Source organism: Mus musculus, chromosome 9 (assembly GCF_000001635.26).
Source record: "Mus musculus strain C57BL/6J chromosome 9, GRCm38.p6 C57BL/6J".
Lineage (NCBI taxonomy): Eukaryota > Metazoa > Chordata > Mammalia > Rodentia > Muridae > Mus > Mus musculus.
In genome coordinates, this window is record NC_000075.6 from 31,028,834 (window position 1) to 31,149,174 (window position 120,341).

Here is a 120,341-nt window from a genome sequence, read left to right on the forward strand (position 1 = left end):
TGTGTGTGTGTGTGTGTGCACTCCTGAGTTCTGCCTGTCCTACGAACATTAACCGCCATTTCTGTCCCTTGAGTCACAATTAGAAATGCCCAAATGAATGCTCTCTTGGCTGTCCAATTAAATAGACTAAGACACAGGCTTTATTTGTCTACTTTATTCCCACTAGATTCTTCTCCCCTTGTTTTTCCATGACATATGTTTTCAGTACACACTCTACCAAGGGCCTTTTTAGCTCAGGCGCCTCCGTAGTTAGTAAGATTCTTCAAATCTCACTGTAAAGCCAGGCCCGATTTGTTTTCTGATGTTGCTCATCACTGAAATGGAATAATAAAAACTTGATAGAATAATATTAAGAAAGTTGTAGATTAGGTTGTCAAGGATTAAATACTTTCTAACTCTTGAAAATTTGTTGGAGCATAGACTTTGATTTTGTTGACATTATTTTGAAAAATTTCATCGCTTTGGGTGCTCTGGTAGAGGGTGGTTTAAGTCAGAGGCAGCCAAGTGTCTAATGCAGCTGGGAGATCAACCTACCTTGCACAAAGAAGTCTTTCGGTTTAAAAACTGGAGGTGTAGGTACATAGCATGCCCAGCACCCAAATTGCAGCGGTCTTGACTGGTATCCTGCCCTTCTCCTCTTCTGGGGCGCAATCCCACTTGCCTCCAGGAATACCCACTCCGCCCCCAGTGCCCCCAATCGCCAGGTCTGATTCCCTGAGGTCCGAGGTAGCCACACCTTAGGGTATTTTATCCTACAGGCAGACTTTACAGCGACCGAAACTCAGACAGTAACCCTCTAGAGAAGAACAGTCAATTTTCGGTGATCCACACATTCCCTTCCCCAAGGGCGAGACTGTGTACTAGAACGGGATTCACCGTAAGGGAAGGAATAGTTCACAGTTGCTTTAGGTTTTAGAAGCCAGTCTGTGTTGGGGAAAGAAAAAAGACATGGGAGCCAATTTTTTTTTCTGGTCTGCTCAGAACTGCACTTCCTGCCATGGTAATCAGAAAAATGCTATGGCAACCTCAAAGTACGACAAGGCTGCTAGACCTGTCAAGACGCTCGGTAGTAACCCTTGCGGGGGATCGCTGATCATCGGGGAGAAAGCAGGGGAGCTCGCCAGATTCTCAGAGGCCCTCGTGGCCACGCCCTAATAGGCCTCAGTTTCCACGTGTGAAAAATGGCCACACCACCCAGATTCCTTTCCCGACCGGGAAATGCTGGAGTGCTTTGCTGCTACAGAAACCACCCGGGGAAGAGAGTTTCTTTCGGTTTTTAGCTCCAAGAAAAGCAAATCATCCTAACGCTGGCTTCCTTCGGCGCAGGACCAGACCACAGCTACGGGACGACAACCCGACAGGCCTCATGGCGCTTATGCATACGAAGCTCACAGACAAGTGCACACAGACTGGGTCAAGGCCCGCTGTGCTTCAGCGTCTGGCTTGCACCACCGGCGAAGGACAGCTCGCACTACGCTTGCGCAATAGCCGCGCACCGCCTCCAGCGCGGCCCCGCCCCTCCCTCTCCCTAGGCCGGGCCGGCCGGCCGCGCGGAGCATTGTGGGACACAAACAAAGTGCCCCCAAACAGGCTGGAGTGAAACGAGCGGCTACGGCGGCGCCCGCCCGCCCGCACGCCCGCACGCGCGCTGCGGCGGCTCCCTCCCAGCCTCCCGTCCTCTCCCCTCAGTCCCTTTCCCCTTCCCCACCCCGCCCCGCCGCGGCCAGCGCGAGCGAGCCTTCGGCCGCCCTCGACCAACCGCCCCCAACGGCCGTCCGTGCGCAGCGGGCTGGGCCCCTCGCTCCTCCCCTCAGGCCCACGGGCGCCCGGCGCTCTCCTCGCGCCTCGCACTCTCGCACCTCGCGGCCACGCGGGTGAGTGGCGCCGCCATGCGCGCCCAGTCCCAGGCTGCACACTGGCCTAGGAGCGGCGGCCCGAGATAGGGTCCCCTGAGCCTCCCGGGGGAGGAGAGGAGCCAGTCGCGCGCTCCGCCCCCTCCCCCCGGGTTGCCGCCACCGCCGCTGCCTCCGCCACCGCCACAGCCACCGCCACCTCGCCGCCCCAGCCTGGCGGGGAAGAGGAGGAGCAGTTGCAGGCCTCCGGGCCTCGGCACCGCCGCCCGCAGGTAACGGGAGGGGAGGGCCAGTGGGGAGACGGCGGGCCGGCCTGGGGACTGACACCACTTGTCACCCACCTGGACGCGGGAGGGAGAGGAAACCTGGTTTGTCACCCTGATTCGTGCTGGGAGGCACCCACAGGGTCCCCCTCATTGGCGATTAATCCTTAGAGGGGGACTGGCCTTGGTCCCAGCGGACCTGAAGCCGTCACCCAGATCTTCCAGGGGAGCCTATCGGCCAGAAAATCCGCCCAATAACAAATGCTGTGCTGCCGGGCCATTTATTACCCGCTCACCTGGTCTACGCGCGAGCCCTAGACTTGTTTATTCCTTCCTCTCCCAGGCTGCCCTACTCGCCCGCGTCGGAACGGCACTTTTCTTAAAAAGAAATAGAGAATGCAAACACTTCTAACCCCCTCCCACCTACCTGAGGATCACTCTGTAGCTGGTCTTTTTACTGTCGGCCTAACAAAAAGCTAGGGGTTACCTGCAAGTGAAATGACAACTAAGTTACAACTGATTAAAGGAAATCGCATCAGTTTGGTTTTTGTAAACCTTAACCAGAATCTATTGAAAACCGCGATGTTTACGTACTTTCACGGAACTTACAGAAATTAAGACCAAAACTACTTTTTTAAGCATATAAGCATACTAATCTGTTGAATGTGTGTTTTCAGAAAAATTCTCAACTTCCGCTTATTAGCATTTTTTTGCAGAGATAAGTTAATACCCAAAGCGAACTATACCATATAATAGACAACAGAGGCTGGATAAAGATTTGATATTTCCTTTTGCCTTTTTGGTAATTCTTGATTTAAAAAGTACTACATAGATCTTGATTTTTTTGTTCCTATTTACTTTGATTTCCAGTTGATTTATAATATTCGTTTATGTCTTTGTAGTTCTCCCCATGGAATATAAAAAGGAGTGTTTTCTTAATCCATTTGTATTTTGTGATGATTTGTATTTATTAATTACAAAAACCAGGTTTACTTACTTTGTGCAACAATGCTTTGCTTTGTTAGAGCTATAGTCTTATTCTTAGAACCTGGTGATATAGTTACTTTTGAGTTTTATAGAATTGACAGAAACTTAGTAATATTAATTGTAACTTGCCCCAGGTTGCCCAATTGACAATTGAACCCAGAGACATTCCTGGGTAAGATGGCTTTTTCCGCTGTACTTCTCAGTAGTAATATAAATTTCTTTTATGGCCTGGAAGTTTTCAGTTTCACAGAAGTTGTCAGGGAAAATGCAGTGAACATAGATACCAGACTGGTGGTCAACCTTTTTCTCTGCATTGTTGCCAGTTTTTCTTGTGGTTGCTACTGTTGCTGTTGTTGAGACAGTCTGCCTCTTCCTCCTAAGTGCTGGTTGGGATTAGATTTTTTTTCCCCCACCATGTTTGATTTTGTTTGTTTGTTGTTTTGTTTTTTGAAACAGGATTTCTGTGTGTAGCCCTGGCTGGCCTGGAACTCACTCTGTAGACTGCCTAGCCTTAAACTCAAGTGATCACAACGCCTGCCTCTGCCTCCCAAACACTAGGCTTGCAATGTGGCCACCACCACCAGGCTCCATGTTTGATTCTTTTATTTCCTAAAAATACCAAGTCAAATTAACAATGTCCATTAAAATATGTGTATTCAGATTTACTCTGTTGTTCCTAAGTGTTTCCACAGCTGTAGTCAATCAAGGTTATAGTGTTGCATGTGGTGATTGCATATACTTAGTCATACCTTTTGTTAAAAAGGGTGGTACCCAGACCACTTTTCCATTTTCTGGGCACTTAACTGACCAATTGTTCTGTAGAATCTGGCTACATATTTGAACTTTGACCTTGTCTTTGAGTGTCAATTCACTTACTGTTCTTGTTAAGTAAAAGTTTGGTTCTAGACCTGTCCAACTGCTGGTCCATGGTTGTATCCAAAGGCAAGGATATCTGTGAATACATCCCAACACAAAGTTATAAACTGAAAATACTAGTTTGTGTGTGTGTGTGTGTGCACGCGCGCTTATAACTTCATGAATTGCACGATTTCTTTGAAAACTTTGTAGATAATGGTGATAGCATCTTGTCAAAAGATTGGGCATCCCTGGAACAAAGATTTCATTTGTTTAAGGGAAACCTTACTTGGCAAGAGTATTTAAATGGATGATACCCTGTATCTCATAATTGTATATATTAGGAGGTTTATAGTGTTGGGACACCACACAGTTGGTAATGTTAAATGTGACTGCGTGGTTAAAGTGGTAACTACAAGGTCTTTTATGAAGGTGTTGTTTGAGAGTTTGATTATATGTGGTCTTACAGTACTCTGATGAGAAGCAAGTAACTTCTGACTATACTTTGCTTAGTGATTTTTTAGCTCTTAATCAGTTACTTTATTGAAGTTCCCTGAAATATTTTTCTTTATTAGATATTATGATGATGATGTATCCTAAAGTTCTTCCTTTTCTTTTTTTCTTTTTCTTTTCTTTTTTTTTTACAGGATTTCTCTGTATAGCCCTGGCTGTCCTGGAACTCACTCTGTAGACCAGGTTGGCCTCGAACTCAGAAATCTGCCTCCCAAGTGCTGGGATTAAAGGCATGCACCACCACTGCTCGGCTCTAAAGTTCTTCCTAAAAATGCAGATTAAATGCTTGATCAGTTTAATACTGATTTTTTTTTCTTTTTTTTTTCCAAGACAGTGTTTCTCTGTATAGCCTTGGCTATCCTGGAACTCACTCTGTAGACCAGGCTGGCCTCGAACTCAGAAATCCGCCAGCCTCTGCCTCCCAAGTGCTGGGATCAAAGGTGTGTGCCACCACTGCATGGCTAATATTGATTTTTAAAGAGATGGGGAAATTGTTAAACAAGTTGATTTTTTTTTTTCATTTTAGGGGGATTGTGATAGCCATTATGAACATTAGATTTGGGGTGATAGTACTACTAGGGACTTTTAATTTATTCATTTTATAACCAAGTAGGCCCTTTTTGAGGGCCACATTGGTTCCCAGTTTGTAGATGAGAATCTTTTTTTATAGATTTTACTTATTTACTATATACATGTATATTTGAAGAGTACACTGTCGCTGTCTTCGGACACACCAGGAGAGGGCATCAAATCTCATTACAGATGATTGTGAACCACCATGTGGTTGCTGGGAACTGAGCGCAAGGCCTCTGGAAGAGCAGTCAGTGCTCTTAACCACTGAGCCATCTCTCCAGCCCAGTGGAAATCTTTTCAAACTGACTGAAATGTCTTTTGATACTTAGGCAGGTTGTCCACTATATCAGCACTTTCTGGTACAGGGTATCCTAGGATGCTTTTGCTGTGGAAAGGGCTGTTTATCTAGGGAGTCTTGGCTTATTTCCGTGAAAAATGCTTTATACAAACAAAGATCTGAAAGTTTGGCATAATCATGTCTACCCTTTTAAGTTCTATTTATTTATTTACTATATGTAAGTACTCTGTAGTTGTTTCAGACACATGAAGAGGGCGTCAGATCTTGTTATGGATGGTTGTGAGTCGCCATGTGGTTGCTGGGATTTGAATTCAAGACCTTTGGAAGAGCAGTCAATGCTCTTAACCGCTGAGCCATCTCACCAGCCCCGTATTACTGTTTCTTGAAAGGCTAGAACTAAAAATTTATTTACTTAGACAGGGTCTCACTATAGCCCTGGCTGCTCTGGAAGTCACAGAAATCCTCCTGCTGCCTCTCCAGTGCTGGAATTAAAGATGTGGGCCACCACACTTAGCCACTTTTGCATTTGTTTAATCATGAGTTCATAGTGTGATAGAGATGTCCAATTGAAATTACCTGGACAGACTTTATCATCTTTGATTCTTTTGTCAAAAAATGAAGATCTTGCTAACAAGAGTATGTTTATTTGTGTTCTACTCTAAATCATTTTTTTTTTAATTGCAGTACCAATACTACAGATTTTTATTAAAGTTGGAGACTTAAGGAATTCTTTTTAAGATTTAAGAATTTTTATGTGTATGGATGTTTTACCTGCATATGTGTCTGTGTGCCTCATGTGGACCTAGTGCCCTCAGAGACCAGAAGAGGGTATTTGAATCCCTGGAACTAAAGTTACAGTTGGTTGGTGAGCTCCCATATGGGGTACTGGGTCCTCTGCATGGATGGTAAGTACTCTTCATTGCTAAGCCGTCTCTCTATCCTAGAGTTTTAGTTTTGAATATATAAAATACATACATACTTCAAAATAATGTTACAAAAACTATGCCTTTTAAAGACTTTACTCAAAGGCTAGAGAGATGGCTCAGTGGTTAAGAGCACTATTCCCAGCAACCACATGGGAATCTAATGTCCTCTTTTGGTGTGTCTGAACACAGTTACAGTGTACTCATATACATTAAATAAATCTTAAAAAACAAACAAACAAACAAACAAACCTGTACTCAAGATATTTCACTCAAGGGCCTAAGTTGAGACCTCAGTACTATCCAATACATATATATGTACATCCATATATACATATTGGCCCAAGTGCCAGAGAGTTACAGTAGGGTAGGCTGAAGCCACATAGTAGTACTTTTAAGTATTACAGTTACATCCAGATTCCTTTGGCTAATTTTTGAAAATTTTCAGAGAAGTACTTTTGAAGCTTGCTTTTGCAGGTGTCATAATTTAAGTAACAATTTATGAAAGAAAAACTGCAACTCTTACTTAAAAAAATCCTGTTCTATGGGATGAGTATTGGCTTCATGGTAAAGTGTAGCAAGTATGCCATCCTGGGTTCAAGAGCCCTAGCACCAGTGCATGGAGAGCTGGGAGCCCTGGATTTGGTACATGGGTAAAGGTAGCAGGATTGCTGAGACTTGGTAGACAGCCAGTCTAGCCAGTAGATGGTCTCCAAGAAAGAGACGATGGTAGGCAGGAAACTTTGACCTTCCTTACACCCACACCCAATCATCTTTAAAGCTGAATGTAATTGATAGAGGTTTTATGAATATTTGCTTTTATACTACACAGTAAAACTGGCATTTATATGCTGTCTGCAGATATAAAGGACTTTTGGACATGTGATTGGTGAAGATAGCACATTTTATTTGGATTAGACAAATTTAGTAAAAATCCATAACTATATGATCTAAAATACTGTGCTCACATAGTTTTCAGAGAGCTCAGTGATTGTCTAAAGTAGGTCTATGTAGTCATGCAGCAACGACAGCCTATTGTATGTTTAAGTGGGCTAATAAGATTATAGTTGCTAGCATTTGTTGTACCCTTCCTGTATACCAGCTACATTAAACATTTTGTGAATCATCTCACTTAAAAGCTCATTTTAACACTTAGATTTTATTTTGCAAGTAAGAAAACTGATATTCTATATATTCTCTTCTAGAGAATTAAATGGTATGTCTTAGATGTCACTGCTAGTGAGTGGCATACTCGGGTTTTAAATTCAAGTGTATCTTCAAAATTCTTACCTACTTTATGTATCTCACAACTGAGTGTAGCAAGGCATGACCGTGAGAGCTTATTTTCAGTCACTATACATAAAGAACTGCATGACTAACATTATTCTATAGGAACACTGAAATTGTATTCTAGAAGTCACAAGTACTTGTCATATCTATTATAAATCCTTAGATTTTCCCCTTCTGAGGAATGTGGGAGGCCTGACCCTGTATCAGAAATCAAGATGGATTGATAAATAGAAAAAAAAGTATATTACAGAGTATAGCTAGGCCTGGATGGCTATTTAGATAATTAACTATAAGTGTTTTAAATTTTTTTCTCTATATTTGAAATTTTTCACAGTACTATGTGAGGGGGGATGATTAAATAGCTATTCTTAATTAAGAACCAGTATTACAGGGGCTGTAGCTCAGTGGAGAAGAGTACTGTCCCAGCATGTGAGGTAGTTGCACTGTGTAGTGAGGTAGTGACAGGCAGAAACCTGTAATGTCAGCACTCTAGAGTTGGAAGCAAGAGGATTAAGGCCATCCTAGACCTAAGCTAGTTTTGGCCACCCTGAGTTGTTGCATGAGGTCCTGTTGCAAAACTGCAATAAAGTTTGAGTCCTTCAGAACAACCACCTCCACTCCTCCAGTATTATGGCAGCTAACAGATATCCTCAAGCAGTCAGTGTACAGAGAGTAAGAGATATGACATACTCAACCCTAAGTGAGATGTATATATTTTTACCTCTCAAAGCTTGGGATCTTCTACGAAGAGGGTACAGAAAAATTGTAAGAGCCAACCAAAGATGGTGGCTGACTTCAAGGAAGTAGTACTTTCTGGACACAGCAGGATAGTTACTCCTGTAAACTTAAGATTAAACACAAGATTAAACCAGGCAGAATCCCACCACTACCTGAGGAGTTGTGATATTTGACAGCTGTTGAGTGGTTTTCTTTAATGTTAAGACTCTTGGTAAGTTGACCATACTACAGGGCAGGTCTCATTTCTGAGAGTAAGTTGGGCAACATAAACTGGATTCATGGAAAAAGAAGGAGAAAAAGAAAACTGAAAGTTGGGTGGTGGGTAGGGAGATGATGGTGGATATGGGAAGAGTTAGGGAGAATGTGATCAAAATACATGAAGTTCTCAAAGAATTAAAAGTACTGACAACTGATTAAACACCAATAAATTATACTGTCTTTGCGTACAATAATCCTCTGGACTTCTAGCTCATCTTTCTAAGATTTTTTTTTAAGTTTTTAAAAATTGATATTGGGGGAAGGGCATATGAGCATGTGAATATAGTTACAGGTGGTTGTGAGCCACCTGCCATTGTGGTAGGAATCAAACTCAGGTTCTCAAGCAGCAGGAGTTAAGAGGTCTCTTAACCACCGACCCTCTTCTGGCCCTCTCCTAGACTCGTAAAGGGAGTTTTCCTCATTATTTAAGAGACAATTAAGCTCCTAAAAGTAATTTTAATACCCTTACAACTATTACATGTATCAAAAATAATTTCTCCCTGTGGTTTACTGACATCTTATAGAACACAGTTCATGTAAGTTTTATGAAATGTTTTTGTTTTAAATGCCTCTAGATTCATTATGAAACCGTTATCCCACTAAATAAGGATTGACTAAAAGTTACCTAGGTTAAACTGAAAATCTTGGAGAAGTTGTTCGTTATTGTTCTTTATATTAAAAATACTTCATTTTACATCAGGAGCTGAAAATCTTTAGTCTTAGCCATGGGTGGGTTGATGGTATTACTGCTGGTTTGTTGAGATTGGGTTTCATTGTGTAGTATATATAGACTATTTTGAAACTCAGTATGTAGCCACGAACTCGGCAGTCCTACCTCAGTTTCCCCAGGGTTGAGATTGCAGGTGTTATGCCACTGTTTAGTTTAGTCATTAGTGACTGCACCTATGTTTGCCTTTAAAAATACAAAGAGGCCTCTTCTGCTGATGGAAACATTTGCAGAGTCCCACTGCTACCTGCAGAGCGGGCCACAGTGGGGGGCAGGGGTGGGGGTAGGGAGGTGTCTTGTAGAAGAGTTGGAGATAGAATTGAGCAAGCTAGAGGGGTCAAGAGCACCACAGAAGACCTACAAAGTCAACTTAACCTGAGCCCATGGGGTCTCACAGAATCAGAACCATCCACCAAAGAGTGTATAGGGGCTGGACCTAGGTCCCCTATACATTTGAAGCAGCTGTGCCCTTAGTCTTCATGTGGGTCTCCTAACAATTGGAGCAAGGGATATCTCTTACCTTGAATCCTGTCATTGATCCCTCTCACTAGCTGGACTGACAACTAGGCAGGCCTCAGTGAAGGAGGATGCACTTAGTTCTGTGAGAGGGTAGTGGCGGGAGGGAATTGTGAGGATGGAACTGGGAGGAGAGGAGGTTGGGAGTCTATGATCAGGATGTGGAGTGAATGAATAAATAAATAAATACAAATAGAAAGAAACATTAAGTTTGAATTATATTCTTGCTTGAAAGCTACATTAACTTCTTTATTTAATATTAGTGTCTTAGATGTTCTTGGCCAGAAGATTTACTTATTCTGGAGTCGATCCTGGTGCCCAAGAGGCCAGAAGTGGGTGTCGAATCCCTTAGAGCTGGAAGTATAGGCAGTGTGAGCTATGTGAATGCTAAGAACTGAACTTGGACCCTTGGAAAGAGCAACAAGTACTCCCAAGGCTCTTTTTTTTTTCTTGGTACACTTCATTTTCTTTACCAACAAAATTAAGATTCTAAATAATGTGTATCTCATGGTTATGTGAAATGAAATCCTATAATGTGAAAAAATAATTTAAACATCACTAGGCACTTGTTATTAGTGATTATTGTTACTGTTTTCAATAAAAAATCATTTCTTAAGTTTATGAAATGTATCTTAAGTGTAACTCAAAAAGCCTTAGGTCATTCTTGCTACCAGTTTTGATCTCTGATTTCAATTGAGTTGTCAGTGGCTCCTTGCCATCCTTCTGGTTTGGATTGGTCTGTTGGTTGATGGGTTGGAGACAGTTTCAGTCTAGTCCATGCTGACATATGCAGCACTCCTATTCAACCTCCCAAGTGTTGGGATTGCAGGCACCTGCATGTCTCCCTGTTTCTCTTGCAAGGATGTCTTACCATGTGTGTGCATGGTACCCCTGTAAATCAGAAATGGGTATTAGATGTCCTGGCCCATTGTGAGCTGCCGTGTGGATACCGTGAGTTGAACCTGATCTTCTGCAAGAGCAAGGGCTCTGAACTGCTGAGCTATCCCTTTGTCCTGAGTTTTGAGACAGGTTCTCTCACTGGATCTAGAGCTCACTAGTTTATCTAGACCACTTGGCCAAGGATCTTCAGGTAGTCATCTGTTTCCACCACACACATTACTGTGGGATTACAGATGCATGCCACCAACCTTGCTGTCTGCAAAAAACCCTTGCTTTATATCTTTGCCCTTTCAGCATCTGATTGTTGCACTGGCTGGTTTTGTATGTCAAGTTGACACAAGCTGGAGTTATCACAGAGAAAGGAGCTTCAGCTGAGGAACTGCCTCCATGAGATCCAGGTGTGAGGCATTTTCTCAATTAGTGATCAAGGGGAAAGGCCCCTTGTGGGTGGGACCATCTCTGGGCTGGTAGCCTTGGATTCTATAAGAGAGCAGGCTGAGCAAGGCAGAGGAAGTAAGCCAGTAAGTAACATCCCTCCTTGGCCTCTGCATCGCTCCTGCTTCCTGCCCAGCTTGAGTTCCAGTCCTGACTTCTTGTGGAAGTATAAGGTGAATAAACCCTTTCCTCCCCAATTTGCTTCTTGGTCGTGATGTTTTGTCCAGGAATAAAAACCCCGACTAAGACAATTGTATTAATCACTCTTTGAAGTATACAATCTGCTTGACCTCTGGAATGTCACAGTATCTGGTTACAACTTTTCCCAGGTTTTTCTTTTATTTCTACCCTCATTACTAAATTATCTTTGATCTGTTTACCTGAAGGTAATGAAAAGAAGGAAATGAAAAAAAGTACCAGTTTTGAACCAGACATGATGGCATGAGCCTTTATCTAAGCACTCAGGAAGCAGAAGCAGTCAGATCTCTATGCGTTTGAGGCTAGCCTGGTCTACATAGTGAGCTCCAGGGCAGCCAAGGGCTACATAGTGAGACCTTGTTCCAGAAAGTCAGAAAATAAGAAATAATTTCTTTCTTTCTTTTTTCTAAATGAAAACCTCTGCTGGTATTCTTATAGGTCCACCATACCAATCTTAAATTGTATATTTCAAGTAGGAGTACCTCATTGTCTTATCAATTATACCCAACTAAAGCACTTAGAAAATGGTTTTAAAGGAATCTATGCTGGGAACATATATATGATTGATCATAATTATCTGTGGAGAGGACAGAACTGGTAAACTACATTGATATTATGTTACACCCATAATCCAGATACAACTGTCTCAGGAGTTCTGTAGAGAGAAAGCAATAGCCTAGTAGTAAAATTAAGGTGGAATTTAATTGAAAGACAAAGTTCTCAGTTTGATTGTTTCACAGTGATGTTAAAAGGTTTTTAAGATGTGGATAATTTGAAAACACATTGTTTGGTGGTTTGAAAGAGATTGGTCCCCATGTGTTTGAATGCTTGTTCCCAGTTAGTAGGACTGTGTGAGAAGGGTTCGGGAGTGTGAGCTTGTTGAAGGAGGTATGTCACTGGAGGTATACTTTTTTTTTAAGATTTATTTATTTATTTTTGTATGTAAGTACATTGTAGTTATCTTCAGACACACCAGAAGAGGGTACCAGATCTCATTACAGATGGTTGTGAGCTACCATGTGGTTGCTGGAAATTGAACTTAGGACCTCTGAAAGAGCAGTCAGTGCTCTAACTTGCTGAACCATCTCTCCAGCCCTGGAGGTGAGGTTGCAAAAGTCCACGCCAGGCCCAGGCCCCAGTCCCTATCCCCACCCCTAACCCCCATCCCGTCCCCTGCAACTTTCAGATCAGATGCTATTACTCAGCTACTGCTCCAGCATTTTGCCTGCCTGCCTGCCAACATGCTCCCTCCATGATGAGCATGGAGTAAACCTCTGAAGCTGTAAATAAGACCCCAATTAAATATATCCTTTTATAAGTTGTCTTGGTCATGGTGTTTCTTCATAGCAGTAGAACAGTGACTAAGACACATTATAAATGGCAAATGACACAGAAATAGAAGACATTGCACTAATGTGGGGTATAGAGAGCAAAAGAATAGAATTTAACCTAGTGAGAGCATTCAAGTATAACTTCCAAAAAGGATGTCAGAAGTTGTATTTAAAGAATAAGGATCCAGAATTGGTTTTACTGAAGTAGAATTTATATTAGAGTATGAGGGAGAAGTGGAAGCCTAAAAACATCTAAAAGGAGATTGGAGCTGATAGCTTGTATATATAGTGAAAAAACCTAGCATCAATATAAATTGCTATTACTGTCCTTGTGAGGTTTCTTTTTCTTCTTCTTTTTTTTTTTTTTTTTTTTTTTTTTTTTTTTTTTTTTTTTTGCACTGTGTGTATGTGTGTTGTGTGCACATGAGTGCAGTGGGTATGCACATGGAGGTCTGAGCATCAGGAATGTGGAAGAGTTTAAAATTTGGGACTAGAAAATTGCTAGAATGCAGAAGATAATGGGTCATTCTGGTTGGAGTTTAAAAAACTAGAATGCTAAAAGAAATAAGTGTAGACATCCAGCTCAGAGTTTCAGAGAGGAACAAGGTCTCCATTGGGAAGTGAGCTAGATGCCATTCAGGTTATATTAGTGCATGATGGAGCAATCAGGCCTTCACTGTGGCCTGAAATTTTTAGGCTGAATTTTAAAGTAGTGAGTTTCAGATAGTTGTTAGAGTTAATTTCAGTGCAAAGGTAGTAAGTAGTATTCAGAGTATGTGGCATGGTTACTTGCTCACTGCTGTTACCCAGGTCTATAATTATATTTTATTGTTACTTCGGATTTCATCTAATTCACTCTCAGATGGATGCCAATACCACAGGATTAGTAACTTTGGGAGGAATTTAGTTTTCTTAGTTTTTCTTGTTTTTCGTATTATTGTGTTAGGATTATTTTATTGACCAGAATTTTTATTAACTGTATTCCTTCAGTTGAAATATTTGCAATGTTCAAGTGGGGCTAGGTTGTAGAAGAGTTGAGATAGTTAATGGTTCAGAAGTTATAATCTCAGATCAAGGGCCCAGAGTGTTTGGCATTTCCTGTATATCTTCTCCTAAGGTAGAATTTTAACTGCAGGGACAACCACAGCTCTTAACTATTCACAGTTACACAGTTATACAGTTGCCATACTAACTTGAAAACAACAGTAGTCCTTCCCACCACCACCACCCCTTTTTTAAACAGTTGGAGGCTAAAGGAACAAGGATAAGGATAGTATGATGTATAATAGGACTTCAGTTACTAAGATTCATAGAGGGAGAAAGAAGGATGAGTGAATGTGAGGATAGAGATAAGTAATATAGTAGATCAACTTTGAAAAAAAAAATCAAAGAGGGAGACAAGCTTGCAGAGGAAGCTTAAGATCCTGTTCTGATCTACAGATTTTACAGATTGTTAAAACTATGGGAGTTTTTGGTTCAAAAGTATAAAGAAAGATAGGTTAGGAATAAGAAAGAATATATGAGTTGTGCATAGGAATGGAGATGCCCAACTAGAGACTGGATAGAGCCAAGTGATTTTAAACTAAAGCAAGAGTATTGTGAGATATGCAATAGTGAAGTTTTAAATTGTCTTTTAAAAAGACAAATGTAAGAATACTAAACCAAGAGGTAAAGTGTAATAATATATTAGGTTTTTTGCATTAGTGTTCTTCGTTGGGGGATAAGTTTTGAGTCATGGAGGTGTTCAGTTTGCAATCCCAGTTCAAACTCATAAAACCAGCTTTGGGGTGTGTACTGCACCAGCGAATTTAGACCAGGTAAGCTTTCAAGTAAGTTTCTGGCACAGCTGTACTGCGTTGAGTGTGTGATTCTGTTTCCTCCTTGGTGTTCTCTAGATGACGATGTTAGGGCCAGGCATGAGCAGGAGCTCTTGATGGTGTTAAGGACCACCAGTCTTGTCAGAGTAACTCACTTCAGTCCCCGTTTCCACAACCAGGGCAGCTATGTAGAGCCTAGGGTCCCAGCCAGCTCTTGCTTCTACTGCAGTTCTACCCTTGAGTGTTCTATGAAGCTGGCCTGGGGTAGGGGTTGTTAAGTCTGGGGGCTCTCAGGGACTTTGCTTAATCTTCCACCTTGGCTCCAGCTTCTTGGGTATCCAGCTTCACATCAGTAGATGTTCAGCCTTTGCTCCTGCAGCTGACCCCCCCCCCCCCCCGGCTTGGTATGTGTGGAGGAGAAGCACTACCCCAGCAGTTTCTACCACCCTCATTGGAGCCTCTTGGGTCAGTTGATTCCCAGCCACTCCTGCCTGCATTCCATTGGAACTAACAAATTAATTTACAGGTACTAGGTACTGTCTCTTACAGGAATAAAGATTATTGTGTTTTTATTGTGACTATTTCTTTCATTGAGTCTTACTGGTGGAATTCTCAATCCACCAACTTACCCGTAAATTCTGTGCTTGAATTTATTTTAGTTCAGATTATTGGTCTGAATATTGGTAGGGATTTACCATTGAGAATTTGATCCTTTACATGAATAACAATGATGTCAATGAATGTTGTTTGAATGTGAAAGATAGTGTGAATAGTTACCCAGTCAAAAACGTTTGTTATGATGAGATGCCTTTTTTTTTTACACTTTTAAAAAAAGATGTTTATTTTATGTGCATAAGTGTTTGCTTACACGTATCTATGGGTATATACCACATGCCTGCCTGATGCCCAAGAAAACCAGAAGAAGGTATTGGATCCCTTGGAACTACAGTTACAGATGGTTGGTTGTAAGCTACAGTGTAGGTTCTGGGAACTGAACCTGGATCCTCTCTAAGAATGACAAGTGCTCTTGATTGCTGAGCCATTTCTCCAGCCCAGCATGAGTCTTGTAGACAGGGATGTGAGCACATAAATTCAACAATCTGGAACTAGAGTGATTTTGTGTAGTTCATGCTTTTATGCCTTTTTGGTTATTAGTTTTGTAGTACAGAGTAGAGTAACTTGTGGTAACAAAGGGCATGCAGTTCCTACAGTGAATAAAAGAAGTTCAGGGCAGTTGATAGAGATCACAAAGTCACAGTCTAAGTAAAAGAAATGGGGCTGGAGAGATGGCTCAGCGGTTAAGAGCACTGTTCTTCCAAAGGTTCTGAGTTCGAATCCACATGGTAGTTTACAATCATCTGTAACAAGACCTGACGCCTTCTTCTGGAGTGTCTGAAGACAGCTACAGTATACTTACATATAACACATTTTTAAAAGAAAATAAGAAAAAAGAATGACTACCACACAGCTGGAGATAAAAGCTCTGATATACTGACCCAGAAGAAAAACAAGGAAAGCAAAAGAGAAGGACTGTTTAGAATTTAAACATTATAGTCATAGTTTTTATTTTTTATTATTTTGTTCTTCATGTGTGGGCATATTACCTACTTTCTTTTTTTTCTTTTTCTTTTTTTTGTTTTGTTTTGTTTTTGTTTTTGTTTTTGTTTTTTTTTGGTTTTTTTTTTTTTTTTTTTCGAGACAGGGTTTCTCTGTGTATCCCTGGCTGTCATGGAACTCACCCTGTAGACCAGGCTGGCCTCGAACTCAGAAATCCGCCTGCCTCTGCCTCCCAAGTGCTGGGATTAAAGGCGTGCACCACCATGCCCAGCTATTACCTACTTATATGAGTGTGCGCTAAATGCATGCAGGAGGCTAGAAGAGGACATCTGGTCCTTTGGGACTGGAGTTACTGAAAGTGTGAGCTGTATGTGGGTCCTGGGGACAAAACCCAGGTTTTATGGAAGTACAGCCAGTGCTTGTAACAGCTGAGAAATCACTCCAACCCACTCAGCAGTTTTTAAATACAAGGTTAAATTTCTTGGAAGTATACTTAATCTTAGAAATGCCCCTGAAGATATTTGTTCCAGGCTAGAGTTAGGGCATTCTGAATAGTCTGATCCATGGGCAGATTATTGAAGTATTTAGAGTAATGCCCAAGTGGAAGGTCTCTTTAGACCTTCCTGCTCTTTCAGACATAGGGGCTTTTTACCTTTTTGAAGAGGAGCAGGTCATCTGTAGATTTGTTGGTATAGTGTGAAAGGTTAACTTCGGTTGAGAGGTCTGAGACAGGAATCCTGAAAGCATAGCTGCAGTGAGGCTAACCTAACCCTTCTCAGTTGGAAAGGCTGGTTGTCTTTGTAGGTCCTTTAAGAGGATACAGTCTTAAGGTTTGATTATAAGATCTTGGGTGAGATATGAGGAGGGTGCCAGAAAATGTTGACCAGCTTAGAACTCTGATCAGGCGTTCAAGAATCAAGCTACAAAGACCAGGCAGGTGGTTTGGTACAGAAACCAGTTGTGATTTATATATGTTTGGCCCAGGTAGTGACACTATAAGGAGATGTGGCCTTGTTGGAGTAGGTGTGTCACTGTGGGCAAGGGCTTAAGACCCTCATCCTGAGCTGCCTGGAAGTCAGTCTTCCACTAGCAGCCTTCAGAGGAAGATATAGAACTCTCAGCTCCTCTTGCACCATGCTTGCTTGGACTGTGCCATACTTCTGCCTTGATGATAATGGATTGAACCTCTGAACCTGTAAGCCAGCCCCAATTAAATATTGTCCTTATAAGAGTTGCCTTGGGCTGGAGAGAGGGCTCAGTGGTTAAGAGCACTGACAACTCTGAAGGTCCTGAGTTCAAATCCCAGCAACTACATGGTAGCTCACAACCATCTGTCATAAGATCTGACACCCTCTTCTGGTGTGTCTGAGGACAGCTACAGTGTACTTACATACAACAATAAATAAATCTTTTAAGAAAAGAAAAAAAAAAAGGTTGCTTTGGTCTTGGTGTCTGCTCACAGCAGTAAAACCCTAACTAAGAGTCTAGTGTTGAGAAAAAGCCTGTGGTAGAATAATTTGAAAGGACTTAAGCACAAAGGTGCTCATTATCTTTATTTTCTTTCCTGTTGCTGTGACAAATTACTATTACTATAAAAGCAACTTAAGTGACAAAGGGTTTATTCGGCTTACAGTTCAAGAGTATAGCCAGTCATAACAGGGATGGTTAGGTAACAGGAGCTTGAAGCAGCTAGTAACATACCATCTACAATCAAGAATCAGGACAAAGAATGTGTGCTGTTGCCCAGTGTCCTTTTTTCATTTATTTGTACAGTCCCAACAACTAGGGAATGCTGTCGTCCACAGTGAGCTGAACTTCACACACACACACACACACACACACACACACACACACACACACACACACAGAGGGAGAGGGAGAGAGAGAGAGGGAGGAGGAGCGTAAGGCATTGAGTTAGGGCCCCTCTTGTTGAACCTGCAGAGATGGCTTGATAAGATGTTTTAAGGTAGAGTGGAGCTTTCCAATTTTTTCTGAAGATTGAGGGTTATACACAGAATATAAAGGTGATATCCAAAGCCTTGTGAGACCTGTTGGATTATTTTGGAAACAGAGACTATAAACCATTATAACTTTGGAGAGAAGTTTTGGGTAGTGGACAGGTCTGTGGATTATCTCTTGTAGGAATTCATGGTTGATTTCTGAAGTATTTTTTGTTTCATGGGAAAAGACTTCTAGGCAGCACCAAAAGGTGTCAGTAACGCTGAAAAAACACTTGTATTGTTTGTATTGAGATGAGTGAGTCGATTTGCCAAGTCTATCCAGATAAGTATCCACTCAACTGAATGAATAAGGAAGAGGTTGACCTGTGATATTCTTGATGACTATAGGCCTTCCAATAGAGCAGTTTTTACTGAAGGTTTATAATTTAATTCATGGTTTGAGAAGTGGATAAAAGGAATATAGAGATTGTGAAGAGGCATGCACCCTACATAGAAGAATTGTGTAGTCTGATAAGATGGTTCCTTTGTTGACTGGAAGGAAGGATATTTCTTCCTTGTAAGGAAAGCCAGAATCATTCTTTATTAACTTCTTCTGCTATTTATTGGTCCCTCCTAATCTTTTTAGCCATACTCAGGAATGACTGAGGAAATGAATAGCCAGGCTCTCAGGGGCTGCTGGTAAAAGGACAGCTTTCCCTGCTTGCCTGTGTGTGTGAGTGTGTGTGTGTGTGTGTGTGTGTGTGTGTGTGTGTGTGTGTTTAGTCCATTCTGTTATTTTGCAGTGTTTCTAAAGCATGTTTCTTGGTGTTCTGTGCAGTAGATAACTGTAGCCTGGCTTGGGGTTTGGGCAGCCTCAGTTAAAAGTCCTCTTCTAGGGCTGGAGAGATGGCTCAGCAGGTAAGAGCACACTGACTGCTCTGCCAGAGGTCCTGAGTTCATTTCCCATCAACCACATGGTAGCTCACAACCATCTGAAATGTGATCTGATGCTCTCTTCTGGTGTGTCTGAAGACAGCAACAGTGTGCTCATATACATAAATGGCTAAGATAAAAACCTCAAGCTGGGCATGATGGCGAACGCCTTTAATCCCAGCACTTGGGAGGCAGAGGCAGGCGGATTTCTGAGTTCGAGGCCAGCCTGGTCTACAAAGTTCCAGGACAGCCAGGGCTACACAGAGAAACCCTGTCTCGGAAAAACAAAAACAAAAACAAAAAAAAAAAAAAACCAGGTGACAGCAGATGCTGGTGAGGATGTGGAGAAAAAGGAACACTCCTCCATTGTTGGTGGGATTGCAAGCTGGTACAGCCACTCTGGAAATCAGTCTGGCGGTTCCTCAGAAAATTGGGCATAGTACACTACCTGAGGACCTAGCTATACCACTCCTGGGCATATACCCAAAAGATGCTCCAGCAAATAATAAGAACACATGCTTCACTATGTTCACAGCAACCTTATTTATAAGCTAGAAAGAACCCAGCTGTTCTTCAACAGAGGAATGGATACAGAAAATGTGGTACATTTACACAATGGAGTACTCAGCTATTAGAAACAATGACTTCATGAAATTCACAGGCAAATGGATGGAACGAGAAAATAGCATCCTGAGTGAGGTAACCCGGTCACAAAAGAATGCACATGGTATGTACGCACTGTTAAGTGGATATTAGGCAAAAAGCTAGGAATACCTCTTATACAACTCACAGACCATATGAAGCTCAAGAAGAAGGAAGACCAAAGTGTGGATGCTTCAGTCCTTCTTAGAAGGGGGAACAAAATACTCACAGGAGGTAGAGGGTGAGAGGGATTTGGGAGGAAGAGAGAAGGGGTAGGGGGAAAAGAGAGGGAGGATCAGGTATGGGAGGAGACAGGGAAATTGAACAGAGGTGTACCAGTGGGGAATGGGGAGCTGGGGGTAGCCACCAGAAAGTCCCAGCTACCAGGAAAGCAAGAGGCTCCCAGGACCCAAAGGGGATGAGATTAGTTGAAATGCCCAACAAAAGGGAGGGAGAACCTGTAGAGACCATATCCAGATGTTAGACAAGGTCCCCAGTTGAGGGATGGAGCCACCCACTGGTCTCCAAATTTTTAATCCAGAATTGCTATCTAAAGGAAATATGGGGACAAAGAGCAGAGCAGAGACTGAAGGAAAGGCCATCCAGAGACTACCCCACCTGGGAATCTATCCCATATACAGACACCAAACCCAGACACTGTTGCATATGCCAAGAAGTACTTGCTGACAGGAGCCTGATATAGCTTGTCTGCCAGAGCCTGACAAATGCAGATGTAGATGCTCGCAGCCAACCATTGGACTGAGCATGGGGACCTCCAATGCAGGAGCTAGGGGAAGGACTGAAGGGGTTTGCAACCCCACAGGAAGAACAACAATATCAACCAACCAGAGCCCAGAGCTCCCAGGGACTAAACCACCAAACAAATAGTACCCATGGAGGGACCCATGTCTCCAGCCGCATATGTAGCAAAGGATGGCCTTGTCTGGCATCGGGAAGGAGAAGCTCTTGATCCTGTGAAGGCTTGATGGCCCATTATAGGGGAATGCCAGGGCAGTGAGGTGGGAGTGGGTGGGTGGGAGAGCACCCTCATAGAAATGGAGTAGGGGTGGGATAGGGAGTTTCCAGAAGAGAAACTGGAAAAGGGGATAACATTTGAAATGTAAATAAATATAGTATCCAATAAAAAAATAAATTTTTGAAAAAAAGTTCTCTTCTAGATTGCTGCTAGATGTGAATACAGGATGTGGAAGACATGTTAGGAGTCCGTATAGATGTTAAGTCTTCTACCTTTTTCCAGGATGTGAACTCTAGTAAAGGCATTATGTCTTATGGGGAGATGTTGTTTGAAGTTAAGTATATATACCTACAAAAACTAAAAACCTATGTCCACACACAGCATGTATGAGATTGTCTATAACACTGTATTGTAAATGAATTATACTTTCTAGCCAGGCTGTATAAAAGGTAAACGATCTGGGGACTGGAGGATGGCTCAGTGGTTAATAGCACTAACTGCTCTTCCAGAGGTCCTGATCCTGAGTTCAATTCCCAGCAACCACTCAAAACCATCCTATGTACTCTTCTGGTGTGTGTCTGAAGACAGCTGCAGTGTACTCATATAAATAAAAATAAATAAATCTTTTTTTAAAAAGACACACAATCCAAGCATTTTATTTACAAGCTGTAAGCCTAAATTGGACAGGTTTTGGAGCTATTCTAACTTACTATCTAGATACACATTGCTTGTTTCTTGCTGTGTCTCTTGGCCATTTGCTCATGGTCCATCTCCCCTCATGGAGACTCCCTTTACTCCTTGTCCTTTCTTCTTCCACTCCTCTCTGCCTAAGACCTTCAGTCAGGTAACTGAAAACCTGCCTACCTCTCTGTATTGACCAATTACCGGGTTTAGCTTTTATTGACCAATTAACTTGGAGAGCAAGGTTCACCCAACAAAAGTTGGTATACATGAGAATCCTCTTGTCTTGGAGCAACCAGACCTTGGAGTACAGAATTTAGCATTTGATTACAAACAGCATCAGACCAATCCCGTACACCGGATTCTTAATCAAGATAGAAACAGAAAAAGAGAAGTGCTTATTAAGCAAGCGTGAGCATCTGAGTTCCTTACCAACACCCACATAAAATGTCGGTCATGGTGTCATGTACCTGTGATCTCAGGGCTGAGGATCCCAAGGAGCTAGTTGTCCTTTCTGGACCTGTTAGAATTGGGAGAGACTACTACTGTTCCAACTACTGAATTTCACTGTTGCTAGTTACCATCTGAAACGTGTATTTGATTATCCTCAGTATTCTGTGATATAGGTTCTTTTTTTTTTTTTAAGATTTTTTTTTTTTTGTTTTAAAGATTTACTTATTTTATGTGAGTACACTATAGCTGTGTTCAGACACACCAGAAGAGGGCATCAGATCTCATTGCAGATGGTTGTGATCCACCACGTGGTTGCTGAGAATTGAACTCAGGACCTCTAAAAGAGCAGTCAATGCTCTTAACTACTGAGCCATCTCTCCAGCCCAATATAGGTTCTATTATTCCTGTTGTACTGCTGCAGAAATTAAAATACAAAGGTTAAAGTTCATATCACTACCAGATGCCAGTCCAGTATTGTGGTTCCATCCTATACTTTTAATCACTCCGCCCTTGCTGTTATCTTCTGTTGGAAAATAGTGGTATATCTCCTCATCTTGGCTGGCTTTCAAATCGGACTCATGTCCTTTAGAGCTCGTCCAAGTATAACAGGCCCAGGATAAAGATAAAGCAGGCCTCTGCTTTTTAGGTTGTGCCATCGAGAGTGCTTACTGTGATTGGGATCATGTGGGTGAGGGCAATCACTAGTTTTTCCTTTTAAAAAAGAAGAAAAGAGTTGAATGGAGTTGGCATGCAAAACGTACTGATTATTGGCAAAACTCCTTTTCTAATTTCTAGCTCTTTGATTCTGGAAAATGGAGGTTACACCAGGTTGGAAAAGTTTTCCACTCCCTCCTTAAGAAAATATAGCCTTGTACTTACTTGGAAGGCTGATACAGTACCAGGGCATCCACCCAAATCATGTTTGAAGTGTCTCATTTTAGCATTGTGAGACACGTTTTCAAACTATGATGTTTACTTTCCTTGTTTTTTTTGTTTTTTTTTTGTTTTTGTTTTTGTTTTTTTGTTTTTCGAGACAGGGTTTCTCTGTATAGCCCTGGCTGTCCTGGAACTCACTTTGTAGACCAGGCTGGCCTTGAACTCAGAAATCCGCCTGCCTCTGCCTCCCAAGTGCTGGGATTAAAGGCGTGCACCACCACGCCCGGCGATGTTTACTTTCCTATTGTTTTAATGCCTGTGTGTCATGCAGATTGTCCCTGGGTCATAAGTGTCATTTGCTCTGAAGTCATTCTGCTCTCAATCATGTGACTGAAATCAAAGCACTCTCTTGATGGACTAGCTTTAAAAGAAGTAGCCAGTTTACTGACATACAGCCATGGCCTGTTTGTGTGAGAGAAAAATTATCAAATCCATTAAATTATTTTGTGCCTAGATCAGTCCTAACTATATTATCTCTTTGTGATTACTTTGGGATTTTGTTTGTTTGTTTTTAAGTTTGGGTTTGGGGGTGTTGTTATTTTGGGTTTTTGAGACAGAATCTTGCTATGTACCCCTGTTTGGCTGGAACTCATCATGTATGTCAGGCTAGCCTTGAACTTGTGATTTTCCTAATGCTACTGCTCCAGAATGCTAGCTAGGATCACAGACATGCACTACTATGTATGCCTGTGATTACTTGTATTTAAGAATATGTGGAGCAGGCTTTCTTTGGTTGTTGTCTTTAACAGTCTTAATTGACAATGTTTTCTCCTTTAATCCATATAACAGAATAAGTGTTCCTAGAGCTGGTTCGAATTTGGTCAATGCCATTATTTCTATGGCATCATTTCTCTTACTTTCTTGGCATAGGATCCATCTCATGGTATCCTTTATCATGATGTCAAACAGGAGCAGTTTTGTCTCCTGCCATTAGATTAGTCAGACTGTTTGAAAATCTTGAAATCTTCTCTTTCTTTTTCTCTTCCCGTTTCCCTCTGTACATTTATCTGAGTAAAATATTTGACAGAATTATTATGTAATGCTTGCATAACAAAATTTGCTGCTTGTTCACATTTGGAAGCAGGAATAATTAAATACCTATTGACCAAGGTGTCAATGACAGTCAAAAGATTATCATGTGTTAAATATTTACAGTAGTTACTGGCACATAAAAGCACTCTATAATTGTCATTTAACTGATGTTTTAAAATGCCTCTCATTTTCTCTTTTTTTTTTATTTTTTAGATTATTTATTTATTATATGTAAGTACACTGTAGCTGTCTTCAGACACTCCAGAAGAGGGAGTCAGATCTTGTTACGGATGGTTGTGAGCCACCATGTGGTTGCTGGGATTTGAACTCAGGACCTTTGGAAGAGCAGTTGGGTGCTCTTACCTGCTGAGCCATCTCACCAGCCCCCTAAAATGCCTCTCATTAATATAGTAATTTATAGACCACTGGTTGATGGTTTAGAGAATATATTTTTATTAGTGCCTTCATTTTATTTATATGACACGGGATCTTACCCTATAGCCCAAGCCGGTCTCAGACTTACTGTATAGCATAGGAGGTCCTTGAACTTGTGGCAGCCTGCTGCCTTAACCTTCATGGTACTAGGATTGTAGGAATTTGACAACAGAGCAGAAAATGTATTTTTAATACATTCCATGCCTGAAGTTTTTCTCTCTCCATATCTTACTTTAGGCTTTTTATTTGGCACAGTGCCTACATGAAAATAGTATAAATAGTTCATTTCAACTATTACGCTGTCGTTTGATGTTTTGTTTTCTGCTTTTGTTTTTGGTTTTTTTAGGATAATTCAGATTCATTGCATCCTTGAAGAGCATCAATAGAAGAGGGAAAAAAAAGATGGGTGTGAAAACATTTACTCACAGCTCCTCTTCCCACAGCCAGGAAATGCTGGGGAAACTAAATATGCTCCGAAATGATGGACATTTTTGTGATATCACTATTCGTGTCCAGGACAAAATCTTCCGGGCTCACAAGGTAGTACTAGCAGCTTGCAGTGATTTCTTTCGAACCAAACTTGTTGGCCAAACAGAAGATGAGAACAAAAATGTGTTGGATCTGCATCATGTTACAGTGACTGGCTTTATACCTCTTTTAGAATACGCTTACACAGCCACTCTGTCAATTAACACGGAAAATATTATTGATGTTCTAGCGGCAGCCAGCTATATGCAAATGTTTAGTGTTGCTAGTACATGCTCAGAGTTCATGAAGTCAAGTATTTTGTGGAATACACCTAATAGCCAACCAGAAAAGAGTCTAGATGCTGGACAAGAAAATAGCTCCAACTGCAATTTTACTTCTCGAGATGGAAGCATTTCTCCAGTGTCTTCAGAGTGCAGTGCTGTGGAGAGGACCATTCCTGTCTGCCGAGAGTCCCGGAGGAAGCGCAAAAGCTACATTGTTATGTCTCCCGAGAGTCCCGTGAAATGTAGCACCCAAACAAGTTCCCCCCAGGTACTGAATTCTTCAGCTTCCTATGCAGAAAATAGAAGTCAGCCAGTTGACTCTTCTTTAGCTTTTCCTTGGACTTTCCCTTTTGGAATAGATCGAAGGATTCAGCCTGAGAAAGCAAAGCAGGCAGAAAATACCCGGACTTTAGAATTGCCTGGCCCATCCGAGGCAGGTAGAAGAGTGGCTGACTATGTGACTTGTGAGAGCACAAAACCCACCTTGCCTCTAGGTACAGAAGAAGATGTCCGGGTCAAAGTAGAAAGATTAAGTGATGAGGAGGTCCATGAGGAAGTGTCCCAGCCTGTTAGTGCATCTCAGAGCTCACTGAGTGATCAGCAGACAGTGCCCGGAAGTGAACCAGTTCAAGAGGACCTTCTGATCAGTCCACAGTCTTCCTCTATAGGTATAATGCTTTCTGTTTTCTTAAGCTTTTTATGGTCAATTCAAAGATTTCAGCTTTTATTTTATGTGCTCAGTCCTATAGAAATCATTTTTAAAGTGGAGTTAAAGCATAATTGAATTTGTTTGTTTGTTTGTTTGTTTGTTTGTTTGTTTTTTAGAGCCAGGTTTCAGAGAGGTCCAACCTACCTCTGCTTGCAGAGTACTGGGATTAAAGGCATGAGCCACCACACCTGGCTGATGATTTGGGGTTTTTTGGTTTTTGGTTTTTTGTTTTTAGATTTTTTTATTTTATGTATCTGAGTACACGGTTTTGACCTTCATGTGGTTGTTGGGAATTGAATTTAGGACCTCTGCCCACTCCAGTCAATCCCGCTCACTCGTGCCCAAAGATTTATTTATTATTATAAATAAGTCCACTGTAGCACTGTCTTCAGACACACCAGAAGAGGGTGTCAGATCTCATTACGAATGGTTGTGAGCCACCATGTGGTTGCTGGGATTTGAACTCAGGACCTTGGGAAGAGCAGTCAGTGCTCTTAACCACTGAGCCATCTCTCCAGCCCCTGGGTTTTTGTTTTTGTTTTTTTTTCAAAACAGTATCAGCACTGTAAGGTTTTTTTGTTTTGTTTTGTTTTGTTTTGTTTTGTTTTTTTCGAGACAGGGTTTCTCTGTATAGCTCTGGCTATCTCTGTAGACCAGGTTGGCCTCGAACTCAGAAATCCGCCTGCCTCTGCCTCCTAAGTGCTGGGATTAAAGGCGTGAGCCACCACGCCCGGCTCAGCACTGTAGCTCTGGCTGTCCTGGGACTCACTTTGTAGACCAGGCAGGCCTCGAACTCAGAAATCCGCCTGCCTCTGCCTCCCAAGTGCTGGGATTAAAGGCGTGCGCCACCACGCCCGGCTCAGCACTGTAAGTTTTATGTATGTGTATAACAAGTTACACATTGAGAAAGAACAAAGCTCAATAGGATATAAGGGACAAAAGTAGAAATAAAAATTGTGAATTACCTTTTGTTTGTTTAAAGAAACAGAGTCTTGGGCTGGAGAGATGGCTCAGTGGTAAAGAGCACTGACTGCTGTTCCAGAGGTCCTGAGTTCAAATCCCAGCCACCACATGGTGACTCACAACCTTCTGTAATGAGATCTGTTGCCCTCTTCTGGTGTGTCTGAAGACAGCTACAGTGTACTTATATATAATAAAAAATAAATCATTTAAAAAAGAGAGAGAAAGAAAGAGGGGAAGAGAGGGAAGAAAGAAAGAGAGAGAGAAAGAAAAGGAGAAAGACAGAAAGAAAGAGATAGAAAAGGTCTTGCATTGTAATCCAGGTTGGCCTTGAACTGGTGATCCTCTTACCTCAGACACCTGGGTGGTGCTGGGATAACAAGTCAGACTTTGAAAATCTACTTAAAGAAGCTAGGCACTTTTTAAACTAATGGTGTAGTCTGTAATCCTAGCACTAGCCAGGAGAATAGTAACACACACTACCATTCTCAGCTACATAGTCAAGGTCTGAGCTACGTTAGACCCTGTGTGTGGGGTGGGGGATCCACTTGTTGTTTTGTTCTTTTTTAAGTGAGTAAGGTCATTTGCTAACATCTGAGAACCTAAGTTTGAGCCCTGGAACCTCTCTGATTAAAAAAAGGCTTTTTCTTATACAAATCTTGAGGCAAATCTTGCAGGCTTTTTCTCCCTCTTTCTCAAAATTAACATATAAATGTTCATGGGCAAATTTACTCGGTCATCTTTTTCAGAGGAACAAAATAACTACTTTGAAAAAAACTACTTTGTAAAATATTTCCAAAGCTGCTTTTTCTTATTGAAAGCAGCTCCTTCCCTGTTTGTGACAGAGTTTAGGCAGCGTGCAGGTCTTTATATCAGCTTGTAAGAGCTGCTCATAAGACTCTAAGTTAAATCCCCAATTGTAACTGGCTATCTTACTTTAATAAAAGTCTTTGGAAAGACTACAGAACAGTTTTACCAAAGAACAATTTGTATCTGATTAAATAGCCAAAATACTCCTAAAAGACCTTATTTACAGGAAACAAAACCCAACAGCAAAGGGCAGTCATTGAAGTGCTTGGCTCACATTTTTTTACCTTCCAGGCAAGGGCAGGTTGTATCCCAAAAGGGATCTGCAATCTTCAGTATCTCAAAGATCCAGTGCATGGCAACTAGAGAATCTGTCAGAGTCCTGTCACACAGACCAGCTGGAGTGAGCCGTTCACTTCACTGCTCCTGTGCACCAACGGAGATCACACCACAGTGCTTTTTAGAGTTTTGGTTTTTGGTAAGATGATACTTTTAGGAGTTAGCAGAGGATTTAAGCCTGAGGTAGGTAATTTTAGGGAGTGTTCCAGGAAGCAGAGTTTGCTTAGTACCATGGATACCAGAAAACAGGCATAATTTTATGACGGAACTCAATAAATATCTTCTAAAAGTGCAGATTAAAACGAGTCTACAATGTCCATAACTTACTGGCTAAGAAAGGAGAAGGCTGTGGATATCTTTGTGACTCTAGTCATCTTGTTCTGTCTGCAAGGTAGAATTTTCCACCCTGTTCTTGCATTGTAGCTGTGATGTTGATACCTTGTGAAGGTATGTCTAACAGAATACTGTGGGCTAGCTAAGGGTTCTAGGCCTGCTCCTGAGAGGGTCTGAGCTGGTCCTGAGCTTTAAGGCTGCTTGTTTTTCTTTCCCTCCCCTTTTTCCTTTGCTCATTTTGACACTAGGCATGCAAAAGTTTTCTACCACTAGATCTTCAGCCCTCTTGGGCTTAACACACTGTACTAAAGACAGTGTCAGAATTTATCAAATAACGATAGTGTCACGAGATACAGCAGCTTCATTGGCAGCAATTTACCAAATGGCCTCACCTACACTGGTAACTGATAAGGTAAATACATGTTCTTTTATTCCAGTTTTAATCATTAATATCTCCACTCATATCACTCAGCACACAGTAAATGTATGTTTGTGTGTGTGTGATTTACAGAGTGATTATAGTAGGTTACAACAGAGTTGAAGAGATTTCAGAAGTAGACTGTTAGAGTCTGTACTAGTAAAGTAAGAACCCAAGCAGCCATGGGGAAGAACCCACTTCCACAGTCTAGAGACTTGAAGGCAGAAACACAGAGTTGAGTCCACTGCAGGGTGAAAAGGCAAAGCTACAACAGGTAGGTTTAAATGGGGCCAGGTGGATGGGCAGTCAAATGGGCTATCAACTGTGGGGAGAACCAAGCCAGGCGGAAGCCCTAGGGCAGTCAGAGGGAGGAGGTGCCTACCCTGGCCTTGATACACAGATCTGTATACACATCCAGGCCTGCCCTTATCATACCTGGTTTTGTCTTTGTTTTGCAAATTTCTGCCTATAAACACTAATACCATCTTCACTAGTGATCAGGGGCTTTTCCAGTTGTTACCAAGACAAATGGAACTGTTACTATTTAGTCCTTCCTGCCTTCCTCCCTCCCTTCTTCCCTTCCTTCGGGTTCTTATGTTTGTTTGGTTTTGGTTTGTTTTGGTTTTTCTTGTTGTTGTTGTCATTGTTGGTTTGGGGGTGAGAAAGTTTGGGTTTTGAGACAGGGTCTCTGCGTGGCCCTGGCTATCCTGGAACTCACTCTGTAGACCAGGCTGGCCTCGAACTCATTCATACAGATCTGCTGGCCATTAAGGCCATGGCTGAACCGTAAGGTTGCCAAGAGTACTACAGTTCTTAGTTCCCAACTGTCTAATGACGGCAAGGAATATAACCAGTGAGAAGTGCTGATGTCTAGAACTCAGAAGCCTTAGATTCTGCTCGGGTGCCTGCTTGAGCATCACAGTCCTGTTTCTCCCTTACTTTATGATCCCTGACCTTACCTGTCTGTGTTGTAGTATCTATACATTTTATGTATATGAGTATTCCATTGCTCTCTTGAGACACACTAGAAGAAGGCATCAGATCCCATGGTTGTGAGCCACCATGTAGTTGCTGAGAATTGAACTCAGGACCTCTGGAAGAGCCGTAGGTGCTCTGAGCCATCTCTCCAGCCCTCATTTTTAATTCTCAAAAGCAATCTTCCAAATAACCTACTGTTGATCATGAAAGAATACCTGGACATAAGAACCTGCTGTACAATAACCATGAAAGCCTGGTGTCTGCCATGACAAACCTCCCTTGCTGTGTTCATACCATACTTCCATTGTGCTTATAGAAATGGTACATTGGGCTGTGGTTATTCTGAAAAGGTTTAGAATCCTAAATGGGAAACAGGGAAAGTTGAAGCAGCTCCATTTGAAGGTTTTACCATTATTTGATTTTTGTTCCTTGTAAGAAGCACCAGGCAGACAGTGTGCCTGGTGGTTCTGTTCTGGGAGAGGTTATTTCTGAAGCTTTCTCCAGAAGCCTTTCTAGCTCTCCACAAGTTCTCCGGGCTCCTTTCTGCTCCTCCTTTTTTCCTTTCTCAGGAGAGATTAAGTGAGGTCTTCTATTGCAAATCGAAACTTGCTGTTGAGAGTTTAAAATGAGCAGATTTTCAGCTGGGCATGGCAGCAACATGCCTGTACTCCCAGCACTGAAGAGGTGGGGGCAGGAAGCTCAGATGTTAAAGGCCAGCCTTTACTACATAAGGAACTCAAGGCCAGCAGGAGCCAGATGAGATCCCTATCTCAAACAAATCCACACTGACAGGGCCTTATAATAATATAGTAAATCACAACTAGCAATAGACTCTGTAGGTGGTGTGCGAGTGTTGAGGACTTGCCAAACACAGAGAAAAGGGTATATATAGAAACCAGATTTCTGTACAAGCAAGTTTTTCAGTCTTAGATTTCTCATCTCAAGACTAGAACACTAGAACTAAACCTGCTACTTGTCCTTGAAACTCGAGGAGACTATATAACAGTCCTTTGGCAGTGGGCAGACAAAAAGCAAGGAGGGAACTGGGGAGATAGTTCAGTGAGTAAAGCATTTGCCAGAGTTTAGATCCCCCCAGCACCCACATAAAACCAGCATAGAGGCATATATGTAATTGCTTAGAAGACAGGACACTCTCCCCCACAGACCTCCAGAGCAAGCTGGCTAACTACACTAGTTGAATTGGTGAGTTTTGGTTTCAAGTGAGACCTTGCTGAGTTCATTATATAATAGAGTACATTCAAGGAGGAATGCGGTGTCTACCTTTGGTATTTACATGTATAGCCAAGAAAAAGGTGGTGGTGGGGGGGGGACACTTCCTGATTGCACATAAAATCATCTTGGTTATACAGCATGTGGACAAACCAGTCAGTTACAAGTCACATTCAAGAACCTAGCAGAAGCAAGCATAAACCTTTGGAAGAGATCATATTTACTTCAGCCCCAGTAAATTGGTTCCTTATAAATGATTTTAAAAGACAGAAAACAAGGCCACAAACAACCAGAGTAAGAAGGGAACAAGGCAACAGAGACATACTGACAAGGAAAAGATGACAGAAACCTGGAGTAGAAGGGACCAGAAAGCCATTGGACATTGTCTAGCAAATATGCTTACTCAACACAGTTAATAGGTTTAAACAATGACTGGAGAGCAGTAAATTATACACAAAGTAACAGCAGGTTTAGAAGAAAAATTCTAGCTAAAAACAAAATTAAAATCTTAGTGAATATTTGGCAGCAGATTAAATTTAGCAAAAAAAGAACTGAGAGTCTAAGAAATCATTTTAATATTTTGTTGAAGAGACAGGAAAAATAGAGACTATATTAGAAAAAGCAGGGTGTGGGAAAACATACGAATATATAAAGGAGAGAACATCTGAGCCCTGTGGGATGTTGTCCTAAGAAAAGTAAAAGCCAATCTAGATTGCTACATACAGAGAGTTCAATAGGGAAAACGAAGGATCAGAATGTAGTTCAATTGGTAGAGTGCTTGCCTACCATACGAGTTTAATCACCACTTCTGCAGAAAACCAGGCATAGTGGCCTACTCTGTAATCCCAGTACTCAGGAGGTACAGGTACGCATATAAGTTCAAGGGCAGCTCAGGATACAGAGGGTTCAAGTATCAAAAAGATAGAAAGTTGTGACACTCCTGCCTTCACCTTCTGAGGGCTTGGGTATAGGTCTGTGCCACCTCCTGCTCCATGAGACCCTGACTCAAAAAAATAAAGTGAAGATGTTTTCAGGTGGGCAGTTTGTTTTTTTTTTCAAATTAACTAAATCCTTACTAGAAAATCTCAAGGATGACCTCCATCAGGCAAAACTAATCATAAATAAGTCTCCTATTTAAGGTCAAACCGGCAAAGCCTGGAAAAATATAAATCAGCATTGTCTACACAACAGAGCAGTAATGTCTGCAGGCCTAATCAAACAAAATACCAGAAAATTTGCTATATGATCAAAGCCAGTAGGAAAGGAAGTACAGGCTGTAAGCCATCCTTGTGTTATGTGGAGAGTTGTGAAGGTTTTGGCTAGACTTTGGGAAGTTATATCCTGCCCCAGGAGCTGGGAGAAGGAATTGCTAGGGACAGAACTCAAGGCTTTCTGCATGTTAGGTTTACCACCAAGCTACATCCCAGCCCAGGGTATGTGAAATGATTAAGATAACTGGTCATTAAAAACATAGGGAAGTATATAATTTCTAATCCAATAGAGCAGAGATTTGAGTTCTACACATGTGCATTAAGTTACTTCTGTAAGAGCATTCTCAGCAGCAGAGTTCGTAGAAAATCCCATACTTCCCTCACAAGGAAATGGGTTATAAAAAATTCTATAACAGTGAAAATAAACTAATTATAACAATGCGTGCCAGTAGTATATGAAGAAGCTGCAAGAATATATAAAGAATATGAATATGTATGAATGCATAATTCAAGTTTATAACTAGATAATGCTAAACTGTAGTTTAGAGCCACCATGTTAGTATTGGGAATTGAACCCAGGACTTCTGGAAGAGCAGCTAGTGTTCTTTAACTGATGAGCCATCTCTCAGACCTGACCCTTGTTCTTTAAATTGACTGTAAAAATTGTGACAATAAAGTAACTCTTAAAGGGTACAAATTAACAATGCTTTCTTTTTTTTTTTTTTTTTTCTTCTTTTTTGGTTTTTCCAGACAGGGTTTCTCTATAGCCCTGGCTGTCCTGGAACTCACTTTGTAGACCAGGCTGGCCTTGAACTCAGAAATCCACCTGCCTCTGCCTCCCAAGTGCTGGGATTAAAGGCATGTGCCACCACACCCAGCTTAACAATGCTTTCTTAAATAAGTATCAACATCATTTAATTTTCTGTGGATTCCAGTTTGGATTTAAATTGTTCTGTTTATTTTCCCAAGGTTCCTATGAAAGAAATATACCTGAAATTTTTAAATATTGAAGTTACATTTATTAAATCATCTTGCTGGCCCTATATGATTTACTTTTAAATCACATGAACATTTAATCAAAAATAAAATATAACCAGGTGGTTTATAGCCAGGTGGTGGTGGCACACTTTTAATCCTAGTACTTGGGAGGCAGAGGCAGTCAGTTCTCTGTGAGTTCAAGACCAGCCTGGTCTACAGCATGAGTTCCAGGACATCCAGGCCTACACAGAGAAACCCTGACTCAAAAAAATGTGTGTGTGTGTGTGTGTGTGTGTGTGTAAAACATTACTACACTTTAATAAGATGTGAACACTAGATAAGTTAGAGGTTGGATATGTGACTTGCAGTTAGCATCTTGGGTTATTTGCACCAAACATTAACAACTGTCCCTTTTAACAATTCCTTTTGCAGGCTCAGTAGATGAAGGAGTCACTGAAGGATTGCCTACACTTCAGAGCACCTCTAGCACCAATGCTCATGCAGATGACGATGACAGGTTAGTGCCAGCGTGCTATGTCCTTTTCTTGTGAAGACTGCTTATAGCTCTCAATTCAAACTTGTATAAGGAATTGATTGAAACTTGAGTACAGTTTTGCACATTTCCAAAACTGCCTAATCCCCTATTCTTATAGATGGGATGATTGCTCTCATCTTTGCCAAGTGTAGTTCTTGATGCCACCCGTGATTTCCAAGGTCTTGTCTTCATTCAGCCCCTGAGAACTATACATTTTCCCTTTTCCTTCATCGCTTCTCACTTGATCGCCCCGAATCTAATCTTTAAATCCTTTCAATTCTGTGTTCAGAATCCCTAGTTCACTTTTCCTCTGTACTACTGCTACACTGGTTTAAGTCACTGCCGTCTTTCTCCTGACTACTCTAGTACTTTGGAAATTATTGGTCCCTGATTTCATTCTTCTGCTTCTTAAGTCCATTCTCTGTATACTACCAGATCGTTTTATTTTTAACTAAGATGTCATGGTTTTTACTTGAAATCTAAATTCCTGCAAGGCAGTGCTGGCACATACCTTTGATCCCAGCAGTTGAAAGGCAGAGGCAGGCGGATATCCCGATCTACAAAATGAGTTCCAGGACAGCAGGACTATACAGAGAAACCTTGTCTCAAAAAACAAACAAAATCTAAATTCCTTACTTTTTATAATGTTCTACATGATCCAAGTTTGCCAACTCTCATCAGTTCCTACAGCACTCCAGATTTGTTCCTCCCTTCGGGCCTTTCTAGTTCATAAGATTTTTTTTTTTTTAATAATTTAATGTGTACAGGTGTTTTGCCTACACGTGTTTGTGTACTGTGTACCACACCTCTGCAAGGTGCGTGCACAAGCTATTAGAGGGCATTAGATCCTCTGGGACTGGAGTTTGAAATGGTTGTGAGACATTGGGGGTGCTGGGACTCAAACCCAGGCCCTGGAAGAGAGAGCCTCCTGAAACGTTTCTCCTGCCCCTCTGCCTCTGACCTTCAGATCGTTGACTTAGTGTCAACTGTTGATGAGACCTGCCTTGACTACCAGTTTAAACCAGCACTCAGTCATTGTAGGGGTCTTCCTAATTGAATTCTCTACCCTCTCTCTGTCCCCAATTATTTATTGTTTGTCTCTCGTTACTGAATATAGATTCCACTGGAAGAATTGCTCCCCAGAGTGCAGAGTAGTCTGTACATATACCTGTACTTGCTGAAAACTTGAAGGATTCAAAGATGTATTATTCTTAAGTAGATAACCCTGGGATATTATGAACCAAAATCACTTGTATACATTAGCAAAGGCATAAATAAGCATTCGTGCCCTTATTCCTCCATTTAAATTTGTTAAATAGTCTGTTCTTTATTAAATACTTTGCTAAGTCATGGGAGTATAGAAATGAAATAAAAAGTCTTTTCTCTTGAGAGCACCATTAATTTTCAGGGAAGTAGAGAGGTTGAAGGTAGATAGGGTAATCTGCAGGGGGTTGCCTCCATTACCTACCTAAGCAGTAGGCCAGTTCAGGCTTGTAGGAAGAGGAGATCAGCTCATTTTATAAAATGAATGGATACAACTTAAGCAAAGAAGGTAGGCTCATAGAGGACATTCAGTGGGTAAAAACACAGCATAAAAGCACACTAGAGGAATTATTTAGTATAAAGTATATTTTGAGGCGTGGAGAGTATGATCAGAAATTGGACTGGGAAGAGAAAATTCCTATATGAGTAGTTTTAGACACTTTTTGTGGGAGTTGAGAATTTATTCTACAAGAAGACAGTTGTCACAGGTTTTAAAGGGTGAAATAAGGGTCTAAGTTAAAGCAGAAGAAAGGAGGGAATTAAAGAGGTGAAGGGCATCTAAAAAGCAGCCTGGGATCTGTTTTGTGTTTTATGTCCACACTAAAGATGCTGGACATTTAGACAATTACATTGCTTTATACATTTTTCTAAGTGAAAATCTGTTTTTAAAAGTCTTTGTTGCTTCCTTTGTTCATTTAAGAGTTGGACTACAGAAATGTGTATTCAACTTAAACATCAGAGCCTCGTTACCTTCTTTGGTTTATTTTTTTAGATTGGAAAATGTTCAGTATCCCTATCAACTCTACATTGCTCCTTCTACCAGCAGTACAGAGCGGCCAAGTCCAAATGGTCCAGACAGACCGTTTCAGTGTCCAACCTGTGGGGTCCGCTTCACCCGTATTCAGAATCTAAAACAGCACATGCTTATCCACTCAGGTAATGTCACCTTCAGGGTTGTTGTATGGGGGGGGGGGGCGGCACGGGGGGTTGCAGGCAGGCAGGCAAAAACGTTGTGCTTTGCAATCCTGCTTAAAATACAAAAGACTTTGTGCCAGGCCAGACATAGTGCCAAGTGCCTTTAATCCCACCACTCAAGTCTAAGGCAGGCAGATCTAGAATCTGAGGCCAGCCTGGACTGTATAATAGAAAGACTCCATTGCATCTAAGCGAGGGGAAGGGGCTTAGGGAGTGGGAAGAGGAGTGGAGGCTGGGTGGGATGAGGGAGGTACACTGCAGAACAGGAAAGGAATGTGCAGTCCTGACAAGTCAGATGAGACAAGATTGGCTAACTGTGGTCTCTTTTTGAAATGTTGGAAGACTAGAATATTTTACCACGGGTATCTAGTATTCTGATTAAAACGTAGAGGCAGATATGTATGGTAAATGTATAAGCTAGGTACTGTATATATTAGGTATATGTTTCACAAGTACAAATAGAGTTTAAAATTGTACATAGGTGATTCTTTGAACTTCTCTGTAAGTTTGAAATCTCCGTCAAATTAAAAAACCTGCTTAAAGGATTTCATATTTTGTTTTAATTCTCTCAGTATCTGCTTTTAAAAGATTAGTCAACTTTGTAGTGTTTTGGTTGTTGTTTTGGTTTGTTTTTGTTTTTTGTTTTTTTTGTTGTTGTTGTTGTTTTGATAGGAAAAAAATATGCTAGATGAACGTGTAGGAAATTTCAGTGATGTTTGTGTGTAGTGATGCTACACAGGTCAACAGTAAAACCCCAACCTGAAGGCTGAGAGTCTGTGACTGATGCTGTCAGTTGCATCTTGTCTCTGGCTCTCTGTGGTCTCGGAGTCTCTGTCCCAGTGCCACTTCCCTGTGACCTTGTTAAATCCACACGTTGTGTTGTGTTCTGCAGTTGTAGCCTCCTTCCCCACAAAGTGTGATAGTAACTATAATGAAACTTTTAATATTCTTTGTAACTCCCTTATTAATACCTAACAATATTAAATACTCAAGCCAGTTATTATTTAATGAGCCTGTCATGATTGTTACATACAGAGATGTTAGAATTTTTCTTTTTCTTTTTTAATTTCTGTCTAAAATGGTATCATAGTTTTCTGTTGCTGTAATAAACTATCCTAAGAGACGCCCCTTAAAGGAGAAGGGGTTTGTGTGCCTCACAATGCCAAGTTACAGTGAGTCCTCCATGGCAAGACTGTCACACAGCACAGGAACTTGAAAGGACCAGTCATATCAACCCAGTCAAGAGCAGAGAGCAGTGACTAATGCATGCATGGGCGTCTTCTTCTTGCCCTCTTGTTGATATCATCCAGAATTCCCTGCCCAGGGAAAGAGCCCAGTAGCAATTAATGGAATCTTCCCACATCAGCTAACGTAATAAAGATAAACCCAGAGACCCATCTTGCAGGTGATTCTACATTTTGTTGAATTGACAGCACTAACCATCACAACCAGGTGATGGTTACACTTAGGGTAAACCTCTCCAGTGAAATACATGTTGTTATTGGGGACTTGGGGTGTATAAATAAATAGTGAGGGTTAGGTGTGCTTTACAGCTAGCGATTTGGTTCAGTGGTAGGACCCTTGCGTAGTACGCATAGGCTCTAAAGTGCATCCCAGGTCCACAAACAAATGAAATAATTAATTTTCTAATTTCCTCTGCATTGCTGTGATAAAACTTAAGGGAGAGCAGGTTTATTAGTCGCACAGGTCACAATCCATTATGTAGGGAAATCTGAACATAGACTGACACAAAACCATGGAGGAATGCTGCTTGCTGGTTCGGTCACAGCTCGCACTTCCCTAGTTTTCTCATATAGCCCACAACCACCTGCCGGAGAGCAGCACTGCCCGCAGTGGGCTGGGCTCTCCTACACCGACTAGCAATCCAGACAGTCCCCAACAGATTCAGGCTAATCTGACCTCTGGCAGGTCCTCAGTTGAGACTCCATTCTGATACAACTCTAGGCTGTTGTCATGGTGACACTTAAAGCTAACTAGGATAATTAATTTTTGAAGTCTGGAAAGTACATCATTTAGAAGAACATTCAGAAAATAATTCAGTATATCTTCCCTCATTGCCTCTTCCCTGTCTTGCCCTTTTTAAAACAGTAGTGACTTCACATATCCTGAACCACCTCTGAAACAACATCGAGTCTGTTTTATTGGCATTTTTTTCTCTTAACTATCGTTATAAAATTGTTGTTCAGGAATGTGTGATTTTATGACCTGTCAGTCTATTTTATTTTTCAGATGGTATTTTGTTGTTCTGTTTTATAGGAATTAAACCATTTCAGTGTGACTGCTGTGGAAAAAAGTTTACCAGGGCTTACTCGCTAAAGATGCATCGCCTAAAGCACGAAGGTAAACGCTGTTTCCGGTGCCAGATATGTAGTGCCACTTTCACTTCCTTCGGGGAGTATAAACACCACATGAGGGTTTCCCGGCACATTATCCGCAAGCCTCGGATTTACGAGTGCAAAACATGTGGCGCCATGTTCACCAACTCTGGAAATTTAATCGTGCACCTGAGGAGTCTGAACCATGAAGCATCAGAGCTAGCAAACTACTTCCAGAGCAGGTGAGGTGCACAGCGAAAACCCCATCAGGAAAAACTGCTTTCTGAACTCTCCTGCTTTTAGGGCAGCCTGCTGTGTTATTGTCAGGTTGCCAGGTAGTTAGTTAGTCACAGTCATTTTAAATTGCCACTGCGCATACTCTGATCTCCTCATCTGATGAAAGTTTGGTAGGTCTCCTAAGTTATAAAGTCATACTATATTGTATTTAAAATATCTCCTACAAAATAAATAGGAAAAATATCCCCACAGAAGACTATTTGTCCTCTTGGGTTTTTGTTTTTATGGAGTTAAATGAATTTCTATATACTATATATCGTATATATAATATACTAGGTTTAACTAAATCTTATTACCAAATATACCACGTCACGTATATCTTAGTAGAGTATAGGTCAGACTATAAATGTTAGCAGAGTTCTCTTTAAAATTTATATATCCAGGCTTGGTGGTGCATGTTTTTAATCCCAGAGGCGGGCAGATCTCTGAGTTCCAGGCTGCTCTATAGGACAGCCAGTGCTACACAGAGAAACCAAATCTGGGAAAACAATAAATAAATAAGCCTTATGTAAAGGAGTGTCCACATATCAGAAAGCATGTTTGGCACCTGTTGACATGGAGGTGGTTAGGTCCAGCACGTCTCCTGTTTATTAGTTTAGTGCTCTGGCTTTTTAGCATCACTGGTTCACTGTAATAATAATATATTAGTGATTTATAGGTTATCCAAGTAAATACAGTTCTCTTGCTAGTCCTGCTGCTGATTGAGCATGTCAGATATCTAAGTTCTCTGTAGACATAAAACTCTATTATGTGTGCTTTTTAATACTTCATTAGAATTTCACCTCTGTAGGAATCCTTAGTTTCTCAAAACATAAAATCCTTCTAAACTCTTAGTTTTATACTAACTTTTTTTGAAAAAATAAAAATATCATTTCAGTTCTAAACTATTGATGTATAAGATTTTACTTTTCCCTCCAGACCAGGTGCTCATTCTACTTAATGAGTGCTGATTCTGAATGTATGGTTATATCATTAAAGCTAGCTAATACTTACTAGACATAGTTGTTGAGGAATTAAATAGTCCAGTTTTACCACTCCTGTGTGTCTTTCCCATATAGGACCCTGTATCTTACACTACTCTTCTCTAACCCTTGAAGACTTTTTAGGAAATATACACAAGACATTAGAAGTTACTTTGCAGACAGACAGATTTTAATTTGTCCATTACTACTGAATATTCAAATTATTAAGTGGTCACTCCAGGTGTGATAGGAGATTCTTTCCAAATTCTTAGTAAAGTGTACTACTTTTTCCATACATAGTAAGGTGAAAACTTAATTTCTACATCTCTCAACTTCCTATAGTAAATGTATGTAAGGTCATGCATGCATAAAGACTGAGCTTCTTAGCTAACCTCTACAAAGAGGTATTACAAAAGAAATACAGAGCTAGGTCTATATAAACCTCTTACTCGGCTTAGTCACATGATGCTTGCTTTAGTGAAATGCCACTCACATTATATACAGACTCCTATATGTAGATCCAGAAAGGCCTTTGAAGTGTCCAGAGAATCACTGGAAGTGATCATTAATCTTTTTTATTGCCCATAGGGAGGTGGGATGCACATTGGTTCTACTGAATGGCTTCAGTTGATATTTGGGAAAGCTTATTTATATTAACTTCATTGAATAATTAGTGAAATGAAAAGCCCCAGACTTGTATTATAGATGATATCTCTTTATTATAGTTTGAAAATTAATTTTGTATTTTATCCTTTGCCTCTCATTTAGTGATTTCTTAGTACCGGACTACTTAAACCAGGAGCAAGAAGAGACCCTTGTTCAGTATGATCTTGGAGAACATACTTTTGAAAGCAACTCTTCTGTTCAAATGCCTGTGATTTCACAGGTCTCCTCAACCCAGAATTGTGAAAGCACTTTTCCCCTGGGCTCTCTTGGTGGGCTTACAGAGAAGGAGGAGGAACTGCATGAGCAGCCAAAGACCAGTGCTCCTGCTGAGGCGCCCAGGGATGACCCCCCTAAGGCAGAGCTGCCTGCTATAACTATTGAGTAATTCTGTGATTGGCCTGGGGTTTGGTTTTTTGGAAAGTGCCTGTGCTTGGTCTCATATGTTTAAATTTAATTTAATTTTTAAAGAAGGGTTCCCTTTGTAAACCCTAAAACTGGAGGGTTCTATGTTTTGTTTTGTTTTTTCATAGCTGAGAGATTGCTTCTGTATGTATACAATAAGGTAACATTGAAACAGAACATAAACTTTGAGACTTAAGGAAAAGCAGCTGACTTAGAACATGGCAGTTCTTCCTCCCATTGTTAAAAGTGGGCAGCAGCAGATACAAAAGAACTCAGGCTGTGGTTGACCTTCCTGAGAGAAGAGGGCTAATGAGAAGTTATTAAACAGTTTGACAAGGCCTAAGTAAATGTGTACTCCTAAGTGCAGGGTGTTATAAACCCTGTAGTTTTGGAAGTATTTGTGGTGGGTTTGTTTTTGTTTTTGTTTTTTTCAGATGAAGGTAAATAACTTCTGAAATCCAGTATATTCTTTTTTAAGCCATTTTGAATTTTCATAGTGAAAAATTAGTATCAGGCAGGTATTTCCTGTACCTTTATAGCACCACTCCAGAGGCTAAGAGGTGTGGTTGAGAAGAGTCAGGCTGCATGTGGAATGGCAGGGTGCAGAACGAGGTACGTATACCCAGCTTTGCAGAAACTCTCCTGAGACTTTCTCTTCCTGGTCATTGAATGCTGACACCTGGCTAACTAGGGCATTGCTCAGAGAAGTGTCCTCGTGTCCCACCAACAGCACTTTCATTTGCATATACTATTGTGCTGCCATATAAAGGAGAAATAGTGAAGATATTCTATATTTTATATATAGGTTTATGTATTGTTGAGGATGTCGATGCTGTGCTGTTTTGGACAAAATAAAAGAATTCTGTTTTGAGGCTACATTCTTAACCCAATTAAGATTGTTTACAAGGTCACATATGACAACAATATAATGTCCTTATTCCAAAATATTTTGAGGTATTGCCAAGTTTGTTAAAAGCTTTCACGAGATGTAAGCAATAATGTAAAAGATACGACGAGGTTGTGAGTGATCATCTGTGACTCAGACATGGAGGGAGGGATTGTTAAGACCAGAATCTTAAAAACTTTGCTACTCAGACGATAACATTTATATGATATTCTAGATTGGGATATACTTTTTTATCTTTTGCCATTAAAGCCTCTTTGATCTAAAATATTTATGAAGCCACGAGTAATGAACTTTTGTGTAATTTTTTATATAGAAAATAGCCCCAATGTTTATCGTTATGATAGCCCCTGATGGGGTTAGAAGATAAAAACAACATTTTGTTTGTTTGTTTGTTTGTTTGTTTGACTTTGGACACTCTCTTTTGTTTTGTGACAGGATCATAGGTAGTCCAGGTTGGTCCAGAACTCATCATCCTCTTGCCTCAGTTTCCCAACAACCTTTGCTACCATTATATATTATAGACACACATCACCACACCCAGATCAGACTATAGTCTTAGTCAAACACCTGATCTGACTTTTATCCCAATGCCAAACCTTACTTACTTTTTATATTATAGTAATTTGTTTCTTTAAAATTTATTAATTCTGCAATTTAATTTCTGGTTTTTTGTAGGTTTTTTGGTTTTGTTTTGTTTTTGGGTTCTTTTTTTTTTTTTTTTTTTTTTTTTTTTTCCAAGACAGGGTTTCTCTGTGTAGCCCTGGCTGTCCTGGAACTCACTTTGTAGACCAGGCTGGCCTCGAACTCAGAAATCCGCCTGCCTCTGCCTCCCAAATTCTGGGATTAAAGGCGTGCGCCACCACGCCCGGCTGAAATTTAATTTCTATCTCTGTTCTTTTTTCTTCTTGATACTGAGAATTGCACCCAGGACTTTGTATATGATGCGCACGTGCCCTGTCACTGGTCACACCCCCACCCTGAGTCCCAGTTGTTTTTTACCTGACTCATGGCTGATTGCTCCCAAGCATAGGTGGGTAGCTTTCAGAAAAACCAACTAGGAAAGTCAGTCATTTTTATTTTTTTATCATACATGATCTTTGAAAACTGTGCCTAGTAATAAAGAAATCCTAAAACTCACTAGAATCCTATTTTAGTATGGTAAATGTTCTTGGTTCTAAATTGGGTTGTTTTGTCTTGGTTTTTTTGTTTTTTGTTTTGTTTTGTTTTGTTGTTAAGAGCTAGAAAAAAGTAAAAGGAAGAAAGAAATGAGAATAAATCAGAGATGAATTGATTTGAAGAATTCTTTTTAGATTGTTTTGATTGAAAGTGTTTGAGTCTACTCTATCCTAAGAGTCGTGTGTTAGGACAGCCCTGGCAGCCTCCCTGTGAAGGACACACCTCCCTGTGGATTTTTATCCCTAGTGGCAAAGCTTGTAGCCAACCTTAGTGACAGATTTGAATATACTATGAATGCACAAATGGTTAGTTGCCTACTACCCAAACATTTTTAATAAACTTACCTAACCAGTGTTTAATATAAAATGATACAAAGGCTTTTTTCTGTTCCAATGAGACTCTACATTTTTAAGGATATTTTGTTTATGGGTCTGTTATAGGAAATACAACTGCAAGAGATAATTGTATATATAGTAATATTTAAAGTTTATTTAAAGTTGATTTAAGAGAGGAATGCCTAGATGTATACTTTTCACCAGAACATATGGAAAACATTGAAGAGATGAAAGCCAGTTACGATCCCGTCATAGAAATCACCAGGGTAACTAAACAGAGAATCATTCTTGTTTAGAATATTTAAAGGTAGCTATCTTTTGTAAGGCCAACAAGGGTACCTTTGTGATATTTAAAGGGCTTAAATTTTAGAATGCTAGATAAATTACTTTTTAAAAAACAAAGCATTTTATATAAGAAAAGCTTTGTTTTCAGTTTTTTTTTTTTTTTTCCAACTACCAAATAGATAGGATGTGCTTTAGAAGCAAAGCTCTTCCCGTGTTGTCAGGAGTCGTAGCTCCTCGTGTCAGTCTTTGCATTTCCAAACTCTAGCCTTCAGAGTGTAATGTCAGGAAATCACTAACTCAGAAACAGAAATTTGACAGTAACCTTTACTTTATGCGTTTAAATTTTTCAAGAAATGGATGTAGATAAATGTTAATATCCACTTCCCTTAATTGGCCATTTTAAACAATCCTAATTTTTATTTTCAGTTTAATTTCAAGTTTAACCACAGTTCATTATATTAATAGGTTTTATTTTGGGTTTTTGTGGAGTGTTTGTTTTTTTTTTAAGTTCACAGTTTTGCTAAGACAAAGTGTGCTAAGCTGTTTAGGTTTGACCGTTTGGAGTCCCAATAGATAAACAGGATCCGTGTTAAGATACATTCCCTTTGCTATAAAAAACAAACAAACAAACATGCTTGTGTTTGTTAAACTGTTTTACTAAGAGTGAAGTAGTCAGGGCCTCTGATTCGCTGAGTCACTGGTAACTCAGCTTCCTTCTAACTGCTGAGCCAGGCTCTCCTGTCTTATAACTCATCCCTGTTCCTTTGGAAGCTATGTTAAGTCTTTCACTCCTTTAAAAAACAAAACAAAAACCTCTTATTTTATTCTCTTAGTCTAATTACTAGAAGCCACTTTTGCAGAGCGCGTGTCCATTTTCAGATTAAGCTTTAGCCTGTTAGCTTTGGAGTCCCTGCAAGGTGCGTGACCATACAGTGCTATGCAGGTGGCTTCTCTACCAGGATCACAGAGAATGATTTCTTATGATGGCAAATGAATGCTCGGTCCTCAATTTTAACTGAAGAGATTTTGATTTGTAGATGTAATGAACAGGTGAATTGGAAACTTGCATTGTCCTGCATCACTCATCTGCCCCAAGGGCCTTCAAGCTCGGAAGTATACATCTTCGTGAAGGAGTGATTTTTGAGTTCTTAACTAGGGGTGGGGGAAGGACCTAGGAAAGCTCACATGGAGCAAACAGCCCCAAGGTAGGGGAGGAAGGTGAGTTTTCACTGCACTGCTAAGTGTTGCCATCAGATGTCTTTTTGTATTTTGATAGTAGAAACCAGAAGGCAATGGACAAAAGTGAGGGAGTGGAGAGATGGTATTGTTGTAAACACAGCCATGAGGAATATTTATAACTAAATACATGTTTTAAATGAGATCATCAAAGTTAAGATTTCTTATTTTGCTTATACTAGTATTTATCCCTCTTTCGTTTTTGACAGAATGTGGTGACATAGGATAGTTTTTATGTGAAAGTCTTCAACAAAACAAATTTACCAAAATAGCAATGGTTCAGATAAACAATGAAGTGGAATCGAGCCAGTCCTCAGGCTGGTTAAGAAGTAGGCTATAGATGTTTCACTCTGGATTATACATAAATTGAGATTTTTGCTGCAACCTAGAAACATGAATTATGTTGAACAGGGAATGATACTGTTACTACCGGGAGTTAGACTGTTATTAATGTATACTAAAGTGATGAGCGAGACGCTTTCCCGATATCATAAATGTATTTTTACAATAGAAACAATAGTTCCTGGGTTTGGAAGTAGTCACTGTAGAGTCAGACAGTGCTGCTGGAACCTTGCTTTGGCAGTGTCTGAACAGTGCTGCTGCTTTAACGGCTTCTGCAGCTTAGTAGTGCTCCCTCTGAGTGAGACCCAGGCCGGCTCCAGCAGACACAGGCTTCCTCTGTACACAACAAAAAACGTAGGAGTTCAGACCATGATTGAAAAACATTAGAATTAATGTTTTTATTAAAAATGAAAGAAAAATTAAGTTTTTAAGTGCCTAATTTATATTCTTGTTTTCTAAGTTTATTAAGCTTTGCTAAGCCTAAAAGCCCTGACTCAGTTGTGATGATTTCCTAGTAAAATCACCAAGAATCACTTGAGGAGCTAGAGTGTCATGACTTTTACTGAATTCCTTGTTTTCTTAAATGCCAGTCTGACTACACCTAGAGGTTGACAGGTCATCCTGTGAATGAGCGTTCATTACCAAAGCGCATCGCCCACCCGCTGAGGAGTCAGCCTCTAGCTGCCCCAGGAGGGGTGGTAGTGTTGGCTTCGAGATGGGGAAGCATTTTCTGCAGTTCTGTTTTCCAGAGAGACCCTTTTCTGTGATTAGTGCGCTTCCTGTGGTTTGTCATGTTAGGTAGCAGTTCCCGGGTTGACAGCTGATATGGAAGGTCTTATATATTGAGAATGCATTACAGTTGAAGGTTGCACTGCTTTTCTGCCCCCGAGAGTGAGTGGCATTGGGTATTTAGAAGTGAGGTAATAAACTTATTATTTTGTTTATACAAAATGATGGCTTCTGATGCTTATATATGAAGGTATTGCTTAAAGAAACAACAGTCTCTGGTAGGGTAAAATCTAGTTTTGACTCAAGTTCCAGTGATGTATTTAGTTTATGGATACTGGTGTCTCCTGTTGCATCAGCTAGATATTGCCTGCCTCTTTGTTAAGGCACCCTTGTGGCACCTTACGTTCAACTTGAAGGATGGTATGTGGCCTCTTTGTGCCTCTACTGTCTTTTCAAAAGCCATTTTATAAAAAATCTTAGGTATTTTAATATTTAAATATATATATATATTTGTGAAAGATACTTTTAGAACGAACTTTTTTTTTAACGTTAAAATTCCTGTATTCCCATTTTTAAGAGTAAACTAAAGATTTTCCAGGCTTAGGACTATCTTTTTTTCAGAACCATGATAAGAAAGTCAGATTGAGGTAATAAACCAGAGAGTTCGGTGATGGGGAAAGAGATGTCTGGTGAGAGGAGACTGATTTAAAGGTGAAAACAATGACTTTGATGTAACAAATTAACTTTTTAAATAAAGTGTGGTTTTGCTCCTGTGATTTCGTATTTGCTGCTATAGTAGCTCACTATTTTATAGGGCTAACATATAAATCTGGCCCCATTTAAAACTGAGGTCCTTTCTAATACAAGCAGCCTAGAAAGAGACTGCGCCACGGTCTGCCGCCGGTGGCCAGGCGTTCCTGTAGCTGATGCATGCTTTACTAGTTGCCTGCGGCTGGCAGCACGGAGGTCAGGGAAGCTTCCTCCCCTGCCAGGTAGAGCATTGTAACTCATGGGGGCTGGCATCTGGGAGACAGGCCAAAGAGGGAACCGCTGAGGAGAGAATGTGGAAGCAGTTCCATGGAGGGCTGTCCCCTGTTCTCCACCGCTCTCCTACAACAGTACTACTCCAACTGTGCCAGTCCCCACGTCACCAGCCTGGACCAGTTGTCATCTCATTCAAGTATAGCTTTACTTGGTGACAGTGGCCATAGCTAAATTACTTGGCATGTTTGACTTTCTACAATGACAAAAATGGTCTTAAATTTTTGTTTTGATTTCCTTAAAAAAAATGTATACAGTGTCATAACTTCATGTTTTATAAACTAGTATCTGGCTATTAGTATTTTACAGAAACCATGGTTCTTGGTGACTACATAATATATATATATATATATATATATATTTTTGTGACTTTTTTGTAAACTAAGTGCCGTTTCAACGTTACAATCATTTTTAGAGTTATTGTAATCAATGTGAATATCATGTTTTTTCAAATCTGTTCTGAGCCTAGTGTTTGCTTTGTGAACATATGTGTATTGTATATATTCTGTATAGTTATACTGTACTGAAATATTAGCTTGTTTGATATGAGAAAAAGTATGTATTGAGTACCTTTTTGCTAGCCTGATTGCTTAATCTTTTTAAAAAAAGGTTTAAATTTTTTTTTAATCTTTAAGCTGGCCTTTATTAATGGTCACAAAGTTGCAGTTAGAAGGGATGGACAGGGAGAATCTAGTCTTGAGTGTCTTTGGATAGAAACATGAGACTAAGATTTGTTTTTGTTTTGTTTTGTTTTCTCATTAAAATATCTTACTGATGTTTTATGAAATAAGTCTGCTGTTGTTGTCATTGACTGGTGGTTCCTGAGTGTGTGCACACTGGAGACAGTGAGAGTGGACAGCATTTGTCAGTGCTCCTATGTGTATGTGTAGGTCCCATCACACCACGCCCAGACCGGGGAGCAGAATGTAAGGAGGGCAGTTAGGGAAGCCAGGTTCCTGGGTAAAGCTACTCATTGGATGGTGGTTGCCTCTAATATGTTTTTCTGAAATTGTTTCATATTTACTATTAATTAGATAGAGACACAGTGCTGCTATTTCAGTGGTGACTGACAAATGGGAAACAGGAAAGCAGCTCATTGCAGAAATGGGTCATAGGGGCCAAAGAGAAAATAACAGTAGCAAGCACAGTCAACCAGGATCCTGTCAGTTAGGTTCAGAGATGAAGACAGAGGCTTTAATAAGTTTACCAAGCACTTAAGGTCAGCAAGCAGTCTGGCTTATCTTGAACCTGAACCATGGATGCAGGCCAGAGATAAATTTCAAAATGATTTTGGCTTGCAGTTTTTGCATAAAAATTATGAATGGAAAGATTCAGAGGCTGATACTAAAAGTGTTAACTAAAGATGTGTCTTCTAAATTGGTGGAATTAAAATGAATAATTTGGGCCTTCTCTTTGAACTAGAAAGTTTGTTCTAAGAAACAGAGAAACTTATCAAATTATATAAACATACAAAACCTTTTTTTAAAAAAGGATTATGTATGTGAGTACACCATCACTGTCCTCTCAGACTCACCTGAGGAGGGCGTCAGATCCCATTGCTGTGGTTGTGAGTCCCACCGTGTGGTTGCTGAGAATTGAACTCAGGACCTCTGGTAGAGCAGTCAGTGCTCTTAACCACTGAGCCATCTCTCCAGCCCCAAACATACAAAACCTTAAAGGAGGGGAGGTATGTATAAATATTGTCATTTTTACCTGACCCTTTTTGATGTCAGTAAACTTCACAGATTTGTAAAACAAAGGTAGGTGTGTCTAATATAGAAAGAAATCCCTCTGGCATAATGCTCTGTGAGTGGAATTAGAAGAACCCTCCTGGACAAGAAGGGCTGTTGTTGCTATAACACCTGTGACTTCCTCCAGTTCTCATTGGTGTATTTGAGTTTCCTACCAAAAAGTTTCTATTTGTACTTCATAAATAAGGACCAGATCATTGCAAAGGCCATAATCAGAGTTGGCAGAACTCACATACAGGACCCTTATTTCCAGTCCCTGCCTAGTTTTTCTCAAAACCGTGTGTGTGTGTGTGTGTGTGTGTACACAATGGCAGTTTTATTCATCAATGTAAATAGTCTATGTGAGAAATTAGGACAGGGAAAACAAGCAGCTAAGATTTAGCCTCTGAAACATTCTTTCTTTGATGCAAACCTGTAATAGCAGAACTTAGTTGCAAAGATTTTATTTGTTTTGTAACGCAACATTGATTCCATTACAAAAAAAAAGTTAGTTCATTTTCTCCATTCACAACTATATTTTTATCTGCTTTTTTTACCCATAAAAATTTATTAGTGTATATTAGGCTCCAAGAGCACACTTTGTCCCAGCAATAGGAAGCAAAAGATAATGTGGCAGAGAATCTTGATGTTTAACTAGGAATGAAAAGTGGTCACCATCCCCTCATAGAAGGAATCGCTTTCATTTTTGCCAGATCTCCTAATACCTGTGGTCAGACAGCCCTTCCCCGCTATCTTTGTCTTTGCCCCTAGAGTTTCTCTATCTGCCTCTGTTTGAAAGTCTTATCTCCTTTTCCATTTGCTTGGGCTATTTCAGGGACTTTTTCATGCTCCCTTTGTATCAGAACCTAGTGACTTTGGCCCGTTCCCAAGTCCCTGATCCTAAGCCCTTTTGCTGTGTCTGACTGAGTGCATCTCATTTACCAGAGAACTTACCAAGGAGGATCAGTACTTACCACCCCACTTCAACACACAGCTAGTATGTGGCCCGCTTCAAGTGAGTCACCTTTGATTGTCACCATCTGGAGATCTGCTATCGGATAAGTTGCTATAGAACACAACCACATAAGATTTCCCAGACTCTTGTCTAGTTTGAGGGCAAAGATCCAAACATACACATAGTAGGATCCTGCAGTAGAACTTCTTTTAAGAGAGAGGAAGTGTGTGGCTCTCGTCTTGCTGTATATCATAGACTGTCCTTTAATCCTCAGAACAACTGCTCTTAGCCTGCTCAGAGGCAAACTTTGCCTCAGACATGACAGTCCACACCTTCCTTGTCAAGGAAGCCTCTGGCACTGGGGTCGTCAGTCTAATGCTCCATATCTTTGTTCCTTGTCATTGGCAACTGTCTTTCTCACAGACGGCTTGCAGGCCCTTGGATGACCGAGCAGAGAAAGCATGAACCCTCTCGGTCCTTTGGAGACGAAGGCTTCTAAAGTAAAGAATATTTAAAGGGAAAAAAAAAGAAAGAACTAAGACTGGAAAAACGCAAAAAATAAAAAAGGGTGAAAATTGGAGTAGCATCCTGACTGAAGGGACAACAAGGAAAGCATGGGGAGAAGCCAAAACTAGTGGGCTCTTGAGAAAAGAAGGGTTTGTACAGGAGGAGAGTGCTTCAGAGATCCATTCTGAGCCTTAGGGTGGAGTGCTAAAAGAGCTGACGGTAATTCTGAATGAGAGGAATCGAGAATTGTGTTAATATGCTTGGCTAGGGCCAAGCCAGAGAAATAGTTCAGAGCTGCAATAATCACAGCACCTAGGAGGAGGGTCAGGAGGAGTTTAAGGCTGGCCTGGGTTTTCTGTCTCAAAAAAAAAAAAAAAAAAAAAAAGGGAGGGGGGTAGAAAAGCTAGTCACATTAACTGAGCAAAAGACCAGAATCAGATCTCTAGAAGGATTTAAGAACTAGATTTGAGGGAGCACAAAGCAGACTTGAGTCCATCAGAGTTAAAAGTTACAGCTCGAGAAAAGGTAAGGACCTGGGCTGCCAGAGAAGCTGCAGCTAGCGGATTGGCTGGAAGGTGGGCTTTGAGCTTAATTGAGTCTTGACTCCCAACAGTGGGCAGCACCTGCCATGTTTATTCTATACCTGTGGCCCATTGCACTGCCCAGGCAACCTGGCTCTGACTTTTAAAGGAAGCTGTCCAAATGAAAGCAGCCTAAGAATGAGCTCTGACTGGGGGTCTGCAAGGAGACTGGTGCAGCTTAGGGGTGGAGTGTGTGCACGCACACATACACACACACACACACACACACACACGTGTGCAGTCGCACACACATACATCCTAGAACACTGTCACTGCAGGTCGAAGGAAGGCTGAGGAAAGTGTTCCTCCTTAGGGTGGTTGTACAATATTTAGCTTATTAACATTCTTGCTTTCTAGCAGAATTCACCCACTGAATTGGGTTTATGGGATTGCTTATCCCAAACATTCTCGGTGGCTTGCAAGTCATTTTCTATTCATAAGCATTAGGAAACCCAAAAAGCAGGTATTGGGCTTGCGAGCACAGATCTTGCCCTGGTAGAGTTGGCCTGAGAGGGTGGGGAGCAGGGTCAACAATAAACAAGGGAATGGACTATATAGGTTAGTAATCGCTGAAGGAAAAATGTCTTCATAGGCTGAGTGCAGTTAGGTGGCCAAAAGTGACAGTTAACCAAAGTCACTAAGGAGGAGATAAGAGTGTCACAGGCGTAGGGGACGGTGCCAACACACATTGACTCACTACCCTGCTTATTCTGACTGGGCAGGTGAGCTATCCAGAACAAAAGGTAAAAGTGGGCATTGCTGGGAGCTTTAGGATGTGAGACAGAACGACAGGGAGTTTGTTTCCAGGCTCAGCGGGTATCTTCCTACAGATTCAGGGGCCTCAGCATCCCAGAACAAGCCACCACGTGAGCTCATGCAGTCAGGCACTGATAGCATTATAGATGGAGGTTTTGAAGAGTTGGGCCTTGTTCTCAGTATCCAGAGTTCTTATTTTAACAGCATTTAGATGTGGTTTAAACTACCTTGCAAGGTAGTTGTTTGCTCAGAGAGTAGCATGCACATGGTGCAGGACCGCTAGCTAGATACACAGCTATTCCTGCTAGCCCTCAAATGCTCACACATGTATTCCTCCAGTGCCCACGCTGTTACTCCAGGACACATGACGCAGCTTTATAAAGCACTGACCTTAGGAAGGGTTGAGGTTTAAGCAGGAGGGTATATTTAAGTGGCACTGTTCCTCTAGTGGCCAGCCCATGCTACATACGGAGTTTCTCCAGAGCTTTGGTCCACAACATCCCACCTCCCTGTGACTCGTGTGAGAATTCTAACCTATGTGGGCAAACTCGTTCAGTGGGTGTCTCTACAGAGATTCACTTTGGACTAAATTGCACATTGTTAGGATCCCCTAACCTGCACATCTCCTTGCACATCCATGTGTGTATGTCACATCTATGTGACAAGTAGGAGAGCTGAGGAAGGAGTCCCCTCTGTGGTCCTCCCTCTGTGTTGACACCTTCAGCACACTCAGAGGTGGCCTCTTGAAACACTGGGCAGAAGCCTATGTCCCAGAACTCTGGTTCCCTCTGCCCATGGTAGGTGGGTGGGCAGAGGAGCAGCTTGGTGTTTGCCCTGCTCACCCTCCTCAAAGTGAATGGGAAGGGAACTGGAACCCCCCACAGCACACACTAACAGCTGGGGCACGGAAAGACTGGGCGTGAGGGTTCTGGTGGAGGGAGAGCCAGCACACTGGAGCTATATTCCAGTGCTTGGGGAAAGTAAGCTTGGTCCCTGATAAGAAATCAGCAAGTGTCTTTGGAGTTTACTAAATGAGAGGGGAATATAAAGCATTTAGAACTTGGGCCACAATCACAGAAGTCAACAAAAAGCCAACTAACATGATGCATGCCACAAATCCCAGTGAGTTGGAGGCTGCAACAGGAGAGTTACTTAAGCCCAAGAGTTCTGAGAGCAATCTGGGCAACACCCCCAGACCCTGTCTTTGTTGTGACCCTCAGCATACTTCCTCCTCCTCCTCGGCAATTAGAACCCTCAGCAAGGACACACACCAGTTGGAATCTCTTCACAGAGCAGGCCGACTCCTCCAGCTCTCGGATGTTCTTTGAAGACTCCAGCACTGGGAATGGTGTCAAGAGATGCTTTGCTTATGCTGGGCGTGCCATATCTTCAGCTTCCCTAGTAAATGAGCAGAGAGACTGGAAAAGCAAGCCTAAATGTGTCAGATTTATTTAACCTTTGAGAAGAAACGCTTTAGGGAGCGAAGGTTTCCAGATATGTTGAATAGAATGGAATCCAAGCAGTGCCCACCCTGAACTGAGAGACACTTCCAGGCGGCCACAGGAAAAGGAAGGTCCCATTGACTGGCTCAGCAGGTAAAGGCATTTCCCATGGAGAATGACCCCAGTGTGAAAGGAGAGAGTGGACTCCTGAAAGTTGTCATTCCAACTGAATCAAAATGTATTTTGTTTTGTTTTGTTTTGTTTTGTTTTCGAGACAGGGTTTCTCTGTATAGCCCTGGCTGTCCTGGAACTCACTCCGCAGGCCAGGCTGGCCTCGAACTCAGAAATCCGCCTGCCTCTGCCTCCACCTCCCAAGTGCTGGGATTAAAAAAGGCTTGCGCCACCACTGCCCAGCTCAAACCGTGCTTGATGGAAGCAGATACAGAGACCCACAGCCAAATCGGAAGTTCTCAAGGAGCTGAGGGAACCTTGAAGAAGGGGGCAAAAAGGACTGTAGGAGCCAGAGAGGTCAAGGATACCAGGAGAACTCAACTCCCAGAATCAGCTCCTGGGAGCTCACAGACTGAAGCGGCCAATCACTGAGCCTGCGTGGGTCTGCACTTGGTCCTCTGTATGTTATACTTGTCGCGTGGTGTTCCTATGGGAATCCTAACAACGGGATGGGGGGCGGAAGGGGGGGGGTGTCTCTGATCCCTTTGCCAACTTCTTAGGGCCCTTTTCCTCCTATTCAGTTGTCCAGCCTTAATATGAGGAGGGTTTGTGCCTAGTCTTAATTGTACATCGTTAATGCTGTGTTTAGCTGATGCCCCTTAGAGGCCTGCTCTAAGATGAATTAAAACAACCAAACAGAAAGAAAGAAATTTTAAAAATGCTTAAGTCCCCCATAGCTGTGACCATGCACCCACTTTCCTGGCCTCCCAGACTAACGCCAACCAAGGCATCAGCCAAGGAAGCTTGTATCTTTCTTTGTTGTTTGTTCTAAGACAGAGCCTCACTGTGTGGCTGGATCCAAACACACAGAGATCCACCTTCCACCTTCCTTTGCATGCCAAGTGCTGAAATTAAAGATCTCTATCACTGCACCCAGCCCGAGCCTGCAACTCCAACCCTTACCTGCCTCTGTCACAGCAGGGAATCTCCTTCCACATGAGCAGTGTTGGAGGCTCAGGAGTCACTGGGCCTTAAAAGGAGTCTGCCCGGTTTCCTGCTGCACTGCCTGCGCCCCAATTCCCTTAAGGGCTGAACCTACAGCATAGGAACGCTGATGCAGCCGGTCATGGAAGGCCACCTTCCCAATGACACACAACAAGTACAATGTCGCCCTTTGTGGGAACATAGGTGGTCAACTTCCGTGGATGCTATGATTGCTTGGGCGGAGGCTTCCTTCTGAACCATGCTTCTATCTCATTGCGCCGCACTGACCGCGCTTAAGTACAGTGTGTGAGCGCCCCCTTGTGTTCTACCTGGAATGAACTGCAAGGTCGGAACTAAAGTGAACTTTCTGTAGTCTTTACAAAACATTTAAAATCCAATTAAACGTTTTCTGTTTAAGCACCTAATGAACTTGTCCAAACTATCCAAATGTCACTTGGGTTGTTTTTTTTTTCAAAATCCCTTAATAACAAAATGGAGTTGTTTGGTTCCATTAACCCAGTTCCATGAAAATTCTTGTTTCTCGGGTAATTGGCATGTTGACCTTTGGAATCGAGAAATCCGACAAAGGGGATTGCCCTAGGTGCAGTGGCACCCATCTCCTGCCCCCAGCAGACTTTCTAACCATCTTTTTCACAGCCTGGCTCAAGGCAGAGGTACCTGCGAGTCGTGGACCCTGATCCCTCTGCAGAAGCATCGTCTGAAGCCAATTTTCCACAGAAGTTTAGGGCTCAGGGGACGCTGGTGAGGAGTAAGAGCCAGTCCTGGACTTCAGGATGGAACATGATGATCTGCTGCCCATGGCCAAGACCTCAAGGAAACATGTCTCCATCCACATTGCCCCAGGCAGAGGAGTAAGAGGAAGCAGATGGTTTGGCCCCTGTGGAAGGGAAATGCCCAGGAGCTACTGGAGGTAGCCAAAGGAACAGAACGGGAAAGATCTGGAAACAGAGGCAATGCAGTCCAGCTAGCGAACGTTTCTTTTAGCCTTTTCCACATGTGCCTTCGCCAGCGAGTTTATTACCTGGCAAAAGAGTTCTGGCAATTTAGATCCCCAGGTGGACACGGTCAGGCCTCCAGAGAAGGTCAGAACTCCACTGTTGCCCGGACAGCTGTAGCACACACTCCCCTTGCTGAGACATCGCAAGCAGGGCATTTGCAGGGCATCTCTGGGCCTGATGCTCCTGTGCAGCAGGAATGGCTGACCTGCTTCCTGGACACGTTGCAGAATGAAGCAGGAGATATCTACAAGGTGTTTGCTGCATGCCACTGATTGTCCCTGCCACTCACGCTGTTCAGCAGATGAGCTCAGGTCTGTTCATCTCTAATACCCAGCAGTGGACCCAGAGGGACAGGGGCAGGGGGACAAACAGTGAAAGTGCAGTGAGTCCTCCTCTCACAACTTGAAGTCATTCGAAGTCTTCCCAGGGGGCCTGGGAGACCTTCCAGGCTAAGGTTCTTTCCTGCTGAAGTGGAGGCCCGTATTCGTCACTGTCTAAAGGTTCCCTCAGAAAACACCTTACACTGAGAAGCTGAAGGGTTGTATAAAAGTCCCTGCACACAGCCAGTGTTGGCTTGGTCTATAATGTCCAGTTGCCACTCACTGAGTTTGACAGCTTAAGTTGTCCTCTAACTTCAAGTCAACATGGCATCCTGCATCAAGTGCCCTCTGTCCCAATCAGAGAGGGCACCATGCTGAGTTATTGAACAAAAAGTCTTTCCTCCTGCCGTGGCTTATATGAATAACTCGGTGTTTCGTCTTGTTTTGCCACGGTTAAATCTTTCAAACAGATTTCCTTTGTTCCTGAGTCTATGACCCTGTGTTGTCCTGTAGACTGTCTAGGCTATGACCCTCATTAGGGAGGGCTAAGGTGTGCTCTCCTTTAAGGGCTGGCCTCTGGATGTGCTCCTGTTTGAGGGAGCCTCCGCCCTTCCCTGGAGGAACTCCTCTCATTGCCTCTACCCCTGCACACCATGTTCTTGGAGTTCAGGCTAGGCGGGACTTGAAGAATTCCCCTGTTGAGTTAAGCAAGACCATATGGAGTGGCAGAAAGCTGGCGCACAGATAAGCTGTTATGGATCACGGGTGTGGTGGAAGAAGCTACGATAACCTCGAAGGCGAAGACGACGTGTGGGGGAAGCATATGAGCTAAGAGGAAGGGAAAGTTGAGCCCATGCCCCAGGAAAGCAGGGCCCTCCTGCTGGAAGATGCTGAGACAACGGAACAGACCGACAACAACGGAGCCTATCCACCTACGCCTGGAAACACGGGCTTTTTAGGAAATGAAGGGAGGTGAATGGAAAGGGCGTGGCATACAGCTGCAGGCAGAGGATGACAGAACTGGGATGGAGAGGTGGGGGACAGGATGACCTCACTGAAACCTGGAGTTGGGAGTCTCCATTAAATATTCTCCCTGCGGGTCTACAAATCTGGCGGCCATTAGTGTGACATACACATCTGCTCCGTGCGGCATTGGACAGTCATTCTGTGAGCGGCAGGGCTGCTTGCTTCCTGTGTCCCGCTTTCCACGGTCTCTGTGTCATGAGCTCAAAAGAGTTGTCTCAGAGCAGAGCTGGGCCACAGCTGTCACTAGGACTTGCTGGCAGGGGTTTGCAAGCACCTGTCACCTCTGCACCTGCCAGAGTCATGCGTGTCTCTCCATGGAAGGCAAGCTTGCACCATCTTTTTTTTTAATTAATTATTAATTAATTAATTAATTTATTTATTTTATATGAGTACACTGTAGCTGTCTTCAGACACACGAGAAGAGGGCGTTAGATCCCATTACAGATGGTTGTGAGCCACCATGTGGTTGCTGGGAATTGAACTCAGGACCCCTGGAAGAGCAGTCAGTGCTCTTAACCGCTGAGCCATCTCTCCAGCCCACACCATCCTTTATGCATTAAGATCTAAAACCAGGAGAGAAATAGCCTGCTCTTACTATGGGGTTCAGTCTCATCATTCCCAGTAGCATTCAGTAGCTTCCCAGAATCCCTTGCAGATTGTCACCCCACTTCAAGTAGCTTGGCCTAAGATATCTGTTCATTGCTACCCCCCATCCACCATCCTTAATCTAAAAAATTGAGATGGCTCTGAAGTCACCTGCTTGGTAGATGGACCCCTATTCTTCCCAGGCTGGCAAAACCAAAGGCAGGCACTTGCATGACTAGCCTAGAGCAAGGCCCAGCCTGGAAATGAACCTCCGAGCTTAGAAAGCTCAGGGGGAACTCATGCCTGGAAAAATAACTCCCACATGCTGGTTCACACCTTTCAGCCACCCTGAGGCAGCTTCTCTGACATACAGGAAAACAGGTCCCCAAATTAAATCATTTACAGACGTTTGTGTGAGGAGTGTGAACCACCTTCATTCACTCCAAGTGTTAGTCTCTGTTCTTTGTGGATCAGGGGTAGTATGTATACACACCAAGGACAAGGAGTGGACGTTTGTGTCAGCACAATAAATAGATAGTGTGGCTGTGGGGCTGTGCCACCTGTGTTCAGATCCTTTGTCCGCTGTCCTCTAAGTGTGGGCTTTGGGAAGGTCACCTAAAGTCCTGGTCCCCTCATGTTCTCTGAAAAATGTAGACATAGGACTATTGTGGGGATTTAGCAAACTTCCATACATAGACCACGTAGGCCAGCATGGTAGGGTGAGGCAGGAGGATTGGCGATCTAGACCAGGTACACAACAAGACCCCAACTCAAAGAACAAAAAAGAAAGGGGAAAAAAATAGGAAGTGCCATTCTTTATTAAATTCTGAATTCTCCTATCATTTTACAGCTTCAAGAAGCTCTACTGCCTGAGGGCCACTGGCTGGAAGAACCAATTTCTCTTACACAGGTTCCAGGTGGGTAACACACAAACTCCAAGCCTGGGAGTGTGAAGGTTGTAGCACTGATTCACATAGGCACCCTGTATGTTGCTTCAGAGGAGGTGCCTTGTGCCACAGCCTGATCTTCTAACAGACTCTAACGCCAGCATATCTCATACCACCCACCCCCACAGTGTGTGTGTGTGTGTGTGGTAAGCACCAAGCTAAGCTGTGACAGGCACCTGTTATGTCCCATAGGAAACTGCTTTATCCCTGCTTCTCACCTAGAAACATCTGACAGAAGTCACATCCCTGCCCCAAGCCTGCCTAGTAATGAGCTGTCGGGATTCTATCGCTGACGGTCAGCAGGTCCTGCCTGCAAAATGAGGACTGACAGACTGACTAGAGAAAGACTGTGCTGGGGCCCCTTCCATGTTAACCCTGAGACAGATGAAGGGTAATTAGAAACTAGAGGCCCCACCTCGAGAGGGGCTCTCACTTCTGTGACAGCACAATATCGCCACCGTGTGGACAAAAACCTGAACGACCATTTACTAGCTAGTTCTGCGCAGTGGCTCTGAGTCTGGAATCCTAAACCTAGATCAGGGATTTGAAACCTTCCCTCTTCTGCTAGATTTTTGTTCTCTAACCTATTTCCTGGCGTCTCCTGCAAAACCTTGATAGAAGCAGGAGCAAACAGGATCTGAGTTTGTTCATTGAACTTCTAAGGTTGTGATCAGTGACTAAAATAAGTCAAGGCAGTTTGGGAGGAACCGGAAAATGAATTGCTTTGAGAGTCCCAGCATAAGCCGGCCAGACAGGGAACAGACCCCACTATGTGTGCTAAGCTGATGTGGCCAGTCGTAATACTGCACTGTCTCCAGGAAGCCCAGCCGCACAGTTTTCTGTGAATAGGGAAAAATCAGCTTTGCGTTGGCACTGCCTCCGCCTCCTTCTCTCTTATAGATCCAGCTACAGCCAAGTAACCCTGGTTTTTCAAGATGGGGTTTCTCTGTGTAGCCATGGCTGTCCTGGAACTCACTCTGTAGACCAGGCTGGCCTCGAACTCAGAAATCTGCCTGCCTCTGCCTCCCAAGTGCTGGGATTAAAAGCATGCGCCACTACTGCCCGGCCAGCCCCAGATCTTAAGGCGACTTTCATCTGTGTAATATGACAGAAGCTAGGTGGTTAGATATTCAACATCACGTCTCACCTGTCATGACCACTTCTGACAGCCTGCCGGCCCCCAGTCATCCTTGACCCCACATCAGGCTCCCCTGGGAACAGCCCAGGGTGCAAGGCAAGGTGCAGAATCCATGGAGCAAAATAAAATACGAAGACCCTTGTTCAAAGGCAAGAGTGGAACGTAGAACCAAGTATAGGGCCCTTCTAGGCATGGAGCTCCGTGCATTTGCAGGCACAGGGGAGACAGCCCTGCCTAGCTGCCTTGTGTAGAGTAAAATTCTCTCTGGCTCTCAACACCTTCTCTCCAGGCTGCCATGGCGGTTAAGTGGTCTCAGAATGCATTATTCATCCCATACCCTGCACACTGGACTGGCTACCGCTACTGCAGCCTACACTAATTAAACTGAATCTTCTGTCACATACTCAGTGCTGAGTATTGTGAATTGAAAACACAAATGTGTGCCAAACACTTTGGGCAACGAGCCACCCCTCCCCACTCCCACCCAGTGGAGCTAAGATGGGCCACTCCCCAATACCATTACAGACCCATGTAGCCAACTGCTCCCCAGTGCCGTGGCACCTCTCATCTCCCCAGCAGGCATCAACACTTGGTTGATTTCCCAGGGATTAAATGTGACTGTCAATCCAAAGGGATTTTCAGGATTCACCCAGCACCGTGGGGATCAAGAGCACCAGACCTTGCTCAGGGTACCACATGGGACCCTCAATGGCCATTAGCCCATAACAGCTCAGAGTGGCACTAACCCCTGCTAACCATGCTTCTCTGTGTTGGTAATCCTCTGAAGGTCTCCAGAGTGGCTTCCAAAATGAGGTCTTAGGAGCTCTGTGTAAAGAGTGGGGAGTTGAGCCTGTGAGTTCTGCAGGATCTCAAAGCTCTGCTGGAGAAGAGAAGAGGAGCCCTGAGGGTAGCTAGTTCCCAGGTGATTCCATTAACCTAGGACAGTGGGGCTAGAGGCAGCGAGGTCAGGCAGCCCTGCCTGTGTGTTTGCTGCTGGAGAGGGAGTTCTTACTGTGGACAGCAGCTGTGGTGGACACTGAGGTGCTGTGTGGGTGGCCCAGGCTGCACCAGCCTCCCTGACATCACATGTGTGTGAGCTGGCTATGCACACACACACACACACACACACACACACACACACACACACACACACGGAATCAGCCCACATGTGTGCCCTGCAACCCCTCACTTAACATAGCCCCTGGCTCAATCCTTCTGCCCCATATCACTAGGAAAAAGCGACCATGTCAGGAGGACAGGAATGTCGCTTACACCGTGGGTCTTCCTGGGGAACACTCTAACTAGAATCAGAGACACAGCACAAATACCACATGAGCAGTCAGAACAACTGTCTTAACTTTGTGTTAACAAAGGCCAATGGTAAGCAACAGCAACGTCCAGGAGCTCGGGAGGCCTGAGCTGGGGAAAAGCAATGGGCAGAGCTGGCTTCCCTCATGACCCTGACACAGTCACCTCCACATCTACCAGAGGCCACTCCTTCTTCAGCCTCAGCCCATGCATGGCCCCAGGAGCCTTCGAAGGGCCTTTCAAAAGATCTCTAACCTCTCCTCAGATCTACAGCCCCACCTCCCTGGGCAACTCCAACTAAGTTGAGAATACTTGATAAAGTAGAAAGAGGGATGGCATAGGAGGTGTAAGCACCCATCACTAACACAGCATCATCCCCCGAACTGCAACCCATCCACCCATCCCATGCTGGGCCCTGCATCCATGTGCACCTCGTGTATGCATCCATGTGTGTATACACAACATGTGTGACACCTGTGCACCGAAAGCAAACCCACAACACTTGGCATCTCCCTCTTCCTCTGACATGTCACCATGACTACTACTGCCTGTCCTCTCAACCCCCGGTAGGGCAAGGCCAGGGTCAGTCCTGGACAGTCACATGATTCATCTCCCCCAAACTTCCTTCTGACCAAGTTTCTGTTGCAATCAGGGCCTGGCTTACAAGTGAGCACTTGTTATAACCAAGGACAGACAGCCCTTGGCCTAGGGAAGACAAGACGCTGTGGTCTGCACAGGGTCTGTACTAGGGGAAATTTAGTTCTAGTTTAGTGCAAAGAAAACTATTCATAGAGGGGATGGGGGAGGGAGGTGTAGTAGTATAGCAAGAAAAACAAATTACCTAAAAAGAAATAAAATGTTTTACTCTCAAATACCCACCCCTGGCAACAGCAAAACAATTTCAGCCTTAGGTACCACTCTTTTCTGGGGTTCCTAGGGCTGGCGCTTCCTGAAAAGAGTGACCCTGAGCCCCTCCTCCCATAGGGCTCCCGGGAGCTCAATGACAGTTGGAAGCAGCTCTCCGGGACAGCATCATCTTCACCCAGCTCAGGGCTAGAGGGGGAAGGCTGCCATCAAACCCTTGCCCCCAGGCTGGGCCGCTAGCACGCAAGTTCTCTCTCCAACTCTTGAGGGGGTCCCACTTTGGAAGAACTCTGAGTCCTAAGGATGCAGTTCACAGTCTGGGTTGTGTTGGGGGGGGGAGGCCACAGCATAAATGTCGTCAGTGTTCCTCTCCTGTATCCAGGTGTGCATGTCGGGCATCCCTGTGGGTGTTTGTGGTCGGCTGTCTGTCCATGCTGCTATACCCCAGTGTGCTCTTTGATCCAGTCCCGAACTACAGGGAGCCTTGTGTACACGCCTGGCTTGTTCCTCTGAGCGCAGCCTTCACCCCAGCTCACCACACCAGCCTGGAACATTCGCCCATCTTTCTCCGCGCTTGACAAGGGGCCACCAGAGTCACCCTACGCAAAATAAATAAATAAATAAATAAATAAATAAATAAATAAATACCGAATCCTGTGCGTGAGTAGTCCCTTACCTAAACTCTTAGTAGCTGCCTCAACCTAAGTAGCCTCTCCCATGGCCAACTGACCTCTCCCGGAAGCATGACTTCCCCAGGACTCCTGCTTACCCCTGCCGGGCTCTCCCCAGCCCCACCTATCCCCAGCTCCGGCCTAGTTAGCCCCACCCCCTCCTCTTCCCCTGCCCTGCCTTTCTCTTTCCTTACCCTGCCTCTTTCCCTTCGCATTCTGCACGGCTCCTCCACTCCCTGGTCTGGTCCCAGCTTCCGCCTTTCAAGGTCCCCCCCCTCCCCCTCCCCCTCGGCCCCACGCACCTGGCAGGAGTCCACACCCCCACTGAGGAAACCCACACACATCATTCGTGGGGTGATCTGCTGCGGCATGAGGTCCTCACAGGTGGTCTGGTTGATGACACGGATCTCACCCTTCTGCAGGATCAGCGCTCCGGTACCTGGGGAGACAGGAAGCGGGAGACTGAGGCAGGCAGCTCCCGGGGTAAGCCAGTCTCAATGGGGAAAACCCGCACTGGAGATAATCCTCACTGGTCAGGTTTATAGGCAGTGCTTGGAAATAACCCAAGAGCCTGCGGCTGACACATAAATAGGTCAGTAGCCGAGAACACACGGCAGGATATTGTGGAGCCATTAAAACTGCTGCGAAACTGCTGCGGATGGGTCAGATGCACAGCAAGGAAGGAAATGGATGGAAAGCGACAAACCACCGAAAATCCGACCAAACTCTCAGCCACGGTTTTACTTTCTATATGAATGTTCTCCATGAACTATACCAATCTGGGAATGGAGTCTTTCAATCTAAAGTTTGCCTACAAACTGCTTGTCCTCCACAGGGCTCAAGGACCCACAGTGGGTAACATGTGTGGGCCCAGCTCGAAAGCTTATCCACGTAGAAAAGGGACACCCGAGTGCACACTCAGTGACGATGCTTTCACAGATGAATCACCACAGATAGTAGATGAAGCAACGGCCACTCAGGCAGTTCAGTGGCAGAGTCGGAGCTTCAATCAAGAGCCCAACCTGCAGATCCTACACTTCTTATTAGGAGCCTCCTTCTTTCCACCCCCAACAGCTTCATCCTGCCAGGCACCGGGACGTTGAGTAAACCACCAGCCCTGATGCCAAGATGGACTCTGTGCAGCCCAGACACCACAAGGCTGCAGGTATGCAAGAACCCATAGCCTGGCAGGAAGGCCTAGGGTTCTCTGCAGGTCCTGGTCTGGCATGAAGCTCACCTCCCTCTTTTGTGTGCCCCCAGCCTGTGACCCAGATGGCCTTGCCAGCAGGGAAGACATGGGTAGCATCAGGCAGGCAGATGGGGCGCACGACGGTGCTGTACTCCACCGACTTCTCCAGCTCCAGCAAGGCGATGTCATAGTCGAAGGTGAAATCATTGAAGGAAGGGTGGGTGATGATACGTTTGAGCTTCAGCTCCTGCACCCCAGAGGCACTGCGCTTGCTCTGGTCCAGCAGACCCAGGAAGGCCGTCCACATCGTGTAGTCTGAGTACCTGGGATGGCACAGGGGAGGCATAGCAGTCACAAGTCTGTGGGTGGGGTGGATGGCTATGAACGCACAGGCAGTGATCTAGGTTCTCAGCAAGACTCAGAAGGCTGCCCACCATAAACAAGGCCTTAAGCAACCACCGTGGGACAGCAGGCAGAGGAAGGCTCTCTTATTAGAACGAGATGTTGGACACCCCTGGAGCTGGTGTCATAGGCAGTTGCGAACCACCCAATATGGGTGCTAGGAGTTCAACTCTGGCCCTCTAGACGTTCATTCTCTTAACCATCAAGCCATTGCTGCAGCCCAAGGCCTTCCCCTTTCGAATGTCCTCCCAGTCATTCTCTAGTCTCATATCTATCTATCCCAATGATGCATTCATCCACCTATATTTTCATTCCCTCACTCAGTCATGAATGGACATCTATGACATTCCAAGAAAAGCCCTAGGGTCAAGTTCAGAGTGTACCAGAGATGAGAGGCGTGAGAACCAATCAGAGCATCCCACAGAGGACAGGGCGGTGACAAGACAAGGACAGTATGGGAGATGGGAGGGTGTGGGATCGTGATAGGCAGCCTGTTTTCTAGTTCAGTGAGACCCAGTAGACACTCTACAAGGGACAGAACAGTGAGTCATGCTCCCAGAAAGACATGCTCCCAGCCTGACACCATGGTGCCCCCAACTCCATAATCCTGTGACTATCAGTCATGTAGACAACGTCCCAAGTTCCTGGCATTCTGCCTAGACTCCACCCTCACAGTTAACCTGGCATGCTTCTCCCTACAGCTACCCAGCAACTGCAAGATAGCCCAACCCACTGTAAAAGGGGCTGCTTGGCCCCTCCTCTCTCTCTTAAGCTCTCACCTCTCATTCTCATCTCTAGCTCTCCTTCTACCCACCCCACTTCTCTCCACGTGGCCATGGCTGCCTCTCCTTTTCTACCTTCTCTTTTTCTCTGCCTTTCTGCAATAAAGCTCCAAAACCATGGACAGTGTCTGCTCATCGAGACCCACCCGTGTTTGAACGATGGAATAGGCTTCCCTCTAAAGAGGTGCGTCTAACCTCCTGCCAGAAGGCCTTCCTGTGCTCCAGCCACCGACCGGATCAAGGGTTCTTGCCTGCGTGAGAACCACCCAGCGCCCCTCTCTCCCGCCCTCTTCTCCCTTCGACCCCGGGGCTGACCGAGCTGCCCCCGGAGCCCCCACTTCATTCTCAGTCTTCCACGACGACATACAGCGACATCTGGGATGTCTGAGACTGAGAACCTGCGTCTCTGGTCTCAGTGAGGCCCAGAGACCTTGGACTGCTCCCTCTCCATCCCCCGCGGACTGGGGTTCCGTGGCTTTCCACAGCCAGATGCTCACCCGGGGCCGAGTGGAGAGTGCACAGGCAGTTCCCCATATCCGCCAGCCCAAAACACCGGAACTGTGGCAGGACATGGGTTCTCCCACCCCCTTTATTTCCCCACACCTGCTGCCCCACAGGAAGGAATGAAGCAAGCTTTGAACTCACAACTTAGCCAGCCGAACCCTGCAGGGTGGGAGTTGGGGTGGGCAGACATGAAGCCCAAAGGGAAAGTTTTAGGAGATGAGGCAGTTTGGAAATGGGCTAACTCTTCTTCCTGTTGGAAGTCTCTATGCAAAAGGGTCGTCACAGTAGCAGGCTCACATGCCCCTGAGCCACCTATTGCAGAAGAGTGTGCTCCTGACAGGAAAGTCAGACCTTCCTTCCAAGGATGGGCAAGTCTTAGGAAATCCCCCTGTGTCTGTATCCTCTTAGACCCCTGTGGCCAATGGCCAGAGGACCTGGAGTCAAACACAAGTAGCCCCAGCCTCAAACCTACCTACCTGTTGCTGCTACTTCTCTGACCTTGAAGACAGACACCTGCCTGTCTTGACCTGAGAGACCAATTTGACCCCTCCCTGTAGACACACACCTACTGTGTGCTAGGTACAGTGCTGGACCACAAGTAAATTACCACCTAGACCTCTCCCAACTCAAAGGATGAGAACTCACTGTATCACATAGTCTAGGAAGGGGATAACCTGCCCCAAAGCCAACTGCAAGACAGACCTTAGACTAAATCAAGGCTCATCATTACCCAATCCCAAGGAGCCAAGGAAAGCAGGAAGTAACCAAATATCTCAAATCTGACTCTACCACTGAGCTGTGCAATCCTAGACAAATGCCTCTTTCTCTCCAAGCACCAGAATCTGTAAAGTAGGGGCACATGTAGAACGGTCTAGGACTGGAGAGATGGCTCAACGGTTAAGAGCACTGACTGCTCTTCCGAAGGTCGTGAGTTCAAATCCCAGCAATCACATGGTGGCTCACAACCATCCGTGATGAGATCTGATGCCCTCTTCTGGTGTCTGAAGAAACAGCTACAGCGTACTTAGATATAATAACAAATAAATCTTCAGGCTGGAGCGAGCAGGGCCGGAGTGGGCAGGGTCCACCTGAGCAAGCAGAGATCCTGAATTCAAAATTCCCAGCAACCACATGAAAGCTCACAACCATCAGTACAGCTACAGTGTACTCATATACATAAAAAAAAAAATAAATAAATACCTCTCTCCACCAGTCGAGCAAGACGCCCAAAGGAAAGAAGGCCAAAGGGAAAAAGGTGGCCCTGACCCCCGTTATCGTCGTCAAGAAACAGGAGACCAAAAAGGTGGTCAATCCTTTGTTTGAGAAAAGGCCCAAGAACTTTGGCATTGGCCAGGACATCCAGCCCAAAAGAGATCTAACACGCTTTGTCAAATGGCCCCACTACATCAGGCTGCAGCGGCAAAGAGCCATCCTCTACAAGCGGCTCAAAGTCCCTCCTGCCATTAACCAGTTCACCCAGGCCCTGGACAGGCAGACAGCTACTCAGCTGCTTAAGCTTGCCCACAAGTGCAGGCCAGAGACAAAGCAAGAGAAGACGCAAAGGCTGCTGGCCCGTGCTGAGAAGAAAGCTGCTGGCAAAGGGGACGTCCCAACTAAGAGACCACGTGTCCTCCGAGCAGGAGTCAATACAGTCACCACCTTGGTGGAGAACAAGAAGGCTCAGCTGATGGTGATTGCCCATGACGTAGACCCCACTGAGCTGGTGGGTTTCCTGCCTATCCTGTGAAAGATGGGGGTGCCCTATTGCACCATCAAGGGAAAGGCCAGGCTGGGGTACCTGATCCACAGGAAGACATGCACCACTATTGCTTCCACACAGGTTAACTCAGAAGAGAAGGGTGCTCTGGCTAAGCTGGTGGAGGCTCTTAGGATCAATTACAAGGACAGATACGACGAGATCCGTCGCCACTGGGGAGGCAACGTCCTGGGTCCTAAGTCTGTGGCTCGCGTTGCCAAGCTGGAAAAAGCAAAGGCTAAAGAACTCGCCACTAAATTGGGTTAAATGTACACTAAGTTTTCTGTATATAAACATAATTACAAAATTAAATAAATAAATAAGTAAATCTTAAAAAAAAAAAAAAAAAAGACGCCGGGCAGTGGTGGCGCACACCTTTAATCCCAGCACTTGGGAGGCAGAGGCAGGAGGATTTCTGAGTTCGAGGCCAACCTGGTCTACAGAGTGAGTTCCAGGACAACCAGGGCTACACAGAGAAACTCTGTCTCGAAAAAACAAACAAGCAAAAAACAAAACCAGAAAGAGAAAAGAATGGCTTAATTTGTTAGGGGTGGGCACACAGTTGACCTGACTACAGAGCATGATGGTACAGCACGCCTTTAATCCCAGCATTTGAAAGGCAGAGGCAAATAGATCTCTGTGAGTTCCAGGCCAGCCTGGTCTACACAGTGAGTACTAGAACGGCCAGGGCTGTGTAGAAAGTCCTCTCCGGGATGCCCAGTCCTCCATCACCCTGCTATAGTGCCAGCTTACCCCGACAAAATTCAGACCCAGGACACCTCCCACACACCTGGATACTTACTTGAAATTTTTGTCATCCTGAAAGCAATGAGCTGCAGAGACCAGCCAGTCAGGAGAGATGAGCGAGGCCCCACACAAGTGGCCCTGGCCCAGGGCGTGGAGGCTCACCTGCCAGGGCCACTCGCCCTCGTCCGCATTCGTGCCACCAACCACGCGAGCCTGTTTGGTAAAGGATCGCAGCCCACAGTCTGGAGAGGGGACAGAGAACCCAAGTACAGCCACTCAACAACAAAGGGGTGCTCCTTATGCATGGGGGACTCGGCTCAGAAATCTGATCTCCACTGGGTGTGCGCAGCAACACTAGAGCAGAAGCGTCCCTAAGCCTCAGAGATCTGCCATCCCCCTCATCCCGCTCTCCCTGTGTCCCTAAGCCTCAGAGATCTGCCATCCCCCTCATCCCGCTCTCCCTGTGTCCCTAAGCCTCAGAGATCTGCCATCCCCCTCATCCCGCTCTCCCTGTGTCCCTAAGCCTCAGAGATCTGCCATCCCCCTCATCCCGCTCTCCCTGCCCCATGCTATACTGCGCAAGCACATCCAGGCCCTGCTGCCTTGACAGGATTGATGCGCTATCACTGGCTAGGGGACACAGCCCAGAGCTCTTCTAGAACACACAGGCTTAACACACATGGCTTGGTGAGGACGAAACTTGGGCAGCTGGGCTCTTTCTCCTCCGAGCCACTCACCCGCAGCTATCTGTCTGTCTATGGAGCAACCAGTATGTCAGCTATGTCCCGGAGGTGCTGACATACTGCCTTCCCACAGGGAAGCCAGTTTGTGCCAAGTGGCGAAGTCTTCCTTTCCTCCAGACAGATGTGCCCTCTGAGTGGGTGCTGGGTTGCGTGAGTGGGGTTCTGGTAAGATCTCCACCCCTGGGTGCTCGCCCAGATGCGTACCTTGCACAGTGAACACCCTGGCCCACCATGCACAGTTGCCCTGCTTACCACAGTTTTTCTCATCGGAGCCATCGCTACAGTCCGTCTTCCCATCACACTCAGGGTTGCCCTTGCTCAGACAGAGGCCATTTTGGCAGCGGTAGGTATATTTGGTGCAAGAGACGACATTCACTGTTTACGGGAGAGGACAGACATGTCACATCACCACCATCCCCCTTGCTGGCACCATTCATCACACCAGTGTCCACTGTCCTTTCAGCATTGCTACGGGTTCTCCACCTTCCGGAAGATTCTCCCCAGACTTAATACACAGGAGACTTGGGTTTGTAATCTGTGCAAGCGCCTGAGAGAGGCTCCTACCTCGGGGTGCAGTTTTAGTGGGAAGAGTGACCATCCCCACAGGAGGGCAGCCAGGCCTGGGTCTTACCGCTGTCACATGAAGCCTCGTCAGACCCATCTCCACAGTTGTCCTTCCCATTACACTTCTGGCTCTGAGGGAGACACTTCCCATTGGAACACTTGAAACTCCCAGCAGGACAGCCTATGGAGACACAGATCCTTAGCACCCTTCAGCGTGCCCTGACTCATTGGGCCAAAAGGGCACTGGGGGGCCATAGCAGCCCCCACCCAATCCCAAGGTACTCACTGCAGCCCTCCTCGTCACTTCCGTCCCCACAGTCGTTGACACTGTCACAGACCCAGAAGAGGGGCTTGCAGAACTGGTTTTTGCACGTGAACTGGTGGGTGGCATTGCATCCTGTTGTGGGAGAGCTAGAATCAGCTGCAGGCTCCCAGGGGCAGCCTGGGCAGTCACAGTTGCCAGGATGCTGTCTTATCTGGAAAACAGTGAGCTACTCTGCACCAGTAGCTGTCAGCGCTGACAGACACTCGTCTGCTAGCCAAGATTCCCAATGGCGTGGGCTGGGGATGAGGGGAGGGCGGTGGGCAGGAGGGGGTATAAGGGTGAAACCAGGGTCTCATTGCCTTGTTTCTTTTTGCCAGAATAGACAGCGCAGAACCAGGGAAGGAGAAGGTCGTGCCCCACTGGACAAGAAAAGGGTAGGAGAGAGTAGGAGTAGGCAGGAGGGGACAGAAATGGGGAGTCTGGGGCAGGCTACAGCAAGACTCACGGCAGTAACGCTCATCACTATAATCCGGGCAGTCTGCCCAGCCGTCGCAGCGCAGTTCCTTTCGGATGCACCGTCCAGTCTTGCACATGAACATCCCTGGGCACGCTGTAGGGATGTAGAGAGAGGAATGAAGCCCATGGCTGCCCCCTTTTCCCTAGCAGTCATCTCACAGCCCCACTAAGACATCAGCCTGCAAGCAGATGTAGACACTGAGATGTAGAATAGGACAAGGGGAACTTTGTATCAGCAGCCAGAATGGGTAGCAGATGGGTGGCCCTGACCACTGACTGCACTGAGTACAGCCATGGGAGAGAGAAGCCAGCTGCATGTGCGGTACTCCACTGTCCTGTGTTTTCCCCAGACAGAGGCCTGTGACTCAGCACACTGCCTGTGGGGTCACAGAGCAGTGCATTCATGGCATATGTGTCCTAGCCAAGTGGAAGCAACATCAGTATTTCCTTCATGCTAACACTTGATCTGAAGTTCAACGTTTCCAAAACAGCTCCCTGACAATTGTTCCTTGGGCAGAGGACAGAGCTGTGAGTGTCACTGCCCCAGCACAAACACAACTTCAGTCACAAGTACGTCCTTACATCAAAGCTATCTAGTCATCTGGAAAGACTTTTGGAAGATATCCAGTTGCATTGTGTTTTTTAAGGTTTATTGGTTTTCATCTTCTGTTTGTTGGCGTTTTTTTTTTTTTTTTTTTTTTTTTTTTGCCTGCATTAATGTCTATGTACCACATGCATGTAGTGCCCATGGAGACCAGAAGAGGGCGGTATAGCCTCTGGAACTGGTTCCTGTGAGTGCTGGGAACCATACCTGGGTCTTCTGCAAGAGCCACAAGTGCTCTTAATCACTAAACCATCTCTGAGGGCGCTCTAACCGGCCTGAGCATGGCAGACAGTGCAGGCAGGGTTTGCCCTTTTACCTCTTCCTGTCTCCCTTGCTAAAAACCGTTACATTCTTAAAGCTAGCCCCAAAGATCCATTCCTGCATTTGGCTAATTCCTCCTCCTGAGGCTGACTACCATAGTCCGAAGTACTGAAGTCTAGCAATCAAAAGCCCTCCTTGGCTCACCTCATTAACATGCCCAATTAAAATTAAACACCTCTTCCTAAGATGGGGGTTCCTCTTCTACATTTATAAACAACCTTTTGCATAAGAGACACGTCTGCTTCCTCTCTTAGTCTAGAGACAGCCCTTTGTCCCTCCACGGCAAATGTCCTTTCCCCCTCTCCTTTGTCCCCTTCCTCCTCATCCTCTATCTCCTGTCTTTGTCGGTCACTCCCTGCCTTCTGTCCCTCTGGGGCAAATAAATCCCCTTTGGTCTGAGAACTTGGTCTTGGGGTGTCCTGCGCCGACTCTGGGGCCCCTTACAATCTCTCCAGCCCCTGCAGTTACATTTTAAATTAAATGACTTTCAGTACTTAAAACGCCTTCCAAAGGGTTATTCCATGATACGGGGTTGAAATTAAAAGTCGCAGCTTGAACAGCCCTCAGTCAGAACACGGAGCAGGGTCCAGAAAGGCTGCGGAATCCAGGCGTTTTCAGAGCTGACGTGATGTCATGGGTAGGAAGGCACACACCTGGCCTCACGTGACCTCACGTGATCTCAAGTGACTGGAGAACACACGGGAGGGCTGATGGGATTCTCTGATGAGGCCCACAAGAAAATCCTGAGCCTCGATTTAAGTATGTGTGTGCCGTCTATGTACATATTCCTGAGCTTACGGGCACACATCTGTCTGTGTGCACATCTGTCTGTGCAGAGGCAGGAAGGCAGTGTCAGGTCTTCCTCAGTCACTGTCCACCTTTTGGGAGGTGTTATTTTTGGGTTTTTTTTTGGTTTTGGGTTTTTAGTCGGGCCTTCTCATTGAGCCAGGAGCACATTCAGTCTCCTATGCAGTCTGCCTCCCCGGCTCTGAGTTACGGACACACAGCCCGGTTTCAATGCGGGTGTTGGGGTTCCAAATGCAGATTCTCATGCTAGGACTCTACCTTCTCAGCTCTCTCCGCATCCCCAGATTTCACATTTAGACTTGGGTCCCCTTTCCAAGATCCACTGTGTCTATGCAAAGATTTTAAAATCTGAGGTCGGCCATACTTCTAGTCCCAGGCATTTTAGATACGGGACACTCAGTCAGTACTCCCTGGGCCAACGAATCGCTGTTCACATAGTGTTTTCTAATGTTTCAATAGTGCTGATAGAGTCTCAAGGGAAGCACAGATTACCAAAATCACTGTGCCGCTGAGCCAAAGAGGCGTGACCCCAGGAAGCTGGTAAGGAGGCTCCCAGGGCCCCTTTGCACCTCAGGGAAGCAGCTGTGACAGGCACAGGAGGCACCAGCATTTGCTCTTATTCTCTTGTCCTTGTGCTGGGGACTGATCTCTCTTAACACAGAGTGACACCCCTAGCCAAGCCTTTTTGTGTGTGTAAACAGCCTTGCTTTCCTCTAAAGCTACCGCAGTGAGATGCATCTGCCAATCCGTCCCTGTCCCCTCGGAGGGAGCACAGTGCTGGACAGAACAGAGTACTTCCTGCACCAATCCCGCCAGCCATCAGCAGCCGCGCTCACTCACGGTCGTTGGAGTCGTAGGAGAGGTACTCAGCTAGGAACCCGGTGTCCGTGTACGAGTGATCAGAATGGAAGTGGACTGTAATCTTGCTGCTGTTGCTGCTCACCACAAACTGGGACCTCTCACCGCAGTACCTAGAGGGCAAGAGCGAGGCTGAGGGAGACAGCGAGGCTGGCAAGCAGACAACTGGGGGTGCCTGGGACCAGCCCTCCCAATACCCAGGATGTGGTTGCACCCCTAGGGGCTCACTTCTCCCCGTTGATCTCCACATAGTCCTTGGTGCAGGAGCCCACTGGTACGTTGGGGTCCACCAGATAGAAGAGTTTGAAGCGCACCTTCACGTTCCGGTTGTTGGGCACCTGGACAGAGAGATGCTTTGGGGACTCTGGCTTCTTTGGTACTTAACATGGGAGGGCAGTGAAACAGGAGGGAGCAGGGCCCTGAACGAATCCCATACGCCCTATGACTTTCCTCTGACATATATACATACACAGATATGATAAACGGCTCTCCTGTTTTTAAGTTTTAGTTATTTTAACTTATATATAAAACCATAAAAATGATATGTATTATTACTATATAATCTTTACATCAGATTAAATATATTTACCTCCTTGGACATTTCTGATGTTTTTGAAATAGTGAAAACTTCCCTCGGGCTTTTTGAGGTCTATCGTAGTTACTGGTATTTCTAGTCAGTCCCTCTGCAATACATGGCAGAGTGCCTGGCTCCTGTCTAACTGAACATCGTCCCCTAAACCTTAATCAGCTTCTCCCACCCCTTCTCCCTACTCTCCCAACCTCTCTGGTAACCATTACTCTCTTTCTTGACTTCTTCAAGAGGCCAACCTTTGGGGATTCTACCTATGAGTAAGATCCTGTGACCCTTGTCTTCTTGTACCTGGCTTATTTCACTAACACAATGATCCACAAATCTTAATAAGCTCAACACAGTGGTTTTATCACTATTATCATAAAATCATATAGACCCAGCAATACCACTCCTGGGCATATACCCAGAAGATGCTCCAACATGTAACAAGGACACATGCTCCACTATGTTCATAGCAGCCTTATTTATAATAGCCAGAAGCTGGAGAGAACCCAGATGTCCCTCAACAGAGGAATGGATACAGAAAATGTGGTACATTTACTCAATGGAATACTACTCGGTTGTTAAAAACAACGAATTCATGAAATTCGTAGGCAAATGGATGGAACAAGACAATATCATCCTGAGTGAAGCAACTCAATCACAAAAGAACACACGTGGTATGCACTCACTGATAAGTGGCTATTAGCCCAGAAGCTCAGAATACCCAAGATACAATTCACAAACCACATGAAACTCAAGAAGAAGGAAGACCAAAGTGTGGCTACTTTGGTCCTTCTTAGAAAGGGGAATAAATTACCCATGGAAGGAGTTACAAAGTGTGGAGCAGAGACTGAAGGTATGACCGAGCATCCAGAGACTGCCCCACCTGGGGATCCATCTCATATACAGTCACCAAACCCAGACACTACTGTGGATGCCAACAAGTGCTTGCTGACAGAAGTCTGTTATAGCTGTCTCCTGAGAGGCTCTACCAGTGCCTGACAAATACAGAGGTGGGTGCTCGAAAGCAGCCATTGGACTGAGCAGAGGGCTGAGCACCCTCCTCCCCAATGGAGGAGCTAGAGAAAGGACCTAAGGAGCTGAAGGGGTCTGCAGCACCATAGAAGGAACAATATGACCCAACCACTATCCCCAGAGCTCCCAGGGACTAAACCAACAACCAAAGAAAACACATGGAGGGACTCATGGCTCCAGCTGCATATGTAGCAGAGGATGGCCTAGTCGGACATCAATGGGAGGAGAGGCCCTTGGTCCTGCAAAGGTTCTATGCCCCAGTTTAGGAGAATGCCACAGCCAGGAAGTGGAAGTGGGTGGGTTGGTAAGCATGGGGCGGCGGGGGGAATAGGAGGGGAAACCAGGAAAGGGGATAACATTTGAAATGTAAATAAAGAAAATATCTAGCAAAAAAAAAAATGAAATAAAAAAATTTACATTTTTCACCTGCAGGAAGGACTTTCTTTATTTTCTGTGATTTATCCAAAGAGCTAATATTTGGGGGCCATTATTTAGTAAGAATTCCTTGAATGCCAGCCCTGTGATACACAACGGTCGGTGTGGTAGCATGACGGGTATTAAGTAACAGTCAAGTAGTGCACCCAGCATGGGCGACTGAACAAACCCACTCTTCCCGCCCATGTTTATTTCTGGAGTTTTCCACCTAACATTTTCAGATCATGACTGACCACAGATAACTGCCACTTGGAAATGAAAACCATAAGCACACGTGTGGGAATTTGTACTCTGTTACTTTGAAAGGCTAGGATGGGGTGCCTCAGCATCTTTAGGGAAAGACCTCCGATTGGAGGATGCGAGAGGCACCCAGAAGCACTACCGCCGTGCTAGGGCTTGCTCTCTTTCACACTTTCGGTGAGGTCATCCGGACAACACCTCTTAGAAACAGATCTTCAGCCTCACTTTACCCAGAAGCAAGCTGATCCAGAGAAGACAAACACCCATGCTCTCTCAGCTGTCAATCAAAGAGCTAGGGCACACAAGTCTGGATGTGGCTAGTCCTGCAGCAAAGACTTGTGGGTCCTGTTAACATGGCTCTCTGGGTTGTTAATGTCATCTTCCCCTCCTGCTTTTCCTCAAGTCCCGTGGCACTCGCCGCCACCTGCTCCTACCTTGATATTCCATGTGCAGTTGATGTTGGGCGGGTAGTGGCCTGGATAGTAGGGGCTGCTAAATGTCCCTTGGGTGTCACTCAAAAAGCCGCCACAGCCTAAGAGGAAAGGGAGGAGAGAGTGGGAAATGTAAGGACCTCCTCAGCCAGAGGGTGTGGGAAGAGTTGTACAATCTGAGAACTCTAGCTTCCCACCACCCGTCTTCAAACAGGACACTGTATTTTGGCAAGGTGCTTGAAGCCAATTGCTTTTAAAAGTGGCCCCTTGGGGCTGGAGAGATGGCTCGGTGATTAAGAGCACTGGCTGCTCTTCCGGAAGACCCGAGTTCAATTTCCAGCATCCACATGGCAGCTCACAACTATCTGTAACTCCAGTTCCAGAGGATCTGGCACCCTCACACAGACATGCAGGCAGAACACCAATGCATAGAAATAAATAAAACTTTAAAAAAAAAAAAAGTGGTCCCATAGCTGGGCATGGTGGTGCACGCCTTTAATCCCAGAGGCAGGCAGATCTCCGTGAGTTGAGGCAGCCTCTTCTACCTAGTGAGTTCCAAGACAGCCATAGCTATACACTGAGACCCTGTCTCAACACACACACACACACACACACACACACACACACACACACACACACACAAAATTAAAAATTAAAAAAAAAAAAAAAAGAAGGCAAAATGCCCTTTGGTCTGTTTCCAACCTGTCTACAGAAAGGCCAGTCTGCCAACCTCCTGAGTTCAGGCATTCCTCTAAGACCTGCCCCTGTCTGCAGCCTAAGAGTATGCTCTTCGTTGGCCCTGCCCATTCTTACTGCTCATCTTGGGCAGCTGGAAGAAAGTGGCCTCAAAGCCAGGATGTCGCCGGTCAGTATTGGTTATCAGCGTGACAAGGAAGACGTTCTGGGAGGAGAGGAAAGTCAGGTTGTAGGAGGGTGAGAAGGTGCCACACAGCCTGCAAGGCAGAGAGACAGCGTTAGTGACAGAGACAAAACACAGACCTTTCACACACAACTTAGCTCCCAAGTAGAGAGGTCGGAGGACCCCACTCCTAACCCTGGACCTGAACACACAAGACCAAGGGCAGGGTGGAAAAGGCCTTCAGTGAAATGAGTCATGGTGATATGAAGATTTTGAGTTCAAGGCTAGCCTATGATACAAAGTAAGAACGTTTTGGGAAACAGGACTTTCTGTGTAGTTCCCAGGTTAGCCTCAAGTTCTCCTCCTTCTACCTCACTCTCCTGAGTCTGGACTGGCAGGCAGGCATCTCCATGCCAAGTTAAAACTTACTTCTTTTTATTCTATCCTTCTAAATTATTTATCAGGTATCAATTACGTCAATATTACTTATTTTAGTAGCTACAGCGCAGATGGAGCATCTTGTGCCTTCTGCAAGCTGCTTTGTGAGAGCCATCACTCTCAAGAGAGCACTCCTGTCTCAAAAGCAAGAACAAATCAAAAAACAACAGCAACAAGCGGACACAGTATAATCCCTTCTAAAACCATGCACACACACATCAAGCCAGGTCCAACCTGGCAGGGACTGATCTTAGGTGAGAGAAGAGGGGTCACTGGTGATTAGAGTTATCAACCTGATAAAAATCTAGAATCACCCAGTAGATGGACCTTTGGACCTGCAAGGGAGATGTGTCAATGGGGTGAGACGGCTGTGATGCCACTTCCTGGCGGGGACCCTGGACTGTGTACCAAGTGGAGGGAGAGATACCAGACATCCATCACTCTCTGCTTCTTGATTGTGGATACAATGTAACCAGCTCCCTCCGGCTCTTGCCAATTTGGTGGACTGTGTGCCAGCTAAAGCCTTCCTGTCTTAAGTGGCTGTTCTCAGGGTGTCTTATCACAGCGACCCGAAAGAAACTAAGACAGTCATCACTTACTCTCCTGCTAATTTTCCCCCTCCTGGAATTTCATTATTATTATTACTATTATTATTGTTGTTGTTATTATTATTAGTCATTATTAGTTTTTGCACGTATGTGAGACAGAGGGAGAGAGAAGATCTCACACTCTTAGCCCAGGCTGTTCTAGAACTCACTAAGTAGCCGAGACAATCCTCCTGCTTCAGTTTTCTGAATGCTAGGACTCGGTTCAAACCAGCATGCCTGGCTTTAGGCTTTTTGGGGGAAGGGAAGTATTTCCTTTCTGCATAATTAACAGATGGGAAAATGTTTATGGAGAAATGAGAAAAGGGCTTAGTCCCAACCGTTCTGCTGTGGTTCTGTCCTGATTTGGGTCAAGATGGACAGAAGGCTTTGACCTGCACCAAAGAGAAGCTGACTATCCCCAACACCCCCAAAAGGGTGGGAAGAACCCCACCCTAACATGGGGCTTTCTGGGGCACCCATCTTGGGCTACCCCCAGCCCCTCCCAACAGGTATATTAATGATACTTTTATTTTCTGCAAGTCTGATGCTCTGACAGCCAAAACTGCCTTCCTGGTACCAACCAATCCCTACAGGCTACTACCAACTAGAGTCGCCTACCAACACCTTTCAGATGCCTGCCAGCCCATCAGAGCCCCCAAACCCTCCCCACCAGGCTGTCACATATGGGGCCCGGTAGCAGACAGCTAGGGGCAGCCTTGGCTCCAGAGTTTGCTGAGATGATCCCAAAGAGCTGATTTGAAGCCCGTTCCCCGTGTTGGCTTCCTTTCTTAAATGATCCTCCACAGTCTCCCTTACTCTCTCTGCCTCCCAACCAACCTGGAGCTGCCAGTGTTGCTCCTTGTGCATTGGTGAGCTGTGCTGTGCTGAGCTATGCTGTACCGTGTCCCGTCTGCTTGGGAACTGTAACAAACCTTTTCAGTGGGAACTGAACGGCAGGTCTGGCTATACCCGCTTTACCAGAACCCTGCCTTTCTGGAAGAAGTTGGAGAAGCCCACGCTTATCTGCTGGGTGTACATCAGCCTTCTCACTGACAAAGCCAAGGATCTCCTTGTCCACTCTCTGGGGCTCACACAGGTGTACACCATGCCTGACCTCCGCTGCCTATTTCACAGTGGCCTGTGGCCAAATGTCACCAACTATATCCCAAACCTATACCACAACACATTCAAATGGTTTGTGCCAGTAAGGGCCAGGCTCCCTCAGCCAGCGCCTCCCCTGCTTTCTAGGACACTCACCGCACCACAGCGTGGGGTTCCATGGGGCTCAGGCTATCATACACGGTGACCAGGTCACTGCCATGCTCATCACAGGGAGCGACATCAAAGCTTCGGAAGGTGAGGCTCAGCACAGAGTCGGCGTCCCCCCGCAGGACCCACTGGCAGCGGGCATGCGCCGGGTAGGGACTGTTGGGGAAGCCAGGGGTAGTGAAGCGTGTCACTGCTGCACCATGGGCATGCAGGGCAAAACTGCAGCTGTCTGTGGGAGAGATGGAAGGAAGGCGTGAACCCTGCAGGCCCCGCCCCCGGCCTAGCTCTACCCCCAATACGTCTCAGATCACTGCGAACTCAGGTAGACACAAGGAAAGGAGCTTTGGACCGGAAGGGGAAAAGAAGAGATGCTTGTCCATCAGTACCATCTGACTTCTAGGGACCCCATGGCTTAAGGGGCAAGACACTTTTCTTCTCCACCAGAGGTCACCATGATACTTACTGTCCTGAGTCCTCTGCAGCATTCTGGGGTCAATGGCTGGAGAACATGAAGGCAAACATTTTACCCAGACAATCATTTCTTTACTCTTGCCTCCCTATTACCCAAAAGGAGGTGCCACTCAGCAAGCAGAGTCCTCCAGGACACCTGGGCCTGTGAGTGTGGCTCTCCCAGCCCCGCCCCTCTACAGGCTGGCCCACACATTCCCACCCTGGTCTGCCCCGCACTCACGGAAGGCCACCACAGATGTTAGCACGAAGGATTTCAGTGCCCGTGCTCGGGGTGGCAATGTTACAACTCGCTCCACAGCCATGGCGCGATCAACCTCTTCTGCCAGGTGTGGGGGGATGCTGAACTCTGACCAGTAGTAGGCGATGACACTGCCCTCACTGGGGGGGGGGGGGGGGGGGGACACGGGGAGATGGGGAGGGAGCTCCAGAGGCCCACACTCTATACAATAGTCACACATACACACATACACACACACACACACACACACACACACACACACACACACACACACACACACACACACGCAGCAGCAGCAGCAGCAGCTCAGGCTACTCTGAGAGACATTAGCCCTGCAGACATGTCCTGGGGCCAGCTCAAATTTAAGAGTGAGGAGGAAGCCTAGACTAGGCTTGAGCTCACAGCACCTCAGTAGAACCACTCTGGCTCTGATTTGAGACAGAGGTGAGAATCCACCTACTACCCCGTATTACAGAAGCTTCAACTGAACAAGCAAAATAAAAGCACACACCCAAAGTTCCAGATACTGAGCCAAGCGGACTGTGAGTCTGAGGGCAGCCTGAGCAACTCGAGGAGGTGATGTTTCCAAAAAGAGCGGAAGAAGCGGGTGTTTGTTCAGCAGCACAGTGCTTGGCATCAATAAGGTCCCATGGCCAGCTCTCAGGACTACACAAGTATACACTGGGAGCCAGGCACAGTGACTAAAGCCCATAGCCCCAGTCACTCAGGAGGCTGAGGCAGGAGGATCACCCAAGTTGGCAAGTATGAGGCCAGTGTAGGCAACACAGTGAAAGCCTGTCTCAAATATGGAGGGCAGGGGAACTGGAATGCGGCTGGTTGGTAGTTTGCCTGACATGGTAAGGTGATGGATCCCACCCTCAGTGCCACAGAAAATAAATGAAAGCAAGTGAAGTGTGCACGCAGCCTTCCTGGACACCCCGACTCCATCAAACCCAGATTTGGAAAATCAATGTCTTTATGAATTTAGTGCCTGGGGCAGCTCCTTTGAAAGTGGTGTTTGTGGGCTTTGCCCAGCTGGCACCTAATCAATCCCTGCCTTGGAGACAGAAGGGCCAGGCAGTCTAAGTCACTTGCACAAAGGACAGACACACTGACCCTCTCCCCAGACATTCAAAGCCCATGCCACCACACCAACCTCCAGCACGCACCTGAAGGCAGTTACAGCCGACTTCTTGTGGTAGGGACCCAGGACAGGGACTTCATTGTACAGCAGCTTCAGCTGAGGGGGCAAAGACAAGGCTTAAAGCTGGCCAAATAGGAGAAATGACCCCTTCCCTAGACTGCTCCCAGGCGCCACCCTACCCCCAGCCCAGGGATCTGGGAGCAGAGATGAGTCCTTTGTACATGGCGGGATGCTGGGGCAGGCAGGACAAAGGACTTCCCCTGGTACTAGACTCACCGCCTCCTTCACCTGGCTGGCCAGGCTGATAAACTCTGTGGAGGTGGAGTTCTCATACGCATCCAGAAAGATCTCATTTGTGATCCTCAGATGGCCATTGAAGACTTTTTGAACCCGCACATTCCGATCTGCCAAAGGTAAAGAATGATGATGGATGATGGATGGTCACGTGACTCTACCAGGCCCACCCAGCTGCCCTCAGCTGGGAAGGGGGACAAACACCAAGAGGGGCCAGATCTGGCCAGGCCCCTATCACTCACCATCATGGCCTGAAATGGCTCAGAGACAGTGCACTGGACCCTTCCCACATGTCCCTCTCCTTCCGTCCCCACTCATCCCTGACCCCGTTCTCTCCTGCCCACTGAGGGAAGAGGGAGAGCCGCCACTATGTCACCTTCCAAAGCCACTGTACTCACAATGGAAGTGCCACACCAGCAAGCCAGCCATGAGGGAGAGCAAGAGGAAGCTGAACAGCACTGCCACCAGCACCACCCAGCGCCTGGGGCCTCGCTTCTCCACTTTCTTGGCATTGTTCGCAGGCAGGAACTCCACACCCTCCTCAAAGCCATTCATGTTCTAAACACAAAAAAGTTCCAGGACTCAGAAACTCTTTCACAATGGCTTCCCACTCAAGTTCAGTGACATTTGGGTTCTTGGGGAAACCAGCATGTGCAATGGAGACGGGGCTTCACCCGGGAGTACAGGGCCTCTGTGCCCAAGGGCTGCCACCTGTCCCAAGATATGAATCACCACCCCAGTGGAAGAATTAGAGGTGCTTCTATCCACACCCCATTGGCTGGTGGGCATGAACTGTTCAACAAAGCCCAGAGCCAGGCGGGCTGGCACATTTCTACAAATCCAGCACTTAGGACAGGAGGGCAGAGGATTAGGAGTTCAAGACCAGCTTCAGCTACATGAGGTGTTAGAAGCCAGACTGAGCCACATGAGACCCTGTCCCAAGAAAAAACCAAACAAGTTTAAGACTTCAGGAGTCTCTACACCCAGCGCTGAGGATCTGGACTTGTGCAAAATGTCTTTGGCATAAGTGGCTGTCGGGTGTAGGCAGAGCAAACAGCCCAGGGACATAAGTGGCATTGTGGACCCTCTGCAGGGACTTCTAAGGGCAGCCTCGACTGTACCCAGTGCCATCCCCTTGGTCACCTGGGCCAGGAGCCAGTGGGCAAAATGGAAATTACCCACCCTGCCTTGCAGCTTCACCCTGATATTGCAAAGAAAGCAACGGCCCCACCTTGACTACCTCAGCAGCAGAACTGCTTCAGGTCTCTGAGGCACATCTGCTGTCACCTCAGATCTGCATGTCAAGGTGTGTGTGTGTGTGTGTGTGTGTGTGTGTGTCTGCCTCTCTGTCTGTCTGTCTGTCTGTCTGATGTGAAGGTCAGAGGACAACTTGTGGAAGTCGGCTCTTGTATTTCTACCACATGGGCTCCAGGCACTAAATTCAGGTTGTTAGGCTTGGTGACAAAGGTGTTTAACTGCTGGGCTATCTCGATGGCTGCTCTTCAACAATTTCACACATGACTCTGATGCATTCTGATGACTCTTCCCACAGCCTCTCTTTCCGCCCTTCCCATCCATCAATCTCCCTCTGCTTCCTTACAGTCTCCTTCCCAGATGTATGACTTTTCTTTCTGTGACCCACTTACTCTAGCCAGTGCCATGTGTGTGTGATGCTTGGACGGGAACTATCCACTGGAGACTTGGGAGTCACCAGTGGGAATACCAGTGAAGACAATGACTTCTCCTTTCCCTGAAACTATTGGGTGTATAGTCAGGAAGGAGAAGTAGGACCGCAACCCCTCCTCCAACCATACCTGACCACTGACTGCTGACCGTGGGGACCCATGGCAGCTAGTCACAGCTGCTGTGGGATCATGATGGCAATGGCCATGTCTTGCCTAAAGATGGTACTCAGCAGCCCTCCTGAACATCTCCCAGCGCCTATGTTTGTCACCTCTAACTCAGTGTTCCCTGGGTCTTGGGACTTAGCGGGGAGCAGTTTAAGTGTCTTAGAGCTAAGCACTCATCCATCTCTTACTCTCAGAACCCAGAGCAGCAAGAGTCTTCACGTTCACCACTGCCTGAACCAACATGTGATGTGTCACGTCGTCACAGTATTAACATTGATATGATCGGAACCGCTCCCTGCCTCATTGGAATATTTATATCTCCAAGTCTCAAGCCTTTACTCAATAGATCCCACAGATGCACATCTTAGAGGCAGGCATTTAAAAATATTTCATTCTACCTCTTTCAGAAGTCACTATATAGAACAGACTGGCCTCAAATTCTCAGGGATACCCCCGTCTCTGCTTCCCCTGGAGAGCTGGGATTAAAGGCAAACACCCAAACGGGGTGGTTCTGATGCTAAGGTCCTGTTCCCCAATTGGTTCTTGATTTGTCAGTCAAGAAGGCCAGGGGCCTGGGCGGAAGGTACAGGCTGGACTTCCTGGTCCCAGGAGGAAAAGGCAGATGCAAGGAAGGAGAGAGGCAGTTTTGCCATGCTTTGGAGAGAGAAGAACACATTAACCATATGAGATCTCAGGGGAGCTGGGTCTGTGGCCACTAATACAGGTGGGTGGCCAGGGATGTTTGACAGGGGCTAGGTGGGACTAGCCATTGAAATTTAGGGCAGGTGGAGAGACAGAGATAATAACTTGGTAAGGGCACACTTTTCCAGACAGCGCCCAGCAATTGTGCCAAGAAGACAAGTTGTAAAGGAAAAAAACTCTGTGTGTGTGTGTGTGTGTGTGTGTGTGTGTGTGTGTGTGTGCTGTGTGTGCTGTGTGAGGATTCAAGGGAAGCCGGGTGGGGGCTAAGCATAGCCATTTCTGGAGCAAAGGTGGTAGCTTAAAACTAAATGTAACATACACCCCCATGCCTAACTTTCTTTAAAAAAAGATTATATATATATATATGCTGTCACTGTCTTCAGACACACCAGAAGAGGGCATCAGATTCCATTACAGATGGTTGTGAGCCACCATGTGGTTGCTGGGAATTGAACTCAGGACCTCTGGAAGAGCAGCCAGTGCTCTTCACTGCTGAGCCATCTAACCTCGCCTAGCTAACTTTTAAAAAGTGTGTGTATCTGAGTGTGGATATGTTCACGTGAGTGTAAGTACCCAAGGAGGCTTCAAAAGGGTGTGAGATCACCTGGAGCTGGAGTTGCAAGCATTTGTGAGCCACCTGAGGCGGGTGCTCTTTAGGTCCTCTGGGAAAGCAGTGAGTGCTCTTTTCTGATGAGCCCTGATTTACTAACTTAATAATAAAAATCATAACATCCTCCCTTCCTTTTTCTCCTCCATCCTTCCAAAGTTGTAGAACCAAGGTTTTAAATTTTTTTTATATACAACAAGGGGTAATGGTGCACATTTGTAACCCTAGCACTCAGCAGGCAAGGGACAGTAGGATTGCCAGTTTGAAGCCAGCCTGGACTACATAGCAAACAGCAGGCCAGCCTGGACTACACATATAGATAGCAAGACCCTGTCTCAAAACAAAACAACTCTCCCAAACCAAACAAACAATTAAAAAAATATATAACCAAACATGCATACCATAAACAAGTGAATAAATAAATAAACACATAAATCGTCTTGGTCTTTTCATTAGACTATTCTACTCACTATTGCTTTCTCATCTACATAATAAATTGTTTATATCAATACACTCAAGTTTGAACATAATTGCTAAGACCTTGTAATGGTCTTCTCAACCTTCCACATATGAAATTGGTCAAATAACTCACTTCATTTCCTCCCTGTGAGCCCCTCTCCTAGCGCCCTCTGTCCTTTCTTATACCTGTTGTGAATGTCCTTCCCCATGACCCGCAAACGCCCTTTGCCTTTGTCTTGCTCTGAAACCTGTTTCCTAAAATCCCTTCTTCATCTCTTGTGATTCGTTTAGATTTTCATTTGTTGTTGTTGTTGTTGTTGTTTTTGCTTATTGGTGTTGTGAGCAAACTTCACAACTCTGTAGCCTAGGCTGATCTTGAACTCACAATTTAGGCCAGGATAAGCTTGAAACTTGGTAATTCTCCTGCCTCAGTCTCTGAGTTCTGGGACTGCAGTCATGGAGCCACTCTGTCTTATTCCACTTTAAGTTTTCTGAGAAGGAAAAGTTTTGATACTTTACATAGTTTTAAAAATAGTTTTTATTTCTTCGTGTGTGTGTGTGTGTGTGTGTGTGTGTGTGTGTGTGTGAGAGAGAGAGAGAGAGAGAGAGAGAGAGAGAGAGAGAGAGAGAGAGAGAGAGAAGAGGGGAGAGAGAGAGACCTTTAATTCCAGCACTTAGGAGGCAGAGGCAGGTGAACCTCTGGGCTCAAAGCCAGCCTGGTCTACATAGTGAGTTCTACAATGATCTGGGCCCCATACAGAGACCCTATTACTCAAAAATAAAAATAATATATATATATATACTTTTTTCTACACTCATATTTGTTGATAGTTGGGATGGGTATAGAATTATAGGGTTAAAATCATTTTCTTTTTGAACTTTTGAAACACTGTGTTTCTGATTTTGCTTCTGAGAGCATAAATCTGTTATCTTTCATTTAATGACTTGTCTTTCTCTGAAAAACATCAAAATGAACCCTAAATTTTCTCTGAATTTCATTACACTGAAGTTGCCATATGTCCTCTGAATTTAGAAATTTCATGTTTCAATCTAAGAAACTTTCTTGTGATATTTATTCATCTCCTTCATTTTTCTGATCTACTTTTTCCTAACTGTATTAATCCTTTCTTATCTTTTCTCTGTATTAGCCATCTCATTCTTTAACCTTTTTAATTGAGGTTGTTTGTGTTTGTTACCAAAACTTTAATAAGGTTTTTCATTTCTTCCTCTTTTACTGTATTTTGTATTTGTTTTGTAGAAGTATGCTTTTCTCTTTATATTTCTCTTGAGTACCTTTTTTTATATTGAAGTTTTTCTTCAAATCTCAAGGATCCTTCATTGTCCATTCCCATTACAGAGTAGGTCCTAAAGGCTGTTCACACTTCTGCATACAAATGTCTAGTCATATTTTCTATTAGGCACCTCCAACATTATCTTGGTCATGCTATGGTATGGTTTAATTGCTCCAAAGAAGACACAGTGTTCTGATTTATGCACGTTCTGGATTTATGCAGGGCCCCTGGCATTCAAGAACAGGTCGGGAATAAACCCATCTTCCTTCTTCCACTCCTTGCTATAGTCTCTTCTGACCTTGTGTCCTCAAGTCCAGATGTTCTCTGGTTAAATTTCTCCAACTATCCTTCCCATCCACTATGAAGATCTGGAGGATAGATGTCTCTTTACGGAGCAAAAGTAAAGACTTTGAGATTCTGAACTATACATTTCCTAGTCTCATTCCCATCTTCTATAACACTTAGGCCTAGGGATTCAGTGTTTCAGTACTTGCCTAATAGTCATAGGGTCCTGGGAAGCAAAGAAGGAAAGAAGTGTAGTTTCCCACATAATCCTAGGAACCTTTCACTTACAGAGAAAGCAGGGACAAACAACACTTCTGCAAAGTTACATAGCACTCGAGGAAGATGCATAATTTAATTTCTGCCTCCCTGAGCGATCGCCTTCCAGAATTGAGGGAGCAAATAGAGTTCTGGGGCTCTTCTCAACCCAGAAACAACTGTTTAATCAGTAACTTGCTTGCTCTTTTTGGTGTGACCAATGGGCTGGTTAGTTTATGTCAACTAGACAGAAACTAGAGCCAACTGGGAGAAGGGAGCCTCAATTGAGAAAATGCCTCCATCAGATTGGCCTGTGGCATGTCTGTGTGGCATTTTCTTGATTGCTGGTTGATGTGAGTGGAACGAGCCCACTGTGGGTGGTGCTATCCTTGGGTAGGTAGTCTTGGGTTGTATAAGAAAGCAAGCTGAGGGCTGGAGAGATGGCTCAGCAGTTAAGAGCACTGACTGCTCTTCTGGAGGTCCTGAGTTCAATTTCTAGCAACCACATGGTGGCTCACAACCATCTGTAATGAAATCAGATGCCCTCTTCTGGTGTGTCTGAAAACACACAGTGTACTTATAAATAAATAAATAAATAAATAAATAAATAAATAAATAAATAAATCAATCAATCTTAGAAAGAGAGAGACAGAGGAAGGAAGGAAGGAAGGAAGGAAGGAAGGAAGGAAGGAAGGAAGGAAGGAAGGAAGGAAGAATGAAAGCTGAGCTAGCCATGAGGAGAAAGCTAGTAGGCAGTTTTCCTCCATAAAAAGCTATGCTCCTTGCTCCAGTTTCCTTCAATGACAGACCATGACTGGAACTCGTAAACCAACTGAACCCTCTTCCCACCCACACTGCATTGGGTTGTGGTGTTTATCACAGCAATGGAAAGCAAACTAGGGCAGCCAGTCCTTTGAATTTTCATAGCTGCACATGTGGTTCATCGCCGCGGCTTTAAATGGCTTGTCTCTGATGGTTGATAACGCTGAGCAACTTTTCATGTATGTAGCCATCGGTGTTATCTTCTTGGCTGAAGCACTTTCTCTAATCCTCTGCCTATTCTTTTAATGCCTTTCTTATGTTCCTGTCCTTGGATTTGAGAATTCTTTAAATATATTCTAAATGCAAATTCTTTATACATTTCCCAAAGACTTTCCTCCTTTATGGCTTGTGTTTTAACTTCTTCGCAAGGTCTTTGATGCGTGTGTGTTTTTTTTATTTGAGGATGACCAACCTGTGAAATAGTTCCTTTACTTGGATTTTCCCTTACATTTTCTTCTAGAAGTTTTATGGTTTCAGGTTTTATGTTTAGGCTTATATATCCAAAAGTTCCAGTAGATTTTTGTTTTTGTGATATAAGGTAAAGTCCTTCTCATTTCATGGACAGATCTCTAATAAATCTATCATCTTTTATTGACAAACTGTCATTTCTCCTCAGTGCTACCTTTGTCAAATGTTCATGCAATTGGCTTGATTTCCAGACGAATTAGTTACAGAAGGCTACCTGTCTGTCCTTGTGTGATTACCATGCTGCTTGTGAGCCATCGAGATGACACAGCAAGTAAAGGCTCTTTGCCACCAAATCCGAGCGCCTGAGTTCTAGCCCTAGAACCACGTAGAAGAAGGAGAGAACGACTCCTGCAAGCTGTCCTTTGACCTCCACACACCACTGTGCCACGTACACACCCCCATCACCGATCAATTGATCAATGTAACTTAAATTTTTTAAAGAAAAGTTACTGAAATCATGTAGCAAGAAGGCTGCAGAATTTATTAAGATCAATGAGCAAAAATCTACCGTATTTCTGTACTTCAGCAAGGAACAATTGGAAAGTAATAGTGAAAGTTACCAGTTACAAGAGTTCACAAAGACAAACTCCTCAGGGGCAAGTCTGACAAAGGACGTTCATTCAAGATGTGCACATAGAAAATACAGAAGGGCAATGGGAGGAACTCCAGAGACCAATGAGCAGGGTGGTGTGTACTGTTCTCAGCCTGGAAGACTCAATATTGATAAGGTATCTGATCTCAAATATACTCATGACTCAATACAATCCTGATTAAAATCCCAGTGTGGTTTCTAAAGACACTAATTGGCTGAATGTGAAATTCATATGTAAATGCAAAGCCCTTGAAAGAGAGTAAAACTGGAGGGTTCCCAAGATATGACATCAGGGCTAATTATAAAGGTGATGTTTTGTTCCAAAAATCAGACATTTCATTTCCAAGAATATTTTATTCCTTGAAGAGCAGCCACTTGAGCAGCTTCTGTTAATTAATCTGAAGTCACTATCTTCTTGCTCTTTTTAGAATACAACTGTTTTTGTTTAGTTCATATTTACCTTTCTCTTTCAGAAAACAAGCTTTCGCTGGGCGGTGGTTGGCGCACGCCTTTAATCCCAGCACTTGGGAGGCAGAGGCAGGCAGATTTCTGAGTTCGAGGCCAGCCTGGTCTACAGAGTGAGTTCCAGGACAGCCAGGGCTACACAGAGAAACCCTGTCTCAAAAAACCGGAAAAAAAAAAGAAGAAGAAGAAAAAAGAAAACAAGCTTTCTATGGATATAGAATGGGTCTCGGTTGTCTGATAATGTTTATGAATGGAAAACGGGGGCTAGGGAGGAGGACCAATGGACAAAGCGCTTGCTGTGTAAGCAAGATGACCCCAGTCTGGATCCTCAGCATCCGCACAAAAGCATTGGGGTGGAGACAAGACTGCCTGGTGCTCACTGGTCAGCGAGTCTAGCAGGACTGGTGAACTGCAGGCTCAATGAAAGAACCTGTCTCCAAAAAAATGGTGTAGAGGGAGACTAGAAAGATGGCCTAGTGGTTAAGAGCTCTTGCTGCTCTTGCAGAAGACCTAGGTGTGGTTTCTGGCACCCATAAAGAGGCTCACAACCAACTCTAACACCATTTTCAGGCACAACACTCGCACATACGACTAAGTAAATCTTTAAGTTGGAGAGAAACTGAGGAAGGCGCCTGATGTTGACCTCTGAAGCTTCACACACATGTGTGGGCACATTCATGTGTACACACACATTCATGTTCACCCACATACATGTGTACACACACATGCGTGTGCAGCCACATACATGAAGTCACACAGAAATGGAAAAAAAATACCCACAAAGGTTTCAGCTACACAACCTGAAGAGACTGTGTGTGAGAGATGTTATTTAGAAAAGTCATTATGTTTGCATGTATTTTAAATCTATAGTGTAGTTTCCCACATAATCCTAGGAACCTTTCACTTACAGAGAAAGCAGGGACAAACAACACTTCTGCAAAGTTACATAGCACTCGAGGAAGATGCATAATTTAATTTCTGCCTCCCTGAGCGATCGCCTTCCAGAATTGAGGGAGCAAATAGAGTTCTGGGGCTCTTCTCAACCCAGAAACAACTGTTTAATCAGTAACTTGCTTGCTCTTTTTTGTTTGTTTGTTTTTATTTCTTATAACCACAGCTTTCTGGCTCCATTCGCAGTCATGAGAGAGGTCCTCTTACATAACTCCATCAATTTATTGTAGAGGAAACTGAGGCCGAATGAGAGGGAGCGGCCCGACCAAGGTCTCAAAGATAGTAAAGTGGAAACACTGGGGCAAGAGCCAAGCTCTTCCCGCCAGAGGCAGGACTTCCGGCAAGTGTGCGCTTGGTCCCAGAGTCCAGTGCGGGGACCAAGTGAGGAGGAAGAAGGTGAGCAGAGAGCGCTATACACCCTGCTGTAACTTCACACATGATCTCTATACAGCCAGAGACAACAGAAGAGAAAGTACACCTGTGCCCGTCTCTGTTTCTATTCCTTAGCTATAAACATACCTGCAGGTGTATAAACAGAACACAGGGCTGCGAAGTCAGGTGCTTGCTTACCACAAACAGAAGCCTCGTAACTATGGTACCTCTTCCTACCCACAAGCTTCAGTTTGGTGCTGGCCGGAGTATCCAGAAACATAACATGGCCCCAGAGCCCTGAGACAAAAGAGCCCAGGGTAGTTTCCAGGAAAACAAGAGAACTGAGTGACTTGAAGTGAGTAACCCAGTACAGACCCTGGGGGCATGAGACGGGAAAGCCCAGGGCTCAGGTTGCAAGCATGACCTCAGAGTATCAATTCCCATTCAACTTCCTGGAGTGAGAGCGAGCCAGGTCCAGAAACCAGGAAAGGAAGACTACGGAAACCCTGAAGGTGATAGTTTCTTTCTTTGGAGTGTGTGATGTGTATATGTATGTACATGTGTGCACGCAGGTGCAGATGCATGTGGGTGCACATGTATGTTCAAACATGTGAATGCCAGAAGATATTGGGTGTCTTATTCATCACACTCACCTTGTTTGTTTGTTTGTTTGTTTGTTTAAAGATTTATTTATTATATATAGGTACACTATAGCTGTCTTCAGACACACCAGAAGAGGACATCTGATCTCATTACAGATGGTTGTGAGCCACCATGTGGTTGCTGGGAATCGAACTCAGGACCTCTGGAAGAGCAGTCATCAATTTTTCTATTATTTCAAGCACACTGGTCCTCAAGACCAGAGCTCATCAAAACAAACGACAAATAAAATCCTCATTTGTATATTGTATTTGTTTATGTAAACAAGAACCTCGCAACCACCTTACTTCATCATGTAGGGAACAAAACACGGCGGAAAGTCAAATGCACCAACAATACTGTTCAAATCAACTAAAGAATCCTCTTGTTAGGCTCCCTCTCCCAGGTCAGACTCATCATAAGGCTACAGCCTCTCCGAGGTTCACAGCATCCCTGGGTCTGAGACCAGCAAGTCAAAGCACAAATGTGCCATCGTTAGCTCTGAGCTTGGTCCCTATTAGAGACAAAGCAACTAGTAAGCGATTTTATATTTAAAACAACAACAATACTGCTAACTGTAGAGAGCATATCACCATTTAGACACCAGAAAGGAATGTCCCTATCAGGGAATTTAAGTAATGAAGCCTGGACCAGAGAGCACCCTTAACTGTGCCAGGGAAGAAATGGGAAGCGGCCAGGCTAACCCGTGGTCAACCAAGCTAACCATGGTCCTGCACTACAGATGCTGCCTGTAAACCTAGACTGCCCAAATATCAACCAATCACGACTGCCCTCATTTGCATCTCAGGTGGTGGTTGGTGGGCTTCAGGATGGCTCTCAACTGCCCAAGGCAGAAGTGCTTCTCAAGTTACTGTTCTTTCTAATCTCTGTTACATACATCCTACCAGGATGCTCTGCAAACTTACCATTTTCTATTCTGGTCTGATCTGGGTGAATTCGTTCGTTCCCTAACAATTCCTCATTACTCAGACTCTCAGGGAGGGTGAAAGGCAGTCACATGATAAGGGCAAACCCATCTCTGCAGCAGGAGATCAAGGTCAAGGGGCAGAGGTGATGATGTCATCTTTTTGGGAACACAGGTGTGTGGCTCAGATCTGCGACTAAGTCAGGGGTGACTGATGCATGAGCCTCTGCCAACTGTCACTGATTTGTGGCAGACAGTGTTCACTTAATCCGTGACTCAGTGTATCAACTCAACAGGTGGGACAGATTTCAGTTCCGTGATATCAGCACCACTGGGCTGAGAACTGTAAAATATCCCTGTGACTATCAAAGCAAGAAACGAAAGTGTGACGGAGACGACTGAGCACTGGGGTGACAGGCAAGGCAAGAAGACAGGCTACAGCACTTGGAAGACATCCACTTGTCCAAGAATGGCCTACCCATAATCTTGCCAGCCAGCTCTGGGTATACTGGCCAGAGTCCCCAGAAGTGCCACAGAGCCAGAGGCCAGCCTCAGTCAACCGAACAGAGAATGAATTCTGAAACGGAACCCGTGGTTTGTTGTCTAGACGGGGAGAGCTGAATCTGGGGGGCATGGGCAGCTCTGATAGACAACAGGGGTGGAGTCAGAGAAAAGCCAGAGGTCAGGTTGCTGATAGCCAGCATAGCTCATTTTATTGCACTTCACCTAAGATAATAGTGTTACTTGCAAACTGAAAGCAAGGTCACCTTCAATCCAAGGGCACCATTTTTACCGAAGCCCAAACAGTCATTTACATCTTTTAGCAAGAGTGTTCTTAATTAAGTTAGTAGGTTGGTTTTTCATTGTTTTTGGTTGGTTGGTTGATTGGATTTTTTTTAAGAATAAAGGGGAAAATTAACTTTCATATGTTCTAGAATGTCTACTGACACATTCTGGTCTTTTGCAGGGAGCTGAACTAAACCCACAATAGGCCCCAAGTCTGTCCTGCCAGATTAGTCCTGTAGGACTTTCTCCAGTGAACCAGCCAGCCAACTGCAGGCTGCCAATATCAGACTTCCCCCAACCATCATCATTACAGTCCAGAACCCAGGAAACTCTCATCCAAAGAGGAACTTTGCAACACAAAAGAAAAAGAAAAAGCACACAGCTGAAACCTCCCACCCAGCCATTAGCCACAGCGTTTAGCCAACCGAAAAGCCCGCCTTTTGGCTCACAGGCACTGTTGAACACTCTGGTCCCTGTTGAACACACCAGCCAGCCCTTCCCCAGTCTTGTCTAGTAAGAAATGGTCTCAAACAAACATTGCTCCTTCAGCAGCTTTAGGATGCCCCGCCCCCCTCTGTCCCAGTCTGCAGACCCTGGAGTATTGCGCCGGGGCAGCGTCTGGGATCTGGAAAGGTTTTAACAAGTGCCTGGGTCACTTGGGCAGCTGACACTTGAGAAACTCCACCCTCACTTCCCAGTTTCCCGACAGCCACCCACTTCTCGCCACTGGTGAAGGAAGCAGCCTGGCTCACCAGCTCCAGCCAGTCTATTTTAAGCCGCCCAAGTCGCAAGATACCTGTGGTGTGGGTTGGCTTCACTTCCTGCCATGGGGGCCCTCCCATAATCATTAAGGCACCATCCCCATCTTTGCTCTTTGACCCTATCACTGGCGTCCACTGTCCCATAAGATGTGAATGCTGGATGCAGAATTTCTGTCCATGTATCAACTACAGCCCATCAGAACAGAACACCAACAGAGGCCAGTAAGTAGCTCTCACTGAGTAAACAGAAAGTCTCCATTCAGATTTGATCATGAGGGAAAGTCCCCAGGACCTACCTGGCTCCGTCCACAACACACAGAAACAAGATTTTCTGCCAGGGAACCGCAGGCTCCTCCTATGTCTCTACTGTGCCTCCTCTCTAAACTGAAGCCCACAGTGGCCGCTGCCAACACAGCCTGGGGACAGAGGCCACCCATCCCAGCCACAAGACACCTTCCTTCTCAGAAGAGAAGGAACACAGTGTGGGGAGGGCTACCTGGCATAATTCCTTTCCTTTTTATTTTTTTGTGGGATGGAGTGGGTGTGACCTAGATCTGGACTCTGGGCTGAGCCCCTTCAGCTCAGTGGGGCAAATACTTCTTATTGGGCCTCAGACTCCCGCTCTTAAAACTGGGCTAATGACCCCTTAGAGAACATAATTAGCTAATTCCTGCTAATGACAGGGGCCTCTCTACTGTGTCCCTTTGATTTTAATTTCCCCGCCCACCATGCATTCACCACCCAGAGCAGACCTGACAGGCCCAGGAGGGCCGAAGCCCAGGTGTGGTGTGAGGTGCTCATAAAAAAAAAAAACCGAGCCCAATATGCTTTCCTGAGCCTGGGAAACAGAGAGGCCTCTCCTCCCACCCCTCCCTCACAGCCTCCATCCTCAATCCCACCAAGACTTATCACTTGACTCTTTGATATGGGGAATGGCAGGGTGGGAGGAAGCAGTGGCTGGAGATTGAGACATGATCTAACCACGTCACCATGCGCCCTGCCCAGCGAGGCCAAGTGTAACAGCACAGCTGATTGATCTAACCCACAGTATACCCCACCCCACCCCCAACCAAACTAAACAACAGAAACAGCAGGAGAGGTGTGCCCAGCATCCTCTAACGCCTTGTCATTTGTTTCCTTGACCTTTCACGGAACCTACATCCCAATTTCACAGACTAGTGTGTTTCTTATTACTGCAATTTTTTTGTTGAGATAACTTAGATTTCTGCAAAAATGTAAGAATGAATGAAATGCTTTGTAGGCTTTGCCGGTCGTACTCGTGTGGCATTGATACACTCCACAGAACTCACCCAGGTCTCCTGACACACTTGTACAAGTGTGCCTTTCCATGTGCTTGACCACTGGGTACGTTCCTGTGGCCACTATGAACAAGGCTGTGTCCTGCTTCTAACACAAAGCTCCCTCCCATTGTCAGTTTGTTGGGTTTTTTTTGGGGGGGGAGGGGTAGGGTTGAGGCAGAGTCTCCCTACATAGTCCTGGCTGTCCTGACACTCATTATGTAGACCAGTCTGGTCTCGAACTCACAGAGGTCAGCCTATCTCTGCTTGGGAGGCCATTAAAGGAGTGTGTCACTACACCCAGCCCATTGTTTAAACTACACCTACCTTCTTCCTGTATCCCCAAGCTCCTCGGTCCCTCAGCCACTAATGTATTTAAACTTCACTGCTGGGTCATTTTTAAAATAAATGATCTCTAAATACATAACATGCAGGATTTGGGCTTTTTTTTTCTTTTTCCCACTACACAAAGTATACCTGGAGAATCATTCAAGGCTCTGTTTCTACCAAGAGATCAGTGACTTTCTTTTCTATGATTGAGGGACAATGCATGGCATATCGATACCACAGTTTGCTTGTGCCTTGGAAGGCCCCAGGGATCTGCACACAAAAACCTCGAGCCTCCGAGAATTAGTAAGATTCAGAAACATGGGCTCTGTGGCTCCCAGGCCCCTAATTAAGCTGCAGCTCTGAGGAGAGGCTGGAGTGAAAGGGCTGGACATGCAAGCAGGAAAACCCTTTTCACTGCGTTCATAATTACAGGCCAGACTCTCAGGAGGCAGCTCAGAGGATCTTCGGAGTTTCAGCCTCAGAGCAGGTTAGCAGATTCGAGGGAATATTCCTGCTCTCAATCCCAGAGCTAATTGCTTCTCCGGGAAATCTCACTCTCACTGGACACCAACATTACATACAAGGCCTTCCACTCTCCAGGGTGATCGGCTTTGAAACGACCACTTCACTATTAGCACTGTGACCCACCAGTCTGATTTCTCCGGCTCAGGGCAGTGCCTGAGTCACTCAGTGTGTGTGTGTGTGTGTGTGTGTGTGTGTGTGTGTGTGTGTGTGTGTTCTTGCTCTGTTTTCTCTAGCTAACCATGCTTGATTCCCCGAATCGGTCAATCACTCAGTGTGTGTGTGTGTGTGTGTGTGTGTGTGTGTGTGTGTGTGTGTGTTCTTGCTCTGCTTTCTCTAGCTAACCATGCTTGATTCCCCGAATCGGTCAAACAGTGTTTTCCAAACCTCTGGCCACCTGGCTTGACCTCCTCATTAGTCATATTCCTGTGAACATGACGTAAATACGACAGCATAGCACACACAAGCCGTCTGACCCAGTGGGTTCCGCGGTGCTGCCGGGGGTTCAACACAACCTCAGCCTGATCGCTGCATTTCCCTTAAAGATCCACTGACATACGAGCTGCTCATCTAAGCAATCGAAGGAAAGGAAGGGGGAATTAACACAGCACCAAGGGAAAGCTTGCAGGATGAACCAAAACATCCTTTCAAAGAGTCGATAACCAACAAAGAAAAACGAAGACGGCTGAAGCAGAAGTCATATTCATCTGGGATAGGTACTGGTGCCCATCCACAGAAGAAGGATTCCAGGTTTAACTGGATGACAGAATCGGTAAGCCGCCAGGTCAAGTCACTTGTATAAAATGAAGTACTGTTTGCATAGGACTTATACACGTCCTTCTGTATACCTCAAATCCCCTCAAACCATCTCTAGATGTAAACACATGCAAACGGATGATAGGGTATGTGTTTCAGAGAATAAAAGCAAGAATATCCTATACAAATGTACTTTTTTTTCTTCAAATATTTTCAGTCAGTGGTGGTTAGATCTGCAGAAGAGATATGGAGGGTTAGGACTGATTCTTGTCCTTTATCACCCAGGAGATGAGCTCTCTGGGCCAGATCCCTTCCCATGCTCTCAATATGATGGGCGAGGAAGAGGCTCTACAACTTCTGAATGGTTTCACAGATCCGCAGCCAAACACTAGGCGGGACCCAGGGAATCTTACGGAAGGAGGAGAGGAAGTTTCGGAGGAGCCAAAGGGGTCAAGGACACCACAAGAAAATGTACAGAATCAACTAACCTGGGCCCATGAGGGCTCACAGAGACTGAACCACCAACCAACGAGCATGCATGTGATAGACCTGGGTCCCCTGCTCATGAGTGACCCATGGGCGGCTTAGTCTTCACATGGGACCCCAGGCAACTGGAGCAGGAGCTGCCTCTGACTCTGTCGCCCGCCTTTGGACCCTTTGACCCTGGCTGGGCTGCCTTGTGACAGGGGAGGCGCCTGGTCCTACTGAAGCTTGCTGTGCTGGGGCAGATTGGGGTCCATGAGAAGCCTCCCCTTCTCTGAGAAGAAGAGGGGAATGGGGGAGGGGAGGTGTGATGGAGAGACAGGGAGGAAAGCAGGGAGGGGAGGCTGCCATTGGGACATAGAGAGGGTGAATAGATTAATAAGGAAAAAAACATACATTAAAAACAAACAAACCAGAAGCTATTTAATAAAGGCCAGTGACATGGTTGCGTGGATAAAGATGCTTGCTGCCAAGCCTGATAGCCTGAGTACAATCCCTGGTACCCACGAGGTAGAAGGAGAGAACTGACTCTCATAAATGACCTCTGTACATATGCACGCCACAGCACCTCCCCAGAAAACAGCTATAGCACTTCTTACAGGATTCAACCCTCAGGGAACAGGGGCTGCAGAGATGGCTCGCTGGTGAGCACCCACATCCAGCAGCTCACAAGCATCTGTAACTCCAGAGGATCTGATGCCCTCTCTGCCCCTGAGAACCCCTGCACATCTGTATCTTTATACACAGGGGTACACACACATACACATGAATGAAAATCATTTTTAAACTTTTAAATCAATACCCTGGGGAACACATTCCAAAAACACTTTCTAATCTGCTTCTTATACTGCCTAACTTTAAGCCCCTCCCCTAACTTTTGTATTCACAAATATTATTATTATTATTAATTTTATATATGTGGAGACATTGTCATTGTCTTCAGACACTCCAGAAGAGGGCGTCAGATCCCATTACAGATAGTTGTGAGCCACCATGCGGTTGCTGGGAATTGAACTCAGGACCTCTGGAAGAGCAGTCACTGCTCTTAACCGCTGAGCCATCTCTCCAGCCCCAAAGATTTATTTATTTATTTATTTATTTATTTATTTATTTATTTTATGTAACTACATATAAAACATACCAGAAGAGAGCATCTATGTGACCCACCGTGTAGTTTCTGGGACCTTCAGAAGAGCAGTCAGTACTCTTAACTGCTGAGCCATCTCGCCAGCTCTCTCATAAACAAATCTTAAGAGAACATAAATACCCAGCACTCTGGAGGCAGAGGCAGGCAGGTGTCTGCAAGTTCAAGGCCAGCCTGGTCTACACAGTGAGGTCCAGGATAGCCAGATCTCCATAGTGAGACCATCTTGAAACAAACAAACAAACAAAACAGAAGGAGGGAGGGAGAGAGAGGAAGGGAGGGAGAAATAGAACATACATAATTGATAGCAAACTGCCAGTGCACTTCCTCCCATTTAAAAAATTCCCACTGGTTGGAGAGACTCCGCGGTGAAGAGCACGCATTGCTCTTGCAGAGGACCTTGATTCAACCCCAGCACCCACATGGTGGCTGACAACCATCTGTAATTCCTGTCCCAAGGGGTCCAACGCCTTCTTCTGCTCTCCGTAGGCATTCCACCTGCACACATTACACATACATACATACTGATGAGACACCCACACATAGAATAAATGGGAGACATCTAATTAGAAAAACAAAATTAAAATACTGACTCTTCAGAGCTGGATATATTTCCTTTGAATGTATACTAAACATTCTTAGCCTTCGAATAATATTTTATTTTTGTACTTATTGGTGTGGGGTGTATGATGTGTGTGTGTATGTACCTGTGTTATGGTGCAGATGTGTGTGGAAGTTAGAGAGTACAGCTTCAGGAGTCGGTGCTCTCCTGCCTTTCTTTGTCAGGGTCTTGGTTCTTGTTTGTTTGTTTGTTTCCCTGCTTTGTGATAGGCTGAGGGTTAGCTGGCTTTCTAGCTTCTGGGCAATTTTCTATCTCTACATCCCATCTCACAAGAGGAATGCTAGGATTACAGACACGAGCCATTACATGGATAGCTTTTGTGAGTTTCAGGGATAAAACTTGGACCATTACGTTTGTTTGGCAAACGATTTACCAGCTGAGCTATCTCACTGGTCCTCAAAAATACTCTTTAACACATCTATTTAACACATAAATATCGCTTGGAAGGGATTAAAACAAAACAAAACAACTCTCTCCTTAGATTCGGGACAGCCACTTGATACATGACAAGCCTGGCCTATGGTAAAGTCACTGTCTCCTCAAAACTGTGGATGTACTGGGGTGGAGTCGGCTCCTCACCTTGAGCCACAGAGGGAGGTGGCCTCTGTTTCCATCTGGGAGAATGGTGTCATGTGGGCAGGTTTCCTCCAGACCCAGATGGACACGTTCTGTTTCGACAGTGCACCCAGAGGGCCAGCCAGCTCCATCTGAGTCATCGCTAAACCATCAGTGGCATCGGCCTTTCCCTCCCAGCTTGCTGCCATCTCCAGAAGCCAAGAGGCCAATGTCCCAAGTCTGAATGTCCTGTCGGAACTGTCACTAAAGAGGAAAAGGAAGGACGATCACTGCCCAGAGGGACCCTCCTTAGCACAATGCTCAATCATTCACAAAGCTACACAGCCCAAGACTGCCAGTGTCCAGCCTCTGGTGGTTCGCCGCCATGCTTTTGCCAGACTTGTGCAGGACACACTAGATAACATTCACACGCCAGCTGAGGGCTGGGACGAAGCAAAGGAAATGGACTGAGCTGATTTGTCAGCTTGCATTGGATGAAATGTTTTTCAGTTTAAAACGGTGCCCTGATCTCCAATGGTGCACACAGTACATGAAGATACACTCTGATGAAAGCCACGTGGCAATCACCGTTGCTAAGCTCCCAGTCTCCCGGCTCAGCCCATCAAAAGGAAAACCAGACAGGTTTGGAGTGAGATAGATGACTTAGGTGCACTGGGCTGGCGCCTGGTGATCACCACTTCTTTTTTTGATGTGCTCACAACGCCCTAATGATGTGTTCTGGGATTTGCTGGGGATACACAGCAATCACCCCTGCCTTTGGAACCCAGTTTTATAATAGCATTGTGGTTGAGCTCCTGGGCTTTGAAGTCATACAGATCAAGGTCTGAAATCTTTCTTTACCTCCCACTGCCTCTGGGCAGTTTACACAAGGCCTTTGGGCCCCAGAGTTTTCATCTGTAAACCATGCTTCTAGTTTCTCCACGTCAACGCCGCGGCGAGAGAGACAACAGACTGAAGCTGCGTACTGAGGCAAGAGTAGAAATGGAATTCTCCACCTTCTTCTCCTCCAGCACCGTCATGATAATCACTATAATGCCAGGCATAACCAGCAGGGGCCACAGACGGACAAAGGGATCTGAGATTCCGACCAGTTACACAACAGTCACAAAACCTCCAGGGAAAACGTGATGTATCCTTAAGCTCAGGTAGAACGAGCAGAATAGAAAGACAGCACCCGGAGGAATTTTCAGTACGGACCTGACTCTAGAAAAGTTGTCTGCCGGGCGTGGTGGTGCACACCTTTAATCCCAGCTCTTGGGAGGCAGAGGCAGGCAGATCTCTGTGAGTTCAGGGCCAGCCTGGTCTACAGAGCGAGTTCCAGGACAGCCAGGGCTACACAGAACCCGAGAATTGCTCAGAGTCAGGGCTAAGCAGCAGCACACTGGCTCCTGTGCACAAAGGTCTGGGTTTAATCTTTAACTACTAACAAATAGAAATAATTAATAAATAATCAAATAAAAACTGTATCTATAAGGAACAGTACAGGCATTTGTTTATCTCTCATATAAAGATTATTTAATGGTATTATATAATATAAGTAATTTAGAGATGACCTGAAGTACATGGAGCCTGTGTTTGGATTATATATGAACAGTCACATTCCACAAAACAACAACCATCACATAGAACAGCATATAGCATACATCTCCAGTATGTGGCCGGCTACAACACTGTACACCTTGAACAATCAACGTTTACACATTGACCAGCCCGCCTAATGATAAAGTTCTCAGAATGTCTCCCTCCTGTAAATCCAATCAGAACTGTGCAATGTCATTTTACCTAAGGAGCATGAGCACTTTAGATTCTGAAATCCATGATGCAATCCCCCTTGGATCCAGAGGAATGTTGTGTCGTCTGAGACGACAGTGTAAGCTACCGAGTCCTAGCAGCAAAAGTTAGTGCCGCACGTGACCCTGCCCTGTGGTCACCACTGGGAGCCAGATAACATCTTTAAGACCTGGCCTCCCTCCAGACTCTGTCCCGCTCTCTCTCTCATTTCAATGACACACTTCACGATTTAGGAGAGAAGAGCCAACAGCCTGGATAGAACCACACACCAGAGAACACAACAGACACCAGCGGAACTCTGAGATCACAGAGACCACAGCACTCTGAGGCCCACTCTCCACAGAGACCAAGGGAGAGAGGAAGCACGATTGCTTCTCCTTCAGTAGCCTGTGATAATGACAGCTTAGCCACAGATGGCCCTGAGCAAGCTCAGGGGGAGCAGGAGGCTCGGGCACACAGAAGCAACTCTTAATGTTCAGTGGTCTTCTCCGCCTCAGCTTTCCAGACTCCTAAATGAGGACGATAGGACCTGGGGTAGAGGTAAAGGGTGGGTCTTCTAACACCCACTGGAGAAACAGCCTTCCTTTCCCCTGACAGCACCTGCTGTTCCTCACCCACGCGACACTCCCAGACTCCCAGTGCCCACTGCCTCCTCGGTCTCTGTCACCCAGTACTCAGCCCTTAGAGGTTTCTACAGGTGCACGTTGCCTGCTGAAAGAAGAAAAGAATCTGAGGGAATCGGGGTGAGCAGACCACTCACCTCTTGTTATAGAAGCTGGAGGGAGGGTGAAGTGAAAGGTGAAAGGACTCAGCAAGTTGGCCTGTACTGCAGATGGCTGGGGGTGTGGCTCCCCAGCGCATCCCCTTTGGATGGAACATTGCTCTGTGCTCAGCCAGGCAGCCCAGGACTTCTGCAAAGTCAGGAGTCCACTTACAGCAGAGATTTCCCTCCAATTTGCACCCCTAATATATCACAATCCTATTGGTCTTCGGGTCTTTTAAACTCAGAAAACCCTGATTGTTTGATCCGAAAACTGCTATGGATTTACAAAGGTTTCCTAGGCAAAGAGCCCCTTTGAGTCCTAGGAATAGACCAGGGCCACACATGCCGTCCCATTTCCTAGCCAGGAAAACAGGTTTGCTGGGATTGGATAACGTCTCAGGTCACCTGGCTAAGCAGTGGTGGCCCTGTGTTGTCTTCCCTTGACTGTCACTACTACATCACAGATGCCTGCAGCCCAATTCACCTGCCCTGGCGACCAGCTCGGGCTGGACAGATGTCTTTCTAAATGCCCACCCACTCTGTGCTTGACCACACTACCCATGGTGACCCGGAAGGCAGGGACTGTGACTTGGATCCCTCCCAATACCTGGCAAGTGCTTGGTCATTGGGTACTTAGTAAATACCTGTTATGCAAATGAGTGACTGAATGAATGGGTGAGTGTTTGAGCAATTAGCAGATGACCCTAAATATTCAGGGCTGAAAGGCTTAGCTCCCAAACACCTAGTATTGACCCAGAACATCTATAAGTTCCCAACCTGTCTCTCTACTGTTGGGGAACACTCAGTCTTACTTAAGGAAATCATTACTAAACATATATGCATATCCCATATGCGTATATACAACTTCACAGCCACCATCAAACAGTCAACAGTTTGGTTAAGTTTGACCTAACCAATCAGTGAGACAGACTTTTCGATTCTCATTAACGGCCATAACAACTGATATCTGCACACCTGCTATTCCTGGGCAGGGCACACACAGTCCCAGGATACATGCGACAGGGAAAAATAACACAGTGGAATAACTCCTAACCTCTGTGGGAGCCATGAGGGACCAGCAGAATCAGTCTTGGGAAGGAGACAGACAAGTCACAACTCAAAAGCTGTGGTGGTGGTGCCCCTGGGACTCAGCCAGACTTCAGCCAGTCTCTGTGACAGAAACTACCCAAGAGACAACAGCCACACAGACCTGTCAGAGAAAGTGTCAAGGCAGATCATCAGACCCCAAGTGTAAAAGGGACGCAGCCAGGAGCATTCAAGCCTGGAACATTCAAGTCATACTTGAAGATTTCCTGGAGAGAGGAAAATAAGCTGCGGCTCCTCTCTTGAGTGTCAAATTGTGTGTGTGTGTGTGTGTGTGTGTGTGTCTTTCTGTTCACATGTACCGGAAGTCTAAGTTCCTTAAATGAACCAACCACATCCTATTGCTCCCCGAGAGCCCCTTTGGGTAGTGAGTCCCTGGCCCAGCACTGATACCGGGGTCGTTCAACCAAAGTGGAAAAAAGACAGAGTGAGCCAGCCACACAGGAGAAAGAAGCCGCAGAAGTGAGTAGGCGTAACCCAAGTGATGGAGATGAATGAGAACCTAGGAGGAGGGCAAAGAGGCGTTCCTGGTGAATAGTAATCTATCAGGAGCCCAGGGACTAGAGTGGTGAGCCCCACCCTGGCTCCCACCCTAGGGATACGTGGCCTAAACAGGAGACTGAGTTCAGTCACCAGAGGACCCACTTTCAATATCAGCACCCGTCTTCGAAAGGGAAGTCTGGAAGGGCAAACCGAAAATGAGAGAAAAACAGATGAAGGTCAAACACCAAGCGGCAGGCTACCTGCGGAGGAGGCACGAGTTCCAAGCAGGCAATTACTAAGGACTCGCAAACACCCCAATCACAGAAAGAAGGAGAAGGCGGCAGCAGGTGGCATCTCACTGCAGGGCAGAAGCACAGGTTGCGGGGACTCTGTTACAAGGGGTGAGAAGTGAAGTCCCAGCTCACGGTCCCCCGAGATCTGGTCTTCTCCAAGTCAGCAGAGAAGGAGTGCATGAAAAAGCGGCGGAAGGGGAGGCTCGGCTCCAGGAAACTGCCTCTGCCAGAGCAACAAGCCTCGCTCACCAGCCTCTAGCTGCGGTTCAGAAAAAAGCCTGGCCGCTAGTCCCACCAGAGCACGGCGCCACCACTACCCCACGACCCGTGTGTGTCTTTCAGGATAACTAACGCCCTCCCCCACTGTGTGCAGCAAAGTGAAATGCTTCTGAGGTCTTTCAAGAGACTTCTCAGGCTTCTGCTTCCCGCTTACTAAAGGCTTCTTCCAGAAGGCTCAGGACACATGCTTCACCACTACCCAGACAGCCACCTTCTCAAGGGCTCCACACTCTGTGTGGACAAAGCTCTGCTCTGAGTTCAACCCTTACAAAAGATCCAAAGCGCCTTTGACCAGGAAGACTAAAACGAGTTTGTGCAGAGGCCAAGGACAGACAAGTCTCCAACTTGTCCTTGCCATAGCCCAGGTCACCCACTCGGAGCACTGATTGATAGCCCAGAGCAATGGTGACCCCCACGGAGATCCTGCCAGCCCCAACCCCGACGCCTCCGGGCCCTACGGCTTCCCACCTCCTCAGTGCCCAGCGCGAGGCAGGTCTGGGACCGAGGTCCGACCGGCCCCGCCCTGCCACCAGCGGCCAGGCACCCACCGAACAGGAAATTCCACCTGTGCGCCCGAGCTCCGGCCACCCACGAGCCGTAGAGCGGAGCTCGGGCGAAACCGAGGGCCCCGCGCAGGCGACGCTGCGCGCGGATCAGAACTGTGGACGCCCGACCCCGGGTCCCCAGCCCTCGCCCACCTCTAGCCGGGAGTTGTACTTGAGTCCCGCGCCGAAGTCCTGAGAGCCCCCTCCGGCCTTGCGGCCCCGATTGCTACCCATGGTTTTGGCGGTCCGATCGCCGGTCTCAGACGCGTGGTCCCTCCGGGCAGCCGTCTACCATGGCCCGCGGGGTGTTGGGGACACGAGGGACGAGGGGGACGAGGTGAGGCACGGGCCAAGTTCCGGGGCAGGCCCAGCGCGCCCGGCCCGCGGCGGAGGCTCCAGTTCTCATCCTTCCTCCCAGCTCAGGTAGTTTCAGGGTGTGGCCTCCAGGGTCGCCCCGCCCCTCCAGCCAGCCAGCACCGGCGCCCGCACACCTGTTGCGGCCGGTCCCGCCTTCCGCCACGCCCCCAGGAAGCTCTTTCCCTCCCGCCAGAACCCCGAAAAGGAGCACCACAGAGTTCTGGCTCTTTCTTCCTCTTTGTCACGGGTGGCTCTTTCTCCTGGAGCACAGCCCTTCAGTCCGGTCCTTTGATACTGGCCATCTCTCCACCATCTTTAATACAATTTTAATCTCTCTCCCGTGGATCTTTCCCTACAATCAATCATGTTACCAGATGCCTGTGTCTCCGTTATTGTCCCTTCAAAACCGTAGCCAGCTGTTGTTAAGACCAGGCCTTCCTCCTGTGTCATGTCCCCTCCTGGGGACAGTAGCAGCCTCTTCTTCGCTGTCAGAGCCACTGACAGTGGCCTGTGCCCAGAGAAATGATTGCAGGTCCCCAGAGTCTTTCTCCAACTATTTGCAGCATCAGATACTGACTGCACATCCCGTCTTGAAAAGCGTCTTTTCTGTATTTTCGTAATCCTTTCTGACCTCTAGACTAGATCGCTAGTCAACCTCCTCCCTTTTTTCTACACTCCCTTCCTTTAATTTGTTGTTATTGTTGTCGTTGTTTATTTGCGTGTTTGAGAACAACTTGCGAGATACTTGGTCTCTCCTTGCACCTTGTGGGTTCTAGGGATGGAGAATCATCAGGCTGGGCAGTAAGAGCCCTTACTGGCTCAGTCATCCTGCAGGACCCACACTTTCCTTCTTTAAGGATACGTGCCTTCCCAGCACAGGCACCAAAGGTGTTCCCCACCTGGGTATTTCTCTGCTGATATTCTGCAGTCTTGATTAGTGAACCAAAACTCCTGAGCTCATAGTATGTGCTGTCCTAGCTCTTGGGAAACAAGAATGAGCAAAATGAAATTTTGCTCCTTTGAACTCCTACTTTGAAATTAACAAGCCCCAAGTTTCTACCTAGAACCCAGCCCTTCTTAAAATAACATAAATCTCTATGAGTCTGTGTCCCACAGCAGCTACAGCAAGCAGAGCCCCCTGCTGATGTATTCTGGAGATAAGTGATGTAACAACTCTGGTGATATTAGACCAAAGAGAGTCTACTGACACAGACTCGTCCTCCCTGTGAGCCAGGACTGGGTCTTTCTGTCTCTCTATCATTGCACTACTGTGTCTCACTGACCGGAGTCTTCCAAGTCTAAGTTATGTGAGTGTGATGCACAGGGAAATAAATTTGCCACTATACTGCATGCAAAGAATTCCAAAGCCAAATGGAGCATATTGAAAAATAACTCCCTGCTTTGGATTACCACTGGCACAAACACCCTTTAATTAGTGAATGACTGAAAGTTAGCCTGATTCGAGGCAGCAAAGACTAGAAGGGACTTGTGGCTCTGGACCTGCTATTCTGTTGAGAAAAGAATGACTCATTTTCTTTCTCAACTTCCTGCAGTTCCATCCTTTATCTCAGAAAGCTAAATGTGTATCTCGTCTGTGAGAGGCACCCATCTGGTCATTTGAGTGCAGGCAATGCCACAAATCTGTCGTAAGTCCAGCAGAAGAGTCACCCTCCTGTGCTATGCACACCCTATGTGCATGCCTAGGACATCCCTATGACCAACAACCGGACAAAGTAAACTTTATGCTAACATCTTAAATCTGTTTGGTTTAATCGTTATAAAGTATATATAAGGCAGGTGTGGTGGCAAACACACGGGCCAGCCTGATCTACATAGCAAACCCTGCCTCAATAAAGAAAGAACAATATACATGATATTAAGTACTTTTGTCTCTAAATTGTCAACAAAGAACCCCAAGAGTAGCCAGTTTAAAAACCCAAAACCTGAGATGATGCTCAATGGTAGAGTAAGTCTCATATGGTATTCATGCACTTGATATCCAGCATGACACACACACACACACACACACTCATGGCACGCACACATGCATATAGTCTTCAGTCCTTCTCATCTCTCACTGTACAAGGCTAACTCAGAACCAAATGAGCCAGCCTTGACCACATGCCTCCCTCACTGCACAACCATGCCCCTCCCTGGGCTAGACCAGCTTAGTCCAAAGCTGCTATAACTCTCTTCCTGGACTTCTCAGAACACTCTGCCTGCTGGGAAAGTCGAGTTCACATTCATAAGACCTTTCTCCAACTCACTCATGTCCTTGAGGCAAGTCACTCAGAAGGTGAGCATATGTGGGTCTAACTCAGGCTAAATCACCTGTTTAAGCTGGCGATAATAAAGGAAGGGGGAGTCATGGCATGTAGACCTAGCTCAAGTTTAAAGTCACCAAGACTTTTAAGACAGCAGGACCAGGAAGCTCGAGGGCCACTCCTTCAAGGAAGAGGAAAACCCTGCAGCGGCAAAGATGTGTAGGAGAGATTTGGAATGAGCAGAACTGAGAACGTATCAGTTACAGACCCCTCAGCCACGACCGACTTTGTGTCTCCTGGAGTAAGAAAGGTCTGTCTGACACAGTGCCAATGGCTAACCTGTGCAAGCTGATTCGTGTGGCAACAGTGCACTTACGAGGACCAACCGTGCAAGTACCTCCACGCTAATTGTGCCTGTTGCCTTCGCAGCCCCCTGCTTTGGCAAGCCACCTTGTCAAGCCTATTTGTCTCCAGCCCTCCCCCTGTTAACCATAACCACTTTGCCTACTCCTGCTGAGACCCAACTGTCATCTGGCACATCACATCTGTGACATTCTTCCCCAGCATAACTAAGTATCCTCTTCCCGAAACTACTGCACAGCGTATAGAATGGTTTTATTTTTCTCCTGACTCTCAAACTGCTGTTGCAAAATGGAATGCTTGATGACAGTTCATGAAGCTAACTATCAGTTTATTAAGCCCTTGCCCTAGCTGTGGTTGAGTTGTTTTTCACTCACAGTTTAGAAACAAAAGCATACTGTAATTTCATGGGGATTAAGCCAAATGGATTGACCTTAATTAGTGTCAGGATAAAGTTCTGTCATGGACAGAGTGTAGTCGATGCCTTGTTCCTACACAGTGATCCCTAGGAAGGACCGTGGCTGACATCTATAATGAATGCACTGTGTTCATGTTGTCACGTGAGTGCCTTCCCTGGATTAGACACCTATGTAGTTCTATGAGCTAAAAGCAAAGGTTCTTGAGACCTGAGGTAGGCTATGGAGCATCTCTGAGCACGAAGAACAGCACTTCTGAGCAAAGCCTCATTGTCTGTGGCCTGGCATGGCGGTGGCTTTGGATGGCCATCTCACTAAATGGTTTCTATTCAGTCAGCTAGAAGCACTGCTCGATTCTTTCTTTACTGACCCCACCCACCTACAAAAAACAAATGCACTAATCAATAGCCTGACGGTTCTGCTTCCAAAATATGCTTGCAATCTACCTGCTCTGTCTTCCGCCACGCCCCTCCCAAGCTACCATCACCTCCTCTGTAAAAATCTACATTAGTCCTGGAAGGCTTTCTTTATCCACTTTGTTCCACTCAAATCCATGTGTTTCCTTGGTGGTGCTGGGGAATCTCAGGCTCTCTTATATTGTAGGTCAGCATTCCATCGACAGAGCATAGTCCTCATCCCAGTTCCAATCTCAGACTGGGATCCCAGTCCAAGACAAAGTGCACCCACAGTGTGTCTGTGTTCTCAAGACACAAAGCTCCCAAAGGCAAGGATTAGCCTCTGTCTCCTCAGCACATGAAATGAGTCGTTGTTATTAAAAGGTGAGTGTGCAGAAAAATGACAACACTTTCCAGTTTTCTGTTATCACTTAACTTTTCAGGAATAGATGTGGTTAACCTGCAGAAGACAGCACAAGATGAATAGAGTCTACACCCCATTGGCTAACCGTAAGGCAACGCCCCTGTGATGGATAGCAGCATAAGACAATGCAGGGCATATCTCCCGCATCAGAAATCCCAGGGCCCAGGATTTTCTGGGATTTGAGAATATCTGCATACATATGATTGTATCTTAAGGACAGGATTCATTGATTTTTCATATATATCTTATCTGTGTAGCAGAGTGTAATTTTACACACCATTCTTAGTGTGTGTGCAGTCATCCCGGGTGTGGAGTTTCCCACCTGTGGGACATTGATGCTTAAAAACATATTTTTCTTTTTTTAGAACAGGGTTGTGCTTGACCTGTAGAGTGAGTGAGTGAGTGAGTGAGTAAGTGAGTGAGTGAGCGAGCGAGCGAGCAAGTGTGTGAGTGAGTGAGAGACAGAGTCTCACTGTGTAGCCCAGGCTAGTCTAGAACTCACAGAGAGATTCCTCCTGCGTGTTGGGATTAAAGACAGGTGCCGCCGCCATGCCTGACAACCTGAGAACCTCATCACTTCCCCTCAAGCCACACACCTGTCACCTGTCCCCAAGGTAACTTCTTCTCTTACGGCTATCAGAAACTGCTGTGCCATCTTTCTGGTTATTTATCTGACCTTACTTCGTTTAGTAAGCTGTGCCTGAGTATCTAAACACTAACATCTGCCTTTGCCCTTTTTTATTTATTTACCTTTTCTTTTTATTTTGAAGACAGGGTTTATTTCAAGTCAGTGTTAGTCCTGGCTGTCCTGGAACTTACTGGGTAGACCAGGCTGGCCTCAAACTCATAGCGATTCACCTGCCTCTGCCTCTGTCTGCTGAGTGCTAGGATTAAAGGGGTGCACCACTACCACCTGTCTTGCTTGTTTTTTAACCTTGCCTTGACAATGTAATGTTTAACCATAGTCCCCCCACTGTTTTCTGTGCAGATCCTCATGAAAATGTCTTTCATGATGGAGTTCTTTCACTGGGCTCCCAGGACTTTGTTTTTCCCTAAAGACCATCTGTTCAGAAACATGCCAGACACGGGCTTATTTTCTTTCTGTCTTTGTACATTTGTTTATTTACTTTTGTGTGTATGTGCGGGCATGCTCTGTCTCGGTGGCACACGTGTTCAGGGCAGAGGACAAACTACTGAAATTTGTTCTTTCTTCCCACTATGTGGATTTGAGGGATCAAATTCAGGCCATTCGGCTTGGCTGCAAACACCTTTACTCAGTGAGCCATCTTGCAGGCCCAAATGTTTGCTTCCTTTCTTTGGAGGGAATTGATTTTACAGGGAGTGGGTTTGTTTTTTTTTTGTTTTTGTTTTTTTGTTTTTTTTTTTTTTTAATATGGATTCCTATCTGGTTGCCTCTTGTCTCCTAGTGTAAACTCTATACTTCAATTCTAAATTCATTAGGAAGTGGAAACAGTAGTATTAATCCATCATTCCTAGTTATTGTCTTGTTGAATACTTAGAAAGTTAAAACTTCAGAACATAGGCTTATATTTGCAAAAGCACACGCAGGCGCGTGGGCACAGGCATACACGCGCACACACAGAAGGCAGGAGGGTAGGGAGGAAACCTCTGCTCATATTTCCCTTCATTAACTGGTTTAAAGGGTTGATTCCTTCATATCTTCCGAGGTTATCGGTAGCTTTCCAGCACTGTGTCCAAACGCCTCACATGATCAACTCACAAGGACCGTGACTGTCTCAGCACATGCTCAGTTGGCTGCATTGCTTTGGGGCCCCAAGTGGCATGGTCCAGCATGGTGGAAACACATTGTAGACCAGCCAGAAATGCTCATCTCAAGGCCAGAAAGAGCGAAAGGCTAGAGTCCCACAATCCTTTTCTTAATTTCCACCACCTCTCTTTTTTAAAAAATTTCTTTCTTTTATTGAGACTGGTTTCTCTGTGTAGCCATGGCTGTCCTGGGTCTCAATCTGTAGACCAGGCTGGACTCAACCTCAGAGATCTGCCTGCCTCTGCCTTAGGAGTGCTGGGTTTAAAGTCACTGTGTGCCCTGCCTCTCAACAGAACCAGTGGAACGCCAGACATGTAGGGCCCTCTTTATATCTTTATATCCAAGTGATTGCAGACTAATTGGTTTTGTTTTACTAGCTTTGCCTTTTGGTGTTTGTTTGTTTTTCTTTTTGTTTTTCAGTGTTGGGGCCTGAGCCCAGAGCTTCCTATTCCAGGGGCAAATGCTACACCACAGAGCTACACTCCCAGAACAATCTGTTGCTTTTATAGGTAGGACTCTGGGGATTTTAATGACTTCCTTGGTTCACTGGCATCGTTAATTAGGTGTGTGTTTAACTATCTTCTCTGTGAGCGGTGAGAGTCGCTTACAGCTCTCGTTTTCAGCTGCTCAGTCCTAGGCATCTTTACGTATGCTTACGTATACATTCCACATTCACGGACGTGACGGTGCCTGACTCAGTCCTAAGCATCAGTAGACTTCACATTGACAGTGTACGTTGCTCACACTACCCATTAGCCATTTCTTAAATATAGCCTGATGTCACTTAGAGAATGAAATGTCCAAGTCTTCACCTCCCCCTCCCCCACACAACCCCTCAGAGAGGGCTTCTGTGTAGCCTTGGCTGTACTAGAACTCACTCTGTAGATCAGGCTAGCCTTGAACTTATAGAGATCCATCTGCCTCTGCCCCTCTGCCCCTCTGCCCCTCTGCCCCTCTGCCCCTCTGCCCCTCTGCTCCTGCCTCTGCCTGATTCTGCCTCCCAAGTTCTGGGATTAAAGGCTTGAGCCAGCACCACCATCCTACTTGAAATGTCAAAGGCTATGCTTTAGTCATTGTTTCTTGGACTTTCAATAAGAAAGGTAGGGGTTTTTATTTATTTTTATATTGGTGCTGGAGGCCTAACCCAGGGCCACACTCATGCTGAGCTGTGTGCTGTAACTCAGAAGTGCAACCTTGGGCTATGGAAGCTGGAACCTTTAGAAGAAATAAGGTCCTTCACAGTTCCAATTGAGACTTCCATTTACAGTGCGGGAGCACCGATAGCAACTCTCATTTTCTCTCCATTTGGAAAGCCCCCACGTGACTTTGTTGCTCTAGCAACACTGAAGATTAAACCTGAGGTCTCGTGCATGGTGGGCAAGTATAGCCCCAGTCCTCACTTTTTATTTTTTAAAGATTTATTGATTTATTTATTTAATATGAGTGCACTGTTGCTATCTTCCAGTCGCACCAGAAGAGGGTATCTGATCTCATTACAGATGGTTGTGAGCCACCATGTGGCTGCTGGAATTTGAACTCAGGACCTTCGGAAGAGCAGTCAGTGCTCTTAACCACTGAGCCATCTTGACAGCCGCCCCTCCCCCCCGAATATTTCTTAAATGTATAAAATATGTTTTAGTCAGGGTCAGAGAGATGGCTGTGATTCAGAGCATTGGCTGCTCTTCCAGAGGTTGAGTTCAATTCCCAGCAACCACATGGTGGCTCACAACCATCTGTAGTGGGATTTGATGCCCTCTTCTGGTGTGTTAGCAACAGGGTGTTTTAGTCAAGTTTACCCCCCATTTCTTCCCTCTAATTGTTCCACTAACTCTCCTCCCCAGTATTCTCACCTCCAAATCTCACATCTGCTTTTCTAATCCGTTGAGTCCACTTCATGCTGCCAATATGTGCTTGGGTACAGGGGCATCACTGAGCATGGGCAGACTCTCAGAGGCTGTGTCCCTGAAAGGAACCACCTCTCCTTCTCCCATGGCCTCCCTTCTCTATACTGAAATTTTGTCTGGTTTCATCTTCAGGAGGTCTTATGTATGCAAATGACAACTGTTATGAACTCATGTGTGCAATGGTCCTGTTATGTCCAGAAATCACTGCTTGGCAACAGCCATCTACGGCCTCTGGCTTCTTCAGTCTTCACTCCCTCTTCTTTGATGAGCCCAGAGCTTTAGGAGAGGTCTCTGTGTATGTGATATAGATGTCAGAGCTGCACACTCTGAAGTCTCTCATTCTGGGCATGTGACCAGTCTCCATATTAATTACCATCTACTACAAAAAAGTTTCTCTGGCGAGGGTTGGGAGACTCCATCATCTATGGCTGGAGTGATAAGCCATTAAGGGCTGGTTTCATATTATGTCCATTTAGCAATTGGTAGTAGTAGCTCTCTTCTAGAGCCTATGATTTACCCTGTTAATGGTGACAGATACGAATTTCATCTTGTGGAATGGGTCTTAAATTCAAATGAGAAAGTAGTTGGTTATTTCCATAATAACCCCACCACTATTGTCCTGGTGGGTCTGTGCCAGGTTGTTCAATTTCTAGCTCTCAGGATTCACATTTGGGTAAGAGCATTGATTTCTTTTATCCTCCAGGGGTGTACATAGTACCTATGAAAACTGGCCAATAGGATTGAAGCCTCTAGGTGGGTACAGTTTAATTTCTCAATGTCTATGATGCAGTTATTTGGTATCTGCAAAATAGGGTCTCCCCATCAAGTTCTGGAAGGTAAACAAGAGGCCGGGAATAGCCTGTCTGCGGTCTACAGAACCCCATGGGCCAATAACTGGAAAATATTCAACCTATACCTGGCACCTGACCTTTATTTTTGAGACAAGGTCTTAGGTAGCCTTGGTTGGCCTGAAGCTCACTATGTAGACCCGGGCTGGCGTCCAACTAACAGGCCTCTGCCTCCCAAGTACTGCTGTGATTTAAGGTGTGTGTCACCACCACAAGCATGCTGTGTCTTTCATTTGGCCCCCTATGGTATCTAGGAGAGGCTTTGTTTTCTTGTTATAGGGTAAGTCCTTTAAGATCCACATGCATATGTATGTGTTTTAGAAAGTTTCTACAATATTCAGTTTGCATATGGCGTTTTCAGGAGTCTTTAGCTTTGTTATCCTTCCCTAGACTTTCTCCTTTACCCTGCTTTCCCATCTCACACTTCATTTAATTCTTGTTCCACTCTTCAGGGGAGGGGATTATTAAATGACCCTAAAAGTCACACTCTGTCTTCTTGTTGTTGTTGTTGCTGTTTTTTAATACAGCCCTGGTTTCTCTGTGTAGCCCTGGCTGTCCTGAAACTCACTCTGTAGACCAGGCTGGCCTCAAACCCAGAAATCTGCCCGCCTCTGCCTCCCAAGTGCTGGGATTAAAGGTGTGTGCCACCACTGCCCGGCACACTCTGTCTTAAGAGAGTCAGAGAGGCAAGAAGGGCAGGAACAGCCAAGAACAAGACCCACCACATTGAAAACCACATCGAAAGTCCCTTCTGCTCCTACCACTACAGTTCATCATGCAGAGTCCAGAATCTCCACCCCAGCCAGGATGCCATTGTTGCCCTCACCACCAGGAGTGTCTTCCTTTAACTCTCAAAAAGCAGATTATCTGAGCACCTGAACCCTTTCTTTGCTTTCTCTTGAAAGTCTCTCCTGGCATGTCTCACAGTGCTTGTGTATGTATAGATAAACCATGAATTCAGAGGGCAACTCAAAGCCAGGGTGAGTTCAAGGCTGTATAAATGCCAATGCACCTAATGCCCCTGGGCTGAGGTGTGTCTTTAGCCTGTGGTGCTATTAGGAGGGCTGGGACCTTTTGGAGGCATGTCCTTGAAGAGAATACTGGGACTCAGGCCTTGTTCTTTCTCTTTCAAGTTCAGGTAAGTGAAGATGTACACTCCTACCTTGATGTATTATGCTGCCCACAGGCCACAAGCACAACAGCCAAACCACCATGGGCCAGAACAGTGGTTCTCTATCTGTAGGTCTTGACCCCTTTGGGGGGTCACTTATGTAGTCACAAAGAAATAATGTTATGGCTGGCCTTCACCACCACATGAGGAACTGTACTGAAGAACATTAAGAAGGTTGAGAACCACTGGGCTCTGAAAGCATGGACCAAAATAAGCCCTTCCTCTCTGCCACAGCAAAGAAACTGTGACCACACCTGAAAAGCCTGCTTGAGAATCTATCTATTCAGAGCCTATCTAGAATCATCGCACTCCAGGCAACTCGATGCTATCCCCCCTGACTTTTCCTGCCCTGTCTACCTCATCGGCACACCTGAGTGCATCCTTCCTTCAAGGCAGTGTGTGTGGCTCCGGCCAACCTACTGCCTGGTCCACAGTGCCTCATGGGATTTCATTAAAGTCAAAGTCTACTGAGTCATTTGCTCACATGCTTCCATCAGTGCTTAGGTTAAAATGCTTATCATTTCATAAAAACCCAAACAGTTTTTTAAATTCCTATTTAAGCCGGGCAGTGGTGGCGCACGCCTTTAATCCCAGCACTTGGGAGGCAGAGGCAGGCAGATTTCTGAGTTCGAGGCCAGCCTGGTCTACAGAGTGAGTTTTAGGACAGCCAGGGCTATACACACACACACACACACACCACACACACTCCACATATGTATCTATGGATGTTTTGTCTGTGTATGTCTGCATCAAACACACATGTCTGGAGCCCTGCAGAGGCCAGAAGGGCATGTTGGATACCCTGGGACTGAAGCCACAGTTCTAAGTTACCATGATGGTGCTAAGAACTGAACCCAGGTTCTCTGGAAGATCAACTAGTGCTCTTAGTCACTGAGCCATCTCTGCAGCCCCAAATATTTTTAAAGTTTTATTTATTTATTTATTTATTTATTTATTTATTTATTATTTATATGAGTACACTGTAGCTGTCTTCAGACACACCAGAATAGGGCATCGGATCCTATGGTTGTGAGCCACCATATGGTTGCTGGGAATTCAACTCAGGACCTCTGGAAGGGCAGTCAGTGCTCCTAACCACTGAGCCATCTCTGCAGCCCACCCCGGAGCCATCTTGACAGTAGCCCCACCTCGTCCTCACCTTCAGATGTTTCAGATATCCTTGGTCAACTTTGGTCTGAAAATACAAAATGAAAAAGTGTACAAACAAAAAAAATCATTTTAAATTGTGCATCATTTTGAGTAGCCTAATGAAATTTCAAATTATTCTACTCCATCCCACCTAGGGTATGAATCCCTTTACTTGTGTTTTCTTTGTTTGTTTGTTTGTTTGTTTGTCTGTTTGTTTTTGTTTTCTTTGTGTAGCCCTGGCTGTCCTGGAACTCACTCTGTAGACCAGGCTGGCCTCGAACCCAGAAATCTGCCTGCCTCTGCCTCCCAAGTGCTGGGATTAAAGGTGTGCGCCACCACTGCCCGGCCCTTTACTTGTTTTAAAATTTTATTTATTTATATAGGGTTTCAGATAGCCCAGACTAGCCTCAAATCTGCTATATAGCTGAAAGTGACCAGCTTCTCCTCTCGATACCATTCAGGGGCTGTAGTTACAGGTGCACATCACCACAGCTGGTTCATGTGGTACTGGGAAATGAATCCAGGGCTTCCTACACACCAGGCAGGCCCTCTACCAACCTAGCTACATTCCCAGCCCGTGACTCACAGTATCAATGCTGTATGTACCACTTTCCCATTAAGTTACTTAGTAGCTATTGTAATTATCAGAGCACTTGTCACTGTCTCTCAGGGCTTGTGTTAAAGCAACCCTTAGCCACTGTGTCTCAGACTGACCTCACTCCATCTCACCACAAAGGCACTGTACTGTGTCACATTGTCTCAAGAGAAATGGGGCACACAGAAATGAGAGATCATTAGCATTACTACAGCAGCTGCAACAGTTCCATTCTTGTTGATCTCCTACTGTGTGCAATTAATACATTGTGCTTAATTAATTATAAGTATGTTGGGCAGCTTTCTAGCACTGTAATAAGTACCTGAATTGCAACTTACAAGGAAAAAAGGTAGTGTAAGATGGGGCAAAAATGCTTACCCCTGACAAGCCAGGGAGAGAAACATGAGTAAGCCAAAGCCCATGATCTCCTACAGGGGCACCCCTAGGGACCTAAGGTCTTCCCACTAGACTGATCCCTCTTAAAGATTCCATTACCTCCAAGTACTGCCAAGCTGGGGACACATGGCCTTGGCGAGATATAAGAATGCAGACAACAGCAACAGGTATGTGTGTAGAGAAGCATTTTCAAAAGGAGTTAGTACTGTCTGTCTGTGATTTCAGGCAGTCACCAGAGGTCTACCTAAAAGTGCATATAACTAATGATGCTAATGTCACTAATAAGGCTTAACAATTAAATGCCCCAGGGTGTGGTGGCCACACCTTTGATCCCAGCACTCAGGAGCAGAGGCACACAGTTCTTGGTGGAACCCAAGACCAGGCTAGCCTGGTCTATACAGGTAAGTTCGAAAACACAGAAACAAGTGTAGAAGCTCTACTGTTATGATTAGATCTCACTAAGTTGCCCAGGGTAGCCCCCTGCCCAGTGTCCCAAGTAGTTGGGACTAATAAATCAGCATTGCAGAGCTCAGCTCTTCTGTATTTTTAAATACACACACACAAGGAGGGGCAGAGGAAGAGGGAGAGGGAAAGAGGTTCTTACTAGTAGCCATGGCTGGCCTGGACCTCACTATGTAGACCAGGCTAGCCTTCAACTCACAGAGACCTGATTCCTGAAAGCTTCACTATATATATATATATATATATATATATATATATATATATTTAAGTAGATTGGACTTGACCAAGAAAACACTTTATAGAGTCACTTCCTGATACAGTGTTTAAGGCTGTGGAGTTTCCAGGAGCTCAGCTTACTTCTTGCTGTGACAAACCACCATGACCTCGGCAACTTAGAAAAGGAAGGCTTGTGCTTTCAGAGGCCCGAGTCCATGACATTAGATCTCTAAAAGCACGGCAGCAGCTGAGAGCTCACTCCTCATCCACAAACAGGAGGCAGAGAGGACACTGGGGATGGCATGAAGTCTTCTGAAATCTCAAGCCTTGGGCACCTACAGGGGCTAGAAATGCTGAGTTCCCCCGGACTGGAATTAGAAGCAGTTGTCAGCTGCTCAAAAAAGGTATTGGGAATTGAACACGGATACTTTGCATGAGCAGTTTGTGATCTTAATCACTAAGCCATTTTTCTAGTTTATCTGTTATTGATTGATTGATTGATTGATTTGCTGAAAGGGTCTCGTATCTTTGTTTGTTTGTTTGTTTATAGAAAGGGCCTCTAGCCCAGGCTGCCCTCAAGCCCCCTACATAGCTAAAGATAACCTTAAACTTCTGATCTTCCTGCCTTCTCAGAGCTGGGAGCACAGGCTAGGGCCTTACTTATGTGGTGCTGTCAGGGATGGGCCCCAGGGTATCATGCATGCTAATCAGGCACTCCTCCAAGCCTGTTCTGCCTTCAAAATTAGAAGACAGCTTTATAGGGTGCTGCAGTTTAAATATGAAGTGCTCCCATGAGCTCACGTGCTGGAAGACTTGGCTCCCGGCTCTTGGTGCTGGGTAGAAACGTTATAGGAACTTCAGGAGAGAGAGCAATGCTGGAGGAAGTACGTCATTGGGATTAACCCTCGGGGATTTAGTTTTGATAGAGTGTCACTATGTAGCTCTGGCTGGCCTTGAATTACCAGAGATACATCTGCCTCTGCTTCCCAAGTGCCAGAATTAAAGGCATGGACCCACGAGTGGCTGAACTTCCAAGTTTTCATAACCTGACTATCTCTGTCCACTCTCGACTTCCTGACTGGCTTTCATCACCTCAGGAACCTCGAGCCAGAACAAAGCCTTTCTCCTCGCAGTGTTTTTGTGTCTGGGTACTTTTTAACAGCAGCAGAGAAGTGACAAGTGCACTGCAGAATCCCAGACACAGTAAGATGTCTATGTGTCTGATCTAAGTTTTGACACATGCTACCCGTGGGGCTACTACCATTATCTAGAATGTTCTTTTAGCTTTGATGATCATTAAGTACAGTGTTGCAACACACTGACCTTAGGACCAGGCTTTCCAACTGCTCCACTTCAAGGTATCAAAATACAAGTTAAAAAATAGTAAGAGAGTGCATTAGTCAGCCTGGTACCATTGTGACAAAACACCAAGTGAACAGCTTATAAGCAGGAAGAACTATTTCTGTTGGTACTTTCAGTCCAGTCACTTGGCCTGGTGGCGAGACAGCTCATCACACTTGGAGAGCACGCAGCAGAGATCTGCTCACCTCCTAGAGACCACTAAGCAGCGTGAGAAGGCCCAAGGGTATCTCCCAAGGCACTTCCCCTAGGGCCTAACTTCCTCATACTAGGTCTCACAACAGTAGCACATGCTGGAGGTCAACCCTGACAAACAGGCCTTAAGGGAAACGTTTGGGATCCAAACTGGACAGAGTCCACCAGTCAAGCATGAAGCTTCAAGGTCGACTTTGAAGGTATATGAACCGGGAGTGGTGGCACTTGGCTGTATAACAAATCTGAGGTCCACATTATGTGGACAATGAGGTTTTCTTTTTTTTGGGGGGGGGGTCTATGATAAAACTCTAGTTCAGAGAGCAGCACTTGCTTAGTGTGTGTAATGGTTTGTATATGCTTGGCCCAAGGAGTGGCAGTATTAGAAAGTGTAGCTTTGTTGGAGTAGGTGTGTCACTGTGGGCATGGGCTTTAATACCCTTGTCCTAGCTCTGCCTGGAAGTCAGTATTCCGGCAGAAGCCTTCAGATGAAGCTGTTGAACTCTCAGCTCCTCCTGCACCGTGCCTGCCTGGACGCTGCCATGCTCCCACCTTGATGAGAGTGGACTGAACCTCTGAACCTGTAAGCCAGCTCCAATTAAATGTTGTCCTTATAAGAGTTGCCTTGGTCATGGTGTCTGTTCACAGCAGTAAAATCCTAACTAAGACAGTGTGTCTGGGGTTTGATCCCAAATAAAGAAATTAAAGTAAAAAAAAATTATATAATCCCCAGGGAGGCTTTTATAAGACAAACAACACACACACACTGTGATGTTTTAACAGTGGAATATCTTACAAGACAGCTAACCAGTACTCACCTGTCAGGACCACCGAAACAAGGTCACATCCTAGGAGAAAAAGTAGGCTGTAGATATAAAGCAAGGAGACCCGAATCAAGAATGCGCAGAGAGACAGGGAGAGCATGCGCTTCAGGAACGCACTACGTCACACAAGGAGGAGGAGCATAAGCAATCTGTGGTGCCAGGACTATGCCTGTAATCTCAGCACTGGGGAGGCGGATGGCTGTGGGCTTGAGGCTAGCCTCATCTATGTAGTTCTACACACACACACACACACACACACACACAGTAGCAACATCTGGATCCTAAAGGCTTTATCTCCCCCTTATATAATAAATTATTTGGGAAATTTTTTTCCATCTTTTTCTTGTCTCCCAGGTTTCCATCTTGGACTTGGTACATACATAATTTAAACATAACTGTAAATACGCACGTGGTGCTGCCTCCTAAAAAATGCCATTGAGGTTAGGCACAGCTCTGCTCAGTTGGAGGCTGGGAAAATGGTTGTCAGCGTGCTTGTTGTATGAGCACGGGCATCTGACGTCAGTTCCCAGGACTCACACAAGGGCCGAAGGCTGGGCAAAGCGCATCCCCTTGTAATTCCAGCCCTGGGAGGTAAAGGGTTCCTGAGCTGATCTGCCTAGCCAAAGGGGGGAGCCAGGTTTAGTGAGGGACTAAGTGGACTGGGCTGGAGCAGTTATTTAGAGTACTTGCTTCCAAGAGATTGGGATTCAGTTCCTAACTGAATGATGGACAGCACACAAACTCTGTAACTCCAGCCCCTGGGTGTCTGATGTCCTCTGCAGACATATACAAATACAGCATACACACACACACACAAATTGTTTTTAAGGTGGAGAAAAAACTGAGGAAGACATTTAACATCAATTACGAGTTTCCATGTGTATGTGCACACACCCATCCATCCACATCCATAAACATACACACAAATACACACACATCCTGATACAGGGTCTCCTACGTAGTCCAAGTTGGTTCTGAACTATAAAAACCAGGCTGGCCTTCAGTAGTTGTCGTGCCCCAGCCTCCCCAGGACTGGCACTCCTGTAGGAGTGCACCGCTGTCACCCAATATTTGACTTTCAAATTGTTACCCAGATCTGGATATTCTTGGCCAGAAATCTAGAGACTTCCCAAGTCCTCTCTAATCTATTTCAAAGATTTTGGGGAAATGTAATTTACGCCTAATCTCTGGGCTGCTCGACAGAAGAACTGACTAATGACGTCTGTGACCAAGACCACAAAGGACAGAAAGACATGCCTATTTCATAGGCAAAGTGGCAAGAGACATCGGCCTCTTCATTTTATAAATAAAGGGAAATATTCCTTTTTGTCAGAACCAGACTCCGGCTGTGTCATGAGGTGGTGCAGGTGATGCGGGGGTCATGTTTCAGCTACAATCAAGATGCCCCTTTACTTCATTTTGCTCTGCCCTTGTCCTTGTCCTCTCCTAAGAATCTGACAGTATGTTTCTATGGATATGCCCCCTGGATCCTCTGGAATCTCAGAGACTTACTGCACTCTAACCCATGTCTTCAAAAATAAGAGTATCGATTGTCAAAGCAACGGAAACCACAGCAGGTCATCTACATAGCTGGGTCAGGCACAGATCTCAGCCACTGGGCTCGGATTTGCAACTGAGAGCGAACAGGCAGATAGGCCCTTCACTCTCAATAGCAGCCAGCACCTGAGGTTTACTGCAAGGTGGGCAGGGCCACATTCCCCAGAGGTCACAGCTTAGTCATCCAAGCAGAAACCAGGAGATGAGTAAGTTTCTTTCTGTGCCCATGAGGGAGCCGTCCTGCTTGGGTGAGGTCAAAGGGCAGTTCCCGCTTTACATTTCTGTGGGTGTTTCCTTACAAAATGTAATCACTATATGGCTACCATAAACACAACTACCTCTACAGTTTAAGGCGAAGTCAATTAAATGAGTCAACGCCTTGCTGAGTGCAAAGCAAACCCGTACAGGGAGAGACACACACAGGCCTGGCTGCAGGAATTCTTGTGTTCTGACCCAACCTCTACTGTAGCTAATCCACTGTGGGTCATGCACGGTCCTCTCACAAGCTCTCAACACCCAGAACACCACTGTCAACAGAGTGCTGGTGACAAGTTCTGAGAGCTGACCAGTTGGATAGACTTGGACTGGGGTTGGCTTGCAAAGATAGCCAAGCCACACAATACTTGAGAATCCGTGAACAGACAATAGACAAATAAACAAAGCTGTATTTTGAATTAGATAATGAATGGCAAAGTCATTTCCCAGGCCGCAATAGAGGGTCCAGTGGTACCTCTTTAAAGCCACTTCAAATATAAAGGTCTCTCTCTCTTTGTGACTCTCTTGGGCAGTAACCTGAGGGGACATCATAGAAGCAGCTGGGCAGTGTTGAATGTTAACAGAGAATCAGACTGCTGGCAGCATGTCCCCACCCTATGCTTACTGGCTTAGAAACTCATACGGTATGACCCCAGTAACTGCATGTTTCATAACATGTATCAACTCTTGTAGCATAGTATTTAAGACTGAGTGATAACAGTGCTCAGGCCCAAAGCCCTGGAAGCAGCTAAAAGCCCAAGTCGCTGAGCACAGGGACTTCTAGTGGCAAGTCACTTAAGCTCAGACGCCGCAGCGGCTATGGACAGCTTCCTGAAAATTCAGCCATAA

The 120,341-nt window shown here is 45.3% G+C and overlaps 2 protein-coding genes, 1 long non-coding RNA gene and 1 pseudogene across 9 annotated transcripts; 2 read left to right on the forward strand and 2 right to left on the reverse strand.

Annotated features, from left to right (window-relative positions):
* The first annotated feature begins 886 nt into the window (after positions 1 to 886).
* Positions 887 to 47,052, forward strand: Zbtb44 (zinc finger and BTB domain containing 44). 5 transcript variants are annotated; one of them, XM_006510215.4, is made up of 6 exons: positions 887 to 2,125; positions 24,407 to 25,480; positions 33,208 to 33,292; positions 35,346 to 35,509; positions 37,826 to 38,126; positions 39,912 to 47,049. In XM_006510215.4, exons 2-6 carry the CDS (start codon positions 24,463 to 24,465, stop codon positions 40,192 to 40,194), a joined length of 1,851 nt encoding a protein of 616 aa, XP_006510278.1. In that variant the 5' UTR covers positions 887 to 2,125; positions 24,407 to 24,462; the 3' UTR covers positions 40,195 to 47,049. The 5 variants fall into 5 exon arrangements, with proteins under 5 accessions (XP_006510278.1, XP_006510279.1, XP_006510280.1 ...); XM_006510216.4 differs by having other exon boundaries at positions 1,344 to 2,125; positions 35,397 to 35,509; XM_006510217.4 differs by having other exon boundaries at positions 1,344 to 2,125; positions 35,400 to 35,509.
* A 4,754-nt stretch (positions 47,053 to 51,806) lies between these two features.
* Gm17508 lies at positions 51,807 to 53,748 on the reverse strand. The gene is made up of 2 exons (XR_870609.3): positions 53,368 to 53,748; positions 51,807 to 52,189 (listed from the first exon to the last, which is right to left on the reverse strand). It is a non-coding gene; the product is annotated as a predicted gene, 17508 (long non-coding RNA).
* A 6,008-nt stretch (positions 53,749 to 59,756) lies between these two features.
* On the reverse strand, positions 59,757 to 102,978 carry St14 (suppression of tumorigenicity 14 (colon carcinoma)). 3 transcript variants are annotated; one of them, XM_006510098.4, is made up of 20 exons: positions 102,713 to 102,978; positions 100,910 to 101,065; positions 79,738 to 79,897; positions 79,322 to 79,449; positions 79,071 to 79,141; positions 77,884 to 78,041; positions 77,656 to 77,691; positions 77,181 to 77,421; positions 74,853 to 74,992; positions 74,043 to 74,140; positions 71,553 to 71,662; positions 71,307 to 71,437; positions 68,724 to 68,828; positions 68,240 to 68,350; positions 68,021 to 68,134; positions 67,642 to 67,764; positions 66,702 to 66,888; positions 62,504 to 62,778; positions 61,569 to 61,705; positions 60,574 to 61,194 (listed from the first exon to the last, which is right to left on the reverse strand). In XM_006510098.4, exons 2-20 carry the CDS (start codon positions 100,922 to 100,924, stop codon positions 61,033 to 61,035), a joined length of 2,502 nt encoding a protein of 833 aa, XP_006510161.1. In that variant the 5' UTR covers positions 100,925 to 101,065; positions 102,713 to 102,978; the 3' UTR covers positions 60,574 to 61,032. The 3 variants fall into 3 exon arrangements, with proteins under 3 accessions (NP_035306.2, XP_006510161.1, XP_006510162.1); NM_011176.4 differs by lacking the exon at positions 100,910 to 101,065 and having other exon boundaries at positions 59,757 to 61,194; positions 102,713 to 102,966; XM_006510099.4 differs by lacking the exons at positions 79,738 to 79,897; positions 100,910 to 101,065 and having other exon boundaries at positions 102,713 to 102,972.
* Gm16071 (predicted gene 16071) lies at positions 65,347 to 66,208 on the forward strand (annotated as a pseudogene).
* Positions 102,979 to 120,341: the final 17,363 nt, after the last annotated feature.

Coding starts and splice junctions, on each gene's coding strand:
- St14 (NM_011176.4), bottom strand. CDS start 102,793: ATGGGTAGCAATCGGGGCCGCAAGGCCGGAGGGGGCTCTCAGGACTTC. Junction 68,351..68,723: donor TAGTGATGAGCGTTACTGCC/GTGAGTCTTGCT, acceptor CTCCCACAACAG/GATGCAATGCCACCCACCAG. Junction 61,706..62,503: donor GGGGCACACAAAAGAGGGAG/GTGAGCTTCATG, acceptor CTGTCTCCCCAG/GTACCGGAGCGCTGATCCTG.
- Zbtb44 (XM_006510215.4), top strand. CDS start 24,463: ATGGGTGTGAAAACATTTACTCACAGCTCCTCTTCCCACAGCCAGGAA. Junction 35,510..37,825: donor GCACATGCTTATCCACTCAG/GTAATGTCACCT, acceptor TCTGTTTTATAG/GAATTAAACCATTTCAGTGT. Junction 38,127..39,911: donor GCAAACTACTTCCAGAGCAG/GTGAGGTGCACA, acceptor CCTCTCATTTAG/TGATTTCTTAGTACCGGACT.